Raw genomic sequence first — 144,179 nt, forward strand, 5'->3', positions numbered from 1 at the left:
GAATACCAAGAATACTGTGCTGGGAGTGAGTTATGACTGTGGGGCCATGTGTCAGCCTTGGCAGCTTGATGCTAGTGATTGCCTATGAAATAGCCCAGGTAGGCTGTGTGTTGGGCTGGCGGCCCAGTCACGTGCAGCACTGCAGGTTTTCTATCTGCTTAACGGCTGGAGACTGCAAGTAAGGATAAGCATACAAGTGAGCTGAGGCAATCTGCAAAAAAGAAATCACAGCTTCTTTATCCATTGTTACCATTTGATGTGAAAGCAGGAGGAGAAGGGGGAGAAAAGGCAGCCTTTCCTCCAGGCCCCCTGCATCCTCTGCTCTTGAATGAGCTGATGCAACAGCATCACCACCTCAGCAACTGACTGCAGCCTTGATCCAGTCCAGGCTTTCTGCAGATCCCTACTGGAAGGAAGCCATTTTTCTTGAGTGTATTTCCAAGAAACAGTTGACAGCCTTGGCACAGCTATTCCTGGAAATGTTCAATAGGTCATCTTCTGGAAGAGAGTGCTGACTGATGGAATTGAACAGATCTTGTTCTGCGTGCCGTGCACCGCTCGCTCCCTCTCTTGTGATGTCTTGGCACTTGCCTTTGCTCTGTGCCCAGGCCCCCCACTGCCTTGGCCTGCCCACCCACTGGCTTCAGAGGCACACTAGCCAGGGTCCAACCTGCTCTGCACCGAAGTGGCCACAGGATTCAGTGTGCTGGGAACTGTATTTCCCTTCTGGCAGCAGTGCCGTGGTTGTCTTGTGCTGCCAGAACAATTGCTGCTGCGTGAAGGCAAATGTCCCCAGCCTGTAAATTCTAGAGCTGCCCCCTTTGCACACAGGCACCAGTGCCATGGAAATCTTGTGCACATACAGAGGGGGGCGTGTGCGTGGCATGGGGACATTGGCTGTCTGACTGTGCTGCCCCTGCTTGTCCCCAGTACAAGGATATGCTAGAGATGGGCTTTCAGCTTTTGTGTCACGTTGTTGTTTGCCAGCAGAGAGGAAGCTCAGGGTGAAGTCATGCTAGGAGAAAGTTTTTTAAGGTGAGGCACTCTGGTGACAGAAAAACACAAGATCCATGTTGGGTGATTCCTTCTGAGCTTCTCCTGTGTTTAACCTGCTTCTGATGGCAATTGCCAAGGAAGATCTATTCCCTTCACTGTTTTTGGGGCGGATCCTGGCATCCCTTACTAACTGAGGAAAAGGTCTTGGACAATGATCACGGCCCAACCTGGGCCAGGGCAGGTCAGGATGTCTTGCTGGCACTCCCACCCAGGGTGAAGAAGTGCTGCCTTGTGCCAGGACACCCCCGCTGGCAGCAAATGGGAGGGTCTGGGAGCAGGGACAGTCATTCAAACCTCTGTTTACCAGTTTTGGCATGTAAAAATTGCCAAGGATTGTGCCTTCAGGGCACCAATCAGGAGGAAAGTTGCTTCATTTTAGAAAAGCACTTAAATTTGCTCCAAGCAGAGTTCCACAGCCTGGCTCTGCAGTGTTCCAACCAGCCTGGCTGCAGATGAGGTAGAGCTCAGGACTCCACTGCATCTGAGCTTCAGGGTCAGGCTTGCCTTTCTGCCCACAACAGGTATTTTATATCCATGTTCAGAGAGTTTTAGAATGGCTGGATGCTTTTAATTCTGGCCCAGATAGCTCCTTATCTTGCTGAAGGATCTTTGCTTCTGTAACAGCCCAACCCAGAAGGTATGTTACCACCAACAGCAGCCATGTGATGTTCCCTGCCCCTGTCCAATGAGAGGAGCAAAAGCAGGACTTGTCTTCATGTCAATCCTCAATACTTAGAGATGGGTAAAGCCCTGGAAGTACAGCCTGGGTGTCTAACTAGGATGTGGCACAAAGAGCTGCCCTTGCCTCTGCGTTTGGGCTGTGGTGGTTCTGCAGGTAAAATACTATTTTTCTTCTGCATTCTGTGAATGTAGCTGTTAAGCAAAATAACTTTTAAACAATGCTTTGCAGGTTCTATGCTGTCCCACTTCAATGTTATCCACAAATAATGTACTTGCACTCTGACAGGAGTTAAATTTCAGCTATATCTGTAAAAATATCAAGACCCCGTTTACTGGTGAGTGGGGCAAGGGGGGTGACCCTAAGCTCACTGTGGGGTGCACCTGCTCTGCCACATTGGCAAAGCTGTGTTTTTCCAAATCTATTCCTTCTAGTGCTTTTTTAGAGGCATTAATAAACATTTCAAATCATAATTTGTTACTGACTTAATTACTGGTTGTCACCACTCAGTATTTCAAACAGCTGACAGTGAGAAACACCCTGTCATGAGCACTATGCAAGAGAAACTCTTGGGAGAAAAAAGAAGAAATCTCTAAAATAAAGAATGAGTCATTCAAAGCAACACTTTTGGGGGTGGATATAGAGAAAAATGCACAAAAGTCATTTATCAACCATTCATTCTTTCATTCATTTACTCTTAAAAAGCTTCTCAAAGGCCATGTAATTTTCAGGAACGCATGGATGCCAGCAGGACTAGCTGCCATGCCTTCCCTGGAGTCTGGGGCTCCTACCCTGGCAGTGGAGGCTGCAATTCCATGGTCCTCCATTCCAGTGCAGTCTTGAGCAGTGGGAGGGCCTCCTACAAGGGACATGCTTGGCAGAGCTGTGTCCAGCTGAAGAACACACCTTTCACCTGATCCTCTAGAGACCACTTTCTTTATGCAAGGCTTGCTGAGTCAGCAGGAAAAGCCATTTATGGCTAAATGTAAGTAGGTCAGGGTAAGACTTGGGGAAGGGGTACAGCAGAAGGGGACAAGTTGTGGGGTTTTGGGTAACTGCAGGAGAACTGACTGTCCTCTAGCTGAAAAACAAATTCTCACCTACAGTCTGGGACTGTAAGATTCATATGGAAGATGTATCTTAAAACCACACAGTATTTACTAATAGAAAATCCTTTCCTAAACCGAGATTTCTTATAGCTTGGTGTTTGCTGATGGGCAGACATCAGCTAACAGTCAGTGTTGCTTTGTCATTTTATTCAGTGGTGAGGGTTTTTAGAAGCTGTTTAGAAACATCTCTTCTATTTTACTTGCCTGTGCATCTCCTCAGTATCTGGACAGCTTGTGGCTGGATAGTTCTCAGTGACTCACAGATAAAACCTATTAAAAAAAACCCTTAGCAGTGACGCACCAGATGTGCAGTGAAATTTTAAAAACATGCTATGACTTTTTAGGAATACATGCAATTAATATTAAACAGATGCCTGAAGTTTCCTGCACAGCTGTTTCTCTGTTATGTGTCATGACTTTTAATGGCACTGAGGTGAGACACAGACATGAGGAAAAGCAAGCCTATTCCAAATTCAAGCTTTTAAAATTCTAGCAACAAAGGGGGTGGCGGGGTGAAGCCAAGCCACTGAACCTCTCACAAGGCACAAAATGGAACATATTTGCTCAGGAGTGCTGCAAAGCAGGCAGTCAAATATCTTGGTCAAAACAACAGATACAATCTATTGCTGGGCATTTTATCACCTTTGTTGGGCACCCTCATCTTTGCTGGTTTCCTCTGAAAGATCTATTTTTGTAGCAGTGATCCACTCTGTGTTTTTACACAGCTGGGACTAGAACTCGATTACAAGGCTGCATTTTGTTCCAGAATCCCTCTTGCTGTGCATGAACTGTTTAGACAAACAGAGTAGGTATTTTTCCAAGGAAGCTTGTCTACCAAGTTTCAATTTCCTTTTATTGGATACATGAACCCTTTATTACCCCCAGAAAGGCCTCCCAGAAATTCACCTTATCAGGACGTCCACAGCAGGTGAGATGGCAGAATTAATGCAGCAGCCATCATCATTGGCAGCCAGAAGCATCAGGAGCTGAAAACACCTTGTCTGAAAAGTCAGTACTTTGGTGGGGGGTGGGGGCATTGATTTAATCTGACACAAGGGATGGGATCTCAATTAATGTACAAACCTATGGATGATCTAGGCATCAATTATAGTCACTGGGGTGAGAACTCATCCTAGGAAAAATAAGAAAAGGTAAACAAATTGCACCCAAAAGGCATTGCCTTCTCACCCTTGACTGTAGTTGTCACTATGGGAGTTGTCTAAAGTTAGGTGAATTCTTTGGCTTTATAGCACTAAATGTTTGGCCAAAGCTACACTCCTTCAACTGTCAGTGAAAAAGAGATCCTTCTAGAAGATGTCAAGCACTTCTACCTGACAGGTGGGCTGAACTGCCTGCCAATAGGGCCCATCTTCATTCTGCTGTCCACAAGAGAAATGGAGGAGACATGCCTGATCATTAGCTGAAAGTCAGTGAAGCTGGTGTGTTGTGGTGTGCTGTAATGTTCCATTTTGGCCTTCCAGGTCACTTTCCCAGGTGTGCCTATACGTCTCTCCCTTCCCCCTTGCCCCCATGCTGAGTGAGTCCTGTCAATCAGGCTTAACATTCCAGCAAGGCGTCGTGTGGTTGGCCAAGTTCAAAGGATGCCCCTCAGGCCTGGGGGTCATTGGCCTGTCTGGGTGTCATCTTCCCCTGAGACCCTGCCCCTCTCACCTGGTTGGTGGCTCACCTGTACCTCCCCTCCCCCTGTCCCTGAGCTTAAAAAGGTGATCAGAGCATGCGGTCAGGATTCTGTTGGAGCAGTTCCTCATGTTCAGACCTCTGTAACCATGGAATAAACCTCTGGACATTAAACCCTCCAGCAGAATCCTCTCCTTTTTCTCTTCACCATCGCCTGAAGCTATCCCTCCTGAGGTAACGGGGTTCCTTACAAGCCTGGACTTGTTCAGTGTCCAGCTACAATCTCCAGCAAGCCAAGGTATCTCTGGGGTGATACACCGCAGTTGCTGCCTTTGGCCCAGCAGCAAGGGTCAGACTGGCTCAGGCACAATCTAACTGGTAATATTGGGAGCCTTTTTTCCAATACTGGTGAAGAGATGATGTCAGGTCTCCATCTTGTAGGGTTTCTTTTCTTCAAGCTCACATCCTCCTCATTCTCAACCTCAGTAAGGCCACAGCTCATCTTTTGGCTGGCATGGCACAAATGTGTCGGTACCTTTGCGTTTCCTCATGTATCTTTTCTGCCTCCAGGGATAAGCAGCTACAGTGACACAGGAAAGCGCCTGGATGATGAGCAGCTCCAAACTAGATACTCTCTGGTCCCTTACAAATGGTGCAGCTCCCCTTCCCACTGATCCCTCCCACGGGGATCTCCTGCGGCCCCAGATTTCTCCAGCAAGAGCTGCTGTCATTCCCTGTGTCATTTTGGAGGCTTGTTATATTTCTGATATTTGCTTTCTCACTATTCATCATGCCTTCTGCAGAGTCACAGCCAGTTTATCAGTTACCAGGAGCATGCTTTCTGGGCTGAAAAGCAATTTCCTTTTCTCCTCTTATTGCAGGAGCCTAAAGAGAGTTTGATTTATGCCATCAGTTTTAGATTTAAAAATCTTCAGCTTCACCTAGGTACATTTCCTGGAGATCAGCAATGCTTAGTATAGTAAGCATTTAGTAATGCTTAACAGATGAGCAATTCTGTTATGCCATATGATCATCTCTCATACATTAGGTCTGGATTTTTCCTACCATGTTAGTTATAGCCACTGTCAAATGGTGTTACTCTTCTTTTCCTCTTTCTCCTACCAAGCTTATGATCTCAGAAGAGGTCACAGTAGTGAATGTGGAAACCCTGCCTTCACCTCTTCTGATTAGCTGCACTTCTGGCTTGCTATTGTGCAGCACTCCCACTTTGTTGCTGTAATAGCCCTTAAAACATAAGTGTTCACCAACATGCTCACATAGGAGAACACAATGGCATTATCTGAGAAACATTTGCTGGGGAAGCAGCATTCACCACTGCATGGATGGCTTAAACTCAACTGCTGGATTTCTGCAGGGCTTGTCAGAACCACAGCCACTGTGGTTCACCCTGAGGGTCTACACAAACCCACACTGGCCATGGTGGGGGAGGCACAGGGGTACTGGCCATCATCAGGCCCAGCTTGGGCATGCAGCAAAGAGGTGCTGTGAGGAATTAGCAGGAAAACATCCTCTGTACTGGGCCCAGTACTCATCCCTTAGTTGCCCAGGGAGGAGGTAGATGCCCCAATCCACTCAAGGCCAGGTTGCACAGGTCTCTGAGCAAACTGGTCTAGTTGTTTCCCACCTGATTGCAATGGGCAGGACAAGATGGCCTTTAAAGGTCTCTTCCAATCTAAACTATTCCACTATTCTATCATTTTATAAAACTTCAGAGAACAACCTGCATTTCTATGATGGGACAGTTGAGAGAGATTTTGAAGCAGCTGATACTTCTGTTAATTTGGTTCCCAAGGAACCAGCTATTTTGGTTGCCAGTGTATTGAAGCAAGGCTGTACTTTGACTCACAGGCCCATACCTGGGCAGGGCAGGGCAAGCCCCTCACAGCCTCATACCAAGCAGATTTCTCCAGCCAGTGGAGCCATGACACCCTCCAGCTCCACCAGAACTGCACCCAATAGCTTGAGCATTGAGACCTGTCTCCAACCCATGGTGTGAAAACCATCAGCAGGACTTGGATGGGATGGCCAAGCCTCATCATCCAGCCCTGCATGGTGCATGTCCTGATACTGGCAGAGCACTCCTGTCCCCTGCGTGGTAGGACAGTGGTGGCCCTGCACCCCTCAGCCCTTGCTGGGTGAGCAGCAGCCATGGTCAGAAGTGTTTGCTGTTGTTGCCTGTGCTTGGCCAAGTGCCCACTGGTGCTTCATCACTCATGGCTTGTCACCTTGCCAGCATGCATGCCTTGTGGGATTAGCTTTTGGAAATTGCAGCTGAGTGCTCTGTGAGCAATGTCCCTTCCAACAGGAAAGCATGTTAAACCTAGAGCCACCCTGTCAGCTGGATTTCAGAATTAAATCTGATGTGTTAGTAGTGCCTGCCTCGGAAGAGAAAAAAAGAGAAAGAAAAATCCTGCTTTCTGTGGCATGTGCTGGCATCTAAGGACAGGTAGGGACCTGGGGCAGCACTAGGAGAGAGCTCTCTGGAAGCTCTGAAGCGTATTCCCTTCCTCTCTTGACCCCCTTCATTCTTGTCCTCTACATGCTTATGCACACACGTCCCTCTCTGACCCGCTTGTTATTCCCTGCCTTTACCAGATGCACAACAGCTGACTTGCCAGAGGCCCATGACATGGAAGCAGGAAAACCAACAACTCCTCACAGGGAGCCCAGTCTGCAGCTGAAACAGAGAAATCACAGACCTCAAACTCACAGCCAACTGGTCAGCCAGACTCACGACTTCATTTCCACTGTGATTTTCTCCAGATCTCTGTTATTAGTCTTGCCTGCTGATATTATGTGGCTCTTGCTTTAGACAACTAGTTTCAGGGGTTTAGTGGATTTCCTTTTTTCTGTGGGACCCACATATTCAGTAGCGGGTGAGAAAACCTAAGTGTATCACGAGGACGTAAAACTCTGGTTGCCTCTTCCAAGGCCCATGTTGACATGCTTTGCCCCATGACTGAGAAGCACACCCATGCTCCTCAGAGCTCCTCTTTGCTCTGCAGAGGTTTTTGGGGCTCCCCCTGTTTGCTGTACAACGGCTGCTTGCTTTGACAGCAACCCTAAGTGTGCACAATCTCAGGCTCACTGTGCCTTCATCGAACTTTGCTCACCAAAAGTCTGCATCACTCTACAAATTGCAGTCTGAAGTGGTTTCTCAAATGTTGCAAATTCAGGGCCAGAAATGGAGAGCAAGAATATGTATTATTGAGGCTCATTTCAGATGCAGACATCAGACCCAATGCCACAGAGAGCCCAGTGAGAGGCAAGTAAAATTCCTTCAGAAGGTTTGCTTTCCCAGGTCCCTTTGTGGCTTGTTTATTAATCCTGAGATTTTTCTCAGAAGTCTCTATTATCCAGAACACGGGTGTGTGCTGTTTGCATACTGCTTCTTGGAAATTACTGGGAGGCAACTTACTGGGAGGTAATTCTAGATGGGAATCTGAACCAAAGGTGTTGCTTAAGCATTTCGAAGAATAATTGAGCACTTGCTATGCAGTTTGTTTAATAACCTGAAAGACAGATCCTTATCAGAAGTCTCCACATGATTCAGTTACTCAATTGCTTTCTTATTTAAATAAAGCCTATCAAATATGTCCATAAAAATAAAAGCACCTCATAAGAGTCAGTTTCACTGAGGTGTGCCTCCTCGAGATAATTAAATTAAATGCTGTATTTTCCTGCTAATATGTATTTATATCCTTTTTCTTTACAGAGGTGCTGTGCTGGGCTTTCAAGGGCAATGACTGCGCCATGAGTCCCCAGCACTACTCCTGTTAAGGTGCCATGGTGGCAGATGTGGTTGTTAACTCATCCTGACTGGTCTCAACCAAGTGGAAACATTCACAGCCCCTTCCTGGAGTTCACACACAAGATGAAGCTGGGAAGAGTCACTCTCCTGATGGAGAAAGTACAACTAAAAATAAACATTGAAGCAGTGTAGGAATCTCTGTGTGCTTGCTTCCTAGAGAATGGTGTTCAGTGTACATGTAAAAAACCCCAGAAACACCCCACTCTAGTTTCCAAGGAGAACTGAATGATTGTCTTCAGGATAACCCAAAGCTAGTGGTGCAAAGATAGACAAGTATAATAAATAGCAATAAAATAGGTAATGATTGAAAACACAGTGAACAGTGACATGCAGAAGTCACAGATAGTAGAATGTTTGCACATTTGCAAAGTCAGGAGGGCCAATATTTGAGGCCCATACCTGAGCTGCATGCCACTGGGCAGGCTTACTTAAGAGCTGCCAAATGACCAAGTGCAAGCATCCCAATGGCAGGGAAGCATTTCCTCTACCAGCACAGAACCCAAACCAGAGAGGAAGTGCTGGACCAATTCTGAATTTAAGAAAAAAAAAGTGATATTGTTAACCAAAAATTAATCCCGACTCCAGAATTACATCCCCAATTAGAAACACTGCTGATGGGCACTAAGCTTGAGCAGTGCTCCCTCCCAGCTAAGGTGTTGTCCTCACCTTCCCTGAGCCTGTTCATGGAGGTGACTCTGTCATGCAGGAACAGGACCCTGGGCACTTGAATGTTATGCCTTGGCACACATTCCTCAGGACAGCCCTCACAAGAGACAGAAGTAACTCAGCAGCCAGTGAAACAGCCTTTGAGCATATGTTGCAAGGAGCTGTTAAGGAGGTCTCTGTGCATCCTCTCCATGTGAATGAACTTGTTGCTGGTGTGCTGAAGGTCTGGCTGTCATCCTGAGAACCCAGTGACCTCTCTGCACAAATCTCAGCAGCCAGAGCAAAGCACAGTACCTACTCTGCCCCAGGGTCTAATGGTTTGTCCCTCTCATGGCCTGAGGCAGTTCAGGTACTTGGCTCATTTGATCCTGCCTGCCCTTTCCCAAGTCTGGCAGCAAGGGCTGGTTCTGTGTGAGTCAGATGTCAAAGTTGTAAACAAAGAAGAAAGAAAACCCACAGATTTCTATTACATTGTGCTTCTTTTGGGTCAGCAGTGGCTTTGCAACATTGATCTCAAGGTGGAAAACTCCATAAATGTATTAATGTCTCCTGAGCCACCAAATCCCAGGTTTTATGGGATTATTCTTATTCCAAAACTCAACATTATCTTGGTTTTGGAGATTTTCAATATCCTTTGCTGCATGGCTCCACTTTTCTGGTTGTGCTTTTTTGGTTTTTTTTCCTTTTTCATGGCACTTACTTGGAAGTGAATAGTGCAAAGTAGTACTTGTGGCATGAAAAGAGGACCCCCTAGCCTAGAATTCCTACTACATCCACAAAACTCCCTTTCCTTTTGATTGCCTCAAATCCAAAAAGGCTGCTTTTTCACAAGGAGATAGTAAATGCTAGAACCATGCTTCAGCAGGTTCCAATTAAAGAAGGCCTAATCCAAAGTACACTAAAGTTAATAAGAGACTTTTTATCTCTTTGCTGTTGTGGCTTGGAGAAGACATCAGCTTCAGAAATGGTACCTGCATCACCTACAGATGTTTAAATGCAGTCTCTTCCTGCAGAAGAGACAGGAATCCCCCTGCGCCATCATCAGCTCTACCCACCAGTTTCAAAAGGAAAATGCAATTAATCTTTTTTCACAACTAAAATGCTATGTTTGGAAGTGGATTCTGCTAAAACACATACTAATTTTTAAAATTTGCTTATTTTTGTTTCTGGCAAATGCTCATTTTTTTCAGGTCATCAGTTTAAAAAAACCACAACATTTGGTGGCGGGGGGGAAGCCAAATCACTGGATTTATTTTTAGATCTTTAGATCTTAGGTGACAGTAAGGCATCTTGAAAGTTAAAATTCTTTTCATTTAGGGAAATCTGGAGAAAGATTTTGAATATTCACTGTAAACAGACAAAAGTTTTGTCAACTGTCCTTTTAGCTCTACTTCTACTATGTCTTGACATTGGCCTATGTCAATGGAGAATATGGAAGCTTATAAACAGATTAGCTCTCAGAGACTGTTTCCCTTTCCAATAAGAAACAAAATTTGCAGCATGACCACATTTAGCATGAGATGAGCATGCCTTTTATTTTCTTTGAATATAATATGACATTGTTTATTTTTCCAGACTTTTGCAAAATGTTTTATTCTATATATCAATTACTGTCATAAAATATGGCTCCAGATGGAAATTTCCCCCAGTATATCTGGGAGAAGTGGCTCACAGATGACTGCATTTTCATTTTCCACTCTAGCCACTCTTAAATGCTGGCAGTCTGACATGCTTTTACCCTGAGAAGATCCTTCCTTTGTGATCATTCATACAGCTTATGCAGGTGAGAATTAGTGCTCTTAGGTCTTGCCTATTGCCACGCTAAGAGTCCATTTGTACTTCCAGAGTACAAAACAGATTTTTTTAGTTTTAGTTTTTTAATAGAGCTTCTTTACAACTTAGAAGAGTTAAATGGGATGTCAAAGTCTTCCCTGGAGACCAAGGAAGAAAATCAATGACGACTTCTTCCAAGGACTGGAAGTTATGCCATCTGTTTCAGTGGAAGCTCCAGCAGTGGCCACATTTATGCTTTCCAGTCTTGCAGCTCCTAAACTCTGCCACAAATAAGTAGATACCAATAATACCAGTTTCACTAGTGAGGATTTTTTGACATTGGTTAAGAAACCAGAACACATCAGAGGGCAGTTTCTGCTGGCTCACCTTGGCCAAACTCACGCTCCATCCCAAAGCCCAAAGGGGCTGCGTGCCTCACCCCAAGTGGTGGAACTGCAGCTCCCCTGCACCAGTCCTGGGTGCACAGTGGCCACAGAGGACAGGAGCCCCTGTGCAAGTCTCCTGTCATCACCTAAACTTTGGCACAAAGGAGTTTGAGGCAAAGGGAGAGACAGGGAAACTCACTGAGTTGCCTCAGTCCTGAACAACACTCAAGTTGCAGGCTTGCCCACGATATTTAAATAAATAACATTTGGTCTTAAATTAGCAGAAAAGAATAAACATTTTAAGATCTTCTGAGTGTTCTATGAGAGAATAAGAGGCCGTACTATACATCTGAAGAATTAAATTGTCTTAATTGCATCCTTGTGCAAAATAAAGCATTACATACAGAAGAAAAATATTTTTAAGTGGATGGAAAAACCCACTGGGTTAAAGAAATACTACTGTCAGTTAAATGTATCCCTGCACTTGTGTAGTGCAAAAACAAGGTTTAATAAAAATGAAGACTCTAATAGGAACATTTCCATGAATTTTAAATATCAGCAATGGAAACAATCTCATAAAACAAGTAAACCTCTCCCTTCAATATTTGCAACTCAAGTATTACAGCATTCATTTAGGCCCTTGGAATGCGAAAGCAACTATAAATTATTAATTCTATGCTTTGCTCTACAATATGAGAGGCCAGGTTTTATAATCCTTGTCTAGCTGTGGCTCCTATAATTTTAGTACCAGGTGCAAGGGTTGTACCATTTAGCCCACCTAAAGAAGCTGGAGAAATTACCTGATATGACACTTACCCATCAGGTTTCCAGTGCCCCATAGCAGATACTCAGACAGATACCTGGCTTGAAAGGAAGCCTTATTTGGCATGAAATTTCATACCTACTGAAGGTTGCTTTCTTAACCATTAAAAAGACTCTAAGTATATTAGTTATGGATAACCTGACATTGGCCAACCATATCCTGGGCTGCATCAAAAGAAGCATGGCCAGCAGATTGAGGGAGGAGATTCTCTACCTCTTCTCCACTCTCATAAGACCCCACCTGGAGTGCTGCTAACAGCTCTGGAGTCCACATACAGGAAGGATATAGAAGCACTGGAGTGAGTCCAGAGAAGCCCCATCAAGAGGACCAGAGGGCTGGAGTACCTCTCCTATGAGGAAAGGTTGTGATAGTTGGGACTGCTCAGCCTGGAGAAGAGAAGGCTATGGGGAGACCTTAGAGCACCATCCACTATCTAAAAGGGACCTACAAGAAACCTTGAGAGGGACTTTTTACAAGGACATGTAGTGATTGGACATGGAGCAGTGGCTTCAAACTGGAAGAGGGTAGGTTTAGATTAAATATTAGGGAGAAATTCTTAATTGTGAGGGCGATGAGGCACTGGAACAGACTGCCCAGATATGTTTGGATGCCTCATTCATGGAAGCATTCAAGGCCAGGTTGGAATGGGCTTTGAGCAAACTGGTGTAACTGAAAGGTGCCCATGGTAGATGTGCTGGAGCTAGATGATCATGGAAGTCCTTTTGAACCCAAACAATCCTATGATTTCATTAAATGAAGAACATGAAATGCAAAGTTCACCCAGAGAAGAAGGTATGAGGGTCATGTGAGTGTGCCCATTACATTGCTTTACTGCCCAGACTGGTTGCCTCCTTGGAGCACTGTGCTCATTCTGGGTTAACTGGGGATGAACTGCCTTGAAGGCAGCCTGTGTTCAGACTTGGTTCTTGCTGGTTCAGAGCAAGATAAGGTACTCACATTTATGACACTGGGAGTCAACTTCTTCTTCTAAATCACATTTTCAGTAGTTCCTCCTGTCAACCATCTCTAGCTTTTTTTCCTCCAAACTGCTGCCAGGAAGACTGCTTTGCCTCTCTTCCCTAATATGCAAACCATGCTCCTGTCAATCTCACTGTCAGAATTGCTTCAAAGTTCTCATCCCACTCCCTGTGCTGGGCTGTGCTCATATGAATTTGCCAAATGTCTGTACACCTGCTCTGAGATGGTTTTCCACCTAAAAAAGAATATGTTGTCATTAAAGCATCATGAAAAAGAAAAAAATAAAACTCAAACCCTAAATTAATTTACCTTGTTTATCTGGAATTTTTGATATAGTTAATCTCTGAAGTAGAATATGCCTAATAAAGATTTGAGTGAGGTATAACAGTATCACAATTTACTGAAGGTCAGAACTCTATACAGAAGATTAAAATCAAAATATTACCAGATTGCTTCAGAACCTGCAGGAGCCAGATCCTGACAGAATATATTTTCTGTTTCCATGCTTCTAAAAATCAAGGCTTATAGGATTTCTTTAAAATCTCTTTGTCTTTTCTAATTTCCCATGTCTTTCAAAGTTTGCATATAAAAAGAACAAATTTTTTTAAAATGAAAAGCAGTGAAGTTCATTCTTGCCCCAGTAAAAACTTCAGACAAGGCTGTTAAGCTGTGAAATTAGAGCAAATTTTGCAGGATGGGAAATTCTTTGGCAATGACTCTGTAGATGAGACAATCTAAAGTAACTTCCTCATAAACAGACCTTGAAACTCAGCATCAAAATTCTGTTCATCATTTACTGTACAGCAAACTGCTCAGGGAGAATTCTAATATATTCTGCCTCTTATCAATTGTCCTCAGAGAGTATCTGGTCACTCCCATTGCCTTTGGATGTCCTGCAGACTGATTCCCCCTTGCCTGGTCAGCAAAGATCTCAGTATTTTTTCCCAGCAGGAATAAAATCTCCATGACAGAAGAGAAGGAGGAGAAGAACATAAGCTTCACTGTTTTTCTGCATAAAATCTTATTTTCATTGGTGGTACGATTACATTGGCAAAGAACTGAGGATAGCAGTGTCAAAGCTGCCCCCACTAGGTGCAGAAAAGTTGGTGGGAAGCAAATGAGCCTGGTGGGTGGCTGGAGGGAAGCTGGAGGGAGAGCAGTGGGAAGTTCATTTTGACCAGCAAGGACCTGCAGAATTCCCTGCCCTATTGGGTGTGCAGTGGTCAGAGCAATGTGCCTGTGGATGCTTGAGCTCACCATGAAACAAGGCTGCCTGGATACTGAGCACAGTTCAAAGACTCTGCAGGCACCCATGGTGTCCCAGTTTATTAGCAGAGACAAACATGGACAACTTAGAAGTTGTCTCCTTTTTTAGGCTGCTTCTTGCACAGTTTACCTGGTTCTTGCCTGCTTCTGGTCACTTTTCTACTGTGTGTCTTTGAGAACTTCCCACCTGTGACAAGGCATATCCACATAGGGCCTGCCTGCAGAAACCTACACCCATTAAATTATAACAGCAGAAACCCTCACAGGCACATTACATTCCTGCTACTTCCATTTAGGGCCTTTTTCAAAGGCAGACCAAAGTGCCAACCATCTATACTAGCAAGAAACTCTACATGCTGAAACTTTTATAAATGTGAAATTAGCCACCTGCAATAACTGTTGTAAAATTGTTAAATTAGTAATGGTGATTAGTCTCATTTCTTGCTGTAATATCAGGGAAGTAGCATGAAACAGCAGTAAAAAGGCTCCTACATAGTCCAGAAAATAATTTAAACCAAGTCTTACTCCCTCAGTGAAATCGAAAACCTTGCTGAACTCACTGCAGGCCCGCCTGTTGCAAGAACTTTGTCACCCTATATCCCCACTGAAATAGCACAAAAGGGAACAGGAAAGAGTGATCCATTTTTTAATGCCTGCTAAAAATTAATCTGGCATGAAAAGAATTACAACTCACAAGATGTCACAGAAAACTGGAATGTTTAAGCTTAATAAAATCGCAGTTCCCAGCCCCATTTTTTTTTTACAGCTTGAAGCATCCAATCTTCAACATACATTTCCATCCTCTTCACTGAATTGAACGAAACCCGTGGAGGCTCTGAATAAATGGCATGGCTTCACTCAAGCATGTACTGTATCACTGAAGGATCCACTTCCTCCGCCATCAGACTGGAGTGCAGGCTCTGGATTGTTGCTTTTTTCCCCAGGCGCTGTTTCCACAGCACAAATGCAGCTACAATCTGTGACTGCAGGTTGTGAGGGTGATTGACTTTGCATCGATAGATGTCAGTGTGGGACAAACCCAAGCACAGAGCTACATGCTCCCACTCAGGTCCCAGCCTCCTTGCCAGCTTGTTCAGCTGCTGATCTGTTGGTGATATCTTCAAAATGCATGGCGCAAGTTCAGGGAAGTCTGTAAAAGAGGGAAAAAAAAAAAAAAGAGAAAGAAAAAGCATGTATGTCACTAGGCAATGCTGCAAGAGTTAATGGGAGACCTTGACAAAGGAGGGAATAAGCATGAGCAAAGCTGAGGCAAAAGAGTTAATTAATTAAAGAAACAGAATACATATTTACCTAGAAAAACTAATTACATGATCAATCAGAAGATTAATCAGAGGAAAACTAATGCTCAGTAGACCATACTAGGGAGCCTTGTGGGTTTCAATGTCAGTAACCCAGACATCAGAACCGTACACCAAAGCAAAGACTTCCAAAAGTAATTATAAATTTTGGGGTAGTGAACAAGAAAGGTTTTCAGGGAACCTGTTTCCAGCAGCCATCATCCTCAATGTGCTTGCACCAGTATGATACAGTGACAAGTGACAAACATGGGACCAATAACACCTTATTACTCCTATTCTGGGACTCCATTTATACACTTCAGAAATAACTTTGATTCCTTAGTTAATAGGTATTACACTATTTTTTTTTTTTTTTCAGAGGACTGTTCGCAGGAAATTCTGTCCTAAGACACCACTTAACCCTTTCTGCCCTGTCATACATGGCAAACTCATCTTGAGGAGACCAGCCTTGAGGGCTTTTCCTCTATTTGAATTAAGCCATAAGCATGGTTCAGGTGTACCCAAATGAACAGGGCATCAACACGGTTCACAAACACAAATTATGCTTCCTTATCCCTCAGTTCTTGTCGTCAGAGCTTGTAACATTCCTGAAATCAGGCATGCATGTGCTACAGCTCCACTCATCTGACCTCTCCGAAGATGTTTTCAGGAGAATGCAAGGAGGTCCCATTTTTTCTCAGAGATTTTTGCCTGATGTTAAGTCCCTTAGGATTGTCCATGTTCCCAAGAGAATGCACTCTTCATCCAAAGAGACACTTCACATTGAACTGGTACCTGAGGAGGACAGGATCAATGCAACTACCAAAACAGCCTTCATAGGAAGCATTAGATAGCTGTAATTATCAGCAGTAAAAATCTTGTAGGGACTGAATGAAGTTTTTTTGCATACACAACTTATCTCTTTATGTGTTCCCTAGCATAATCTGATAATTAAAATAAAACCCCAAAAGTATTAATACAAAAAAGTGTCAGCAGTCAAGTGAGAATACAATAGTATTCAGAAACATGCTGTGTGGGATCCAGCTCACCTAACAACAGGTAACACCTCCTGAACTAAATATGCTAGGATTAATTACTGCTGGGAAGTTAAATAGACTCTTCTAAAATACAAACTCTTTCACTGGAAAGAAGATGTCTAAAATAATCAGAATAATTAACTCAACTCCTCTAAATGTGCACATTTCTCTCCACTGATTGTAAAAGGAGCATTAGGTACAAGCTCAACTGTTGATGTTGATGCTGTAAACAGCCAGTGACAGCAAAATGATTCTCTGCCTATAAGTTCAAACCATATGCCAGCCTTTAAAAAGGTGCATTTAGAAAAGCAGTGCAGAATACCTACAAAGCATATTTGTTCTTTGATAGCCTTTGTGATCAAAAGCTGAAACAGAGTCAATGCAGTCTGCAATTGCTGCTCTACCTCTCCTGCTGAAGATACTGCAACAAAACACAGGCAAAATACCCTCTTGAAAAATGCTGATTATAGCCTGTTGGTCTGAAGCAGCAGACTCCCTACAGAAATGCTGCTTTGCAAAATCAAATTTATAGCTCCAATATCATGCTCACAGTCTCCACTACAGCAGAACAGAAACTCCAAAAAGCACCTTTCCTTCATTTTATCAAGTAATTGTTTTTGCATGGAAGACCCAGAGCCTGCAAATGTTTGTACAATTTCAGCCAAATAATACACAAGAACTATACAAAGCTGCTTTGAGTAAAGAGAAAATTGCTTTCTGAAGAATATTTAGGTCTCTTTCATCTTTCTGTCCCCAGACAGCCAAAGGAATCTGGGACAAGTGCTGGTTTGTGGATAGGGCAGAGGATGCACAGCTTCTGAAGAAGGCTGAGCAATACCTGTGGGGCTGCCCTATGCTGTCACACCAGATGTGATACCAGTTTCACAGGCAAGTCAGGACAAGGCAGTGTCTTTCATGAATGCAAATAGCTGAGAATAAAATAAATATAGCTACACTGTCCTGTCACCAACAATACTTTTTGATATTAAACCCTTTCTCTGGCTTATGGTCAGCTACTGTGCACCCACAGCAGCAATACCTGCCAGCCTGGGCTTTTTGCTCTCACACTGAAGTTTTCATACGTCACATCCACTAGCAGAATGATTTTATGACTCTGAAATGTGATCAGGCAGGAAGGCCTAATAATAATACATGTCAGCTTTTCCATCCAGCCTTTGATATTAAGCAGGCTTTTTTACTGCAACAACTATCTTGCCTTCAGTCTGTTATCAGCCCTTTAATAAGGATCAGAATAAAACCCATCCAGGAGATCTTTTCATCTTACACTACCATCTGATTCTAATATGGATGTGGAAAACTCTGGGACAGAAGCCAAATGTTAAATTTAATACAAAGGACTGGTATTTCAGTCCCATTTTATTTTCTGTGATAGCTGATTTTCAGTTCTGATACAAAACACTGAGGAAAATTGGAGATAAATATTACATGACAGGCAATATTATTTAGAGGTATAGAGAAATATTTAGTGAGATCTTTCAGTTTTGATAAATGCAAAATCAAAAAAAGATCTCGATATGTTCTAGGATTAACACTACTCCTAATTTAATAAACATAATGGCATTTGAGGTGAAATAGAAATGAGTTTTCTGTGCTCATGCCCAGACTGCTTTGAATATATTGCAAAAATAATAAAGATACCTTTTTTTTAGCTATGTTTACTACAAACTCTCATTTATAATCTCCACTTGTCAGGAACTGCCTGAGGGAGGTAATGAGATTAGAGCAAAAGTTTCAATTATGCAGATCCTGCAGTTGCATTTGAAAGGTACTTTTAGGATACTGAGACCTCATTTTTGAAAAAAAAAAAAAAAGGTCAAGTTTTTCTTCTGTCAGGCATGCGCTTCTGCTTAGCAAAACGAGGACTGCACTGGTAAAAATGGGAAGATGTGGAAGGAGCAGTGGGTGCTTGGGGCACCACCAGAGGGTGTTGAGGGTTGCTCTGGAGAAGGCAATTTGTGCTGCTGTTGCCCCCAGTGAGAGCAACAAGTGAAAGACTCTGTCCAGCCACCGTCCTGTGGGCATGGTCCAGGCTGCGGGGTGCCAGGGCCACATGCTGCAGAGATTTGGAGGCTGAAGGCTCGCTGCTCGTGCTGAAGCCACTCAGATCCTGAGGAATGAGGAGCCAACAGCTCTGTGCTGGAGAGAGGGACAGCCTGGTGCTCTCCTGGGACCACCAGCCACCTGGTTCTTGGGACCATGAAATTCCCCTTCCATAGGGCTGGAGACAGGAAGGACACTCTCCACACTGGTTGTGAAGTTGAAACTGACCCAGAGAAAGACCTGTGGCTCCTTCTAGTCAAAGTTGTAGCATGAGGGAATGTGCTTCTCCCCAAGGCTGCTGAAGGAAGCTCATCCACACTAAGCTTTATCCTAATTGTTCCAGTTAAAAACCAGGAGATGTTGACAACTTGTGGCCTGTGTGTACATCTGTACTTCCAGGCCATTGGACAAACCAAGAGTTACAATAGTGATGGTGAGTGTGGACAGGAAACAGAGCTAGATATAAATAGTATCACAGATATAGACCAGACAAAACAGTCACCCAAATAACAAAGATACAAAAAACCACGTGGGGCAAAGGCAGACAGTCACCATTTTGCATTTCTTTTTCTTCAGAACCTCTGTATCTTTAAGTAGGAGATGCCAAGAAGATACTGGAAAAATCAGGGGGACAGAAAACAAACTCACCTCAGCTGTGTCCCACTTGGCACAAATGGGAGGATGTAAGATAAGGCCCACACAGGAGACAGCAGCCAAAGGGGCTGAGGCATTTCTGGGTGACCTGTGAAGTACCCAGCTGACCCCTCAGAACTGCTGGGTTACAAAGTGCCTTACAGTTTTAGCTAAAGGACCCTTCTCCATGTACATGTGACTTCTTTGTGTATGACCAAAAGCATTTGCTGGCGTTTCAGAGAGACTTCTCCCCTGCAAAGTCATTAGATTTTAACACAAACTCAACTTTTTGTTTTTTTGGTCCCTGCTGTGTAAAAGGGACTTGGATGGAAATTGTACCTGAATCGAAAGTACTGAAAAAGTCTCAGTCAGTTGCTGCCTAATCCTATAAGAACAATGCCACAGGCAGTTCAGGAGACAACTGAAGAGTCAGGGATATATCATGACCCATCTTTCATCTAATAACTAATAAATCTGTCTGTTGGGAAAGGTGTTTCTGCAGACTGGTCTCTGCTTCCAGCACTTCCTCTGTATCTTATCCACCTAAAGGACCATGTACATACTTGTTGGATAAAACAGAAGGAGCCCTGGAAGAGAAAAGGGGAATCCAGCTATCTCTGAGCTGCACATTCTAATGCTGAGGTGCACAGACACAGTCCATTTCTCTGGGTAAATCATTACAGAAAAAAGATAAAGATTTCGTGCGAAGGTCAAGAATGCTTCCTAGCCTCCAGTACAGCACCTGCTTGAGAGAAAGCCCTCCTGCGAATCAAGCAGGATGCTGAAACGAAGCATGCAAGAGCCCTTTGCAGGAACAATACTAGGAAAATACTCTAATTTTTATATAATCACATCAGAAACATGTCAGAGAGTCTGGTCTTCAGACCTTGCATAATTAGAATGGGACTGTAAAGAGGAGTAACTGCTTGGGCATGCATCTGGCCTCAGCATCTCCCTGCTAGGTGTGTGGAATCCTTCACGATCTGGACTCAAGACGCTGACTGCTCTTCACTTAACCCTCCTATCAGATCCTCATCATGATTTCTGAAGAGTTCAAAGCAAACATTTCAGAGCCCTCTTTAATCATCTTTTCTGGCATCTGGAGAACAGTTCTTCCCTGAGAAGTGGTAAAGTTAGATTAAGAGGTTCTACAAGCAGCAAACCAAAGAAGCCTCAGTTCCCCCCCAGGATGTGAATCCTACAGCTGACTTCAGGTCTTCTCCAGCTGCTTACCTATTCTCAAGACACTCATTAAACTGCTCCTCCACTCAACAGCAAACAGGCTTCTTCATTTTGGACAAGAGGTTCAGAGGCTACTAGGGGATACATGCATACACACAACACCCCACAGCAGAAGAGTGCATGGCCCTGGTTACTACAGGAAATTAAGGTAAAAGGGACTCTGAAGCTCCTCAGAACCATCATGGCTAACATGCCATCAGTAGCATGTAGGGCACTTCGGCTAAAGGAAAACATCCCTAATAATGAATGTAGTGTGAGGTTCTGCTTCCCTCCAGCCCACTTATTCAACTAGCCTGAGCCATAGAGCCAGCACTGGGTACAGAATGGGCACGGTTGCCAAGGCTGTGTGCTGTGTGTTTTGGCAGCCGTGCTATGTTACAGAAATTATTCACTGACTGAATGTCACAACAGTAAACAACGTGCACATAAACAGGTACAATTGCCTTAGAGTAAAATCCCCTTGGAGTGAGCAAGACAGTGAGAGTGTGTCACGAAGAAAGATAAGATCTGCCCCTTGGCAGATGAGGTTGGGACAGACTGTCATGAGCAGCAAGGTGGGGTTGCAGAACCTGAACTGAAGGACACTATGTAATGTTCCCACTAATGGGGAGAATGGAGACTTCTAGAAGCTGCAACTGCCCTGAGCTGCCAGAGATGCTGGATCAAAGGGACAGCAAAGAAGCATTTGAGGGATCCCAGTAAGTGCTACAGATGATTGAAGTAAACCACAAGATTATGGTGGAGATCCTGGTGAGAAGGATGGAATAAAGAGAAATTCTTGGGTAACTGCAGGGGATGGCTTGGCTTGATTCATTAGAAAAGAAGATGGGAGGTTACAGTAGGTCTCCATTAGAACAGTTGCTCTGCTGCTTTTTTGTTCAGCTGTACTTGCCCAACACTATATTAACAGGTGAAACTGCAGGCAAATGCCTGTCCTCTTCCTATATCACATTCAAATTCATAAGCTAGCCTGTAGCCATAAATGACTGGAGTGCCAGACAGGAGAATTTTATGTTTGTTTGAGTAGTCGTGCTTCACAGTCTCTGTAACTTGGTAACTTCTGATGAATGCAAACATTATATACAAAATTTACATTAATAAAACCAACTTCTGTCAATTAGTGATCATAAAACACACTTAAGCATACTTCTGTCATGGTAATTTACATTTCCAAGTATCTTAATTAAATTACGAAAGGCACAAATCAAAATGAAAGCAAATATGAAATACATTTTTAAGACTGACTGCATTCTTCCTCATTGTACTGGTTTTTATGACTTGAATTAAAAGATACTAAGTTCTCTGTCTTATTTTCAAAAAACTGGAATCTACCATACATATGACAGCCAATATGCAGAATAAACTGTGACCATTATCCTTTGGTAACCAAATCTATGGCACTTCCCTGAAGTGAAGCACAATCCACCCGAGGTACCAAATTCAGCTCCTTCCTGCTAAAAGCTTGCTGGGACTCTGCACTGGTGGTGTAATTAAAAAGTACATATAGCTTCATTTGTTGGCAGCTCTTCTCCTCTGTGAGCTCTAAAACACCACACTTTGTGACATTAAGTAGATTTTGGGTATTAGGGGAAGAAAAACAGCATAAAATTTTGTAAATCTACAGGCAATTCAAGAACACAAATGTTTCTATTTTGGCTCAGTACCAGCAGCTAATTCATGTATTCTTTATCACTTGCTAAGGACTGCCTAGTAGCTGCAGATGTGGAAGCAGACTGCTAAAAACTGAAACATAAACATTCAGATTTCATGACAAAAGTTTTCAGTTGTATTCCCACTATTCGGTTTCAGTAGCTACATAGTTATCTTAAACATGTTTTAATCTCTCCTACAGGTTTTGTACCTCTACAGATCTCTGCTATACTGATAATCTTCAGTACAATCTATATTAAACAGATTGTCAGAGAAGTCTGTAAATGAATTAATTCTCTTTTCAATTTCCATCCTTTTCAAGCCATAGGGAACAATCCCCATCTTTAAGGAACTGAAAGAGATCCGGTTTTCACATCTTTGTTCACATTTTACTGGAAAGAGCAGGGAGGAAGTTTCAGCAGTTAATAGTGTGGATGTTATTTTGTCTTCCATGAAAAGAAATTAATTACAATGTCACACAGTATTTCTCTACTACTATATACTGTGAGATCAAATAATAAATTTCATAAATAAGTGGCAGCTGCAGATGCAAGCAAGGAAAAGAGCACCTATGCGAAGTAAGCAGAAACAACACAATACAACGTTTACTCTCTTTTCAGGCAGGATGACCCTACATTACAGTCAAGATTAGATTTAATCATACTGTGGCTTTATACTTTGCATTTGATGTTGCTCTAGACACTGAAGTAGAAGTAAAATTTGCTTAATATTTCCTATTAACTTCTATATTGTCATACATAAGTGAGAAATATGCATGAGCACTGAAACCACAGCTAATGATGGCATCTTTGCAGTGTACCTTTGATATAAATGCATGAACAAGTTCAGCATGCAGCAATACACTAAGGGAAAAAAGAAATACCTACTGAATGGTTAGGTTCTGTGGAACATTCAAGCTTTCAGGAACTACTAGACAGCACAAAGACACTTGCTAGTCTGAAAGAGTAGAGATGAGAGGTTTTGTTTTACAGGCCAGCAGTTACAGCAACAGACAACCTTACAAACAATGCTGAAAAAATCAAATTCTGAAGTATGTCACTGCATTTCTATATAGTTTTCAATGCTCTGCAGTTCCTAGTGAATTGAATGGTGCTTGATAATACAGAACTTTCAACCGCTAATTACAGATCTGAAGCCCACAGAGCCATAATTTCTTAGTCAAGTTGTTTCTTCTCCACGCTATCACAAATAAAAATAAATGATCTGCAGGTGATTGTATGAAGTTGTGATGATCATAAAACACATTCATATTTGTTGTAGATGTCTCATGGTATCATAGGAGGCAAATGTTTACCCTTGTGGGTTGGGCAGCTCTGACAGATTAATTCACCCACTCTAAGTGAAAAACAAAGCTAACTGGAGCAATTAATGATTGTTTTGTCAGTGAGGTGACAAAATCATCATGCAACTTTTGTCAAGGGATTGGAAGCTATCTTCTTTTGACAGATAATACTTGAAAGCTTATTTCAAAAAGCCTGAGTTGTCTTTCAAAGAGCTGAGGCAAGTGTTAATCCTGCTGCTCCTTTGCACACAAGAATCAAAGATTCCCTAGGCTTTCAATCTGCTGAGTAAAAATAAGGGAGTAAACTTTTTTTACCAGCAACTTTTATCAAGAAATCTTTCTAAAGACTACAACATTTCAGCAATAAAATCATGTGTTTGAACTTCAGCTATCAATACTCCTTTCATGCAACAACAACAATGACACTGCTAGTATGAAGGACTGTTTTCTTCTAAAACAAAACTAATCACACATGTTTCCCTCACAGGACTTAAACCAAATGTGACAATAAGCCATTATATTTAGCCTTGATAGAACTATTCATTTCTCCTCAAGATTTTTTTTTCCTTCAAGTTGGCTCTTCTTTTTGCTTTGGCTCAAGTCACTAGAAATATCAAAGATCTGCACAACAGATGGAGCTTGGTTGTGAAGAATGCCTTTGGCTGGTGAGGATCTTTGCCTGGCAGGTGTCAAACCAAAATTAATACTGCACATATTATAGTGAAGTGAGACTGCGTTCCTTTCTGACCACAAACATGTATTAATAGAAAAAGCCACGCAGAGCAAGCTAAAACAGTACTATCATTCTGCTGAATCCTCCACTGCTTGGCATTTTATTTAATCACATCCATGCAAAACAAATACACAAAGTGCAACAGGTTTGTTTAGTGTCTTTTTAAAGACATTTTGCATAGGTGTAAAAGACTCCACGAAATGCCATAAGCAACACAGACGTAAATCCCTGCTGGTTTCTTTTTTTCTTCCATTTTTTGTATCAGTGCTCTAAATGCTTATGAACTTCAGTAGGCTTTTTAACATTTCAAAATCCACGGGAAAAAAAGGTAGTAGTATTAAAATACAATGCTCAGCTATGATCAGTTGCTATGCCTGGCTTGCCAAATGCAGTTCAACAGCCTGAGTCAGAAGACAGTGCTTTCCACGAGTGTCAGGAAGGAGGGCTTGAGGTGGCATCACCTGCTTCTCTCCATTTTCAGATGAATGGGAGGCTTGGCATCACAACTAGTGCTCTCAAGTGCCAAGTCAGTTGAAGATACGCAAGAAATCAATTTGGAATCTCATGGCTGGTTTCAACAGATCCATACTGTCCAACAGCAATTTTAGCTATCTAATAGGGCTGTAATTTTAGAAGGTCACAGCCACAAGACTTTCAGTTCTCTGTAAAGCAAATGTTAGAATGTATTTGTGTGTGTGCACATACATACATGTATATATATAGATATAGATATGTGTACAGTATGTATGTATGTATCTATGTACACACAAATCCCACTAATTTTTCCAAATCTTAATTAGACTATATGAAAGTCTTAGATACAAGCAAGTCAAATTCATTCCTTTTTTAAAATTTCATTTCTACAAATTCAGGTCATGGATCTGTCACTTGACCCTGGTATGAAAAGGGTGAAAAGGGGAGCATGGCTAATTTCCGAAAGCGAGGTCCTAACTCAGAGAGCGCTTTATGCCAGCAGGGACTGGATGAGCACTTCTTTCCCCCCTTGAGTCAGCAGTGACATAACACCCTGCAGCATGTGCTCAGCTGCAGGGCTCGTGGCTGCCCTGTGACATGCTGGTGCCGGGTGACACAGCACGCTGATCCTCTGCAGTCATTAGAGATCCCAAGACAGCATAGAAAGTAAGGAGATGACTCACAGCTGCAACCATGCACTCGAGGGCTGAGGACCCAATTACTTTTCTACTCACTCAGGAACAGCACTTTGCCAAAGGAACTGAAGTAAGTTCAAAGTTAAACAAGGTATTGGCAAATATTTGCATTACTTAGGCTATTTGTAGAAGATTTATGCTAGTATTAGTGGGATGATTCATATGCAAAACCTAAACATCTGAAAAAATATTTTGCTTAAACAATTAATTTTCATGTCTCATGCATAGAGAACATTTTCCCTCATAGTTCTGTAGTCTACTAGCTGCCAGACTTTGATCCAGAATTGAAATGTCAATCATTTTGGCTTTTGTACCTAACAAATCAGAAATAAAAATGTTTTAACACCAGAATGAAAAGGCTGGAAGATCAGCAGACCATAAAAGATTTGTTTTACTTGGTTTGGGATTTTTGCACAGCTATGTCTAATCTAAGAAAGGCTGAAACAAAACAAAAAGGCAGAATTAAATACTAGACAAATCTCTTCTGTCCCAGACATGCAGAAATACAGGTGATGTTTGTGTCCCTGAAGGAACTAAACCTGAAATCCTGCCACAAACAAGACAGCAGGGCTGTCATTTCCTTGACAACTGACATCACAGGAACCTCTTAGAGGTAACAATGGAAAGCAAATTTTAAAAATGGATTTTTTCTTTGCTTAAGCAAACATCTTTTAAGTTCTACAAACTCAGAAACAAAGAAATCAAGATGCCTTTTTCCATAATGTTACCACCACAACTCTAAACAACCAACCTTCCTTCCTTCCTTCCTTCCTTCCTTCCTTCCTTCCTTCCTTCCTTCCTTCCTTCCTTCCTTCCTTCCTTCCTTCCTTCCTTCCTTCCTTCCTTCCTTCCTTCCTTCCTTCCTTCCTTCCTTCCTTCCTTCCTTCCTTCCTTCCTTCCTTCCTTCCTTCCTTCCTTCCTTCCTTCCTTCCTTCCTTCCTTCCTTCCTTCCTTCCTTCCTTCCTCCCTCAGCATATGAAAACCCAGCTGTGCTGTGTAGAAGCCACATAGTGCCTACCCACCTAACTGGGCCTTCCATTTGCACTTTAGTGTATGGAAATATCCTAATGACAGAGGGTTCATGTGCAAGTTTACAAGCACCAAGTGCGGAAGACATGAAAATTTGGCTGCAATTCTTTGGTGTTCTCTGATCTCAGGAGATTCAAGCTTTCTAAGTCTGTTACAGAGCCTGGGAGTTGAATGCTAAAGCCACAAGACTGACCTATTTAAGTATCTTTATTCAGTCTTGTTGACTGAAAATGGGGGCTTCTTATCTACTCTGAAGAGGTTGACAAGAACATGAAGGTACTGCTACAACTCAGTCTTTTCAAGACATGCTATTCACTAGGCATTACATACTGATATTTATACTGTATTTGAGACATTTGAGAACTTCAGGCACCCCATGAAAATCCTTGCTTGAGGCATCTTGGCATTTATACAGGTATAAAGGTTTTCATGTCAAAATTGCCAAGTAAATGGGAATAGTCAAGCTGAAAACTTTAAAAAGCCTTACTGTTTTCAGGAAGCTCTGTGCAGGCAGATTGTGAGACTTGGGACAAATATCCTTAGATTACCTCAAGAAGCCACATCTCCTTTTTATACAATCCAGGTCTAAAGCATTTGACAAAGAGACTCAACAGACCCCCTCTGTAAAACAAGCAAGGAAAGTTGAAGTCATTTTTAATATGGTTCTTTGTGTCATGCAAGTATTTCCACATGAAAGTAGAGAAACTCAGTCAACCAAAGATGCCTGTGTCTGTAAGTAAGGCAGGAGCACAGATTTTACAGGGAGCAAGTCTGTTTGGAACAGCTGAACAAAAGCTTGGTGAAGGAATTTCAAGCAACATAGAGAAATGTCTCAGAGACACAACTGAAAAAAAAATTGTAGCTCTGTAAACCCACACAATACTCTTTTAAAGACCCTAAGGAACACAGCTTGAGAATATCTATCAAGTAAGATCAGAGCTACATGCAGGGACAGCAGGAGGCAGCTGAAGCAATCTGCAGCACAGCTCTAGTGGTTATCAGTCTCTGACCTTGAGAAAAAAGATAATTACTGCATGAATGTCCACATTAGACCAAACCAGAAAGCCCAGGAAAATACATAACTCTGCTAGAAAGAGAAGGTGAGAACTCCTCAGGTTTTACACAGTGGTCTACAGCTCTGTATGTCCCAATCCAAAATACTTTCTTTGACTGACAACACAGCTGGGGCTTTAATTTTGAAGTCCACATTTTTCTGTGGGAATCATTATATATAACATTTTTGTGCTGCTCAACAGAAAAACAAATCCATCTCAAATTTTATTCCTCTGCAGCCTTAATTTAATTGTGCAACATTTGCTTTAGAAACATATTTGAAGATGTTTTAGATATGACCTCATTTATACAGCATCCCAGGCTTTCCAGGAACCCTGAACCATCAGCCTCCTAGCCTTTCTTGTATGCGAACTACAGTCTTTTATGGCTTCCACACTGTACTGTCTGCATGCTCCCCATGTGACTGGGAGGGGAGATGTTCTGCTAAACACAAACACTTAGGGAGGGGAGTCTGCAGTCTCAGGTGTGGGCTGTGAAAAAGGCTTTGTATGTATTAGGTTATGTACACAGAGCTTGCCAGGATTATGCTCAAATAACTCCAAAGAGCTGGGCCTACACAGGTGAAAAAGGAAGAGCACCAGAGGAGCCAACAGCCCAGCAGCTCATCTCCTGGATTTCCTACTCATGACCACAGCTTTGAAAGGTGCCCATCTTCAGATGCTGATGGAGCCCTGCTTCTGCTCTCCAGTTTTAATCAAAGACTTAATTGACCAGGTCCCAGAAGGGTAAATAATAGATTGTCCCAAGTAATCTTGAGTAAGGAACTGAGCATACTGGAATATGGAAATCCACTAAGGTACAGATAAAAAAGGGAGCAGACAACCAAAGGGGTCATTTGCTATTTGAGCTAGAAAGGCTGAAATGTTATGGAAACAAACAGGTAAGTATCTGCCCCTCACCTCTACCAGCTGCTTCACATGGAATTTTAAGGCATTGGGTTTAATATGGAAAAACATACCTTTGAATCAAATTCTGATGTCTGCAATTACACAAAGTGAGTTTTTCCAGGACAGTTCACAATGTAGATTCCTTTTGGCCTCTTACTCTTAGCACTGACTTAGTCTATTCCCACCTTCTGCCACCTTCTCAAACTCTCTTCTCCTCCCTGCCTCATTTTGCAATTGTTGGAGGATTCTGGAGCTGGGACAATGTGCTACCACCACATCTGCCCACCAGAGAAAGGCAGCTGGTCTGTTCCCCAACCCATGCCGGGCAGGCATGCAGCCCTCCTGCTGGATAGGTGGACTTGTCTGTCAAAGCTATGTTGCAAGTTTTTCCATGACAAAAATCCCCTCCTACTTTTAAAAAACCCATTTGTTTTTTTCTTTTTCTCTTCCTTTTCCAACTTTTTCTCTCCTTCCCCCATTTTTTGAGCAGGAAGGAGAGTGACACAGAGAATAATGCCTTCCTCAGCTTCTGTTAGAAAAAACCCACAAAAATTTTCCACCAAGAGGGAGCTTTTACTGGTTTGTTTTGTTTGGTTGCTTTTTTGTTTTGTTTTGTTTTGGCCCAGTAAGGTTCAGAGCCATATTTTAAATTTAAAATTTCCTAAATAAGGGTCCAGTTAATACTGTCATTTTGTGTGGAAGGTAGCAGAGACCTGGTACCTCTGTTTCACGTAGCACAGATTCCAGCTGTGTGGCAAGAGGTCAGCTTGAATTTTTCTCTTGAGCTGTATTTTTTCAAACCTCTTTTCAGGGTTTCAGTTGTATAAATCAAACCCTGAATCCCAGTGTAGATGCACAGCTTGTCAGGCTTTCCTCCTGCCAGTTGGCTCTGCACTTCCCAGTGTTAATTCCCACTGCCTCCACATGTTTGAGAAGGAGGGAGGAAAGCATTTTGGTGAGCAAGGACAGGACCAGAGCAGCCAAAAGCTGCAGGGGCTTCCCCTGCATGGAGAGAGCATCATAAATGGGTGCAGCTGGTAAGAAAAAGGTGCTGAGGCCACTGATTTTCCAATGGCATTGATGGGCAGGGCTCTGAGCAGGTTTGGGACCCTCCAGTCACTGACAAGAACAGTGTGTGTATGTACCACACACCGGCTTGGTGACAACTCGGGAGTCAGCCTTGTTTCACGTGTGCTTTGTCTGAGCAGATGGCAAGCATGATGGCTGCTGGGTTAAGATTTTGCTGCCAAATCAGCCCCCAGCTGTTTTCAGACTGCTGCTCTCTTTACCAATGCAAAAATAGCCATCTCCGTAATTTCCTCCTTCAAAGTATTATTTTTTTTATATTACAGAAGCATATACCTAGCCAGACTATATAATTAACATGACACAATTTTTAATTTTTAATTATCTACCTACAACCATCCTCCTGCTCTAACTGGTGGTGTTGAAGGGTTGTTTTGCTGGGGGCTTTTTGAGACTACCATGAAAATTTGAATTCCCAGGTAAAAACTCACTCAGCACAGAGCCTGCATTACCAGGTGTAGAAGGTGACTCATTACTCTAGCTGTACCACATCTCCCATGAAAAAAAGCTTTTGACACAGAAACAACCCCAAAACTCACTTGCAATAGCAAGTATATAAGGCAAGACTGTTCCAGAAAAGACAGTGACAGAAACACATACTTATTTAGTTTATTCCTTCATTAGCTGGGGTTTCTTCATATATTTTTGTCCAAGAATGTCCTATAAGGCTAGGTTGTTAGCTGACTGGGACCCTTCCATCAGTCTCCAAGTTTGTGCTGTGACCACAGGGCAGCACAGCTTCCTTTGGGTATCCCCCCTGCTGACAGCACAGCAGGGCTCACTAGCACAGCAAGCTGTAACTCCATGCCACCCTGAGCAGCAGCAGGGTGAAACTCCTGAAACTCGACAACTATCTACAAAATGTGAAACAAGTGTTTCCAACCTTGTGACCTCGTTGGTGCAAGTTCCAGACAAACCAACACAAATACAGCTCTTGGAAACACGATGAGTTCTGGGGATAAACAACCAGCATCCTCTTTCCTCCACACCTCTGTGTTTGCTTGCTCCTAGAAATAGCGGAAGGAACACCCCAACTGCGTGAATACACAGGCACCACTCAGCAGACCAACAGCAAATGTTGATCCAGCAACTGGAGCTGGAACACAGCAACCCTACACCAGCAATAAAGCACCACTGGGTCAGATGTTATGGTGTCAGCCCAAATTAAGCAGCACGAAGCATGCATCAGCCAAGCCAGCAGTCCTCCTTAGCTTCAGTGAGCCTTGAGCTGTGCTATGTGGAATTGCTACTTTGCACATGGAATATCTCATTCAAAGCAGGGGCTGTCACTGCAGCTGCAATAGCAGCACTGATTTTTAGTGTAAGCTGTATTTAGAGCAGGAAAGTATTGCTTGGTGAGCTGAAAAGCAAACCAAACCACGAGTGATAAAGTCATGAGCTTCAGGTTTTAATATCTGGTGTCAGTCCCATTTCCCAAAGCAAAGGGTAGTTTATGAACACTGTAGACATTTTCTGTCTGAAGCAATACTAACACTAAATATCTTTATTTATACAGCACATGAAGTTCCTGCATCCCCACCCACACAATGGTCTGATTCTAGATTCACCCTACTGTTGTTCGTGGCAGGAAATCTAGGTGTGTTGCAGAACAAAACCAATGGGTCCTGATATTCTGCAACATCAGACAATGTGATTCCTTCCTCACAAGACTCCAAGGTCCTCCTAGACCAATTTTAAAAAAGGAGAGGGGAGGGAGAGGAGGGAATGGTAGACAGGTCTGTGGTGGAACTAAAAACTCAAGATTTCTGGAGCCTTTATCATATGCTGTAATTGCAAAATCATGCCTCCTGTCTTCACATAAACAGCAAACCTTTTTTTCAGAGTACGAGATGATTAGGAAATTCCCAATGCTCACCTTAATTTGGTTTCTTCCCTCACTTGGAAACATGATTTCAAAAAAAAAGATCAGGCCATTAAGTGTAGTCTAGACGATTGTTTCCAAATACTTCTTTCAGCATGGGAAGGACCAACCATGGAATAACCAAGCAAGTCACCCTATTATGCAACAGGCAAGAAAACTATTTGTGCTGCTACACTATGTTTTTAATTCCTCTGAAGGCTGCTTTCCCCCAGGGAATTCCAGTAATCAGACTGATTGAAGTGTGTTTTGACAAGTTACAACAGTCCAGAAAACCCACCTACGAAATTACATCCTGGTCCCATCTTCCAAAGTAAACTGAAATCTTGGTATCACAGCTCATTTTAGAAAATACTGTGCCATAGCTTTCATTTGTTATGAGAACATAGCTTGAGTTTTAGGTGTGGATAACAGGTGGTGTTACACCTATTGATGTACAGCAAGATGTAATCTTCCCCCGTACCAGGATTTTGTACCAGCAGGGGCCCCATGGATCATCTCCTGAAATGGACCAGAATAAAACCATACAATCTTAATATATTCTTATGTAATCTACTTTCTTACACTTTAGATGAACACACTGCAAAGTCATCACTGATGCTCACCCTGAAGGTTGTTTGTCTATCCCCAACAAGGTAAAGCAGAACAAGCTGCCAGCATAGATGTCAGCCTGTTGGAAAGACAGGAATACTAGCAGAGTCTAAGGGCCAGGCAATGTTATGCTGAGAAAGTCTTTTTACTGCTCCCACCAGCAGTGCCTGCAGGCTTCATCATGTGCCACATGCCAGGCACACCACATGGTTCCCATCACGTAGGTTTTCTGCCACTACCCCACAACCCTACCAGCCTCATACTGTCTTTTGCTTGCCACTGCCATGGAGAGAAAATATTTGATTGGGTATGAAGCTCTTATATACAAATAATTTAGGATTCAGAGAGGAAAAGTTTTAAAATGCTAGAAGGGAAAACATTTTAGCAAGCGAGTCCCAGTAAGTATGGATGGACCAACCTCATTCTGTCCCTGGGCTCAGCTCCAGCCAGGATGAGTTAGAACATCCTAGAGATATCAACTAGGAAGACAAAGGAGACAGAGGCACTGAAAAGCTAGGAAGTCTCAGACTAACATATTTCATTTTTCCATATTTTTCTTCCTGAATATCTTAAAACAGAAAGCAGACATTTTTTGCAGAAGTTACTAGGATTTATTAAAGACAGGATATTGATATGAAACATTCATGACCCTCAACTTAGCAGTATTTCTCTTGGATGGTGTAATGAAGTAAATTTATTACACATCAGTGCCAAGAAGCTCATAATAAAAATACAGATTATAGTTCTCAGATTCATCAACTCAAACCAGATATTGTTGAAAAAACAGTCCAGCAGGAAGAATGTCTCATAAGATGCTTGCACTACCAAAGCCACATATGAAATACATATTTTATCCAACAATAGGATACAAAGCAAACTATTTGATTTAAGGACCCTGACACAAAGGCAGCCTGTGAAGACATGAGGAGACCTCTTGTCATGTTATCCCAGGTGTGGAGTGTGGGGAGGAAAATGATAGATATTTTAGACATGGGCAAAGCAAGCAGAGATTTTATAGCATCCTGAGTTGATGATTTTATGAGACATGAAATAAATTAATAAAGCATGGATAAAGCAAGATAGAGAAACAATGAAACTTCTTGGGAAGTCAGGCTTCAGCAAAGTTTCAGGCAGATCACAGCCACAGCAAATCTTCACATCAATTCCACTCATATTATTTAGTCCCCTCTCCTCTTCCATTCCTGACCTTCATTTCTTCTTTACTGGAACATATCTAGTGAAGAATCAGTAATCGAGGGCTAATTTATTAAATTCCTGATAGTGAGATCTAAATATTTCATTCTGCTTTTGCTGCACACCCTATAAAAGTAAAGATAGCTCTTCAAAATTGCCTGTGTAGCATCTGTATGGTCTGTATGACTGCAGGAACACCTAACACATCAGCCTGCTGTGAAAGGAGGAACTCATATGTCCCTAGGTATGATTGAAGGCATTGTCACTGCTGAAAGTTTCCATAAATCACAGTATAACACACCAATCCTTTAACAACTCGTCTCTTCTCATTTCCAGACATACTACCAAGGGGAAAAATTTATTCTGCCAAGGATTTCCAGTGTTTCCAATTCCTCACTTCTTCCATCTCATCCTCAGGAAAAACAAAGCAAAGCCAAAAACTCACAATCCTCCCCCAAATTCCCAAAACAAAGAAAAATTAAACAAACAAAACAAGTAAGCACCACAGTGTTTCTAACTGCCTTCCAAAATACAACAAACAAAAAAGCATTTAAAATTGCTTTAGTTTGGGAAAGTTATTAACCATGAGATCTCTAGTGCATGTCTGTGTTTAATAGAGAATGTAATGGAAAAATAGAACTTTAGTGACCATCCAAGAAAGATTTCATGAAAAACAGGGTGGAAAGGAGTTTGTTTGGATTTAATGTTTCCCCAGAAGCATCTCTAGTCCAAACATTACACCACAGGTCAAATGGAGGGGAGCCAGAGAATGAAACACTTTAAAAATAACCCCTAAAAAGGAAAGTGAAAGTGGCCAGTCTAGTTAGAATCATACAATGCTTTGGGCTGGAAGGGAACATAAAGACTATAAAGTTCCAATCCCCCTGCCATGGACAGGGGCACCTTTAAGTACACCAGGTTGCTCAAACCCCCATCTAATCTGGCCTTGAACACTTCCAGGAATGAAGAATCCCCAACACCTCTGGGCAACCTGTTCCATTGCCTCATCACTCTTACTAAGAATTTCTCCCTAATATTTAATCTAAACCTACCCTCTTTCAGTTTGAAACCTTGTTCTGTCACAATATGTCCTTGTAAAAGGTCGCCCTCCAAGCTGCAACTTTTGTGACCATAAAATGCAAATTCTGTGATAAAAACCAAATTTGGGCTCTGGTACCATCACTGAACATCAGTTAATACTGCAACCTACATATGGGAAGTCAAACAGAAAAATATATGTTCAGCTTGTAAAATTCTTCCTGACTGGTACTACTGCTTTTAAGTAAGCTTACATTAAAATATTTCAGTTGGGAACTGACACTTTGAAATACTACAAACTATCCTCAACCTTCCATTGTAGCCCTTTCAAGATGCCTCCTTGCAGACAGAGAAGCTCAGCAAAGTTCTCCTACAAAACCACCTGCCAGCATTATCAGAAAACCTGTATGGGGCAGGTGCCTTGGTAATATTTCATAGCAATAAAGTTCATCTTGACAGTCTGTTTCACACACAAATGAATCCTCACTTCACTTAAGCTGTTCCTTCCAAATGAAGGAAAGTAACTGGTTCAATGTCTGATAATGCTCAATGCTCAGACACTGCATTGTGATTTTCATGTAAGTTCATTTTGCATTTATAGCCTCTCTCTGGATCTCACGGTTGAAGATGCTGAGGAAAGAGAGAAGGATGGTGTTGAGCACTATGGCAATGGAAAGCAGTCATATCTTGTCCCAGTAGAGTCTCACAGGCAGCCCTTGCAATTCCCTTGATGCCTGTCAAATTATCAAGATCACAAAATGCCTACAAGGAAATTTTTCTCTCTTCTCCAGCTGCTCTTTGAGACAGAGATGTGTGCCATTGAAAGGGGAACCAGAGGATTAAGCATTAAATTGCCTGACAGACAGAGCACTTGAGGCCCATGCAAGCTAAATATCTTCATCAAGATAAGACAATTTCAAGAGAAGACAATTCCAAGCTTCTTGTCAAACATGACTGAGAAAGAAGTGATCTTACTAGAGGAAGAAATGACTAGCAGCTGAAGCACTCAAGCAAGAAATACAAGCTGTAGAGTAAAATTCTGATGCAGCCTCAGAGGATGCTGAGAGGAGCTTTGAAAAGCTAATTTTTCCTGAGGCTCAGGAAGCTGAAGGGAAACCCCCTGAGAAGTCAGGGGAGCTGTCACCTATCTACTCTGATGTGTCATCTTGCAGGAAATGCTGTAGCCTGACAAGGTAGCAAAGGTAAAAAAATGAGACAAGACTAGTTCTGTATCTTGGAATTGACTCAGTGGGAGACATGCCCCAATACTGCAAGCTGAGTACTTCAAGCTTCAGAAGTAAGCAAGCTTTAGAGAGAAACAGGCAAATGCTTTTCATGGGACCTCCAGATGCTTTCCGGAAGGCTGAGGCTCCCTCTTTGCTGTGCACAGGGGGAATGAGACTTCTGAGAGCATGGTCCACAGCAGCTGGCAGACTGAGCAAGAAACAAAGCAATGAGAAATGCTGAGCCCCTCAGTAACACAAAAGCCAAACACAGGGCCACAAGGAGGTTTATCTCCACTCGTGGTTTGCAGCTTAGAATTCTCTTCCAGACCTGGATAAATACTTCATTTCAAAAACACACAATGTCATAGTCCTTGCAATGAGATACGAGAACTAATGCTGCTTGCTGACACCCTTCACACAACACTCCTACACTCACAATTCATTTACAAGGAGGTTTGAAACCACAGCCCTCAGTTCCAGAAGACTGAACTGACCTCTCTGTCCCTCCAGTGAAGCAGTTCCTCTGGCTGCTCTCAGACACCAAGGGCTTGTAGGGCTTTCTAGCCTCCCACCTCTGTTGACAGCCAGTGGTTGATCAAGGGTCTGCAAATGAATAGTGAAACTCTCAATGTGAGCAGCTAAAGGAGATGAGTCTTGAGCAATGTGCAGCAGAACTTTCTGTCCCAGTGGGGCCAGTGGAAGCAAGGGAGGAAATGGGAATATTCAGTCAATTGAGGAAACCATCCTGGCCAGGAATGCCTTTGGTTTCTTAACTGCATGATTTAAAAAGAAAAAGAAAACAAACAAACAAACAAGTGAAAAGAAGATGAAGAAGGAAGAAAAAAAAAAGGCTGTGGTAGAAAAGGCCCAGTAATCAATTAGTCAGTCATTTCCAGTTCAAATATTTCCACAAGTGCTTGGCAGTGTTTTTTCTATGTAAGGGATGTCTACTGCTGGTGAAAGATTTCTTAGATGTTAAAGAATTCCCCTTGATGACAAACTCTCCTCAGACAAGCTCCAGTCTGGGCAATTTCCCTTTGGAACCTTTCACAACTTGTTTGTTCAAGCATTCTGAATCTTCTTAAAAGAAAAGCCAGTTGGCTATCAGTCTCATTTCCAAACCTGACTCACTGAGAGAGGCAGTGCTGAAGTGTAGGAAAATTCCTAAATTTAAGACACCAGAAGCATACTACATACTTGACCTGAATACTTTACGTTTACAGAAAACATTTACACAAGTCCTTGGTGTTTCTCAAAAGGGTGTACACACAAGCTGTGTTTAAGAATCATTTTATCTGTTACTAAAATTCATTCTAATCTGGATTATAATTTGGCAACTGAAAACTGGCAATTCCTACACAGAAAAGTATCTAGGTGGTAAGTAAAGAGAAATACTGCCATCTTATATGTTCTGATAACCTAAACTCCCCCAGAAGTTCTAAAATCTAAATAATTTTATATTGTCCATTGCTTTGAATTTAGACTTCTTACAGAAAATGTTGTGGGACTTGTAGTCAGCCCCAGGAGCTGAAGAGGCTGAAGCTTAGCTCTACTAAGATTCCCAGTCTCAGAAGAGATTTACAAGATAGGGAATTTATTACCTGGCTCTGCAAGCAGGCAACAGATTGTTCCACTTATTAAAACCATTAAAGCATATATGAACATCACAGCACTTCTGCCCTCTTCTGCTCTGCTTTTGAATGCTTGTGTCCTTGAGATCACCTTCTGTAGTTTGCATGTTAACCAAATCAGCCTTGCAGGTTTGTTGGAAATCTAGAAAGCTTCGCCAAGAAGCTAGAAGCTGTTCTTCCCAGTTCACACCTCCCCCCTAACACAGCTGCCTTACAAGTCAAGCAATGCACATATGAACACAACACACCTTAGTCCAAACTGAAGCGCAAAATACAGCTAAGCTCTAATTATTAATCCAAGAGCAGAGCATACTCTCACAAAGGGACATACAGGCCAGCCAGCACACAAGTAGAGGATTATGAACAATAATCACAAAAAGGAAAATGTTAATTATGGTATATGTCTCCATTATGAAAAAAAGTCTAAAAATATCTACTCATTTATTCCAAAACTTCAGAAAGTGGTTACTATGCCAGTAACATAGCATCTTCAATCACAGCATTTGTGGCTTTCTCTTATTTTCCTTTGTTGCTTATGCCTGCAAATCACATACAAGGACAGCTAATGAATATTCCTCATACTGGAGAATGCTCTAATGCTCTCTGAAAAAAAGGTCTAAATGATGCAGTTTCTCTTTCTTTGTGTGTTTGTGTTGAGGGTTTTTTAGCTTTGAAATGGGAAGTGCTCATCAGCTGCAAAGCATCCCTTTAATATCAGCCATGCAACAATTACCTCTGCAATAACCATCATTATATTAAATTACATGCTACCCTTCCTCAGCTCAGTGTGAAGACTAGCTATAGAATAAAACAAGGAAAAAAATCCAACCCACTGAAAAGCCATTGTAGAGTACTGTGCCCACACCACAAAGGTAAGTGTACTTCCTGCAGAGAAACTAAATATCAGTTAGAAACTGCCTGTCTTTGTTGGAAGCCTTAAGTGAAACCTAAGTGAAGGCTCCTCACCTGTTCCAATATTCATTTCACTGTAATGATGTAGTGCTATTGCTGAAAATACATACATATTGTGGTATAATTCAAGAGTACACAGTTATGAGGAGTCAAATAGTGAAGACAATTTTGCTTTCAGCATTTTCTTAATTTTTAATAATTTTCTTAGCAACCCAAGCACTTTCATGAGGTCTGTTTTAGTACAGAGCAGGGATTTATGAATTCTGCTCCTTCCTCTGAATAACCAGAAATAGTTTGTTTTTTCCTTGTTAATTTTAAAGATATATTTGTACTTGCTGGCTTTTAACAAACATGTGTACCATTCTGAGGCTTCAAAAAGAAATTTGTTTTGGAAAGTGGCTTGTTGAAAGTACATTCAAATTTTGCATCTTTTACGTCTTAGTAACTTCCAGATAGAATTAATTCCATTTACAATGTATAGGTTTGGGGTATTTTTTTTTTTTTGGTGGTGTCTTTTCTTAACTCTTAGCTTGATTGACTGCCCAGAAGCTGAAAAATCAGGTGCACTCTGATTCAGTTACTAACACTGGTAGTTAACTATGCAGGACAAGACACTCAAAGAGAGAGTCATTCAAAGAGAACAGGGCAATATAAGTGAAGTCAGGCTCAGTGTAGGTAACAACTCAGCAACGGATGACACCAAATAGAAAACAGGTCACAGCTATGCATGCATTTCAGCATTCTGAAAAAAAAAAAAAAAACAAAACAGAAACAAACAAACTCCAAGAAGTTTCAAGATTTTGTGGGCAAGGCATGTTCCTTGCTGGTGGATAACTCTGTATCAAGGCCATGAGCAACCACAGCATCATGAGCAGAGGCAGAGAGAGGCTGTGCAATGGAGGTGGACACTGATGGACCTGAAGGGAAAGATGAAGAGTCCTGTTCCAGGACCTGCAGTCCTAGACCACAGCTTGAACAGCAAATGACAAATCTCCTCCACGTCCTTGGACAGAAAAAGTTGGATGGAGGGCAGACTCCCTGTCCACAGCAGCAATCTGTCCAACACTGGGCTACGTGTTGCACAAACCTTAGGATCATCCATTTGGTCATAACTTTGTGGAGTTCTGGCTAAGCTGGACTAGTAATAATGACCATGTGGATAACCAATATTTCCTGTAAAGAATGTGGAACTACTTTTGCTGGTTGACATATAACTAGGCTGTGAAGCAAGCCCCAGCTGCTGAAGTTTCAATGGATAGAGGGTATTGCCAACTCTATCACAGCCAATTTGCATCTCTGAAAGCTGTCATGACTTTCCCTTTGGCTTTAAGAAATCTTGTTGGAGACTGGGGGAACTGGTTGAGAAAAGAGAGGACCACAAGCAACAAGACAATGATGAATATCCCTGAACTCATTCTCCTGGAATAAAAATGCTGCTATTATTGGCATCTTTGGCAGCAATGAGATGCATCACAGGGAATCCTATTAGCTCTATCAGTTACTCGTGAATTTCTCTTCTACTCTGCAAGGTTACAAGTGTTTTAATTTCTGAGAGTGAACAGCTAGCAGAGATAGTCCATACAGAGAGGATAAGTTTGCAGGTTTGAAAGCTCTTATGTTTCCAGAGGAAAAACTAATAGGCATCTACTTGATTTTCATGTCAAGCATGACAGAGACAATGTCCATCAAGGTCTCTACTGTGCATTTTTTATAAAAGTAAGAACCATAAGTAAGTACCATATTTATGGTTCAGAGTTCCAAAGTATTCATATGATGTGATGTTTTCAAAATGCCACATCAGAAACTGCGTGCTCTACTAAGCTTCCCAAATTATTCTGGAAATATCAATGATCAAATCCTCAACTTGGGAGCCAGTGAGCTAAGAAGGAAGACTTTCTGCGGGAGTTTAACTCATCTGTCAAGTGACAGAACATGAACCAACATGAAACCTTTTCTGTAAATCTGCTGTTAAAATAAAGAGCAGGTGCACTGAAGTCAGAGCTCTGAGGAACAAAGATAACATCTAGCAAACAGCAGCCCATTCATGAATATCGAGGTATCTTACAGCACATCAAAGCATATCTAGATAATCCTTAACTGGATTTTATTTCAGGCCATGCAGCACAAATGGCCACAATCCTTAACAAAAACACTTTTTAATCATGTTTATCATAGCTCCTAGACAATTTGTCGTCATTGGTTGCATCAGAGATGACATTGCTGCATTTTTTTTAGGACAGAGCACAAACCCCAAGAAGATAACATATTCTAAGCTATTTCCAGTTTCTTTTCCTTCTCTTGGGCAGAACTTCCAACTCCCACACTGCAAGACAGTAGGAATTTAATAATTTTACATTTCAAACCATGTGGAGGAATCATATACAAAACTTGGTTAGTAGAACAAGTTGATTAGTACTTTCATTTATTTATTTTGCAACATCCAAAAATTAGATTAAAGGAGAAAAAAAGATAATCCATTCACAAACAAATCTAGAAAGGGCAAATTTGAAGTCTAATAAAAATAAATGGTTGGATACATAATTTGGTTCGTCTCACTGCCACGGGCAGTGAAAGAAAAGGGAAGTTGTACCACATTTGCTTTATTCTTTCATATCCTCATTGGAAGGACTCACAGGAAGCAGATACACAGAACAAGAATGATATGGACAAACAATGCTGTTAAACAAACTCAAGTTTTCTCGAGTTGATGCACAGAGTGGATGGGTGCGCATCAGGATGGAACAGTAACACATAAGAAAAGGAAAAACAATCTGGCCTCTGCCTTCCAAAGGAGCACACATGATGAACTGAACCTGCCCATAGAACACATCAAGCTTGCAATTGCCTGGCATATACAAATGCCCCCTGGGTGAAATCTTGGCGTAACTGAAGGATCCTATGATCTCTGAATAATTTAGGCTAGAAGGGACCTCAGAAAATCTCCAGGCTGTCAGGTCAGATCAGGTGAATCTTGAAAACCTCCAAGAACAAAGTCTGCATTGCCTCTCTGAACAACCACTGCTTAACCATCCTGGTGGAGAAAACATTTCTCCTGAAGTCCCCATTTCAACACACGTCTGTTAACTCACCCTATGACTCTGCATCAGTGTGAACAGCCTGGTTTCATCTCCTCCATCACTCCAACATAAGCAATGAGGGGCAGATGTCAGGTCCCTCCAAAGCCATCTTTTCTGAGGTGAGCCAGGCCTGGTCCCTCAGCCTCTCTTCAAATGGCAGGTGCACCATGATAGCTCTTTGCTGTACCCATTCCAGTTTACTGATGCCTTTTCCATGCTCAAGAGACCAAAACAGGCCTTCATGTGTGTTGAGGGAGATAATCCTTTCCCTTGATTTACTAATTCCACTCATCTTAAAAGAGCCCAAGGTGCTGTCAGCCATCTTTGCTGCCAGAATAGTGTTGGCTCATATTTGTTTGCTTATATTGGCTTTATATTTGTTTGAATATATTTCTAATATATTCACATTCCCTTTCAACACAGTTCCCCCCACAGTCAGTCAACTGTTTTGCTTCTTTTCCAGGTGCAGGACTACACATTTGGTCCTGTCCTAGTTTCAGCCAGTACAGAGTTAATTTTTTTACAGTAACCAGGAAGGGTATGTGGCCAGACCCTACTGCTACACAATACCATCTCATGCCATTTGCAATGGGCAGGACTAAGGGACTCTTTCTCATTTGAGGACAGGGAAAAGTGTGGTGTGGTGGGGAGGAACAAGTTGGTAGTTTGTCTTGGTTTTTTTCACTGCAAATAGTTTCTTTGTCTTATACTTTTATTCTTAATATTGTTGCTGTTACTGTTCATTATCTTATCTCATTGCTGTTTCCAGTAAATTGTTTTTATCTCAACCTGTAATTTTCACCTTTTTGTGCTTTCACTTCGCAACTCTGTCTGGGCATCAAGAAGGGAAAGGGGAAGTGGGAGGTGACAGCAAGCAGCATCTGGTTTGGGAGAGAGTCTTGGTTGGCTGGGGGCACTGAATTGGGAGCTGCCATCCCTAAATCATGACAGGCCCTATTGCTTTCCTGTTGGCTCAGCCTACCCAGGTCTCTCCAAATGGCAACCCTGTGCATCAGCACACTGACTGGATCCCCCAGTTTGATGTCATCTGTAAACCAGATGAATGTGCACCTGGTCTCCTCACCAGGTCTCTGATGTTAAACAGGGCATGTCCCAACACAGACCCCGTGCTTGTCACAGGCCTCCAGGTGGAACATGACCCATTAACCACTAAAACAGTCCAATCCAGCTTCACAGCACCATGGAACAGGATATTGCATTGCTTATACAAAACCAAGTGGGTTTACAACAGCAATATCTCAAACTGCTTTGTGGGCTACAGTAAGTTTCAAAAGGTCATTAAAAAAAGTACGTTCTTAACTTATTTGAAACTGAGTCTGTGAACATTAAGAGCCACCATCTGTGCAGATAATATATAATCTTCTTTATTATTTCTCCTCATGCTCCCCTCTAGGTAATATTTTCTTCTTTTATATTTAGGACATATCACCATGTCAGCAACACTCACTACAAACAAAGGAAAAGAAAGTTGGATGCATACCACCCTTGAGCACAGGTGTTTACCATACATACCTCAACAGGCTGCTTAGAAAGAGAACACAGTAAGGAAAAAATTAGGCTTTTTCCTCACTCTACAATTTGCCAAACTCATAGGCACAGGAAGTTGTAGAGGTTAAGTAAAACTGAGTTCAAAACAGATTAGATATATTATAAACAGGATAAACAGTCTCTAGTGACTACAAAACAGTGATCCAAATGCAGCCTTTGGACATAGTGAAGACCTACATGTCCCCATCAATACCTCTTACCAGCTTCTTCCAGAACACCGCGCTCAGGTCTTTTTTCAAGTCTCTCTGACAAAGAGGAAATGTTTTAAATACAGCCTCCCATTAAAAACCCCAACAAACAAACAAACAAACAAAACAATAAACCAAAAAACAACTTCCCATCGTTTGATCTTAAGCTCTCACAGAAAAATCCTACCCTTTTGTCTCAGCTTCCACAGTACTCCAAGTTCATGTTAAACACCCCCACCAGGCTATGTTGCAATATTATGCACTGTGACATAAGAAACAAATTAATTCAGAGATACAAGTCTGGATCTGAATATGTGGACTAATTAAAAGAATGTTTGTACTTTTAGAAATCTGTATCTCCATTAACAGGCTAAGTCAGCATCTTCTATGAGATAGCATCCATTCCCTGAGGAACTGGCTAACCTGGAGAAAAAAATCTGTTATTTGTTTCAGATAATAATTTTCCAACTCTTTCTACAAAATTCCCCTTTAGTATGCTGCCTACAAAACTTCAGCAATATTCAGAGGACAGAGGTGCTGAATTCAGGGCCTACCATCATGCAGACAAATAACATTTATAACGCACTGTGGAGCACGGTGGTTGGTTGATTTGTTTGCTAAATAATTGAAGTGAAGTAAACATGGGTTGGGATTTTTGAGAGGCACAGCAGACTTTCTGTTAGATGGCCTAAAAGAGAAATATTTTATTTTTTTCATAACTCAGGAGACAGAATTGTTTCCTGCTAATTAGGTATGCAGCAATGAAATGTTACATATGCTGGAGGGGAAGGTGATGTGGTATAGGATGATGAAAGTATTTGGATATGATATTATGAGATAAAAAGTTTGGATAAGACATTTGTAGGGTTATTGTTACACTAATTATATTCAAAATCCAAAAGCAGGGTACATGTAATAAAAGCAGGGTTCATATAATAAAAATCAAATCCAGTGGTTTGATTTACATGGCTTATAAAAGCCCACGTATGTGGAGCTTCCCCCAAAATGGTGACTCTATCTTTTTATCTCAACACAACAAGATGATCCAAAAAGTAAGTATAAAAGGGATCTCAAAACACTGGTGGAGTTATACATTCAAACAATCTTCTCTTTGATTTTAGTAACAAAGGAACTTTTTGCTTACATAAATGAATAACTTGCTTTTAGGTATCAAATTATTTATTCTTTGATATGAGAGTTTATGCCAAGTATGACTTGGAAGAGGAACCATCTGCAAAATGAAGTTGATGTTTTAAATTTGCATAATGATCCCTGGTTAGTCCCTAAGCAAATAATAAAAGGCATATAATAAAAATAACAACAAAACCACACATCTTACAGCTATGTGTCATAGTCAAAAACTAAACCTCACAACAAATACCACTTTCTCAGCAATGTATTCATTCCTATCATCTTCCCAGCTCTATGCAGGAGAATCAGAGCTGTTCCTGTGCCCTGAACAAATGTTTCTAGGAATTATAATTGACTGATTTCTGAAATACATTATTAATGCTATTTTTATGAGAGGTATTTGAATAAACAACTTTTCTCATAGCTGGAGTTTCTACAGGTAGGTCAGCAGGTAATCTGCCTGAGATTTCTAGAGAAGGCTGCTGGAGTTCAGCGGGAGCTGAACCCTAATGCACAGACATGCTTTATGAAGTGTCAGACTTGGTTCACAAATCTGTTATTTCTGATTCATGGGACTATGGACACATTTCAGCATGATGTCAAACACTGCCACTGCTCCAGTGATTTCAGTGGGAGGATCATAAGCAGTGACAGAACTATGACCTGGCTACAGGAGCCTAAGTGTATTTTCTGCTATCGTAAGAAGATCATTTCACTAAATTATATGGGTTTCTTAATTTCTCCACACATTATTAATTCACAGCTGACTCGCCTTCAAGACTTACCCACACCCAGGATCACAAGAAATAAACAATATGTAATTGTTGTGCCTTCTATCTGGGGATCAGAGAGTACCACATCCACACTGCCATGCCTTTATTAATCAGCCAAATGTTTTCTGCATTTTACAAAATGACATGTAGAGGTACAGTACTTTTGGTTTTTGCATTTGTTTTTCCAGAAAAGTATGACTGAGTTTAACAGAAGTGATGAGGTTCACAGAAGAATTACTGTGCAGAATACAGAACCACAATGGGAGAGGACAGGCTAAACAGAACCTTCTAACTCCCTATTTCTCCTGTTAACCCCAGCCTTAAAATGACACTTTCTGCCTTGGTCTTATCACTGGGTCATTTTCTGTCTCTTAAGGGCAAGTATGGGGTTCCTCAGGTCCATTCCTGTATGGCTGCACTATTCCCATGATAGCAACTCTGCTATGAGTTTCTTTGCAGATTTTACAGTCTTCAGATTTTCTCTGTGGGTAGATCCCTTTGTCTGTATAAATCATTGTATTCAGGTTTGCCCTATTCAGCATTTTCCCCTATCTAATCCCAGACTACAAACAGACAAGTGTGCCACTAGTTGAACTAACTCCAAGCACCAGTGTTGGTGTTTTAGCAGTGCTGCAGCTGGGCTTCCTCATACTCTCCACTGTCCTCGGCCAGAGGGACCTGGGGACAGGTTACCAGCACCAAAGGGGCTCTCTGGCCAAACCTCAGGAGCAGATGTAAAGTGGTCTACAGGCTGGACCACTGTTTCTTGTCCTAAGTATCAGCCCCAGTCTTCCCAGAGGCATGCTGCTTTTCACCCCATCTCACAAAGGATGAGTGCTACAGCAACAGAGGGTGGCAGGCTGGGTAAGGGGCCACATGTGAATAAAGTTTGATGCTGAACCTCCCTGCTCTCTCTAGCATTTTGCATTATCACATGCTCTTTTATCACAGACTGCTGCCCTTGCACTAGGTTCAGCTGTGTTGGAATACAAGACAGATTTATGTCTGGCTACAGTGCATCTACCAGGAGATCTTTCAGTCCTTACTAAATAGAAATATTTAATTTGTCAACCAGCAGTTTCCTCTAGAGGTTAGTGACCTCTCCTATTAAAAATATGAACCCTACATCTAATTTGAAATTTTCTGGGCTCTGATTCTAGCCACCGACTCCTGTTATGCCTTCTGTTCCTGTAAAAGTGACCTTTTAGTAACCCCTTATTTTTGCATCACATATTTTCTCCTCATGAAAGCACTTAAATGTTACAAATGACCAACACACTAGTTACATTTTAAGAAGAGAACTCAAATGTTAAGTTTACCATTCTCCTTAAGTAATTGGAGGTCGTGTAAAAAATATCTTGTTGTCCCTCATTTCTACATTCTCTTAATCAGAGCCAAATGTTAGAAATATCCTTAGAAAGACAGAAATAGGCAAGACATCTCTGCTTGGCCTGGTTACACAGCATGACTCAATAGTGGCCACAGATTTGCAACACGTTCAAGCTTTTATAAAAAGGGGGAAAAAGAGCACTACTTATGCAGGCAGTGAGACAAAGTTACTCTCTGTAAATCTAGCATAGCACTGAGCACTTACGAATTATTAACTAGCATGGAAGTTAAAGAATTTATTTTTAACAAAAGGAAACAAAAAATACCCCAACTGGAATAGCAAAACTATGCAAAATCATAAACAACAGATTTAATTCTGATTTAACTTGAAGTAAGAAAAAATTTAATCATATTTGAAGAGCCATAAGATTCCAATGTTACTTGGAAGGAAGGCCTTCCTCCCTTTAATGCCTCAAGATTTCACATGTTATTGCTAACCTGCTGCATTCAAAATTCCAAAATTATTTTTGCACTGATTTTTTTTTTAAACTAGAACTTATAAAAAATGCTTGAGAAGTTTTACTGGTTATTTGTTAAATTAACTGAAAATATGTTTCTTCACCTTAAAAGTAGCCAGATTCAGTCTTAAAATTACAACTGAGTTTCACAGCTTTGAGAGATTTGACATTTGAGCAGCTAGTTAGCAAATTCACTAGCTGAGACACTAATGCAACAGGGTATTAGCTGTTCTATCCTCAGTGGTTTCCCAACAACCTGCTAACTCAGGCCTTCTCAGAGGAGATGACTGCTGGGTGGAGAGGCAAGAGCAGAGGATGTTGTTTATCTCAGCTTCAGCAATGCCTTTGACACTGTCTCTCACAACAACCCAGCAGACCAGCGGTGTGGTTTGGTCAGATAAGTGGAGAGGGAGATAAACTGACTACAAAAAAACCTGCTGAGCTTTACAGGTTGTGGTTAGCAGCATCAAGCCTAGCAAGACACAGCTGGAGTACCCCAGCAGAAGATCCTGGGGCCAAGACAATTTAGCTTCTTCATCAATGATGTGGATGCTGGGACAGTGGGTACTGTCAGCAAGTCCAGATGATACAAAACTGGGAGCAGTGTCTGATGCACTAGAGCACCTTGCTGCCATCCAGAAGGACATGGACATGCTGAAGAAATTCAGAAGAAAACCTTGTGCAGAAACCTTGCAACACAAACTTTGGGCAGCTCAACAAAATTAAATACCACATCCTGAGCAGGAATAATTCCAAACACCACTACAGGCTGGGAAGCAGCTCGCTAAAGAAGGACATGGGCATCTTGATGAACAAGCTCTGAGCCAACAATGCACCCCTGCAGCAAAGCAGGCCAACAGTGTCCAGCAGTGCATTAAGCAGAGCACCACCAGGAGGTCAAGGGAATGATCCCTCCCCTCTCCTCAGTCCTGCTGAGACACAGCTGCAGGGCTGGGTCCAGTGCTGAGATCCCCAAAAAAGAGAGACAGAGGCATGGTGAACTGAGTCAGCCAAAGGACCAGGAAGATTGAGAGGGCTTGGAGCATCTGACAAATGAAGAGAGGCTGAGAGAGCTGGCAGTGTTCAGCTCAAGGGCATCCTATTCAGCCTAACCATTCCTGATGGGGAAAGCAAAAAAATGGAGCCAGGCTCTTTTCAGTGGTGTCCAGTTACAGGATGACAAGCAACAGGCAGAAATTCAAATACAGGAAACTCAGTTTAAACACAAGAATACTTCTCACTGAGAGAATGATTGAACACTGGACCAGGCTGCTCAGAGAGGTTGTGTAGTCTCCACCCTTGGAGATGCTCAGAATCTGATGGTTTACAGTACTGAGCAATATGTTCTGTCTGGCTGTGATCTCAGCAGGAGGCGTTAGTTTGGATTATGTCCAAGGGTCATTGCCACCTTCAACATTCTGTGATGATGTGACTATGCATGTGAAAATAGAAACTCTTTTCATTAGAGATATAATTTTTCCCCTCTGAGCAATCACTTGCCTTTCACTGCAAACTGTTTTTTGAAACTTTCATGATCTGTAGAATTGTTCTCTTGGCCTTTTTAATAAACATTTCTTTTTCCATAACTCATTCACTCTGTTAAGAGGAATTAAATCCTTCCAGTCTAAAAGAGCATAATGTGTTTTCAGGGTGAAAAAGCAGGAAGAGGAGAATAATACTGGATGAACTTCTTATGCTAACAGAAAATACAAGTGGCTATATTTAGAGAAGACAGCAAATGGACTGTCGGAAATGGATTTGTCAACACCTGTGATAAATGGAATTATTCATATGCTTGAAGTTCGGCTTGTGATTAAGAACATTGAACAAGGGTCAGAGTATCATGCAAAGAAGCCCTTGAATTCTGTTCATTAAAGGGACAAAGTTTAGAGCAACAAAATCAGCCAAACAAGCCAGACTAATATAAATGCAGACATCCCTGGCTGCCTTTTCACTGCTCATCCCTACTAATAAAGATATACCCACTAACCCTTAAAGTTACATCTTATTTACACACAGAGTTTCTATGCCACAGATACCAATTCACAATCAGTTTGGTCTACACTCAAAAAGCTCTTAGGAAATTATTTTCATTTCAAACTCCTAAACATGGACATTAGAAAAAGACACTAAGGTTCCTGGACATGTTCAGAGAGAGCCAAAAACTGAGGTCACTCTCACACATACATGTGGATTTACAGTGCACATCATCCTGAGATGTGCACCAGTCATACGACAGACAGAACAGGCTGGACATGTATGACATGCACAACACACCATAATGGAAGTATACAAGTTGTTTTCTTCATTATAGAGCCTTCTTAGCAGAAACAGGGCACCAGGGTACCACAAATGTAAGATACTCTACATTTGTAGAGCATCTTACATTGTGCTTTAAGGTCAAGAGGACTGCAGGAAGAAGGACAAGAGAGATCTAACCAGTTTCATCATTGCTGATTAATAAATTAGCTTGGCAACTCGTCCTCATTTTAATTTAGATATTTTGGAGGGAAAATAAAATTGTCATGTGGGGATAGGAAACTTTAGAATGAAGTAGTGTTGCAAGGGATTCCCACTCTGGCTGCAGTGTGGTTTGAAGTGTTGGATGTTTTAGGTTTGTTGTGTTGTTTTGGGTGTGCAAGTTGCTTTTCTCATAACTCAACACACCTGAGAGCTGTGTGTTTTTATGTTGCTCAGAAAATATCACTTCTTATAAGGCCAGTGAATAAATACAACTTAATGACACTCAGAGTTATTTTTTATTATTATCTTGAACATTTGGAGAATTCTTTTCTATTATTATATTGAATAAAAGAAATATGGGAGGGAACAATTTCTCACTTGCTTGTTTGCTCTCCTTCACACAAAAAAGACATGGCATCCCCAAGATTATTTTGAAGTTGAACATAAAAATTAAAAAATGCAGCTCAGGTTCCTTATCAAACACCAGTAAATTTTATAAAGAAAGGACTGATCAACCTTCCTCATCTACTGTAGACAAAAAAGGGCCCCAAGAGGCCTCCAGTTCCCTTTATGTTTTGGTAAAAGTAAACTGCAATTCAGATAAAAAGAGAAATTCCATAATTTGGCCTTGATAAACAGATTCTGTTGAAATAAGCAAATGAATCTCAGGAATCGGGAGAAGCTCTGAATATTTAAGCTGCCTGCTCTCGTCTCTCAAACCTCATAAAGTGCACCTAAGTTTCAAGGATTTTTTTACCAATACTGGATTTAGGAAGCTCTGATTTATTACTGAAAAAATGTACTTCAAGTCCCTTTTAAATCCTAGCATGTTGTATAATAAAAATAAAAAGCAAAGCAGCAAATACAGCTGGCAGTGCCTGGTTTCTGTGAGCTCCTCTGCTATTTGTATCACCCCACCACGCAGAGCTCTCTCCAAATGGATGTTCTGGCAGAGGTCCCAGACACACATGCCACCAAGTCATAAGCAGCTCACCGTCACACCACTCTCGATAATGAGAGCTACAGCAGCAGTTCTTCAACATCTTTTCCTCTGTGCAATCCTGGGATACATTCCTTATGTCCTGTCCTGCCTTCCCAGCCAGATGGAGAACGGCTGACTGCAGGAGAAACAAGGAAGGGAGAGATGGGAAACTGCAGGCTGCCCCATGAGGGAGAGGTTGCTCTTGCAAGGAAAACCATGGGGAGGGCAGCTAGCAGAGACTGCGCAGAGGTAGCAGCAGCAGGCACCCAGATCTGGCCACAGCTGGAGGAGGGTAGGCTGGCAGCCTCCACAGCTGAAGACTGGTACTGACTGGCCACTATTCCCACAATGCTCCTTGCTGTGTTTGCCCTCCTCCTTCATCTTCCCCAAAGAGCTGAAGAGTCCCCAATTCCACCAGCCCTGCCCTAGCCACCTCCTCCTGGTGCTCCCTTTGCTCTGCTCTCTGAAGCACACAAGGCACAACCTTCCCCAACCCCACCCCAGTGTATTCCACATTCCCCAACAGACAGAGGTGTGTCCTGGCTTGGCAAGCCCCTGAGCTGCATCACTGGGAAAGGAGAACAGCAAAACATTATATGGTGTGAAAAGCTGCTTGGATGAGAGGGTAGGCAGCTGGTATGTGAGAGGAGGAAGATTCAGAGGGAAAAGCTGCAAAGCAAAGTTGAGTCCAGGTGAGGCACTGAGTGGTAGGCACAGCAATAGCAGGAGAGAGAAAAAAGTAGACAAAGATCTTCCTTCAAAAGAGCTGGAAAGGATTATGTAGGATTGTGACCACATTTTTCCCCAACCATCCAGGCCTGCCTTCCGGCTAAGCAAAAAGTAAGAAAGCTCATTTTTTATTGTGCACAAAGAAGCTCTGGGAAGCTTCTTTTGAGAAGAGTGGCTATTCCTCATTCTGGGGACAAGAAACAGAATTTTCTTTTGCACATTGCTCCAAGCACTGAGACAACCCAGGTGCTAGTTCCCTCCTGAAGCCTGGGAACAGCCCTAAGCATACACAAAATACTGATGAGCCAAGCAGTTAGCTAATTCCAGAAAGTAATGGAAAGCAAAAAGATCCACCAGACTGCAGCAGCATATGTGTATGCTGGAAAGTGAAATGGATGCTGTTGGGAGGGGCCAGAAAGGATGATAGGTGAGGACAGGGGTCTTAGCCACACTCAGGTCTAATAGAAAGGACTGAGGGTCTGGAAACCAGAAAGTTGAAGCATGAGCAGCTTGAGGTTTTTATGAGAAAAATCACAAAGAATGTGACAGCTGGGGGGAAATGGGGAGATTCTCTAAGGAAGGCACTGAAACATATGCATATACATCACATCAGTGTCTTGCTCTCTAGGCCAACAATGTAACACATACAAATGCTCTCTGTGCTCCACGCTGGGTACCTGGGTGGGTTTGGGGGTACACTGCATCACCAAGAGGGAGGAGACACTGCTGATCAGGATCTAGCACAGCTCTCACCATCCAGCAGAACACACCACAGTCCTGACGTCAGCTTCACCATTCTGCTAAATCAATGAATTTGCACTACATACAAGGCAAAGACTAAGGAGGACAAAGGCAGTTTCTTATTGCCTTTTTTTTGGATGCAACATGAACTTCATTATACAACTTTAAATCAGCCTCTCACATGCAGGAAAGAGGTCTCTCTTCCTTACAGGCCCACTAGCTGAAGTGACTGGCAGATGAACTTGTTGGCATGTTCTGGGGTGCTGGTGGCCATTCAGAGGATAGGCAGCATGAAAAATCACCAGGCATCTCTGGGTTATGAGATTTTGGATGGTTTATCTTACCCACCTTTGTGGTCAGCACAGCTGAATAGGAGAAAAAGCTGTGGTGTGTTCCAAGAAAAAGAGGCTTCAGAGGGAAAAGAGGATGACAAGCATGAGACAGTACAGTATGTGCCAGCAAAAGCAGGGACATATAAGGGTAGAATTTGCTGCCTTTTCCTGATGTATTTGTGAGTCCAGCAGGGCTGTGGCAACCACAGCAAGCACCGAGTCCTGCATGAGGCACTTTTGGAGTGGTACAGCTTCAGGGATTCAGCATGCCCCTCCTTTCAAGAAAGATGTTGTGCGATTGCCTGACATTTAAAACATGTTTTATCATCAGGGCAAATACTCTTTCATAATTTCAATTATCTACCAATAAATCATTCCAATGAAAATTTGCTTTCCAAGACAGCACAGGCATTTACCATAACTGCCTGACTTCAGCAGCACAGGCAGAGAATTTTTCTAGAGGGATCTTGGGTTCTGGTGGGTTTTTTCTTGCTATTTTTACACATTTCAGCCAGCCAGAGAACTCTGCCAAATAAAATCATGGTATGTGAAAAAACTCTTAAGGTTTAAATAATTAATGTCAAATACTAGAAGTCTAGTTCTCAAAGGGAACCTGAAGAAAAAAGCAAAATCACGATTGATATCTCTATTAAAACTAAGTCTGCAGTAAAATCCAACTCAGTTGTTCCTCAAAAGGGAGAAATTGCAGGTTTGGAAGAAAAAACACCTTACAATTACAGGGCTTCACTCAAGTTATCTGTTACCTGAAGTGAAGAAAGGGATGTTACTCCTGTCACCTGTAAATGCTACAGGGTGGACCCAAGCCAGTCTCTACACACAACTACCAGTGGCACCATGACAAGCAAAGGCATGCATATTGTCAGCAATGTCATTTTCTCAGCATTGAAACTAAAATTTAATTTACTGTGGTTGACATAAAGTAAACACCAGCTATCGAAAAGGATATTTTCTGTATCATTAGAATGCACTGAAGAAATACCACTGGAGAAAAGGAATAGCTTTGACCCAGGAAAAGTGAAGTGAGGAAACAGAAAAGGAAGTCAGCAGAAAGATCAATTTTCTGGCCCATCAGTCTAAAAGAACAAGCATTAAATCTTCAAATGGGTTGTAGATCCTGTGTCTGGTTCTGAAGGTATTCTGCAGAAATGCAGGAATTATGTACTGCTTACTTACAATGTGCTTGGCTAAAAGCACACAGCTAATGTGTCCTATGATATTGGGCCTTGAGTGAAGAAGTGTGAAATGTGTCCCAGGATACATGCCAGGAAAAGGAGCAGGAAGGTATTGCTTTGGGAAGCAGCAAGTCTTAGCTTTTTGAAGGCTGTTTCAGGGAGGCAAGATACAGGCTCAAAGCAGTGACCTGTGCATGCTGGATAAGCTGCCAAGAGCCAGGTTTGATGCAGAGGGAAATAATGAGTATTCTGCAGAGCTATGGAAGAGCTGATTTCACTATCAGCTTTGTCTGCTTTGGACCTGCTTTCTCCTTAGACACTGTTGGAAAAGACCCTCTTTGCCCACATCAATAATTCTACCTCATAAAATAAACCTGGACTATAATAAATGAAGTACTTGTTGCTGTGCACTGGCTGACTACCAGGAGTGCACTTGTACTCTTGATTGACCACTCAATTAAGCTGAGCTCAGAGTCTTCCACCAAAGACATTATTCCCTTCTCTCAGATGGCAGAAACTATTGTAATCCCAAGAAGGATTAACAGAGCCGTATCATTTTACATCATGTGGGAACCAGACTATTTACCTCAAACTACATTTAGTTTCATAGGCCTCTTATTTCAGCTTTTCCTAGGAGTTATTATTGTGACCCTGAAAAGAGAAAGAGAGCTACACTGGGTATTAGGACTCAACAAGACAGGTTTGGCAGCTGACACACATTCTGAGATAACAGAACAAGTGAAATTCAGTTCCTAAAAAAAAGCTTGAATTCTGCTGATGTGATATTTTCTTGTGTTTCACATTTACTAGTCTAATGTTTCCTTCCCTAATTTAAAATAATTTGTAAAATAGTTGGCAATAATAAAAAATCTGTACTTGCAGCCTCCAGTGACTGACAGAGGGATTGACTTCCTCATTAAGAGCAGGATAGGGAAGTGCAAGCGTAAGGAAAATACTGCCATGGTCTCCTCTGAATACTGAGCACCACTGAACCTAGGCCCTGAGAGAAAACAAAGAGAGTGGAGAGAATATGAAAACTGCACAAAAGGACTAAAGACAGAGTACACCTAAGGAAAGATCTGGAAAGGTAAGAGTATAAAATGAGAGAAAGATTGGATTGCTTAATGCAGAAAGTAATTAGAAAAATTAGGACAGAAGGAACATTCTACTTTCATAGAAGTCAGTGAGAAGAAAAAGCCAGTATGTTTAACAGAAGAACAGCAAATGGCAACAAGCTATTACCTAATCTCTGTATCTTAAAAAATGCAATTTTAATTATTTACTTATCCCTTCCTTTTTTTTTTTTTTTGTTAGTAAAATCACTCTCTTTCAGAGGGAAGTGCTTGTTTGTTTAATGTAGTAAGAACAAATCTGCAATTACTGTTTGTGGGGTTTTTGCCCCGTGAAGTATAATTAAACCATATTAAACAATTTGAAAATAATACATAGAGTAAAAAATTAGAAATCTCTGTTTCACTGCTTTCCATGCTTAAAAATAAACTCAATGAATTGATGGCTTTATGTTTTCAAATTCTAAGTAGAACATTTCTCAGTTCCAGAATTCCTGGAAAACAGTAACTAAGAAAAAAAACTAGGAACAGCAAAAGCTCAACAAATTGCAACTGTACCTTAATAAAAATTTACTTAATTTTGTACTCAGCTGCAGGAAACACCTGCAATTGTAACAGAAATTTTGGTCTCTCACTCAACTATCAAACTGAAACAGGTCATCAATACTTTAATATGTTCTTAATGTGAGTTTTGCTAGGGAGGGAGGATCATCCACTAATTATTCAAAAGCTTTAAACTTTCCTATTCTACAGTAAAAAAAATTCTCAGTCTTGAGAAAGAATAAAAATTTAAAGCTCTGTGACTCCATCAACAAATAGCCTTTAATAATTTCCCAGTTACTGTAAAATATTTGCATGAATGTTAAGAAATAATTCTGAACATTTCCTTCACCTTCAGGCTCAAATGCCCAATGAGAATTAACTATATCAGAATTAATCATATTAAAGGAATATGCTGCCCTCATCTATTACTTAGACTTTTTGAAGGCTTCAGACAGTAAAAGTCAATTTACAGAAGGATCTTCATTTTTCAGGAACATATTCTTAGAAATTGCAGCTTGTTAATACACGCAGTCGAACACTAAAATGCTTTCCTGCAGTGCTGCTATGCTGGGGGTTTTTGGTATGCACTGTAGTCAGATGTTCCTTTAATACAACAGCAAACAGTATAAATTTATCAACTTTTACTGTGCTGTGTGCAACTGTCCAGTGTTAAATCTTTCTAGTAAGCAATTCAGCAACTGGCTGGCAGGGAAGAAGACTGGCCAGGCTGAATAGAGTTTTGGCTGGAACTCAGAAAAAAAAAAGGAGAGTTTATGACCTTTGGAAGAAGGGGTAAGCAACTAAGGAGGATTACAAGGATGCTGTGAGGTTATGCAGGGAGAAACTGTGTCAAGTGTCAAAGCCCACCTAGAATTTAACCTGGACAGTGCATCCTCAGTTAAGTTTGCAAACAACACCAAGTTAGAAGGAGTATTGATCTGCTGGAGGACAGGAAGGCTCTGCAGAGGGATCTGGACAGGCTGGATCAATAGACCAAGGCTGCACTTGGGTCTCAACAACCCCATCCAGCACTACAGGCTGGGGGAAGAGTCACTGGGAAACTGCTCACAAGGAAAGGACCTGATTGTCCTGGCCAACAGCAGCTGAACATGAGCCAACATGTGTCTTGGTGGCCAAGAAAGCCAAGGGCATCCTAGCCTGTGTCAGCAACAGTGTGGCCAGCAGGAGCAGGGCAGGGATTGTCCCTCTGTACTCAGCACTTGTGAGGTCACCCTCAAGTATTGTATCCAGTTCTGAGCCCCTCACTGTAGGACAGACATTGAGGCACTGGAGCATCCAGAGAAGGGCAGTGAAGGTTAAGGGTCACAAGCCCTATGAGGAACAGCTAAGGGAACTGAGGTTATTTAGCCCAGAGCAAAATGGGCTTAGAGGGGAACTTATCACTCTCTACAACTGCCTGAAGGAGGTTGCAGACAGGTGTGAGTTGGTCTCTTCTCCCAAGTAACAAGAATAAGACAGAACAGCCTCATGTTGCACCAGTGGAGGTTTGGATTGGATATTAGGAAAAATTTCTTCACTGAAAGAGTGGGCAAGCATCAGAACAAGCTACCCAGGGAAAAGGTGGAATCAGCACCCCAGGAAGTACTCAAAACACATGCAGATGTGGTGCTTAGGGACATGGTTTAGTGGTGAACATGATGGTAGTGGGTCAATGGTTGGACTTGGTGATCTTAAGGGTCTTTCCTAACCTAAATGATTCCATGATTGTATGAAAAATCTCCTAAATAAAGGTGATCGTGGAGGCAAAGAATGAGCAGCAGAGGGAAAGGGGAACATGAGGAAAATGGTAAAAGGGGGAAAAGAAGGAACATGAGCAAGCAGTATGCTCCACTGACAGTAGAAAAGATGGAAGACAAAGGATTTGTACCTAAGGAAGGAGTTACACATGATGGGAGGCTGTCCTTAACAGCTGAAAACCTGTCATCTAACTGGATCTGTAAATAAGAATGGCATATCAAATGGATATGGAATTTGGAGGTAGGTTTTTGAACAACACTGCCCTTAAAAGATATGGCAGTGGGCAAAGGAATGTTAGTGAGTAAAAAAGAATGAGAAAGAAAACAGATTCAATACTATAGAGCCCAGATTCGATACTATAGAGTGCAGTAATTGAGAGGAAACACAGGATTATGCCTAATCCCGTACGGGAAGTGGATGTGGTTAGTGAGAAACAAGTGAAATGATTGTGTACCAATACTTAGGTCATAGAGAAGAGAAAAAAAAATGGAATTTCAATTGCTGATCCTAAATGTGAAGCAATATATTGCAGGAACAACAGAAAATGCAATCAGGACTGGAGCACAACTATGTTTGGGAAAGCTGAAAAAAAAACTAAAAATGGTGAACAAGAACTGAACATGAATAATGGCAATGAGACGAGAAGGAATAACATAAATAATACAAAATCCTTTTAGAAGGAAGACACTGTGCAGTAGATTCTCAGTTCCTTTGAAACATATCTCTTCCTCTTTTCCCCCAAAGAAATTTTTACCTGACACTCAAAAGACAATTCATAGTAGGAAACGAGATTTTAAATTATGAGTTAGAAATAACAAAACAAATGGATCTAGTAGCAGCAGAGGCCCAGTTATCTCTGGGTGTGAGATTCTATGTTCTTCATTAAAAACAGTTAAACAAGTAGGATAGTGGGTTTTCTTAAGGTTGATTTTGGGAGTAGCAAAGTTTTCTGTAAAACAATTAGATTAAGAAAATAATGAGTTGTGAGACCATTATTTGGGGGTTTTTTTACACTAAACAGAGGGATAATTAAAATCCTTGTAATAAAAGTTCAGGACTTCAAAGGGGCAATTTTGATAAACTAAAATAAAATAGTTTATTAAATATTCACCTGGCCTGAGGAGGTATCAGATGGGAAGAACTATCTGAGGTCTTGAGGCATTGTTACAGAACTATAACTGAAAAAGCAAGACCAAGAACAGAAGGACTGAAAGCCAAATTTATACTATAAACTGGAAACCCATAAGCTGGAAATAGCAAAGAGAAATAGCACAGATAAAATCATATATATATATTACATGACATTATATCACCCTGATATAATCATAAAAGACAATGACACTGCTGAAGTGGATCAGGTGTGCTTCTGCTAGACAAAGGTCACTGCAGTGCTCTTGCTGTACAAGTCAAGAGCTGAGCTCAACCACTGAGCAAAGGTTTTCATTACCCACATTAAAGGAAACTGGTCTCAAATTGGTGCAGAGCAAGCTTACCAGGGTGGTCAAAAGAACAGATAAGCTTTGCCTAGACAAGAAGAGGAACCTTGGTTAACTTTGGAAGAGGCAGACTTCTACGAGAGCTACAAGGTTTGTTTCCATAAATATTTTGCAAAGGCAGTAAAACAGCTATTTGAGCCAAACAACAGTGTTAACTTAAGAACAAGTGGATATAAACAGGCCACAATTAAATTCAGTCTGAAATTAGAAGAAAGCTTCTAGCCTGACTGCACAGAGGTTTTGGAACATAATTTTAATGACAGCAGTGAAGACAAAGAACTTAACAGGATTTTGATCACTTTGCAAATGGCATAGCAGGAGGAGGTTGCCTGGAATAGTGAGAGAACAAATGCTAGGATCAGGAAATGTTTTCCATTCCTAATTTAAATTTAAAAAAATGTTCACTGAGACTTGGCAGAAGCTATTCAGTGCTGTGTTTTAATGGCTGTCTTTGTTATTTCATGAAATGCACTTAAAAGGATTGTTAAAAGAAAAACCTTTCTGTTGAAAGACAACATGGTGTTTTTATGAAGTACAAACAACAAGTATCCTGGAATCCTAGCCAGCATACTGAAAGCCCATTCAAATAAGTTGCAGCAAATTCATTAGGAACAGTGATAACTATAAAAATGAGGATTATTGCAACAGCCCAAAATTCATGCATTCTGGAGTTATGTATTTTGGTAAAATTGATGATAGGAAAAACCATCTGTGGTTTGGACAGTGGACTGGGAGTTAACAGTTCAGTTCCTGAACCTGACATAAACTTTAGGGAAGCCATTCATTCTACTGCTTAATTTGCTAGCTGTAAAAGTAAAATAATTATCTTCTTTTCCCTTGCCCGATATATATCAAGGTCTCCACACCTGGAGATGGTGACTGTTGAGAACACCAGGGCTGGTTCTCATATTACATTTCTCATGTTACTGTGACCAGCAAATCGATCATGCAGGATGACTTTGGCTCTGCTGGTTTATTCCCACTGTGCTGGCTTCTAGCAACAGACTGAGCAATGCTTTTACAAGTAAAATCACACTACAACTTGGAATCCAACCACGACAGAAGTCAACCTTTCTATATCAACCTGAAATATCAAAGCTCTGGCTTGTAAATGAATAATAAGTAAATGGAAGACAGTGCAACTATAACTACTCCTCACACTGTCAGTCACAAAACTCTCATATTAATAACTCCAGTCTTCACATTTAAAGGTCCAGATCAGTCACACTCTTTAGATTTAAGTAAAAAATTAAACAAACATTACCTACATCTTTAATATCTTTTCATAGAATATACTCTATATTTTAAGATGTCTCTTTTAATGCTTGTTTTATACAACTTCAGTATCTCCCACCAACATAACAAAAGGAAATGGGATGAACTCCAAGGATTTCAGTGTAAGCAGAAAACCTTGCTGCAGGTCTGAAGAAGTTTATGTGAAAAAACAAGGTAATCCTTGCAAATTCACATTTGCATAAAGGTTGACTTGTTTTAGTCCATATTTTGCCATGGAATTTCATAATTCTCTTGCTTATTATTATTTCCACAACCTATAAGGAAACCCATTATACCTCCTATGAATTGAACACCTACAAACTTTCATCTTCACTTAAAAATCCCAGCAGCTATGCATTAATAAGCCCTACTTAATATGATGCAGGACAGATTGTACCTATCTGGTATGCAGAGAGCAGAGTTTTATTATCTTCCTTCTGCCAAAAAATCCAGTGAAGAGATGAAGCAGCTCTTTGGATAGATCTGGAAGACTGCCCACGTTACACAACACTCACATCAGGGCACACATTGTTTTGGGTTACTGCTCAATGGCTACGTGAACGGAGCAGATTAATCCCGTCCAGAAAAGAAAAGAAACAAACAATGCTTACAGTGTGCAAATCAGAAAGCAGCCACTCACGGTAACACTGCTGGGGACTGTTTTATACAAGGGAGACAGACAGATAGACACTGCCTTTTTGCATGTGAAGGTGGTTTGTCATGCATTGCACACAGGCCAAAGGAAATGCTTCAGGTCTTTGTGCAAGGCTTTCTGTAAATAACACCAAACTGACAGCTTCAGCTAATCATGTGCCATTATTCTTCATCAGAAGCATTCCTGACTTTACAGATCCAATCCTAAAAGCAAAAAAAGTTCACATAGGTCTCCTGAACCTGGGAAGAATGCTGATGAATGAAGAGGAGATGAAGATTAAAGAGAAAGCGTCTTCCTGCATACAGCTCTTTATACAACTGGAATTTGCCTTTGAAGGCTGACGGTTTTATTACATGGCCACCACAGGCAGCAGCCTTGGTGAGAGCATACCAATCTCTCTCCTTTAAGTCAACCATGTTTGGGAAACAGAAGTGCATCAAACGCAACTCAATGGGAAAGCAGATCAAAAGTTAAATCTATCACAATCTCCAGGCACCAGATTCCAACAAGCATGTTCTCAAATTAAAGGAGGGAAAAAATCATGAAAGGCCATGCAACACCAAGATACAAACTGCAGCTCATGAAGCTTCCAAGTTCCAGCCTCCAGGAAAGGCATGGCAGATACCTACTGCTATGGACAGGTCTTCTAGCAGCTTTCCCTCAGCCATTGGGCTACAATCCTAACTGGAAACAAGTTGCTGAGACAGATGGTCTGCCTTCATATGACCATCCTTAGATCTCCTGGAATGAGTCCACAGAAGAGCCATGAAGATCACTACAGGGCTGGAATTGTATGAAGACAGGCTGCAAGAGTTGGAACTGTTCAGTCTGCTGAAAAGAAGGCTTGCTGGAGACCTTATAGCACCTTCCAGTACCTAAAGGGGCTACAAGAGAGCTGGAGAGGGACTTTTGACTAGAGCACATAGTGACAGAACAAGGGGGAAAGGCTTTACACTGGAAGAGGGCAGATTTAGGTTTAAGAAGATGTTTGCGTGCAAACACTCTTCCTAACATTTATTTATTAGGAAGAAATTCTTTCCTCAGAGGGTAGTGAGGCACTGGAACCAGTTGCCCAGAAAAGCTGTGGATGCCCCATCCCTGGAAGTGTTCAAGGCCAGATTGTACGCTGCTCTGAACAACTTGGTTTAGTGAAAGGTACCCCACGAGTCCCCATGGCAGGAGGGCTGGAATGAGATGATCTTTAAGGTCCCTTCCAAGCCCATGGTTATTCTATGATTTTTATGTTTGTATTTTCTCAAAGTCTGTTCACACACACAAAAAATAGACACACAATATGCTTTTTCAGAGTCAACACATGGTTTAGCAGAAATCAGTGATAACTTCACAAAATACTGCCGACCCCAAGGGGTTTACACACAAAATGACAAAACAAAATAAAAATCTGGAAATAGCAGAGGGAGAAGAGGAAGTTCATCTTACAAATTTTTGACTAGCTAATTTGTTTTTCAAAGTTTGTTTCCATAATTGCTAGGGGTGATATTTTTACATTATCAAGAATTCTTAGCAGGATTCAAGCTCTTTTGCAATAGGCAATTTAAGCTCTAAAACTGCTACAAATTGCATCAGTACAGTATTCAGCATGTTATACCCCCTAAGACTGGAATTTCCTTGGGTTTTTTTCTCTTCTGGTGTTCCTCAATATTAGCTCACATAATGAAGATTGCAAGTGTAAACTGAACCTGCTGATGAAAAGGATGCAGAGCTCTCCCTCCTACATCAAAACTCAGGAAAGGTTAAGGAAGAAAATCAGGGCAGTGTTTTATCTACTGCAGCATTGAGACTTCTCTCCCTCTGCTTATATGGGGGTAAGCTGAAGAAGATTCTCAAAATATTTGCTTGATTTTGGGACATCTCTGGAGTGCCACAACATCCCACTCTGCTGCTAATCCCATGAACTACCACTTAATTTCACAGCCATAAGCCTAAACCATGAACATGACTTTAGGGAAGCTGCACCTGCCCTAGCTTGCAATAGGATTCTTGCTGGCACACCTACAACTGCTTGCTAAACTTCCTTTTCTAAGCTGTATGGCATCAACAGTAGGACTGGCACCAAGAATCTATGATAAAGGGCAACGTTCTTCTCTTCAGTCTGCTCCCACCATGTCAATCTGAGATCTTTTTGGCCTACCCTGGGCCTGGGAGAAGATACAGCTCAGCCTTGAATATTCTCTCTGCCTTTTCATAGTAATGAAAAAATCAATGACCATAGGAAAAGTATTAGTCTATCAGGGCATTCTGTACCACAAGAACAAAATACCTGAGAATGTCATGCCATGCCAGGCAAATTACAGACAAAAAAACAGAAGAGCCTCCTGGTTATAAAGCATCCTGTTAATCTTTGCTTTGCTCTTCCTCTTGGCAAGCAAAACAGTCCCAATGCTAGGAATTTTACATAATTAATTTCACTGCCAATTAACTCAAAATTCTACTGATTCAGATATTAGTGGGGGATGGGTGGAGGAGGAGATTAACTTCTCCCCCTTCCTAGCCTCAATTTCCCTTGTTTTCCATGACCCTCAGTCTGCTGGAGGACAAGCAGCACAGGCAGCTGGGGGAGGCAGCTGCTCCTTTCTGCTGTACCTCCATTATTCCTTCTCCCCACATCTTGCTCTTCCTGCCCTTCTGAGGACCAGGAGTGGTCCCACAGACGTGGCCCTAGTGATGGTCCCTTTCCAGATGTCTCCTCCTGCTTGCTCGTGGCAGCTGCTCTTCCCCAAGCACAGGTGGGCCTGGCAGTGGGAGCTGCTTACTGACACCCTCCATGGGGCACCCCACAGCCTCACTCAAAGCTCCTAACTCACACCCCAAACCCCACTGACAGCAAAACCCCAGAAGCCAGGGTTGTTGTAATTTCAGAAATCACACTGTGAGCCCTTCTTTTGAACCAGCAAAATAAGGGAAACGAACGGCGAGAAGCCAAAACACGCATTGCCCAGGCATCTCCGAAAGCTGCAGCAGCTGGGCTGCTAACACACACGGCTGACATCAGCCAGGCCGGGCTTTTGCAAGCAACTCATTCTGGTTTTTCCAGACAAAATCAGTTTTAGCTTCAAAATCCAGTTATCCAGGTGGGTATCTCTGGTTTGGGGAAAGAGAGGGGGTGTTTTAAGCATGGGGAAAACGCACTGGCAGGGTGTGGGAAGGGAATGCTGCATTTGCTGGGTTGCAGTTGGCAGAGTCACACCAGCAGGACTGTGAATTTTGTGCCAGTAAAACTTTCAGGGTAATGCTCCAAAAGTAATAGCTGTAAATATTTATCTTTTATGCTTAAAAAGCCTGACTACACAGAACTGCTAGATGCTGGTGCATGCACTGGAGGGACAGGAGAAGGGGAAAAATGTCAAGGCCCAGCAAGTTGTCTGCTAAGGTCCTTCTAAGGTAAATTTTCTGTAGCCTGTTAGCAAGAAATCGTCCGTTTTAGAGAGAAGCATGCATTGGAGTGTTTTGTTTTCTCAGAGAAGTGTGGAATTTGAAGCCAGGTCCTTTGGCTTATCTGTTGTAAACCATGACTGTTTCTCAGCACCACACCACTCAGTATTTCCTAGAGAAGGGATTCTGAGAAAAAAGAAAGAGCCCCAGTTCCCTAGAAGCATTAAATTAACACAAGGGATCTGTAAACGAAACAGCAGAGGTTTGAAAGCCTTACCCTTTACTGTTTCCTGCTTTCTTGGAAAAATCTCAGTATTAAAACAGATTGGATTACATTACAGGACTAGTTGCTGCTGAAGAATTTTATTTTGGGTTATAAAACACAATGTTTGCTGTTTTTCTAATTCAATTTGCTTTTACCTTCCTTATGTCACACTGTTAGTACGGCTCCTGTGAGAAAATGCAGGTTGTTATTGCCTGCAAACTACCCCAATTATCATCTGCTCTCACTTTGTAAAGTAATGTGGGTAGAAACCATGTAGTAAGTATAACGCTGATCTAGAGAAGTATGTTACGATTTTAAATCCATTTACAGCTTTTGCTTTGGGCATATAAAAAAATGACGTTAAGAACTTGTTTCCCAACAAAATCCCCAACCTTAGAAGGTTAACATATCTCTAAATTAAAACAAACAGTAATCCTAACGTTACCAACTAGTTTACATCTCTGAATTATAAAATGTGAACAAGGAATCTTGCAAATTTTATTTTCAAGGGTTTGTGCCTTTGTAGTGAAGTTTTCAGCTAGAATAACAACATCAGCAGCCTCGTGTGGACTCGGAGTAATTTCCCCACAAACGGCTGACTGTAACTGCAGCCCTGTGCCTGCAGCCCTGACAAGGAAGACTTGCATTTCATACAGCGGGAATTTCTGCCAGGTGATAGCTACGGGATCAGGCTTCCTGGATAGGATAAAAATCTAAAGCGAATTTTTATTTCACGTTTAAAAGTTTTAAGTAGGTGAAGTGAAAATTCTTGGCTCTCCAAAATGACATCAAAGATTGAGGGAGGAAAAATCCAGGAGATTCTTGGTAGCAATATATTTAGCACCTTTCTTGGAATGTAATTGTTACTGGAAACTTTGGGGGTGTATCCATATGCGTTAACCGCTCTTATACAGTAAAGTCTGGTTTCTGAACTCATAGAAGTATTACACAATATTCTAACTACCTCAAGAGGCCTGATAATAAAATCGTAGCATTTCACAATAATTCTAAAGATAAAGAGAATAATCAATTTAAGCTGTAAAAAATATTCCATTGCATATGTTACTGCAATTACAATTTCTCTGCATACTGCAGTGATGCTTCTCACATGGCAAGCATGATCAGAGCTAAAAATATAAAAGTGGCAGGCCTAGGCAAGTAATTGACTCTGCCAAATTTACATATGTGTGTAAAAATTTGATTTAGTTATGTCTTTTTCTAAGTATTCATGGGCTGTGTGAAAAATGGGGGACAAAGGGAAGCTGCAGTGAAAACAAGTGATGCAGGTCAGGATCAGATTGTTTTTCCTGTTGTCTCTTGATAATATGCATCTCTTTGGCTTCATCATCCTGATGCCACCTGTACGCTAAAACACTGAGCTTTTAATGAAGAACATTAAATGATACCATAATGCCCATAAACATTAATCCTTCTTGAGATGGCACAGGACAGCACAGATTTGAAAAACAGGGAGCTGTGTGACTGAAAATCTATATCCACTGCCCAGTCTGCTCTGGAGTGTTTATAAGCAGTTTTGTTTAAAGGTAAGAGAACAACAGGACAGTCCACAAAAATCCTATACATTCCTCTTGACAAATACTCTACCACCACTACCTTTTTTAAAAAAGGACATGCATCAACCTAAAATCAAACTGCCGAGCCATTTTTAAACTAGACAGGAAGAAAATATAAATGACATGGACTAACTAAGGAAAATGACGCAAGAACTCTACAGATTTTTAAATTATTTATTCTGGTTCTTCTTACATACTAATGTAGTTTCTAATATCATGAGCAGAAAACACAGACAACCAAACACACAGTTATTACAATATTAAACAAATAATTCAAGTGAAAAAGTTTCAGCATTTTCAACTGAAATACTAAGATCTTTTTCAAAAAATGAAATACAAAAATTATTGCTCAGACTTGCCTGCAATTTGCAGGTGACTTAAAATGACCTGAAAAATAAATTAAGATACTATTCACCAAAATGAATTCCTATTTGAGTATTCAAATCAAACAGCAACAAGGACAATAGCTCATATTATCTTTTGAATGTAATTTTAAAACTCAGGCACAGAATTATAGTAATTTTGAGAGCAGAAGGAATAATTATGGTTCATACAGAAGTCTTTCTGTCTCCCAGCTGCACATGTATATATAAAGTTTATAATAAAGTAACTAAATACTTGCTGAAGGAGAAAAAAACACTAATTTTTGTTGTTCAATACACAGTATGCCTGTTCAGCTCTTAACACTTTCAGACTTATTTTCTTTCACTTCATCTCCTTCAGAATACATTTACCACTGACCATCAGATATTTCTAAGTGCTGCCACTGTCTGCCTTGGGATATGAGGGGTGCTCCTTATTATAACAACTAAGTCCCAACTGCATTAGAAAAAGCCATTAATGGACTAAAAATATGCCAGGCTGTCACAACCAATAAATATCCATGTCTGAACGTTTTTAAAGGAAGTTAATGTTAAATCTAGGTACTCTGAGTCGCAATTCAAATAGAAAGGAAACTGTCTGAATTCTTCCCTCTCTTCTAGAATGCAATCCCTATAAACTTCTGGGAACTTTGGATTTCAGGAAAATCAGACCAATATTACACAAGCATATTGAACTTTATGGAAATTAATTATTTTAAACTCTTTGTAAGTTTCTACATGCACTTCTTTATATAGATATATATGTGGGTAGATGTGCACACAAATCTATTTTAGACATCTGCATACATCTGATTTCTTAAAAAATCTTAAATATTGATCAGATATTTTGTGATTAACCTAAGTGCCAAGCTACCCACAACCAACAACAATAAAACTATTCTCAGAAAGCATTTTTCTTAGGCTTTTGTAATGTTTGCGGAAACAGTTCCATATTTTTAATATTTATAGCTAAAAAATATTCCACTGACAGATTTATGTAAAAACACAGACATACTAAATATTTGGTAAAACTCTTCAAAATAAATATGATTAATGAATATGGTACAGTATTAGCTATTTTATATAAACATTCAAATTTTTAGACTATTATGCTTTTCTTTTTATAAAGAGGCTGTGCTAATAAATAGATTTTTAAAACTTAACAAATATACAAAATATATTTATTTTGCAAATAATATGCTTGGAGGAATATACTTCCAATTTAAATGTGGATGACATGACAAAATATTTGCTTTAAGGACAGGGAGTGACAGAATTACAAAAGCAAATTCATTCTGTCTGAAATATTAAGCAATTTAGTGGCTTCCTAGTCTAAATCCTATTTACAGTATAGAATATGAAAACAAGTCAATAAAGCTTGGCAATAAAGCCAGAGATAGTGCTGTAACTGATGGCCTTGGGTGCAAAGGAATAAATGGCTTAAATGCAGAACCTAGACAGATTCTCAGTTGATGGCCCACTTGTTTAGCTGCTTTCAGTGGGACTAAGACAATTTAAACTTGCTGAAGACCTACCCCACCATTTTCTTGTTCAAACAATTCAATATGATACCTGCTTCAGGGAGAAAGGAGGACAAGATTTCTAATAAAAGGAATACTACCACCTGATTTTGTGTTTTCTTTATTTTTTAAAAAGGCAGAGCTCAAAGTCAATAATAATATCCCATTGTAGATGTGGGACTGAAATCAATAAAACACAGTAAATTCAGTTATGGGAAACAGCTTTGAATGGTTTTAATTATATTTTCCTAGAAAGGCTTATAGAATGTTATTGATATTTGACCTGGAAAGTTCTGTTTTCTATTACAAAGTACATAATATCAATACAGCACCATATATGTCTGCATTCAAAGTCCTTAACCCTTTGCAGTCCCCCAATAAAAGGAGAAGCAGGTGGATTTTTTTTTTTTCCTTAATCTGAGTAAAACAGATGTCATCAAACCGGTCACCTGTGACAAAGCATTAATCCTCCATTGGAGTAAAGAAGTAATGGGGTCTGAAACACCATCACATTCTAGCATGACAAAGAAAGGAAGCAGACTGTTTGTCTATGATGGTAGCTGTATGTTAACTGCTAAGATATCTTTTATTTTACAGCTCTCTCATTCTTTCTCTCTCCTAAAGCTGGCTCATTTGCCTGGCATCTCTCTGGAAGCCTCTGCCTTATTCCACTTTCCTAAGTACATACACCAGCTGATTGAATCCTTTATTAAATTAGATACTGATTAAAAAAAAAAAAAAAAAAAAAGAAGGAGGAAAAAAGCCATATAGCATGAGCTAAGAAATCCAGTTTCTCAGAACTATAACTTTCAAATCCACCTGGTCTGGGAGGGGGACAATAAAATATATGGAAAGTGATTAAGAAGCACTCTATGACAGCCACTCTAGCTAGCCACCATGGGTCCTGTGGGTTCATCCACCTTGTGCATTCACAGCCCAGCTAAGCAGCTCCAGGAGATGCATAAATGAATATCATTGCCTCCAGTGAATGTAAGAGAAAGCAGACCAGCAGTAACTTGCCCAAGGCAATGCTTTAAATCAGTGTTAGAACTGCGAATAAGATTCCCAAGTCATTCTGCTTTCCTGGTTTAGGCACCATTCAGTGAATCTCAACACAAAAAAAAAAAGAAAAAAAATAGGCAGCACACAGACAAAATTTACAGTTTGGTGTAAAGGGAAAATTATTTCAAGACAGGAGCATTGTGACCAAGCAAACAACAGCCAAATAAATGTATTCAGGCTCAATCAGAGCACTCACCTAAAATGGGACTGCTGATAATCCCCAGAGAAAAGTGGGTAATTTAAAAGCCCTGGGCATTATGAGCACACCAGTTCAAGAAAAATGCAGGCACACCGTGGCGAACAGTAACCACTTCTTTACTTACAGTACATATACTCTCTATATACTTATGTTTGTATAAACACACACACACATGTATATATATGTACACACTCCCACAGACACAGAACACAGCTCTCCAGGATGACTCAGTAAGGTTAGAAGTGAAAAGGAGCTGCACAGTACTTGAAAGGATGACAGAAATGAACGGAGACAGCAAGGCTCAGATGCATGCACCAGTCAGACAGATACAGAAAATCAGAGCTATAAATGTAGGTTTGAAATATACAGGAGTCACTGGTGCAATAGGTGGAGGGAGTTGTTTCAACACCTTGGCACGCTACTCAGAGTGATCTTTAAATCCATTACAAAGGCAATATATAGTGAGAGTGAAAAGGCAACAAATGTGAATGATTAAAAGAAACAACCTCCCACCCAGTTAATGCTCTGCTGAGTTATGTCCTGCACCAACACAGCTTAAACTGATACCAAGGGGGCACCAACACACAAAGTGATTTTTCTTCCTCTTTTTCCTCTTTTCTTTTTTCTTTTAAATACTAAAACAAGGTTTCTTAAGAGCCACAGTTAAAATGCAACTGTTAGCCCTAAGAAGGCAGGGAAGGAGTTTTTCCTTAGTGAAGTTTTATTCATAACTCAGTAATCCGGGGATTCTTTCATGTTTCTCAAGAAGCTTTAAACTAATCAGCCTGATATTTGGATGGATGGCACATCTGGGAGTGGTTTGAAAATGCCATTTACTGAAAGTGTAATCAAAAGGCTCTTAGGGTAGTTTTTTGATGCTTGAGGAGGAAGTCTTTGGAGAGACCATATACAGTGATATAAGGGCAGGGACTAAATTTATCAGTCTTAAAGGAGAAGGGAGTTGTAGTGTCCTCAGACTGTGACAATCAGTCTTTACAAGTGTGAGATTTATGGTACTTGGGTAAATGCACTGGATCAAGCTAAAACATAAATCAAAATGTAGATGAGACCACAAAGAGGGTTCAGAGACAACTCAACAACAGCACGTCAGGAGATGGCTTGTGACCTGCAAGACAGGATGTAAAAGGCACAGTTAAGCCTGGGTGAGAGAGCCAAGAAGTAGGAATGCACAGTGCTACCAGATCCTTTAAAGAACACAAATCTTGCTCATTTACCACAAACAAATGGAAATCTGCATGTCAAGGAAGGGATGAATGAATTGGGGCAGCAGGATTGCAGTCTGAAGAGGGAGCTAACAGGTTCGGGAAAGTGTTGTCCACATCCCACCCTCACCTTTGCTACTGACCCAGCACCAGCAGCTCTTCCTCCATAGGAAAAACACTTTTGGTTGCTCTGCCTAAATCCCAGCTCCTGGCATCATTTTGCCAAACACCTTGGCTGCCTCTGATTTTTGTGAAGAAAATGCCCTACATTCTCCACCAAGAAAAAAGGCAGAGGTGACTTGAAAATGTTAACCCTCAAGAGTTAGAAACTAAACCATGCATTGCTCCAAACAACCCTCCAGGACATGCCAGGCAGAAAGGCAACTGGTCTTATGCACGGCCTCAGCACAGAGCAGATTTTTGAGATCCTGGTTTGGCACCTAGACAAAATTTAGTCATGGTCCAGATTGGGACCAGAGTTCCCCATTTAAATCTCTCTTCTGCAGGCACAACTGTCATGTGAACAATCATTTAAACCCCATTTTCTTTGGTAATATTTTTAGGAGGAGAACAATAAGATGGCATGTGTGACTGCAACCCATCCCACCCACCCGTGGGAAAAGAGCAAACAATGAACTTTTTTACATCATTTTTTGCTGTTGACTTAAAAGCGGAAATTCCTTTTTCAAACAATTTTTATGGATAGTCATTGTGTCCTGGATAAAGATTAAGAGCCACACAAACTACAGATTAGTTTGGAAAATTAATCTGTCATAAATCAGTTGCATCAGAAATTCTGAAAAAATAGCATAAAGCAGCAATGATACTTGTTGAAAGAGCAAACTGAAACCCTTTAAAAGAGCAACTATTCCTGAAAAGTCAATTATGCACTGTCAGTTTTAGTAACCAATTCAAGACAGAACATGACAACCAGACATTACCAGCTGCAAATCTTATCTCAGTCCCAGAAGAAGGGGAAAAGACAAAAACTTCAGATAATGTGCAATATCATACAGACAAATCAAAATAGGTTGAGTAAAGAAAGTGGCGGTTTAAGCAGCTACTGAAACCATGAGCTCAGCAGAATGACAATGTGTATGTCACACTAGTTTCCTCTTTTCCAAATGCAATACAAGGTGTTGATCACAATCTTCTGAAAGCTTTAAAAACCTGTGCTGCAGTTAGCAAAGATTCGGTGGTAAGTAATGAATACCTGGGTTCACACTGGTGTTAAAACTCCTCTGCAGCAGCAAGAGGTGCTTTGCAAGAAAAATTCAAATCTTTAGAAAGCACACCCTCTGAAACATCATGCTTCAGGGCCCCTGGGTCCCAAGGACCTTCAGTATTACAGCAGTCAGCTGTATTTTCATTTATGAGTTTTAAACACAAACTACTGTAAAAGCTTCAAAGCCTAACAATAAAGAGCTTACTCAAGATCAAAGCTTTCAAGGTTATATTTATGTACCTGACAAAAAAATACATCATTGCTAGCCTTTAAGATGCCTGACAGCTATGTTCCTTAACAAGAGCTCCTTCTCTAGTCCCAGTGCTTGATGGGAATGTGAGACATTTCTACTCTGAGATTTTACCTAACACTAACCGGTCTAAAGTTCAGATTTCCCATGTATGTTCCTTTGGCCAGGCCACAGAGCAGACCTGCAAACTAGCACCTTCATTTTAAGATATACATAATAAAAGCCAGCAGATGCTGCAGTGACTTCTACTCACTAGGCAAGATTCTTTACAACAATTTAAATAAATTATTAGCAGATTAAAAGATTTTTCATGTCACCAACCAAAGGTCCTTCACTATTTTCCTTTACAGATTACAATTTAGGTTTTCATCCACAGTAAGAACAAAAGCAGAAAATCATATTGTGTAAAAACAAAGGGACAACAAAAAGACAGCCTTGCCTAATTCATAGAAATGTGTTTATTTACCAAAAAAAACTTTGATAAACAGGTATTTTCTACCTGTGGTTCATATTGCTTACGGTACAAAAGAAAATAGGAACATTGTATATCAAGAACACCTTTTCCTTAATCTTCCTTTGAAATGGTTCATTTGTGCTCAGAAAAAAAAAATAGCAATAAAAACAACCCAAAACTCAAATCTTCAACTTGCAGAAGAGTTATGACTGGCTTTATCTTCAAACAAGAAAGATCCTTTAAAGTTCCATTTCAAGACTTTGTAATGAAACTACACCAATTATTGAGCTTTGAAGATTAATTTTAACTCTACAAAACAGCTGCAGACAACAGGCAAACTTCAGCTTTTCCTCTGGATTTAGTCATGAAGAAAACTATCCTGAAATTAAATTCTGGTGCATTTTACAGTATAAATGTAACAGACACACACTTTCTGTATCAGGAAAAAACTCCAGCTGCTATGTCCTGTTTGTTCCAGTGCAAGACTATGCCCACCAGGGCGCTGCCTAAAGCAAAACACCCAACTTGTACAGAGGGAAAAAAGTAAGTGGGTAAGTGGTGCAAAACAATTCTAAAGAAAAGCCATTTACCTTTCTTCAGTACTGAATATCATTCACTTATTGCAGATTTCCCCATTAGAAAACACCAGGAATAGCAACAGATTCAGCTGCTTTTCTTCCCATGGTCAAAGGGTCACCAGCCAGCCTTAGTATACCACAAGGTGAGAGGACCATGGTCTGCCAGAAACATCAATTCTCTTGAACAGCCTCATTTCAGTTACTAAAATATATTCTTTTCCATAGGAAATAAACTACTTAGGTATGTATATACAATGTGAATTCAAGCTACCAAAGTAGGGTGACCCACTCAAAGCTGAGAACAGCTTTCATCACTTCCTCATAACTTGTAGACAAAAACAAGTGTAGAATTGGTTGCAGTTCTGTCAAATTGCTACATGCTCTCTGGCATTTGTCTGCAGATACCAATATTTATTTTATAAATCTGAGATGGTTGGGGAAAACTTTGTAATAGCACATTTCCCATATCTTAATCCTAAATCATACATTGTTTGGAGTGACTGTCCTCTGCCTCTACACATGAGGTAATTAATTTTGGTGTTCCAGATGTGGCAAATGCACTTTGTTCACACACATATTGTATTATCACTTTGCATCAAAATAGTTATGACTGTGATGTTAAAAGACAGAATTTTTATTAGCTACCTCCAGTCAAATGAAAAAAATCAAACTGAGTAGGAAAACCTATGCCTAAGAAGGCAGCCACTGAAAACACTGAGATTAAATGCTCATTTTCCACTTATCCTTTCCTAGACTACTGTCCTGACTGGATTTCCTACCTGGGACAGGTAGGAGAAACCAAGAAAATTACTGCATATGACTATCAAGGTAAAAGAGAGGCTTGAGGGTCAAGGTGTTCAAAAACTGTAAGAGCAGAGGGCCAAAGAGGAGTTTGAAACAAGGCCTCTCTGATGCCATTTTTCTTTCTGGAGACAGGATGGTAAAATGGAGTGGAAAGAGGTCCTATCACACTGTTAGGATTCCCCCAGTCAAGCTTCCCTCTCATGGCTCTGTGCATATTCAGCTTGACAGAGCCTGGCAAAGGTTATCAACAGGTTCCTTGACATCACAGGTGTATTAAACAAAACAGAACCAGCATGGCTGTCCTTTCACTGTCTCTCATCCCAGTGGTTATACCACAGAAATGCTGAACAAAACCTCAGGCATCTTTTTACACCTAAGAGCTGATGGGTTAAGAAAGTTTTCAGAGCAACTGCAAGTTTGCTATAGGGGAAGGAATATTACAAATAACATAATAGATCCTATGGATGGGAAAAAATCATCAAAGCCTTATACATCCCTACAACTCCAAGGCAAGGCAAAAAACACTGGTAAGTTTGTAATGCTGCTTATACAAGGATAGGATAGGATAAGGATTCCATCTGGAGAAAGCCCTTTCTTTAAAACCAAGATGAGGAAATCTGTAAAGCATAGTATGAGGAGTAAGCCCATCAACTGTGGTCAAGAATCAGTGGGTGTCAGCTGCAATGATGTAAGAAAAAAGCAGTAACTGTAACACTACATTAGAATTTGCATTTGATATATAACATCCTGGAAGAGATAAAAGATCATCTCAGCAAGCTTGAATGTCACCCTGCAAAAGAAAGATGAACACTTTTGTAGAAGGTTACTTCAGGATCATTTGGTATTTCTTCCCACAAGGAAGAAATAATATCCAAAAACTTAAACACAGTATCCCATTTCAATGTCATTTCCTAATAACCATGTAAATAACTCACAGCAGTACCTCATGGTGAGGCAAAGCAGACAGCTCTTCATACTTTATATATTCTATGTGTCACTGACTTTTTTTTATACCTTGTGATGCCACTGGACTCAGAAGGTGGCAAGAAAGAACATGAAGTAATAAGGTACTCACTCCAAATATCCTTATGAAGGCAGAACATGCAATCCTAGAGAAAGATCCAATTAATAACTTTGCTTTCAGATTGTTGAAGATGCAATACAATGACACTCATTTTACTCACAGAAATTGCATTAAGCTTTTCTCTGGTATGCATGACTGTCAAAGTTTTGACACTGGCACAAGGCCAAATGCCCCCATGAAAATACACTTTCTCTGGTGTCTGCTGTGAGATTTTGACCAGGAATAAACAAAGCAGGCTCCCACTTGAAAAAAAGAAAAATTTATTAACTAAACTACAAAAACAATTACTAAACTACACACAAAAGAAAAGAAAACACAAGGAAAATGAAAACCTCACAAAAACACTCTCCTCCTCCTCCCCGCTAAATTCCCAATACAATACGTCTTCCAAAATCACCAGTTCTGGGTCCAGCACAACCCTTTAGAATGCTCAACTTTCAGTTCCTCAAGAGGAGAGGGAGTCCTTCCGTGTGTCGTGGTGGCCTTTTCCGTCCTTGTTCCGGTGCTCTCACCACCGAACAGGAATCAGGGCTGCTTCCAGGGTTATCTTTTTTTAAGGATGCTTTGTCCAGTTCCAGAAGAGCACAGTATCTCACCTTTGGGTCATCTGTGGCCCCCATATTTTATATACCCCCTGGGGCCGAGGGGTACCCACACTGAATCTTCTTTGGCTCTGGGACATTTCTCCCCCTGGACTCAGTCTCTGTATCACACGGAAACATGGCTCTGTCCATGGCTACACAAAAGAGTCCAGCATAAAATGCCACTCCATCTTCTCCATTCTTCCAACATCTCTCACTCACTCTCTCTCTCTGGTCCAGACCTTCATCACTCGTCTAGGAAGGGTTAATGTTCTGTGAAGTTTTCATTGTCCAAGAAGGGTTAAAAACTCCAAACGGCTGGACTCCTGGCTGCACACCCCCATCTCCTCAGCCGGGCTGCCTGCTGCCAGCACATGTTTACTACATTTCAAGGTAATGGCCACAAACACAGGCTGCACTCTCTCTCTCTGTCTGTCTCCAAGGGGGGGGAACGGGCTGCACATTGCTTCCCGGCATTTCTTTACTTCTTCCTTCCACCCTTGGAGGGGGGGGGGGCCAGGCCTACCTCTCCCGGGCCGGGCCGCATGGCTTTTCCCCTGCCCCTGTCCAGCCAGCAACTGGGCCGGGGGAGAGACCCAACTCCTTCCTGCCGGAAATCCAAAGAGAAACTGCCAGGGGGAGAGCCCTGCTTTTACCCTGTGTTCTCAGAGGTGGATCCAATGCCCAGTGGTTGGGCCAGATGGCAATATTCAAATCTGAGCACTCATTGGCCCTATCCACAGCATCCCAGAAATCCTGTTTCCGGGTCAAACCATGACAATGACCAATATGCTTTGCATGCCAGAATTAAATCAACTATATGTTAAAATGTTGACTGATATATAAAATGGTTATGAACAGGAAAAGAGCCAACTGAGAAAGAAAAATCTATCTAGAATGGAGAAAAGGCTCAAAAGTTGTGGTACAGGCATGACTGGAATCAGGTAAGGAGAAAGGAGGCTCTTAAGAATTCATGTAAGGGGGCATTTATGTAAAGAGAACATTCATGTAAGGGGTATAGGATTTTATATCCTGCTCCTGTATTAGTTTACTCAACAAGCACAGGACCTAATCCATTCAGAGAGTAGCTCTTCATTTTTAACATGATGATATAAATGCTTTCTTTATGCACAAGATTAAATTAGGAGTCTGAGTAACTAAATAGTGAGAACTCCATGAGAAGAAAAAGGGTTGCGGCAACAGCTTGTAGAGTCAACAGAAACTGAGCAATAATAAAAGCAAAAAGCTACACTTACAGCACAGAACAGGAGAAAAGGATTTTGTTTATTGGTATGTATCTGAGAGGTATACAAATGCTAGCTGGTGCCAAATCAGAAGGGTAATTAATGCCTCGAAGTACAGAATCTCTTACCACCTTCCTCTTCCCACCAAGAACAGGCATGCTTTGATGCTCCAGGAATAATTAATCAAAGTTATTAGATCCCAAATTCCAGTATTTCCCAAATTCTGGTATTTTCCAGCCGTGTGTGGAAAGAGTTCATAATTAACCCACAGGCAGTAATGCAAGACAGTGATGAAGCTGAAGACCTCCAGGCTTGTGTGGATATGTGTATCCCAGATGATGCTGCTGACATGACAACTGTCCCAGAATGAACCTATGAGTTAAAGACAACACACAAAAATAGTGTTTGTCTGTATGTACATAAATGGGAGAGTTTGCAATTTTAAGTAGGCAGCATACTATTTAGTACAAGAAATACTAGGAATGATGATTGCACAAATAATTCATAACCCTACCAGGAGGAACCAGTTGGCATGAAAACAGTAACAAGACATAGACATTCTATATACTTCTTCAACCTAGAGCTCTGAAGATTCACAGACAAAACTTACCCAATATCTGATCATATTTAACAAAAGCATGCTGAAGTTGAAAAACCAAGATGTAATTAGTGTACTTGGTCTTGAGGGGCACTATTACCAGAGCTAGACACTAACAAATGCACAATCTAAGACCTATGTAAAAGGCTTATACAAGAAAGCAAAAAGCTATTTCTGCCTTTCCTAACACTTACAGGTAATTTAAACACAGAAGACTTACAGAGAAAGTAATGGGATTACTGTTGCCATAGTTATCAAGATTATTTTTCGGCAAGTCCCTAAGTAATTTCAGCACTTGTCAAAGAACTTTGGAATTGGAAGAAACAATACATTCGTGCATATAGAAGAAGAGAAGGAAACCGCAGAACAAGGCCCTTTTAATCAGACAACAAAAACACTCTGGTACAGGAGGAATTTTACCAGGTGTACTGAATAGTGAAAGCCAAAGCTGTTAAATCGTAAGTTCAAGGCAGTAAATCACAGTTCCCTTCATATCTGGCTTTGTGGGAAAAAACAAAAACAAAACAAAATAAAAACCAAACAAAACCAGGGAGAAATTCTCTTAACCAGAGCCTGGTATGCCAAGAATTTTGTAAGGGGGTGCACATACCAATGGCAAAATGAACACTGGAGTGGACATTTAAGCACACTAGGAATGTCTCTGATCAGCATTAGCCAGGAAAACACCTTGCCATGCAGCAGGCTAGAACACAACACTCAAGTGAACAGCAGAGTTACACTCCAATGCTTCATGATATTAGTCTGAATAGAAAGGCACCACACTTTTTCTCTAAAATGACTTTATGTTTATTCTTTACTCTACTGTAGGTGGAAAAATCGCAAAACAAAAGAAAATGCTAAGGGAACCCAAACAAGACACATACAACCCTGTAATATTCCGCTGGACTCCCTGTGCTTCCTTCAGTGGAAACACAGTTGGTTTCACTCCTACAGACTCTGTTTATACACACATTATAGCCCAATCCTGTGGCTAATTAAAGTAAACTTGGAGCAAGTAATCCCACTGAAGCCAATGACCATGCTAACAAGCATACAGTCACACAAACAAATGTTTGCAGGTTGAGTCTGACAATACAAATATATTAACTCAGATCTCTAAAATTAGCTATTCCAATTAAATTTTAGCAGGGCGCATGCTTCCACTAATTGGAATATGGACAGCATGCAAGATGACTGTTGCCTTCTGGAGACTGAGGAGCTCCTTTCAGGACTTTGTCTGGAGCAAGGTTATCAGATCAATGTAGTGCCATGCCAGGAGCTGCACAACTTTATCTTATCTCAACAGAAGCATGGTAACAGCCTTCTAATAAACAATAGACAGTGGTATTAATAATTTCTTCTATATTTGACCCCTTTGTCATACTGGAAGCTGCACAATCTCTAACATACGTAACAACTTTAAAGAGATGAGTGAAGTGTGCATATCTACCCTCTGCACAGGGAAAGCAGTGTTGCACTCAGGTAAACAACATAAAGATCCATTTAGCATTGCTACGTATGAGAACGAGGATGAATGAAACACAAACAGTGATAAACAACAGCAAGACTCTTAGTTACAGGAACAATTCTACTCCATTCAGGTGCTAGGCAGAGACATAGGTTTATCTTCAGACCCCTTACCCCAGAAGAGGTCCAAATTATTTTGCTGAAATCCATGCACAATTTCTGAGGAAACTTAGGGGAATTAAGGAGGGGATTCACAAAGGCCAGCACACACTCAGAAGCTGCCTTAATTAGCCCAGGTGAAAAAGGAGAGGAACTCAACCCTATCTCTTCCTAGGACTTAAAAAAGTTCTTTCAATTACTGGAAAGGACTTAACCCAAATTTCAATATCTGAGCTCTCTCTTGGAGCTGTGCCTCGACAAAATATATACAAACACAGCTGAGGGGGCACTGCTTATATAAACCATAGATGAGCTTATCAGGGAAGTGTCTAAGACATTAAGTCACAAGGAGGTATCCTACCTGTCACACTGTGGGGTGATATCAACATGACACTATTCCATGTGAAGAGCTGCACCTCACTGGCAGGACAGCCCTATCTGCCAGGTATGCTGCAAACACCCACAGGGCTCAGCACCGTGGGTGAAATGGCCAGAGAAAGGCCTGGCCATGCACCCACCAGCAGTGATGAGAGAGGCACTGCACTGCTTGGCATGGCTGACAGGCAGCCTGGGACCTGCCCAGAGCAGCCTCTGCAGTGCCTGGGGTGCTCTGCAGTGCCTGGGCACCTGGCTGAAAGCACAACCAGCAGCTTGCTGGGGAACGATTTAGGGCTCCCGGTTTAGAATCCAGGTGTGCCTGCAAGAGGAATGCCCTGAGAATCCTGAGTTAATTTCTACTGCAAACAGCTGGATAGCATTTCTAGCTATAACCTGAAGTTGCTTTTAAAACAAGCACTTTGCAGATGTACTCACCAGATCCACCAAGAGTACATTAACCAAGGGGATGATGTAAGAGTGTTCCGCCACCCTAACTGCAGCAATCGCTGGTCAAGAATATGGATATTAAACTAATCTTATGTGGGATGTAGGAGAACTGGATGACAAGGAAATAAATGACTTTTTAATTAAATGGAAGAGGAGTATGAATAAAGGACATGTCAGTTTCAAAAGCTGAGCAAACAAAGCCATTGCCTACAGTGAATAAAATCATAGTTAAATAAATACATTCTTCGCATAGAGATTCTAAAAAGTACTGGCTTTCCTTTTCATTCCAGTTTTTCTTTCTCAGTGGTTACTTTGCCAAGGATTCCTATGCCCCTGCTTAAAGGCAGTACCTGCCTGTGGAGGGAGCCTACCTGCCACCAGAGCCAGCCAGAGATCCCTGGGGCTTCACCTGTTGAAGTCCTTTTACTCATTCCTAGCACATATTTTATTAGAAAAATCAAAAACTGAAATAGGCTGTTTGTTAAAAAACTCAGCATATCATTAACTACTAATGAAACCTAAGACTTTTCAAAGCACATGCACAGGATTAAAACTGCCTTCTTTAAAGCCAAGGGGAGCTTACCCTTGACCTCAACAGGAGAAGGGTTGAGTGAGCTTGGGTTAACGATGAGTACTTTTGAAAATCTCAGGCAAAGTGATGAAACAGTAAGATTAAGAAGGCTGACAGAAGAAGTGGTGCACTAGTATGGATTTATTTACCTTGATCCAGTGCATTAATGCCTATTTCCTGCACATACAAACCACCTTATATAAATCAAATTGGCTCCTTCTCTAAATGTAAATTGGAAGGAGCACTGAAGCTTCACTTCAGTTTGCAGCAGTGGAGACAGTCAAAACACATGTACCACTCCTCACCAATACATCAATATCTGAGGTTTTCTCATTCCCAAGAATGAATTACTCAGTTACAAGTTTTCTCAGGTACTCTGGAGCATGTGTTAGTGTATATCTGAGGGGCACAAGGGACATTAATTAGCATCAACAAATTTATTCACAGAAAAAGCAAGAGCAGGAAGAAAAAAAGAAACTGACATTATACTGAAACAATGGCCTAATGGGAAAAAGAAGCAACAAGACTGGTTTTCCATTTACACGATTGCAAAGTAGATAAAAATTGGCTTTAAAAGTCTTGTATACAAAACAATAAATGTCCTAACAAGGTAAACAGTATCACTAACAGGTAATGAATGATATTTGGGTGCTCTAGTTCTCCTTCACATAAACAAATATATGACTGTAAACAGATATGGAATGAAAACTTAGTTGCATATGGCAGTGCAGGGAGGGCTTCAAGATGCTCTAACCATGTGTAATTAACTGTATCCTAGAGGAACGTCCTGACCTTTGCCATACAAGTGGCATTTCCTGGTGAGAATTAAGTCACTACTGCTGATATTCTCAGCCGACAGACAAAAAGAGCATGGAGTCTAAACTAGAAATAGCTTTCCAGATGTGGAAGCTATTTTTCTTTGAAGGTCAAGCCATGCTGCAGGGAAGACAACATAGCACCCATTCTTTCACCCAAGAGAACATTTTAGTCATCAGTGGCAAGGACTTCATCCTGCTCTGGTCAACAGGAGCCTGGCCTCTGACTTCACTGGAGTCAAGACTTTTACTGAGAGATGCTACTTAGCATTTTTACTGACTTTGGGAAGTTATGCAGACCCCACAACCCAGATAAGGTGAATATGTTGTCTGCTTGGTTGGTTTTTAAACACCATGCACAGACTTAATTTATGAAAGACAATAGAATTTCCAGGGCAATAAAAATACAAAAATTGAACATCTTCAGATGATGCTACAAGGTAACTTTGAAGGAGCTAAAAGAGGAACTGCTCAGCTCTGAAGAAGAATATTAATGAAGAAAAAAATTCATAAAAATAAGCCTAGACAATCTAACTAGAAAGTCTTATTCTGGAACACATACTAGCATGGGCCACAAGAGCCATCAATTAGTATTGACAGGATGACTATATTGATGACATAAGGCAAAAATAACAACTGTATCTTCTTTTTTTAGGCTTACAAGTGGCTTTATCAAGCTGCAAGATCAAGTCCTTACAAGAAAGTTTCCAGTCTGCTCCAGAAAACAATTACCACTATGTCTTTAGAGCTTCTTCAATGGCTGCAAACAAGACCAACTGTGGGACATTGGCAACAACTAACAAAAGATCTCAAGGATCATAGAGGATTGCATCTATGCATGTTTTTGGAAATATAAAACATGGGAACGATTTTATCATATTGAGAAATACTGATGGAGAATTAAGGCATTTTGTCTAATAGAAAACTACAGGCAGTGAACTCTGTAAGCCATTTGGAATGGACATACTCCAAGATGAGAAACAGTACAATAAATTCTGGGAAATAGAATACTTAAAAAATCAGAGAGAAAAAACCAAAACATTTATTTGCATGCTGCTGTATCCCTGATATGATGCTCATCTACATCTATAGGGATGCACGAATACAGAATTCTGGGAAGAAAGGATTCCAAGTTGGCAGGTTCCATTAATGGACAAAAACACCTCATTCCTTGGCCAGAGAAGGCTGCATCTGTATCAGCAAGCAGTACAGAGCAATAGGAGAGTAGCTATACACTGATACAGATTTTGCTGAGGATCTAGTGTTCAGATTACACACAGCTGGAATGTTCCACCTCTGACTGGTTCTAGTCTGGTCCTATGCAACCAGAGACCATTTTCCAGTTTAGATTTGCCTGAAAGAAATCTAATTCAAACACTCTCATTCAGTTAAAAAACACATTCCTAATCTGAACTCAAAGTCACACATTTACATACAAAGTACCCTGTGTCAGCAGCTGTTGTATTTGGAATAAAATACATATACTGAGCTCAGAGAGTTTGATATCAAAGTCACAAATCACAGAAAAAAATCAGGTTGGGAGGGACTTTTGGAGGTCATCCAGTCCAACCTCAGAGTAAGGCCAGTTTCAAAGTCTGATCAGGTTGCTCAATGTTGTCACCTTATTGCAAAAGTTCCACACCTTCTTGGTGATTTCTCATGGGCACCTCCTCACAGCACTGACTCCTTCTTCTCATACAGACAACAAACTCCAACTCTCTCCCCATCCAGCTAAGCCACTCTTTTGTAGCACTCATCATTACTGGACACAGCTGTGGCCTATTAAGGGCAGGCCTGTTCCTAATCTCTGATAATTAGTACAGCTGCAACTCCTCAGGAGATTGCCTTCTGCACTATCTTTATGTTCTTACATTCTATCCCCCAAAAGCTCAAGGTCTTGTAGTGTTGAGTGTTAGATGTCTCTGAGGATGGAGATTCCAAATCCTCTTTGGGCAATCCTACTTGGTCTGCAAACTCTCATGGCCAGTGCTTAACTGTCATGTGAATTTTTAAAATTTGATTCAATCACACTTTCCCTCACTACAACTTGTGGCTGCCACTTCTTTCCCTTTTGCAACACACCCACAGGAAGAGTCTGACTCCATGTTTCCTGAATCAACTTGGCCTTCTATCCTCCAAGAACAAATTCAGTTGTTTCAGCCTTTCCCTCTAGCTTACATTGAACTAAGCACTTCAGTAGTGCTCCACGGGACTCTAGTTTATCAATCTTTCCCTTGTACTGGTGGCATGAAGCTAGACAGAGTATTTTCAATACAACCTTCTCATACCAAGTATAGGGGAATAATCACTTCCCTCAGCCTGCTTGCTGGCTTTGCTCTGGCTGACAGAGGCTCATGTGCGGTTAGTCTTCATCATCATACCTGCTGTCTGTCAAGTCAACCAGCGTTTTTTATCTACATTTGCAACTGGCCAGTCAGTGCTCATCTTGTGTTATTCTGTGAGAACTTTGTATCCCAGGTGCAGGACTTCACACTTCCTTCTCCTGAACATCATGAGGCTCTTGCTGGCCCATTCATCCAGCTTGATGGGGTCCCTCTGAGAGGCAGTCCCACTCTCCTGTATCCAATTATCCCCAAGGTATGGAGTTATCCTGTTTTCCAGCTTCAGGCACCATTCAGAAGGTCATGAAACACTAAGTGACAAGTGAGCAAACAAAGCTAATTCACCTACAAACATTCTGAAGATATAGTCACTCCCATCACCCTCTGAGATCCCATCAGATCTCTGACAACAAGAGGCCCCACTGTCAGCCCTGAGAAACATAATTCCTGATTAGCCACCAGTTAGATGGACATTGAAGCTGCAACCACGACCCTCTTAGACCAGTGGTCCAACCTTTCAACCACTGTGCAAGGCACCCATTCAGTCCATACTTTCCCAGCTAGCCACAAGAATGCTACAAGAGTGTGCTGAAAGCCTTGCTGAAATCAATTAAATGAAATCTGCTGCTGTTATTCACAGAGGCAGCTGTTTTACGATAGAAGGCAAGAATCAAGTTGCTTAAGCTTGTTTTACCTGTGGTGTACCCAAGGTGGCTGTTCCCTGTTACTTTACTGCATTTTGTGCATTTGCCCTACCACAGCCTACCAAACATGACAGAAAACAGCCTCTCAAAGACACTGTCTGGCTCCCTCAGATATATCCCATCCAGCTCCATGGATTTGTGGAGAACACTGCTTGGAATCAATTCCTTCATATGAGATCACCGAGCCCTACAGTCATCTTTAATCTGCTGAAGTATTATAACAATATGAGAGAGTAGCAAAGTCTGATGATTGGCCAGGTCTTGGCAACCTTTGTGATCCAGTCCTTTGGGAAGCAGCAAACTTCGGAACGCATCAAGTCTGGTCAGCACATGGATATCTGCACTTCCTCCACCAGGGAGTCTTCAATACCAGTTACCCATTGCTTCCTCTTAGTGGCACTGGTTAAGAGCAGTTGATTGAGTGCAGCTGGTCTAAACACCTCTCATGCCAGAACTCACTCCTCCTTTCTTGTTTCCAGGTCTATAGGTTTTATTAAACCTATATTATTATTATTAGCCTCACATATTTGTGTTACTGAGTACAACACCAAGTATGGGTATATCTTTCCATTAACTTACCTGAAAGAAACTGCTTGAGGCTGGAAATAAGACTTCCTAACAGCAATGCCTAAGATTCAGGCTTCTCAAAGTGAAAAAGTTAGATATAAGCAGCATAAAGGCAGCTACTTATGAACATGACAAAAAAAAGAAAGCAAGCAGATGCTACTTGAATGGAAAGAAAAAGAAGGAGAAAAAAAAATCTATACACATATTAAACCAAAAATACATACACAGAATGCTCCGTAGTACCAGAGATGTCAATGACTTGTCCATGTCGTGATGCATACGGTTCATATTGAGTGTGTGCACAAACCTTTACTGCCAGACTTCGCAGATCTCGCTGCGGTCAGGAACACAGCCAAAGCCATAAATGTAACACCCGATTTTCAGGGGAGATGGGAATGTGGAAAAGAGTTAGGGAAATTCTCCTATGAGGATGCCTTTGAACAGCTCCAGATAACCAGAGAACATTTCCTGCAGCCTCCAGGCATTAGGATGTGGCACAAGGGCATTCATTCATCTCCAGGTCAACCAAGTGAGGCCAAGGCTGCTAAGCCCATCCCTTTCCTTCAGACATACATGGGAGGAAACTCCCCCTTCTGCCACTAGACTATACAAGAGAGGGGAGGGAAAGAGAAGAAAAAAAACTACAGTCTTCTGTCCACCATTTTAGAGAGAGAAAAGGGATTCCTCAGCTGCTGCTTTTCCTATCTGACATCTAAATGGAAAAGGCAAGAGATCAGGCTCTTTCCCTACTGCATTAGATGGGAGAAGGAAGATTAAGGAGGAAGCGGGACAGGAAGAAGGCAGGAAGCAGCCAACAAAAGGTAAGAAGAGATACTAAAATTATGTACTAATGCTTTCACATTTGAATCCAAATTCTTAGAAATCCACAACCCAGCTGTGGAAAAAGGACTTTGGGAAAGCTGGGAGGGGATGGAGGGATGTTTGGCTTTTCTGGGATATGTACATGTTTTGTTTTGCTTTGTGTCTGCATGCTTCATCCAAAGGGTTACACAACGTGAAGCTTTCTACAGCTATATGACAACACACACTCCCAACACATCCAGGGAAAAACCTCAACCAGACTAAAATTTGTTCAAATGAACACCCAAGTCTAGCAGGACGCTAATGTTTACCAGGTACCACAACAAAATTATGCATTAGAAAATATTCCCTGCCTAGTTGTGAGAGTACAGCTTTCCCATGGCAATTCTAATGCCCTAAACTCACTAGCATTTGCCAGATAGAAGCAGCTGCTCCAGGATTCCTTTGGCAAACACCATATCTCAGTTTTTTGTTCTCAGTATGCTGCAATTTCCTGTGGAATGAAGAAGTCATCTATACTACAAAGAGGTGCAGTACTAACACTTTTAGAAGTAAATTATTTTACAACACATGTATTATGGAGAGAAATATAATATTTGGGCTGAGAAATTCCCAAGCGGAGAGAGATTAGAAAAACAATCCGATAAACAAACACCATCAAAACTTGTATTTTTTTTTTATTCAGTGCAAAATATATTGGGTAACTGTTGCTGTTTGCTGTTCCTAGAAAGAGGGGAATTCTGTTGCCAACAGCTGTAGTTATTCATAGGAATTCTAAGACTATATTGAAGATTTATGCTCCTGACAAAGGCATAAAGCTATCCAAACTAGGGCAGAAAAACCAGAACAGTCATTTCCCAATGAAACAGACACACATTACTTTTGTTAACTCTTACTATGGCAGAAGTTTTGACCTTCAAAACCAGAAACTCATGCTGTGGTTGATGTTTATAATTATTAAGTCTTGCAATGCCACTCTGCACAGGGTGAACTGGCTTATCACTGTTATACAAGCCAGAAAGATACCCTATCACCTTTAAATCAATTCAAGTCATAAATACTTACCTCCAAAAGCACGACTTTAAATTCCCTTCTTGAGATTTTGGAGTTTTACAACTATGCTTTCCGCAGCTTATGAAAAAGGAATGAGGGTCCCCTTATGAGAAAGGGGACCCTAGGCAAAAGGCTGTCCTTGCATGAAGTAAACAAGCAAGGGGAAGAAATTTGGGTCTCTTTGCGTCAGTTACACAGATGCAAGTGGCCCTCTCTGCCTGCACATCACCCTCCTGATTCTCATGGAAAAACTATTCCTTGTGCTCTGCAGGATTAAGGTCTTCTGTGCTCAATGGAACTACATCAGATGACAGAATACAGAACTATTATTTTTAAGTCAACTGACATTCAGCAATAAAACTCAGGATATCAGAGGTTTTAAAGTTCATTTATTTGCAAGCAGCCAAACAGCATAGTCTGGGTTGAATCCTGGGCCAGTTTACAGTTCTACTCTATGCTGTTCCATGAACATCACACCAAGTTAGACAACTTGGAAATCAATAAATCCACTGCCTTGAAAGAATTTGCTCAAAGATTCACAATAAGTCAGTGGCAGCATCTTGCCTAGATCTCAGACTTTGGCTTCCATTTTGCAGTTGCTTGGTCCACCAAATCATATTTATACAGTATCAACAAAAATATTTTTCTTTCTGAAATTGCTGTTTGTTTGATTTGTTGGTTTGGGCTTGTTTTTTACTAGGAAAAGAAAATAAACTAAAAGTTTCTAAATAATTATGGTTGTGATTTTCTTTAACCAACTATACTTCTCAGCTGTAGGAAGGACAGAAAGCCTGATCTCTTTGAATAAAATGCAAAATAATTCAAAGGCCTACATAAAAAAATCACTGTGTACATCCCAGTTTTCAGGTTCAGACAGATATAATCTAATAGTCTATTTAATTACTAACTTTAAAAATCCTACGTGTAACCTCAGAGAAGCAGAAGATGAAAATAAAACCTTCCATCAAGGATCAATTTACTACCACTCCTTAGTCCTGCAAAATGGTCTGTAAAAACAGAGGATATTTTCCTTAACAGAATCTTAAGTGACCATAAGCAAGTGAACAGAAAGTATTCCATTTCCATAGTATTTATGATCCAAAGGAAAAAAAAAATTAAAATCTGGGCACTTAAAACCAACTTCCATTTTAAAAGTTTTAGGATCTAAAAGAAGAATAGTATATATGTGGCAAGCTTCTTTCTGTCACCACAAATGGCTTCTTTAAAACAAATTACCATTGACAAATAATCAGTTAGAAGAGGAGTTTCCAAAAAGGCAGAAGTTATCTAGCATGGCACTAGAGAACACGCTTAATTTTAAACGTGCTTATAGTTTTATTAGAGCCAATGGTTTTTTCCATGCTTAAGGCTAAGCATATGTTCGTGTACTCGGCCAAGACAAAAGCTTCCAAGTCTGTTGTTAGAATGCAAAGCGAAGCTTTTTATCCCAAACCACATTTTCTTGCATGTAATCAGCCCTGATGCTGCCACCATAGTTTCCAATTCATTCCAGGGTGCACTCAGCATTTATGAGGGCACAGATGGTGCTCTCTTTCCTGGGTTTCTAAAGAACATGCCTAAATATTAAAACAAACTTGGCTTTCTGCCTCCTATCCTGTTCTTGCTCTCTGTATTGCCACCATAAAAGTAACAGTAACCTTTGATCTAACCTGAAAGCCTTTTCTAATTAACACAATTTGGCAATAGGACTATCAAGTACTGTCAGCCCACTCAAAACCAGAGAACCTGATATGCAGAAATCCAGCACACTAGTCACACTAGTGATCAAGAGCAGGAACAAGCAATCCACAAAACAATCAAAAGGACAAAAATTGGTAACAATTTTTTCAGTAACAAACTACATGATATCCTGACGGTATTTAATGGCTGTGTATGTCTGGAACATACACAAGGTTATTCAGCAGCTTAAGCAGCAATTATCAAATAAAGAGGCTGATTTGTAAGGCAAATAAAGAACACTAGCATGACAGTATTTAAGTGAGCAAGGCCTTTTCCAGCACACTCAATGCCGTAGTTTGCATTATGCTGAGAACTTTTAGGCAGCATAGGACGTTTATTCCTAAATTTTGAAAATTATCTACTTGTTTCCAAGCACGCACACACCAACGTACACAGAGACCAACAGAAAGACCAGCTGTCAGAATATTCCATTAAAAATGTCCTAAGGTAAGATAATCTCAGATTTGTCCAGCAGATCTTGACAAAATGTTGTTGAACATGCAGCTAACTGGATGCAGGTGAACGTGATGGTCAACAGGTCTTAGCCACCCTTCTTCACAGGCTCTCAGTCTCACGCAAAGCACACTGACACTGGAAAAATCACAGGTCATGTGCATCAAAATAGGTATGACCACACTCAAATGGGGGTACAGCATGAGGGAAGGGCTTGGAGAAACATTAATCAGACTGCTTGGAAAAAATGTTCCCGAGTGAGGACTATTTCACTACCTTGCTGGTAACATGAGGTTAGCAGCCAGTGCATGCTGCCAGAATCTGGGACAAGAAATGTGCATTTAAAGCAATTGTCTTGACTTCAAAACAGCTCAGCAATTGCATGCATAAACTGGTGAAGAAATCAAATCTGAACAAACATCTAGTCTAGAAAACTAGTTTTAGAAGTACATTTAAATGCCAAAAAGCCATAGATTGTACAAAATCTGTTAGCGCCTAAATTTCTTTTAAAAATAAGCAACAGCTAGTAATTTTGCAAGTAATGATCCTAGATATTTGCGCTCCACAAAATATAATAAACTAAATAAATCTAAATTAGCATATTCTACTGAATAAAAATTCCATTAAAATCATAATAAAAGTGAACAAATAAAAATTCTGTAAATATAAACAATTCATGAACAAACCACTGTAAAACATACATAAATGAAACAGTATTTGATATGGATGGCAAAGACACTGTTCTGCAGCTAGTCAAAATTACTTTTTATAGTCCATTCCCTTTGAGGCAATGGATTATGAGTCCTCCTATATCCTAGCCTCTCCCAAGGTAACCTTTCCTGCTGTCTCCTTGTGTCCTGAAACTCAGCCCCATTCACGTCTCAAACTTTGCAATATTTCCTGGTGTTTGTGTAGCTTCCAGGACATTAAGGCTGTTCCCTTTTCTTGGTATCATGAGTTTACATGACACATAACTTGAAATTACTGGTATATTCAATACTTTTGAAATTATGGCTTGAAAACAAGCTTCAAAATAGCAGCAACAGCAACCCTGGCCTTACCTGAAGGATCTTGTATTGTCATTTCCTTACGCTTCCGCATCAGCTTGTCCTTAACCCATGGGAACTCCTGCAAGGAATCCAAGAACACATCAAAAGCTTTGGGTCCTCTGGTGGGGAGAATATCAAGGAGCATCATGGTTTTCCTCTGACTAGTGGTTTGGGCTTTTATTTCTTGAACATGACTGTCTGTGAGAATCCCTTCTTGGTAGAGATACTGAATAACGAGTCCATCCACCAGCACCTCTGTGCAGAGCTCCAGGCGCAGGGAGCGTAAAAGCTGCTTGTCTCTGGCATCCATCTGGCAACCTAGAGTGTGCAAAAAGGAGTAAGGAAATGTGTGAAGAATAAAATACTTCAACCTTTAACATCCAGAAGTGATATCTGAACATCCAAAAGTGATGTCTGACACCTGTCAACCTTCACAGAAAACTCCAAACTCAGAATCACCAACCTGGCAAAACTACTAATGATCCCCATCATCTTCTTTCCACTCAGATTTCACTGTCACACAAGGTAAAATGATCCAGTTTCTGGGAAATTAGACTAGGCAGGAATAGAACATTTGGCATTGCAAAGACCAGTCCTTTGCTGGAGTGAAACCCATGCCAAATAATCCTGCTAGTTTAGGTCCATACTAAAGGCAGCTAGGGCACTTGCCAGTCCTTATGAGACAGTAACTGCCCCAAAATTAAAGAGATATCACACCTGACCACTGATACAATTACAAAAGCAGCAGCAGTACAGAAGCAGCAGGGACAGAAGCAGCAGGTAGCTTTGGCCTCCAAGATGCAATTCAAGTCTAAGAGGGGTAGAAACATACCTTAAATATCAGGTCGTTCTCACCCCTGAATCATCCTGGAAGACAGCTCTGGAACTCAGCTGTTCTGATGAGAAGAAACTTTCTTTGAATTTCCTCCTCAAATTTATCCCCTTCTATTTATAGGCATTTCTTCTGCCAAAACTGTTCCTTAGCTTAAATAGCTCTTCACCCTCTCTTCTAATGTGTTCACAGAAAGGCATCAGATGCCCTCTGCCAGCTTCCATGTCACTTGACTAACACTCTGACTAGACAAAAACTGAAAAAGATGCATTTTATAGCCACTCTACAAAAGAATAACCAGGGTCCAGGAAGACCAAGCAGCTCATCCAAGATCAAGTCAGCAGTCCATGCCAGACCTTCAAACCAAATCAAAGTATTTCACCCAGTCCTTAATGACAAACATATCCCTGGGCCCATTAATGGCATTTGAAAAAGAAAATGACAGGACAACACAATTAAATACCTTTTCATTACTAAATAATGAAGTCAAAAAATGGCAGCAAGTGTTGAGTGTGATTACCAAGAGGGTTTCTAACAATTAAACTAGACACTGCTGTTTGAACCACTAGACCTTGCAGAAATTCTACTTCGTTCAGCTAGAGGATACAAGCAAGGAGAGACAGAATTTCCAAAGCTTTTGCATGAAACCTGATGAGGTCTTTTTACCATCAGAGGTGCCTGCTGACTCCCAGGGCCCCATCAAAATTGTGTGGTTGGCCTGGTTGTTAAAATCCAGGAGGGAGACCAACAGAACATACTGGCATGGAAATGGCACCTTGGACAGAACGCAAGAGCACAGAGTCACGAGAGAGAGACTGGAAAACCTTGTCTGTGACATCCTCTGACAAAGCCACTTTCCAAAAATGCTTCCATCAAGTGTCAAAAGCACTGCTGGAAAGCATCTTCCTGGAGGACTCTATCTTTCCTGGGCTACTCAGTGCATTTCTCATCTACTGAAGTGAATTTCAAGGTGCTTACCTTCTGTCTAGGAATCGTGTGGGAATCAAACACTGCTATGCCAGCCCATGTCCTCCCTAAGAAATGCTAGTTTGCCAAGCACAGTTCAAACATCAAACTCCATCATGGACTGAGGCAGTGCAAGCAAGGAGACAGACAAGGAGCAGGCAGGAAAGAGAACTGGATTTTCCCACTTGATGTTAGGATGCTAATTTTGGACAGGTGAAGCTGAAGATTCTGGTCTCCAACACATAGAACTACAGAAAGCAATCTCTGGACTAGAGCAAAATTCAGGCAGTAAATCCTACTACTTCTTCCTTCTAGGAGAACACCCTTGAGCTCATGAAGCACTTGCAGAGTTCAAGAAATGCATCCAGCAGCACCTCTGAGGGTGTCATCTAAACCCAGGCAGAAAACTGCTTCAGATACTACAGAATTTTTGTGTTTCACATTCTGAATGGGCCCCAAGAGTCCCCATTCAGGAGCCTCCTCACATGCTGGATGACTGTACAGAACTTGTCAAGTTCATCTTCCCAACCAAAGCAGCCAACACTTTTCAAAAATAACGCTCTTACAAACCAAAGGTTTGCACCTTTGTGCATTGAGAAATGCCTGTCAAGCCAGGAATCAGAAGGGAGAATTTCTGCTGTAAAAGCCCTTTGCCTTGCTGACTGCAGAGTGCACACAACTGAGGGTTTAAAGTCCTGGCACTGGCCTGGTAAATTTCCAGGGTGGAGCATACTGACTTCTAAGGTCTTTTTAAAGATAAAGTATGTGTTTGTATGTGTTTACTGTGAGAATCAAATGTCTGAGTTAGGAACTAAGCAGCTAGATATGGAAATGTATCAGGATTTTGATGTGTAACAGTGTTGGGACAGAGTGCAACAGCTTTAGTGCAACACAGAATTATCAAATTCATTTTAATCACAGCCTGTACCTAGGGTTTCAAAGTAAAGCTCTGAATTAAATTGAGTAATTTTACAGAAAATGAAAAATATGAGATGTCCATTTACCCAAAATATGACTCAAGCATTCCCCAGATATGTCTGAAAATTGACCTTTTCCATTATAAAGCCAAATTTTAAGAAATATAGCCCACGACCTGCTGAATGAGCACAGTCCTTGACTCATCCCCACACCAACACAAGCAGGTTTGCATTTCTCTGGATCTGACAGAGTAACTGTCCATAAATGGGGACAAAACTTTTGATAAAAACCCCTTCTGACACTAAAAAGGCACATTCACTCAGTTTTCTTGCTAGAAACATTTCACCGTTTTCTGGAACACCCACTGCACTCATCTGCCTAACCCATGTATTATTCTGGCAACTCACAGCAAGCCTATGGGTCAAAAGTCCTACACGTCCCCCCATCCTGCCGGGGAGAGGAAAAAAAAAAAAAAAAAACAAAACCAAACCAAACCAAACCAAACCAAAAAAAAAAAAAAAAAAAAAAAAAAAACCACAAAACAAAAAAAAAAAAAAACAAAAAAAAAAAAAAAAAAAAAAAAAACCAAAAAAACAAGAAGCAGCAAGTTTTGCTTTTGCTTTTAACGTTTTCCCTGCCGAGGATAGGCAGCTGCACCTCCGGTAACAGCCAGGGCCAGCTGCCCGCACGGCGCCCGAGCCCCCTCAGGCAGCAGCAGCCCCCTGCCCACCTCCCGTCCCGGCCTCCCGCCGGGCAGGGCTGCGCCAGTGGAGGCGGCCCCGCCGCCCCGGCCCGGCCTCCCCGCCGAAGCCCGGCCCCTGCCCCGGCCCCCGACGGGCTCCGCGGCACCGCTCTGCCGCTTCCCCCTCGACGGTGCCTGGGGCGGGACGGGACGGAACGAACGGAGTGGAGCCGTCGGCAGCGCCCGGGGGAGCGAGCAGTGTGCGGGGAGCGCCCGCCGCCCCCGCCCCGTACTTACACGAGGGGAGCGGGAAGCTACCCAGGACGCGCCGGCGCCCGCGGAGCTTGCGCGGGGAGCACCATCTTTGTTGAAGGCAGGAGGGCTCGGCCGGAAGCCGCCGCCGCTACCGCCCTGCTGCGGGACGGCCGAGGAGGGGCGGCCGCTGCCGGGCCGCCAGCGCGGGAGGGGCCCGCGGCCGCCATGTCAGCTGCGGGCAGCCGGGCCCGGGCGGCAGCAGCCGTGGCTGGGGAGGGGGCCGCGGGAAGGGACCCGGCGGTGCCGCCGCTGCTCGGTGCCGCCGCCGCCGCTCGGTGCCGCAGCTGGGGCGGGGGCGGGAGGTGTCTCTGGCAAGGAGGCGCCTTTCCCGGAGTTCGGAGGACCTGCTGCGCTCTCAGGAATCGGGGCGGTGGGGGTGTTTAGTGAGGGGAGGGGTTGTGTCTAAAATTAAATTAGAAATTACGAAATTGGAGTTTTAATGACATTAGAAACAGCTGATCTCATTACTTTCTAGGCACACTGGTTCCTATTTTTGAGTATGCGATATAAGCTGAACTTCATCGTGGTGCTGGCATCCTCATATCAAACACAGAGCAGTATTATATCGTATACTGTATGCATTTGGCTTCATTACTTTCATCTGGACAGCCTAAAAATGAAGAAACTTTAATCGATGAAAATAATTTGTTCAAGTAAGAGCTGGCCTGTGTCTACCACATTGCTATGCACGCTCTTGTCGTTTTATTCCTCTGTTAGTGAATACTGTATTATTCACTTAGTTTTATACGGATGCCTGGAACTGAAATACAGTAGGAAAGAGAAGACAGTGATTCACAGCGCTGTAAAAATGAGGCAGTGTCACTTTCACTCACACATCATGAAATAACTTTTTTCCATCTTTGCATAGGTGTCAGGTGTCACACGGGTTTGAGTGGTGTCAGCCCTTTTTCTTTCATGTCGGGACGGCAATAGCGATGAAAGGGGAAAAAAAAAAGATCTTCCAGTGCTGGAACGTACTACCTTTGAAGCTGCAGGCAGGCACAGCAAGCTGGCTGTGGTCTGCACAGCGTGCTAATACCTACCCTCTGGAAAAGCAGGAAAGGTGGTTGCTGCACTGCTGCTAGAAACGTCATCACCTTGTGAATCCCATTTGTACACTCTGTTTAGACTAATCATGCAAATTTAAGGGTATTTGGAAGCTGGTGGTGGAAACCTTTACACGTGCCTTTCCTAGATACTGTACCCAAGAAATACTTGCCATGGAAAAATGTAACCAAGAGCAGAGTTCACATTCTGCCTATACTTAACATGATATTTATCTACAAGATTTTGCATAAAGATAGGCAGCCACACTCAGGAATCTTAAATCCTTTTCCTTTGATTTTCCTGTGGCTGACAGTTGAGAATTTATGTGGACACAGAATGTAAATCAGCCTTAAAGGCAAAGTTTGTATGCTGGTTTTAAGAAATGTTTTAAAAAAATGGATACACATATCATGTGGCCAGCTTCTGCTGAGATGCTACTTATTTGGCAGTTTTAAAGCAGTGTTTTGGTTTGATGACATAACACTTTTATCTGCAATTATTTGCAGGTAATAAATTGGATACAGGGGTTTAAATTGCTTGTCAATAATTGATAAATAATATCTTATTACATCTGATAAACCAAGGTAAATATTTTTTTTTGTCTCAGGCACATGTTAGTCTTCTAGGAATGCAGACATAAAAATATCTAAATGCTCCTCTGGGTTGTTTCAGAGCAATGCTTTAACATATTTGACAACACTGGAAGCCACTCAAGTAACTCATCATTGGTAACTCCAAGCCAAGAAGTATGCTGCTGTTGTAGCCAAAGTACAGCTGAGGTGGTTTGAAATTTTCTTGCCATGACGTTTGTAATAGTAGTTGTGAGGAGATGCATTTGTAAACAGAGAGCAGCTCTGGGGAGCAGAGACACCACAACTGTCTGCATAATCATTCCTCAGCACAGCAGTGCACAGCTACTGAGAGCTTCCTGTCCCAGCTTCTCGTGCTTCTGATTGTCACTGCTGCCTTTTTTTTTTATTTCTTTCAGTCATGATCTAAGGAACTGTATTATATCTGGAACTGGAGTGACCAAACTTGGAGACTTCAGAGAATCTCAACATTGCAATCCTGACAGCTGCTTTTAATTGCAGATAATGTGGCTGCATTTTAAAATAGAAAATTAGAACAAGCAGTTACATCACTTCGTTTACTGTATCTTTTTGCCAGATGAGGCAATTTGGGTTTTTTAATTTTATACTATCCAAGAATGTCTTAGAAAGTTAGCAAAACATATGGATATGCACAGAGCGACTCCAGATTCCACCCAAGGAAATTAGAGCAGCTACACAGTCAGCATTTAGTCACGTATTTCCTTGCAGTCTGAACAGAGATAGAAAGAAGGAAAGCAGTGAAGGGAAACAGATAGGCCTAGGAAGGAAGAGGACAGCACCAGAGGTCCAAATCTCATTAAGGGAAAATCTGGCGTTTCCTTTTCCTTTCACTAGTTAATAACTAGTGCTGCGAATTTATTTAGTGGAAACTGAATACGGTACTGGTGTTTTGAGTTCATCTTTAGCAACGCAGCCAGGTTTTCATTATATAGTACAGGTACAGGATAAAGACACACAGTCCTAATACTTTAAATCCAAGGAGAGAAGTCCTTAAATTCTTTGTTTTGGTCCCATTTGGGTTCGGCCCTTACTAATGGTCTCCCACTTCTATTCTGGTCCAAGTTCAACAAAACTTCAGAGACATGGTTTGGTTCTATTTCAGTTTTAAGGACAAATACATACATATATTTTATATCTGTTTGAGCCAGTTTGGTGTCAACTCAGTGCCCCACTAACTGCTCAAATCTCAAAGCTAACCATGTAGAATTAAAAAGCCATTTCCTAGATTGCAGATCAATGGACCATAATAGTCAGCCCTGCACATCAGTATCCTCAGACTTCTTGTCTTAAAAGCTTGTTCTGTCTGGTGCTGCATATTGAGGGGCCATCACTGGTCATCAGGCCACACTTTTAAGGACTGCTGAATTCAGGGTCACAAGTCCAAATCTGTGAGAACCAAGCTAAGCAGCATCTCTTCTGACATGCTGTTCACTTTACATGTAGGTTATTCCGAGTCATAATCCCAGATTTTTACATTTATTATGCACTTTTAAAAGCTCACTTTAAAGTCAAAAACCTTTTTAGAAAGGTTTGTGTACCAGAATAGTGAGTTTTTTAAGAAATGCTTTTGAGAGGATCCTTTATGCTAATTAGAGTCAAGCTGTATCCAGGCACGTAATTTGTTTTCTACAGACTAGTTTGTTTTCTGCTGATAACAAGAGGCCAAATGTGTTCTTAAAACTGGCATAAACAGATTTAATGTATTAGGATTGGGCTGTTTTCAATTGTCTGCAGGACAGCATTCCAGCTTTAGAGACAAAAGAAAAAAATAGGAGCCTCTATATTTGTTTGTTAAAAGCACATCTAATTGGTTAAATCTCTCACAAAACCTCAGAAATTAGGAAGGGAAAAGAGAAACATATCTTGTATGCTTGCCTGTCAATTTTAGAAAGAAGAGCGCAGAAAACATTTCTGTAAGTGATATGTCTCAAAAACCGTGGTAAAATGTAAGTCAGGGTGAGCCACACTGGGTGGCCTGAAGGCCAGATGAGGGTTTTGCAAACCATTGCTGTCCACTGCTGTCCCAGGCAGCAACCCCTTCCCTTCCTCCCTCTTCTCTTCCTCCTCACCCTGGCCCCCATTGCCCTCCCCTTTGCAGCTTTGCCCTCTGTAATTCTAACATCCAAATCTCCTGTGCCACTCCCTGAAAACCTGGCTGGTGCCAAGGAAAGGAAGGGTTTGGGATAGAAAGTTTCCCCAAACTGTAGACCAAATCTTAGGCATGCTGTGCTGGATGCTGGCAGGGTTTGAGGGCACTAGGTGGTGACTTGGGAAGGGGTCCCGCTCTTCAGGTGGCTTTTGCTACTAGAAAAATGATTCCTTATCCCTCCTAAAAAAAGATGACAGGCAGGACTGAAGCACATCACTGAAAGGGATCAGCCCTTGGGCTGCTGTGTAACTGTTCTGATACTTTGTAACTTCCACTCATTTAAATAATAAAGACTTTAAATTCAATGCAGATCAAAGAGAGGAATTAATATAAAAGATAGGTGACAAGTCATGAACTTCCTCAAAAGTAGTAGTTTATTAAAAGGCATGTCCAGCACGTAGATAAAATATAACATACGAAGTTCTAAAGCATCTTAAAAGATAGAGTTTGAAGTGATTCTGTAGTGTCTATACATTTACATTTGTTTCCATAATAAAAATAAATGTTTATTAGCAGTACTGCAATGAATTCCTAGTGCTTTTTACCACGATACAAATAATCTCTAGCAAAAAGTTGAATGAGAAATAGTTATAAAAAGGAAGCAGGCATCCACTGCAAAACTTTACTATACATTTCATTTTAAAAATCTAGTGAATTGTAAAAAAAAGTGTAATTAATACTTGCAAAGCATGACTCAGTATTTTTCAGAATCTGTAGTCCTTTAAATATATGAATTAATGTAGTTCTCTATTTTTAAGTTTAATTTAAAGATTCTTTGAGGAGACAGATGAAATACTGCAAGCTTCTCATTATTTATTATTTATTCCAGACTTATTAAATTATTTTTTAAATGTAAAGCACCATTTTATTAATATGAGAACAAAGAAAATTCACTAATTAACCTGAAAATGAAACATTGGCAAATAACTAAAACTAAATAAAGTTTGAAGTCTGAAATCTTTTCACAAAACCAACTTACTTTATTTGCAAATTACAGCATATGAAATGGTTTTCTAATATTTTAGATAAAATACTGGAAGGTTGCTTATGTTTAGGGGGAGAATAGCTATTGCTTTTTGCAATCTTCTATTGCCTTCCCTGGATTTGAACTGGACAAACTCATATATTATATTTTGAAAGGTTCTTACTGTAAGGTTAGACTTCAGGAGCTAGCAATGATTCATGGAATGTTTTTACAGGTAGCCTCACAAGATATTTGCCACTGCTTATACCTTTCCCATACATCCTATTTCGAACAAAAAAATACTCTTCTATTAAAAATTCACTTCATCTATTTTGTTCCCTTTCAAAATGAAACCTGCCTGCCTGCAGGCTTGTGAAGCATCCTGCAGTAGGCATCCTCTTTCAGGGGAGTTAAAAGAAACAGATAAATTTCCAGAAAGCCTCTCACAAGCAGCTTCCCTCACAGAAAAACCACGTCTGAAGCATTCCAGCTCAGGAAGGAGCTGTGCCATATCCCCTGCAATCTAGTTGGACAAGGATCTCACTTTACTAACTTATTTCTCTCTTTTTAGCAGTGCAGCCAGTCAAAGGTATTGCCCTCACTGCAGCTTAAGTTCCTATCAATGCTATTTGTAGTATAAGCCACTTTTCACCCCATGCTGAGAAACTACAGAATGTCGAGTCCACTGCTTTACAGATGGATAAATTGCAGCTCAGTCTTTATTAGTGCTCTTCCTACAGAAAATCAACCAGCTCAAAATCCCTTGAACAGTAAGAGTTGATCCACAACATATTCTGCCCTCCAGATGTGCCAAACAGGGTAAGAAAAAAACAAATGTGTTTATAAAGGTGTCCAGAGCAATCTCTCAAATTTGGAGATTTCCCCCTGGGGCAGAGTGTGGGTACAGTGAGTCAGCCCAACAGATCCTATTTCAGGGCTGCAATCTAAAGACAGTTAAATTGTAACAAAGCACTTTGAAAGGGGATTTTTGCCCTTTCAGCTACCACAATACAACTATTTTTCATAAAATCCTGTTTTCAAACCTGACCCAAATAGAAGAAGAATTTGCACTGGGCTTTGAATCTTTCCCCGTGTCTAACATGCCTCTGCATTTACTATTTGTTAGCTAACAGTGCACCAAGCTGCAAACCTCAGCTATGAAACATCAGTTACAGAACAGTTTGACTGGAATCAAAAGGATTTACTTACATAAAGCCTGCCCTCCAGTGAAAGAGAAATCAAGACAGAAGCACTGAATTTGTTTGTTTGGGGTTTTTTTTTTAGTGTATTTTGTTCTTTGCAGCGCTCACCACTAAACTTTTTCTGGATATTACGTGTTTGAAGTTTGTCCTATTAAATGCCAACTCATTCCTTATGCTAATATAAATGGCTTTTGCTCCAGCATCATATTCCCCCTTAATACCATAAAAAGGAGTGGTATTATTTTGGTATTTCAGTTCCTGGAAAAATAATGGCTCCAGTTCTGGAAGAAAACAAAATGAAACACAGGTGCAATCCCTTTTTAAAAATAGATTCTAAGTAGAATGAGATACACAATTTATCAGGCAGCTCAATCAGCATAATTACGGTAATATATTTTTGTATTTCTGTAAACTTTCTCAGAGGCGCTGGCTAATTTAAAGCCCTGCAGATAACCTGATCAATAAACACAGTTAATCCTTCTCCTGCTTGGTAACCCTGGCACCAGGACTTACTGAGTTTGCCGTAAGCTAATTTTTTTTTTCTCAAAATTGAGCTATCTAGCCAGACTTTGTCTATGTGTGGATTCAAACTGTACTGATACTAGTTATTCCCCATGACCTTTAATCTCTACTAGTACACCTTTCAGCATCCAGGTGGTTAGTTATTTGATACACCTTGTGAGAAGTACCACCTCTCTCAGGAGCTGCTGGCTTTTCCATGTCCTTTCCCTTTAGTGCCTTCTCAGACATGAAAGCCAGACAAAGTAATCCTCAGAAAGCAGAATATTTTCTCATCTTGTTCCTGGCAGCTGTGTTTCACCTGGCTTGTGTTCTCTAAGACAGGAGGTAAGGACCAGTGATGGTCAGCACCTGAACCAAGTCTGCCTCCCCCTTCCTTTGACTGATATTCAGCCTGTTGCAGAAACGACCCAGTTTTAGCAATGCTGTGGCAAATGGCCATGTTATTGTGAACAGACCAGTTATGTGTCAGTGGAATGTTCTTTCCAGGCATTTTCAGTCATGCTAATGGCTTAGCAAAATACTGAGACCTGCTGAATCTAATGCTAATAGAGACGTGTTTTTCAGGAGCTAGGCTGAGATACCACAGCAGCTTGTCATCCCCACTTCCTTTGTGTATACAGAACTAACCAGCTCAGACCTTTCAACAAACTTCTATTATTCTATTTAGAAATTCTTTGGTTTAGATAGTAAAAGTTTCATTAATTTCTATATTTTTAAAATAAAATTTCTCCTTTCAACAAAGTTTTTTTACTGTTATTGAGAATTAGCAATACAGTTTTTAAAACCCCTCAAGCCATTGTTTCCTCTAGCAGTAAATATAATACTTAAAATTATTTTAATGACTGCAAAGTTGGCAGGAATTTTATTTTATTTTAAATGACTCTTAGACATGATACCAATGTCTAAAGATAGCTCTTCCTATTTCCATTATGTGTTTTGGCTTAAGGAGAGCAAAGCCCTGATATCATTTGACTTACTTTCCACTAGTGTCTAAGATTATAGCCAAAGGAAAAATCAATAGGATTGTTATCAAGAATACAAGAAAAAACTATTGAAAAGAGCATATAAATAAATAAAGGTTTTTAAACAATCTTTAACAAGGTAATTTACCTGCAGGGACATTTTGCTAAAACATGAGAGTTGGCTAAGGTACAAAATCCACACAAGTACAGAACTCTGTCCTCCCTGTGCGATGTAGATTCTGTTTTCTCAAGGTGATGAGATTTAGTCTCATTATAGGAGTAAATTCCTCATTGTTGTAAGATATAAAAAAAACTCCTTTGCCCTCCATATTTTGGTGAACAATTTTTTCTTCTTGCTAATAATTTGATACTGTTTATCTAGAATGTGATTACATAAAATATAATTAGGACAATAATGACAAGATCAGATTAAAATAAGATTACTTCTAATGCAATGAGCACAGCTGCTTGGTTACATTCCCACTCTACCCATTAATCTTGTACTCAAACCGTTTTCTGTCTCAAGTGATACTGCCAGCAGGAAGATACCCACACAACTAAAATACTGCCCTAGTTCACATTCTGGTAGGTTTAGTGCTAAACTAAATACTATCACCAGTTCAATTTTCATCATTCATATTGCAATTGTGTTTATTTTGGTTGGTTTTTTTAAGCATCACCTTTTAGGATTGTAGGATTCTCAGATTTCATTTAAGTAAATTGAAGAGGTTTTCTAACATTCCAGGTATAAACTGGAAAACTCCAAGACTCAAAAAAGAAAAACCAAATCAGTACATGGGGTGAAAAAAGGCATAGGATTAAAGTCCTTTTCATGATTTGACTCATGGGCATTGAACCTGTGAAACTGGCTTTGCTGCACACTCTGTACTAGCAATTCAAGATGATATACATCAGTTAGAAGTAATTTTTGTAATCTGAAAGGCCCACAATTTAAAAGCTAGTGCTGCAAACAAGCTGCAACAACTATAGGGTAAAGAAAAAAAAATACACTGAAAAATTTTTTAAATGTTTGAACAACATGTCTGAAAATTTTATGTCTGAAAACTCACAAAGTCTTCATGCAAGATCTTTGTACTGCTGAAATCTAATCATGTTCTATCATCAGATTTTTTGTAGCAGAACAAGTCATTCCTCTGTGCTGCATTAGAAAGAAGCCAAGCTTTCTGCAAGCTAAACTGTGGTTTAGTTTTACTAGTGCAATGCATCACCCTAGGACTGGCATCCTAATGAGGACAAGAACTGTGCTTTCATACAAAGAGGACTAGTTCCCCCTCCAGTCTGTTTAAAATATTGTTCACAGCTTCGAGCACACACTAGAGTTACAGAGCCTACTTTTCCTCACGGGATCTGATGTAAATGATACAAAGTCTAGGTCGGTATGCTCGATGTTTGGTGACTTGATTCCACATCACAGTAACTTGATTAGTTACAAGAACGACCACCTTTCACTTTGCCAGCACTCCTTGTTCTCAGCCTGCCAATTGCCCTTGTGCTTTGGAGAACTGTTATTAAAAACCCAGCAAGCTTCCCTGCATCTGCCCCTTGTTGTTCCTCAGAGCTTGGCTCTGCTGTGGGCTACACTTGGCCTGTGACTGCTCACACCAACAAGCCACAAATCATTTCTTATACCTGCAGCATAGCAGTCTCATTGCACCCCAAAGCTCTTATCTTCTCAGTCTGCTTGTTCCAGCACTGGTATTCATGATGTGAAACCCCCAGGGATTTATTTTAAAGGTCCTCAGCAGAATGTGTTTACCATTGAGACCCCAAGTGTATCATCCTGGCTGAAAAGGCACAGAAGTAGAATGTTAACACAGCAGCAGATTAGAGGGTTTGTCACTGTGATGGAAGTTATTCCATACAGCAGTTCTCTCACCACAGGAGAGAGCTAGGCAAGAACTGTAAGAAAAGATTCATCAGAATGAAAAGTGTTCCCAGGAACACAGTTTTTTGACAGGCTCTGCTCACAGGAAAAGCTCCTCAGCCTGAGGGTGGCAGATCTTAGCAAGACTGATGACAAGAACCATGTAGTTATGACACATACCTAGAATACAAGAGCTCTTTGGGCATGGCAACCAAAAGGTGGCAACCATATAATGTGAAAGACTTCCAAATACATCTTGGCAAGACATGGAGAAAATTTTCACATAACAAAATATTTTTATTTGTTTTTCAGAAAAAACCTCTTCCTATTTCTATACTAAAGCTTGAGTTTAAAATGGGGACAGAAAATTTGAGCCATGGAAGAGGAGAAACCCACCTTTTCCATGGAAGGAACAAGAACATATCAAGTATATGTCATATCAAGGAACCATCCACTCTGCCTCATGTTCTTGGTGCCTTCTATTTCTCAATGGCTCTGCTACTCATTTCTGCCAGGATGTTACAGACAGACAGAACTGAGTGTGTAACACTGGGAGTTTAGATGCAACAAATAAGCTGGTCAGGGCCCCAGAGTTTATGAGAAAGGACAGAACATCTTGAAAGTACAACAAAGCAGTTAAGTCACAAGGAAAACAAGATTATTTTATGTTGTTTCTATTTCAGCCTGGGCAAAGCTAGATTACAGCAAGTCTTGACAACCCTCCTTGTTCAAGCACAGGTCTTGGCTTTAATCAACAAATAAGCTTGGGAAAGAATTAAAACTTTTAATTTGTTGACTAAAGGTGAGTCTATGTCCTTGTTTCTGTCTTACTGCTTTCCTATTTTTCTCATCCTGTGTGTTTCTTCTATTAAATACTTTACCTTTGGGCTGAAGAATGGATACTGAGAGGGTCTTAGTCCCTCTTTCTGTTTAGAAGACTACTGAAACAGAAAAAGCAATGTCCTGTGCTAATACCCAACTACAGGAATTCAGCAGGCAGCCTCTAAGCCATTAATCTGAATGTAATCCAGCTATACTTTTGAGCAGCACCACAAAGGCAAAGCAGGGTTATTCATCCTCACTGATACATGTGCATTTATCTGAGTATTAGCTGGGAAATTATATAAGTTCCTATATAAGAGCACTCTTTCCTGAATGGTAGAAATCCATACATAAAAAGATTGGGAGATTGTTGTGCACTTTGATTTACTTTATTGAGTAATCATCTGATAGCTACAATGGTGAATTGGAAGTTTAGAAATAAAATAAAATAAAACAAAATAAAATAAAATAAAATAAAATAAAATAAAATAAAATAAAATAAAATAAAATAAAATAACAAAAAGAAAATTAAAGGAAAAAAAAAAGAAGAAAAAGGAAAACCAACCCCTTTATAAAAAAAATCCACATCGTATTTCCCCATATTTTGGGAAACAGGCTGAAGAAAACATTCTACACTGTAGAAGACACACATAACTGCTGATACCCATGTTTTGACATTGGAACTGCAAGTCTGAAGTATATAGTTCTAAAGCCTCAGCCAAAAGAGGCTTAATAATAATAGCATGGATACATCACCGCTGTAAAGATGTTAACACATTAAGGATTCTGGGATACCAATCTGGTATAATCAGCAATATACTGGGTTCCTGTGAAAGATGTGGCATTTCTTCTTAAGGTCAGCTTTTAGAGAACTTTCAAAAACAATGTTCTAGACTGATTACTTACAGTACTCCTTTGCTTGCAGAAAAGCAGGAGAGTAGTTCAATAAAAACTGAATACATGATCATTTTTCTGACTGGATTTGATTAGTTGCATAACTTTAGCAAGATTATCACAGTGTGTGATCTAGTTAAGCTTTTAGGATTATATGAACACCAGCACCAAATTAATCTTAGAATCAGACAACTGAGATACTTGTAAACTCTCATATGTCTCTGACCACTTATGAAGTCTCTCCCGGTCCCACTGCTTCAGAAAGCATTTGATAGATAGTTAGTGCAGCATTTTATTGACAAAGCAACACAATCTGGATAGAGTCCTCGCTTCTCTCTCTTGCAAGAATAGCATGCCACCTTGTTGAACCCCCAAGGATGCAAAGTGGGATTATTTTACATAAAGTCTCCCTTTGTAGCATCTGAAATAAAAACCTTTCCCCTAGAACTGCCACTGTTTTGATAGTGAATTTCATGCTGAGTTGTACAACTGGTTACTCAGTTCTTTGGCTGATTTTAAGAATTGCATTCAAAAGTTACTCCGTGCTAGAGGCATTTAGAAAATATATTTATACCTGGTATTGATACTCTTTCAAGTACTCTTTTAGTCTTGTTGGTAATGGCAGCTCCCAGATCTGATTTGTGCTCTTGTTTATAGCTATTCTGCAGCGGTGTTGCAGAGATGGAGCAGATGTATAGAGGGGTTTGTTCAAGTAAAGATGAACTGTTCCATTTGAAGGTGTTTCAGTTCTATCCTTGCACATGAGAACATAGTACTCAATCAAATGCACAACGCTGTTGAACTGCTTAAGTCTAGATCTGACACAAGTGATAGAGTCCAGTCTAAACTTGCCATCTTGATATTCTATACGTAGATTGGTCGGTCCCGCTGACGTTTTTACTGATATAGTCAGTAGATACTCTGAGTGCGAACTATCCCTAACCAAAAAGGTCCCTTCGGGGGCATCCTGTAACCTTTCTTTGGCTTCAGCAACAGTCATGTTGCCCCAGTACCATCCTGTTAAAAGATGAGAAAAAGAAGGGATTTGTTTATTCCTGTTTGTTTGAAAAGCTGCTCTCCAGCTGATATACTTCTAGTCACCCATTTCTTTTGTTGCTTGAAAGCTAAAGTCCTGCAGGCACAGTAAATTTTTATTTGCTATTTAAATTCATTTGTTTTACAATGCATCTCGTTTTGACAGAGCTTTCCAGGTCACTTTTTATTTACGCATGTAGGCATAGACATGCACAAACGTTCCCGCAGCGTCCTGCGGGGCCGAGAGCGGAGCCGCCGACCCGGCGGGCCGCCCCTGAAGCGGCAGGGGCGCGTCCCGCGGCTCCCCGCTGCTCTGCCGCCGGGAGAGCAAGGCACGGGCTGGCAGCCCGCACAACGCCCGCTGTGGGGAACTCGGAGCAGGCTGCTGCTGAAATGAGCTTTCTCAAGCGATCGAAAGCTAAGGGATAAGAAAACAACTTCGGCGAGGTAGCTGCGGTCCTGACGCGGCTGCGATGAAGACAAAAAGCCCTTCCCTCCTCCCGCAAGCAAGCCCCGCGTCCTGCGGGGCCGGGCGAGCCGCCGCCGCGCCGCCGAGGGGAGCGCAGGTACGCGGGGCCGAGGGGATGCGGCAGCCCCGGCCGGCGGCAGCGCCCGGCCCTCGCCCGGCCGCAGATCCCGGGCTGCCGCTGGGGCGCGGCGCTGCCGGCGCTTTCGCTTCGGCCGCCGCAGTCCGCGTAGGGTCGGAGTCGTCGCCGCCCCTCTCCGCCGGGGAAACGCGACCTCGCAGCGCCGGGCGGCGATGGCCAGGCGTCGCGCCGCCGCCCGGTTCCCCTCGGCCCGGTGGGGATCCCCGCCGCGCCGCTCTGCCTTCCCCCGGACAGCGCCGCCGCCCCGGGCGCTTTCCCCTTCCCGGCCGCCCGGGCTTACCTGCCCGCCGCAGCTCCTCCATAGCCGCGGCCAGCTGCTCCGCCTCACGGCACTCCTCGGCAACGGGCGCCGCCGCCCCGGGGCGCCCCCAGCGCTCCCCGGAGCTCTCCGCGCTCTCCAGGGACTCGGCGGAGCGCAGGGTCATGGGCGGCGGCGGCGGGCGCGGCCCCGCTCGCCCGCAGGTCGGGGGCTGCCGGCAGGAGGGGGCTCCGCTTGGCCGCCGCGGGGCTCAGCGCCGCGCTGGGCGCATGGTCCCGGCCCCCGGCCCGGGCGCCGCCTGCGAGCGGAGAGAGAGCGTGGTTAGCGGCGAGCCCCGCGAGAGGCGCTCCCGACGCAGAGCGTGTTTCTGGCGATCCCGCTTCGGAACTTCCCAGCATCCAGAGGAGGGACGCGAGGCGAGAGATCACCTCCCGGCGGAGCGGGGGAGGGACATCTCCTCCCCCCGGCCGCCCAGCCCGTCCTCGGCTCCTCTCCGCCGGGGACTCGGCGGAGGCGGCGTCCCGAGACGGTGGTCTCGCTTTGTCGCAAAGGCGAACCCGCTGATGCCCCGCTCCCTCGGCCGGGGCAGGCGAGCCCGGCAGGCAGCTCTGGGACTTTTGCGGCGGGAGGAGGTCGTGGGGGAGAGCAGAGCGCGAAAAGGTATGGGAGAGGAGGGGTAACCAGCAGGGCAGCGGTCCCAGCCCCCGCGCTGCCCGGGTTCCACGCTGCGGTGCGTACGGACTCCTTCGAGTAAGGTCATCCGCGAAGTCGTACCTGTAGGAACGGGAACGGAAGCCCGGCGTGGGCCATGATCCCGGGATGGGAGACCTCCTCTCGGGCAGCGGAGTACCCGAGAAGCTGCGGAGCCAGTGCGCCGGCAGTGCCGGCTCCGGGGGCTCGCCGGCCGCTTGGGAACGGAAGGGGCAGCGCGGTGGAGGACGCGCTATAATTAGCGCGGAGCAGGAAATATGCTTTTCCCGCTCCATTAAATGCTGATATTAGGGAGGGAAAAAAAATCTTTCCTCTTGGCCGAAGCTAAGGCACAAAAAGAGCCTCTTCTCTCCTGGGGGAGCGCCACATCAGGGGCGACACAAAGCCGGGCAGTACCAGAGAGGGGGAGCCTAGCTGGCTTGGCTGGAGCGAAGGGACGGGGCTTGCGGGAAGACCGGGAGCCCCCCGCCGGTGCTTGCGAACCGGGCAGTGTCTGCTTGGGGTGCGCAGCACCCGCCAGGTGAGGGGGTTATGCTGAGGTGGTTCCTCCCCCAACAAGTTCCGCGGCGGAGCTCAGAAACTTTTCTAAATTAAACTCTAGTGACAACTGATAGGGTGTTCTGATGGGTTTCTATCCCAATAGATGTAGGCAGACTCGCGGGAACCCCTCGACAAAGCCCATCCCTCCTTCCCCCGCGCCGAGCTCCCGGCTCGGTGGCCGGGCGCAGGTGCGCCTGTCACGGGGAGAGGCTGCGGGCGCGGGGCCGACGGGCGCAGGTGGGAGCAGCCCTGCCAGCGGTGTCCGGGCGCGACCCCTTGTGAAAGAGGCTCCGGCAGCGCCGAGCCGCGAAGCGCCGCCGCCGCGGGAGCTCGGTGGGGACGGAAGGCTGGCGAGGCGGTGGCGGCTGCCTGCAGCCGGGCGTCCCCCGGCCGAGGCGAGGAGAGCCGGAGCAACCCGCCTCTGGCTGCGGGGAGCCTCCATCCCGGCGGTCGGCAGCGCCGTACCGGGAGCGGGGCGGCGGGCTGCCGGCTCTCCAAGCGACGCACGGCATCGTGCGGAGGGGGGCGACGACAAGGGGACTCACCCGGGCTCGGCGGGACGGGGCTGGGGCCGCCGCTGCCGCCGCCTGGAGGTGGGGCGGTCAGGTTGTTCTGGCTCCCGGCGGCGTCGGGGGGCCGAGGGGACACGGCGCCCGCCGCCGGGGAGAAGCGTCGAGGCTGTGCCGGGGCGGACAGAGGCTGCCGGAGGAAGATGGTGCTCCTGGGGAAACAACACCCTCCTCTCCCCCGCCTCTCCCCGGCGCGGGCGGTCTGCTCAACTTTGATTGCGAGGCGAGGGCATCCTGCCCCCGCCGCTCCCCCCTCCCGGGATGGTTACATACAAAGGCTGCTTTCCAGGAACTTTCCAGGAACCGCATCATGTGACAGGACCCGCTCCGGCGCCTCCGCCGCGATCGCGGCCAGCCGGGGCCGACGCACCGAGCCGCCGCCCCTGTCACACCAGGGCAGCGGCCGCCGAACGCTGCCCCGCGGCCCCCCCGCCTCCTCCCCCTGCGCCCGCGGAGCCGCGGGCGACGCGCAGGTCAGTGCCCGGGGCTGCGGGGGGACCGGGCCGGCGGGAGCGCGCGGGGCGCCCCGCGGGCGCGGCGGGACCCCGGAGGGAGCGGGGCGAGCGCGGCCGCCCGTGCCGGGGCCGGAGGGGCGAGGGGCGCCCGGCCCGCCCGGCGCCGGCAGCCGCGGGCACCTGAGCGCGGCGGCGGGGCCCGCCCGGGGGCCGGGAGCGCCCGGGGGCCGGTGCCAGGAGCTCCCTGCCAGGGACTCGCGGCGGCCGAAGCTCCCGGGACACCCCACCCTGGTCTCCACCCCCCTTCGCCCTCCGGCGCTAAATACCTCGTTGCTACAAACAGCCATTGCCCGCCGATGCGCGCGCCGATTTCCTCCCCCTCCCCCCCCCCTTTTTTTTTTTTTAATTATTATTCTTTTTTTTAAATAATCACGAAGCTGTTTTTCGGCGTAAAGATGGTTGATTGCGCCCTGGGTGCTGCTCGGTAACCAGCCACCTTTCGCCGCTGCCCCGGCGGCCCCGAGCCGACTTTAGAAAGAGACACACGCAGAGGGGAAAAGGGAAAAAAAAAAAAAAAAAAAAAAAAGGAGAGAAAAGAAAAGAGGGAAAACAAAGCAAAAGTAGCCGTAATAGTCTCACTCCAGCCCTTGGCTGCAGGTTAGGGCTCCCTGCAAATTGTACGGGGGTATCTGGGAGGGAGAATTGACGGCAGAAGGATTACGGGGTGTCTTTTTAAAGATTTCAGGAAAGAAGCCCAAACCTACAGCATAATAAAAGATAGTATCTTTAAAAATCGGGGCGGGAGGGGCGAGGGAGCCTTTGTTATCAGAGGGGAAATGAATATGTATGAGGCTGCCCTGTCTGGCTGAGGGAGCGGAGCAGCTCCCCTGCACAGAGAGAGCTCCCAGGCTGAGACGCTGCCTTGGGTCGCACTCCCCAGTACCGTCTGAAATGCAACGTTTCTTAAAAAATTTAAAAAAAAAAAAAAAAAAAAAGGACTGAGGAAGGATTACAAATCCTGAAGGATTTTGTAACAGTTATTGCTTATAATTCTTAAGCATCAGAGGATAAGAGAATTAATAGTTATCTTAAAAATTAAGTTCTGTATTTAGTGATTAAGTAAATTCATCTGAGAAAAAAAAAATCTACTTTGTTAAGTGAAATATTGGCCAGCATGATTTCATCTGTTTGTAATGCCTGGGTGCTTTTGAATTTAATTTATTCAGTTTATGAAAAAAAGGTGGTTTTAATCACTGGCAGCAGCACAGATTTAAAATGAGGTCTGAGGAACAAACACGGGCTTTCTTAAGCATTCTCAGAAATGGTTTAAAACAATTTAGGTCTTGAAGGTCATTCTTGTTCCTGTTTTTGTCTGTGAAGTTCAGATAGCCTCAGATCCAGCCTCCAGTGACAGTTGTGGAATTCCCACTAACTTTTTTCGTTGGATTGATATGTAGAGGGGAGAGAATGGGTTTGTGCCCCTAGAAATTTAGTTGACAGTTCAGCTACCTATGACATAAAATCTTGCAAAAAACCTCCATTACTTTTCAGAATGGCACTGACTTCACTATGTTCAGGAGAACAATAAGAAATTAATATGGATCTATTTTTATTGCTAAAATAATTCTGTATATGTAGGCACACAGCTTTTGCTCAAAAAGTATTTTGTTCTGATATCATAGTGTTCAAATTAAGGCTGTTTCTTTGAAGTTCATTAATGCATCTTGGAGAAAAGGAATACGTCTTGTCTAGATGCAAAGCTGCTTTTTTCCAGCTTTGCTGTAGTTCTCTTTCCCTGTGTTATTTTATTAATGGGATTTTTATGTGGATAGTATCTCAAGACTTCCTTTGCTTCTGCTGTTTATTCGTCACTTGAAGTCATAATAATTTGTTTCTAAAACCACAGCTGGCTGCTATAAAGGCAGAGGGAGGAAGACCACGATTTATGTGGTGAATGAGAAACAAGAACAGAAGAATGTAATAAATGTTTGTTACTTAAAACTTCAGATATTGTTATGAGAAAGGTAGCATAAATATTAAATAGGCAGTATATCAGCAGGATCTTTCCTAAACAGAGTTCTGTTAATTTTTTTTTTTTTCATGAGAACCTAATGTCTCTTAAAAATAGCACTAAATATCTGATAAACTTACAAGAGTAATGAAATTCCAACTTAAAAACTGCAAATGGATCTTTAAATGACAATCCTGGCACCTCACAGGAGTGCTCTGGTTTACAGTCACCTTTATTCTCTGGCTTGAGACATCTGAAAGTGCTATGGGCTCCGTGGGCTATGCTTGTATTTTACTGTTTCTTTCAACAATGTTACTTGCTCTTTTTCTGCTCTGTCTGCCTAAGTCTTCCATACAGTCACAAGAGAGAAAAGAAATAACTGTAAGGGTAAGAAAAAGTGACTAAATGAAATTACTTTTGGGACTACGGGCTGTACGTAGTGCATGAAACTACTTAAAGCTACTTTTTAGTTTTTTGGCACTGGGATATTTAATACAGGTTTGGTCTGCCTCAAGAGTTTTACTTTATAAAAATCAGAATGGAGTAGGAGAAAGATGTGAAATGAAGAAAGAGAAAAGAAGGAGCAGACTCAGAAAACTTAGTTTTCCAAAATAGGTTTTTTTAATCTGCCATGTAACAAACAGGAATTCTTCTAAACAGTCACTAATACAAAAACTATATACAAGTGAGGATTTAAAAAATTTTTGTGCAATTCAAACCAAATGCTTTATTTATTTTTAATCTGTTGTTTTGGGGTAGCAATTCTAGGAGAAATATTGCTGTACATATATAAATATGAATGCTTCTGAGCCAGTTTTAGAGGCATATCATCCAACTGGAGATGAAAGGCACAACTTTAGCAATCTCTATTTTTTTTCTGATACTACTATTCATGAATGTTGGTTCTGACTGTATATTATCCATATAGTAGATATTTTTAATCTAGTTTTGTATTAGTAATGAAAATATGAACATTAAGGGTTCTTGAAAATCACAAGCAGAATATATTGTTTGAGCTCAAATGCACTCAAATGCATATGCCTAAGACAGGGAAGGATGAGTAAATTTGTTTTTTATTTTTCCTTTAGGCAAAAATCCCTTTCATGACCAAGGAAGGAGGCAACAACATTCTTACAGCCCTGAGAAGTGCCTGTTACTAGAAATGATTTTCACTTTGTTCCTGAAAAGCACGCCAAGTTTACTGGTGAGCTCGTACACTGATTTATTTATATAATATGATGTGAGCAGAGGGGGGTAATGTGATTTTGACTCAGCTGATTTTGCTAAATTTGCTCTTATTCACTGAAAACATTTACTGATCTATTAAGATAGATTTACCTAGCTACCTGGAAGAATACAAGGGGCCTTCCCCTGCTCTCTTCATGCTTAACTTCCCAAAGATGCAGCACAGAATATCTGTTATCCATGCACACCATTTGGTCAGTTAAAATCCCCTTCAGTTAAAAGGACAGCTATTGCTTATCACATAGCTCTACTTACTGAACGTATTTTGACAACTGTTTACCTGAACTAGTCTAAACAACAATGTACAGCTGCCATGGTTTCCCTGTCCTGGGATTGCAGTCTGGTTCTTGAGCAGAGAAATGGGAATATTGAGGCTTTGGCTCCAGCAGATTGGAATGTGTTAATTGTAACTCCACAGCACGAGAAAGGTCTGCAATGTGAACTCTTTGAGGATTTCTCACTTAGCAGTTAGGAGAAAGGTTTGCTTATTTCACAAAGAGTTCCTAAAACATAATAAATAAAACATAGGGAAAACAAATATTTCAGTGTATGGGATCATCCTGCCCTTTCCAACTGCCTGAGGTACAGCATGTTTTGATGAAATAGATTAAGATTTATACCAAACAGTTTTACTCTTTACCAGCTGCCACCTTATTTCCTGCTATTTTTATCTATTCACATGTGAATGCTTTGCTTTTCTTATTATACATTTGGTAAAGGAGAATAATAAAAGAATTCAGTGAATAATTTCTATAAATCAGGGGTGCTCTAAAAGGAAAGCAGCACTTGTGATTTAAAAGCAAACATCAAAAGATGGCATCAAGGGAATAATACTTTGAAATAACATCTGGATTCTTTTCTTTCAGAGACAGTTGATAAAAAGAAGGATCATTCCCTTTGGTTCAGTGGATAGGTAGACAGATAATCACTGTCAAGCACAAAACTGACCATAAAAAGGTGGCATTCAAGTCCATCTCTCATCTCATCCTGTGCTATCTACTGTCTATAAGTAAAGGCCTAACCTGCATTGAGTAAAAGGTTACCTAGCCACTTGGGATCTTCAATGAAAAAAATTAAATGTAGTGCTTGCTTAGTTTCTCCAATTTACTATTTACAATTTAAGGTAAAACCAAATTAACATAAAAATACTTTCAAAAGGCATGTAAAGGAAAAGTAGAATGTGGTGACACAGGGTACTAAGTATAAAAAAACAAGGAGAATTTACACAGCAGTTTTTACTTTATGCTATGCTAGGCTTCCTTATAAATACCAGAATTCTGGTCTATCACTGTGTCATTTTGTGAATTATCAAGTTTCACTCTGACTAAAAGTAGCCAAATATTGGTGAAAGTTATTGGAGAATAAGTTGTAAATATACATGCTTTGGTAGCATTTTCTTCTCATTCATGCTTCCTTCCCACGAACAAGGTAGAAAAAAGGAAAGGACCAATTTTGGTACAGTCTTCAAACAACTACAAGGAGAATATTTGATATGGATTTTAATATTCAGATTATAGCATAAAATGCTGTGACTGTAATATTTATTTACCTTGGTTTTTTGACTGAGAAAGTGCATATAGGTATATATGTGCACTACACCTATGCATACACACGTTCAGAACCATGCTCCTTGAAGTTTTGGATTTTTGGAGAAACATACACTCTTGGGTTTAGTTTTTTTTTTAGAAAAATCCTAGAGATAGCACAGCTGAAAGCACTGTGAAATCTTGCATTCTTGTCCTAGATGCTGCCAGAAAAAACAAGCCTTTTATGCTTGAGGAGGCTTGAGATGTTTTTCTGCCAGTTGCAAGTCCTACGCCTCAAAGTAAAAGAGAGCAAGTAATGTCTGTGAAAAAAGGTTTCCTGACAGACAGCATGAAAGCAGCTCTCCTATGCTTTGCCAATCCATAAGTAATAAAGTTCCTTTGTTGGCAGAAAGTCAGTTTTGAAACTAATAAGGAAAACTAAAACAGGTGATGCAGTGCCTATCTCTAAAAGGGAGATTTTTGAGTGAAAAGTGAAGTAGAAACTGGGTTGTGTGTCTCTGAATAAATGGCCTCCCATCAGAAAACGATTAATTTTAAGTCACTGTTCTAGTTCTTATATTAAGGATAGTTTAATTCACCCAGACCTATTTGGCCTTGAGGATGAATTCCTACAATTAAGTGTTTATGATTGAAAGTGCTGCCATGGAGAGCAGACAGATGAATATCATTTTAAGAGTACTGTGAATCATTAAATGAGTTGTAGAACCTTTTTTTGGGCATGAGCCACTTCTAAATTTCAGGCTAAGGCTGTAATAGACTTCAGCATAAGGCCTGACGTGTTGCTGTACTTAGGAGTTTGAATAACAGGATAATCAACGTTTACTAATGTATTTATATAACCTTAAACTTCTTCCAGTTAATTGAAAATAGGTTGCCTGTTGTATGTGAATATGCTGCTGGGTTCAGATACATTTTTCAGATCAGTGCATTAAGTGTTAGTGTCAGGTAATGAACTTAACCTGCCTCTGACGTGTTGGCTTCTTTTGGCTCAAGATAGGTATGGCTGCTTTCCCTGCCTCAGTGTAGAGGCTGCATGTGGAATGTCATACAAACCTGGACAGATGACAAGAAAACAGTGCTAGCTGCCAACTACCCTCTCTCTGTTTGTCAGGATTAGTGCTTGCTTTTTGTCAGGATGGCTCCACGCCTCGTCCTGTATCTGACTGGCACTCTGGGAGGATGCAGCCTGATGAAATGCTGGCCAGGCAGGCTGTCAGTTTTAAGGCTCAGGAGAGGAAACAGACATAGGGCTACTCTTTCTGGTTTAGGAAAGCGCATTGGTCCACAGCTTGCCTTTTCTTGGCACAGCCTGTCCATTCCCAGAATTGCTTGCTCCCCCTGTAAGCAGTTTTTCCAGGTATGTGGAAATTAAAGCTCAAACAGTAGTAGATAAAATTGGACAGGCTGCTTGAAGCAGTATCTCCCCCTGTACTGTACCCAAAACCATCCTGTGGCTCTGACAGAGCTCTGCCTGCAGCAGGGAAGAGAAATTAACTCACGCATCTCCTCCTTAACAACTTCAGCTTTCAGACTGGTGTTTTAAGAACAATTCCAGTTTCAGTGTGGCTTCAAAACTGCCATCCATCAGGAGCAGCCTCGTGAGCTGTTTGGTCTTGAGATGGCAATTCTGTCCTGAGGTGGGGTGAACGGCTTGGGGGGAGAGTAATAACTCCTGCAGCCATCTGATTTTAATCCCTTACCATATGTGACTCGAAGTCCTTAGATGCCCTCTACTGCCATATACCAGAATTAACAGATGGCTCTGTGTAACCAAATTCAGATTTGCTTGTTATTCTCTCTGTTCTTATAAATGAACAGAGAAGGGGAAATAATACCCATAATTATTACAAAATATGCAAAGCATTTTATAAAGTGTGAGTTTGGGCTAGACATATTTTCTGACTTTCAGTGCCATTGCCCTACATTTCAAAATTTAACACTAATTTTAGTAGTCTCTTCAGAGCTCATTTCTCTGATAAATTATCCCTCTGTGAATAAATGTGATCTGGAAAGATGCCTGAGGCACAGCAGAATTTTTCCCCAGCATTTCATGCCACATGATGCCAGACAGAAGGAAGCTGCACAACCTGCTGCTGTAGATCAGCCTTTGTTCTGCGGAGGAAGGAAAGGATGCATTTAGCCATTGGACATATCTTTTGCATAACACAGAACAGCAGGTAAGAGTGAACCTAAAATGGAACAAGAATGAAATTTCTGTCCTACCTTTGCCTGTGTTATGAGAGGTTTTGTGTGCTGGCAGGCACAAAGCAATCCTAAGTCAAACAGGACTAATCTTGGAGAAGATCACTCCCCAGGCTCTTAAGAATGAAGTGCCTTTGCGGTGCATTGGCTTCAGCTGTGTTGGGTATGTCAACTCCTTTTCCTTCTATAAGGAAAAGCCAGCAAAACAATCCCACCTTTAACTCCCTGTCCCAGGCTGAAATTTGAAATGAGTGGGTTTGGGCCAAATTAGCAGCCATATTTTGTGTACATTTTTAAACAAGCCTCACCTTTCCTGAGGACAGTATTATTTCTTTCTGCTCTAGGTGTTTGCTGGTGATGTTACAAATAGAAGCAGGCCCAGCAGGAGGGAGCATGAGCTTTCCAGTGGAACCTGTGACAACAGGGACCTGCTCCAGGTAAATGGAGGACACACAGGAGAGCCTCTTCCAGGCCAGTAAAAAGCCTGAGTTCATGAAGGGTGCAAATTTCACACTGTGCTTTCTTTTCCCTCCAGCACAGTCCTCTACTTTCAGGCACGCTGGTCAAGAATATGCTGCTTACATTTTTCAGGAGCTTTTATAATTTTTTCAGAACATAATCTCAAACTAACATAAGCCCGTAGCAAAATCTTATTGTGAATGGGGGCTTTGTTTCTGAGAGACTCTTTTTGAAAATGCCAGGTTATCAGCTAGCCCTTGCATAACAGGCTGAAACAGGAATTTGTTCATATGGCTTTGTTACAGCATATTCCTTCCTTCAACCCGTATCTCCACTTTCTCCAAGAAATACATAGAGCTCTTCAAGTCCTCCTGGCAGGTGGGCTATGTAATGTTATGGTGGCAAACCTGGAAAGCTTTACCAATTCATACCATCCAACAATGTGGTTCATTGCATGTATTTTCATTAGCCCCATTTTCCCAGTTTCTTTAAGGGCATTTCAATCTTTCAGTGGCTTTTCTTCTTCCCCTATCCATCAGGGAGTGAAATCATATGTCCACAGAATGTAAATAACAGCTGTTTCTATTCAATTTGCATTTATATGCTTAGCACTTAAAAATAGCTTATTTCTAGAGGCTTTCATAATCTATTCAAAATTTCTTCTTAGTCAGAGGTACTAGCGAGATGTTAATGAAATCCCTTTGGACTGGCTGATCAAAAAGGCACAGCAACAACAATGAAATTCTTCAAATGACTGATCAGTTATGCTTCTGAGTTACTCTTCAGCAACTGACTGAAGTATATCTTTTAATCTCCTTGGGCATTTTAAGATCACTTCCTTGGGCTGCTCTAACAGGGCAAAATATGCCAGGTAAAAAGATGAATGGTTAAAAAATCTATGCTGAAATGGTAGTGTATTTCTAGAAAAATTAATTTATTATACAAGCTGAACAGGGAAAAAAACCAAACAAAAACAACACCTGGCAAGGTATTTAAAGGGAACAGCTCATTTGCCAGTGTCACAGATCTTTGAATAAACAAACCCCTTATGCCCGGTGAAAAACTGAAAAACAGCTTTTTGATTTTTATACTATTTTCTTTTGTTGACATTTCATGAACCCTAAAGAGGATACACATTTGTATTTATTAATGCCTAAATGAACATTTTAAGAATTACGTCCAATTACTGTGGGTTTTTTCCCTCCAGAAAACTTTGGAAGCCTTTCACCTCATTATTTTGCCAAGTGTCTCACCTTGAATCTTCAGATTTCTTTGATCCTCTGAAGACTGAAAATTACAGAACAATGACATTTAGTGACCTTCGGTATGGTTCGTTTACTCCAAGGTTGAATGTGTAAGAAGATGCTTACTCCTAAATGCAGATTTTGTTTGGTGTTACAGAAAAGCACTTTCTTCTCTGCATAATTGTTTATTCAGAAGAAAAATCCTTTTATTTTTACAGGAGCCTCAACAGGGGCATGTCTGAATGGGAGACTCTGGATTGGTGACTGAAACTGTTTAGAAAATACTAATTACATGTGTGAATTGCTGTGTGTATAAGCCTGTGCCAGACTTATTCAGACTTGGTACTGTGAACAATGGTAATTTAAGATAAGGTAATCTTTAAAAATGCTGTGGGTTCACACTACCTGATTTCAGAGAGCAAGCTTGTCTTTCTGCATTTAAAAAAAACGTCCCTGACGTCAAGAGGTAGGTAAGAGGAATATTCACACTAGCTGTGCTAGTTCCCTCCAGAGCAGACTCCTGTATTCACATCCCACAGTGCTCCTTGGACTCCTTCTGGTGCCCCTCTAGAGCCAACATGGAATTGTGATTTTTCTGTGTTGCCTTTCAGTCTGAAGTTTGTGCAATGGTGTGAAACTGTCCCTCAGCCTGTGAGAAGGGTGCTCCCCTGGCAGCAGAGGGAGGGTACGTGCTGCACCTCCTGGGATGCGGTAAGCTTTGAGGGCACAGCCAGCCTGGGTGGTTCAGAAGAGCACATCCTGTGAAGTCAGGCAGGATGAGACCTTGGCAATGGTGCTTGCTGCTGTCCCTGCAGCAGTGGGAAGCCATGGCTTTCAGGAGGGCTTCTGGAGCTGTGGGAGCAGCAGCAGCAGCGGCCTCAGCTTTGCTCCCCGACTGCCACATAACAACGTGCCCAGAGGGACCCTGAAGGGGTCCCTGCTGCCGGCGCCACCTCGGTGTGGGGAAGCCCAGGGCCCTGGTTTCACCTGCCAGAGTCACACAGGTACTTTCACTGCAGAATAAATGCAGCACTGCCAAAGAAACACTCGGCTTTTCCTGCATCATTTCCACAAAGTCGTGAGTTAGAATCTTGGTTGTATTGAAACAGAACTCACCCAGTTCTAACAATTCAAGCTTTAGTCCCTGGACTGGACAAGGCCTGCTAGGCACTGTGCAGGTACTAACCACTGCTGCTCTTCTCTTCACAGCCCATGGTGGCACCTTTCAGCCCTACCAGTCTTACTTCAAATCTTTCTCAAACAAATATGGCCATATAAAGCCAGTCAATTGTAACCCCATGCAGCCAAAACTAGAGCGTGTTTTTTTCAGTATTAAAATACAAATATATGTTCTAGAAAGGCAATTTCTCTGTCATTTTTCTGACCTCTGCTTATGAGGAATTTTCCATGAATTTTATTTGCTCTGTGCTTCTACTCTGGATAGGAAATCCTTTTTTCTTAATCTAGTTCTAAATTTTGTGGAACTCGCCACCACTCTGTTACTCCATCACTAATGCCAGGGTTTTACCTGTAGGAAAAATGGCATGGGGGAAAGGGAATTCTGTTAACACATGTTCTTGGAAAATAACAAATGAACCTATACTGAAGCCAGTCAATATTAAAAATTACATAATAAATTTTTAAAAGTATATGAAGCCTTATGTCACTTATAACAACCAAACAAATATTGTTACTTATAACAACCAAATAATTAAGGGTCAAGGAAATTTTTTTCCTAGCATTTGTTTATTATTCAATAAAAATCATCACTTTGTCTTAACTAAAGCAAATGAAGACCACTCCTGCAGCACAGCTCTGATGCAGTGTAACTCCTACAGACAGTGGCTTCAGAAAAACAGTACTTAGCATATTATTTGTTTAAACAAATCAAACACATTTGAATGAGAAACTAGCAGTGTTTAAGACAAGAAACCTCAGCAGTGTTTAAAAAACTTGGTGCTAATGACTAGGATTGTTTAAGAAACAATCATCTTTGGATGAAACTATTAAGCTCTGTTTTGTTACCATTAGTGAGTAGGAAATACATGTTTATACAGGAGGGTCATGCTTCAATAGTTTAATCTTTTACTTAGGTTAATTTTTATTCAACATGGTAATGGCTTAGTGCAATTACTTTTCACTGTTCTTTGAAGTTTTCTCCGTAACTTTCATGGTCAACATTTTATTAGTTTTAGCAGAAGAGATGCTAAAAACCAGTTCTTGCAGAATTTTTTTAATCATCTCACATTTTCCTGGTAGGGGGATTCTTTTGCTGAGTAATCAAACTTTGGTAGCAGTCAAAACTGGTCTTATTTAAAAGGTAAACTGCCTCTTACATGTTTTTCATCTTGACAAGCAGTAAAGCTGAATATAAGCACAACCTTTTTCTGTATTTATGTTTGATAAAGACCAGTTGGCAAAGCTTCTTAGTTCTACTGGCTGTGCCAACATCTTGTGTTGTCTCCATACAACGAAAAACTGTATGATACATACATCTACATCATGACCTTTAATAAAGTGGCATGCCAGTCCATAAGCTTCTACTCCCCCAGAAGCCAGGAAATGCAAAATTGCTGACCAAACATGCTGATTAGTTCATGCAGCTTCCACACACCTCCCACTGTCTGATCTGCAGTGTTCCAACAGCTGTAGTTATACACAGTGGAACTAACATTCTGTATCAGTTGTATTTGAAGTTTCAGGTAATTCCATGCAAATTGCCCAGTAAATCATAATTCATCATGTTTGCTTTTGTAGAAGCACCAAAAGATAACAGTTGAAATAATAGGCTCATTTCATAAGAGGTACCAGAAAGATATATAAATAAGTAATTATGTTATTTCTCCAAACAGCTTATTATTTTTAGCATTACAGGGTTGATTAATTATAAAGCGAGAATTAAAATTTCATACACAGTATACATTTAGAAATTAAATGTGTGTGAATTACTCTATATAGAAAACTAAGAGCTCCTATATACAGACTACATACTACTGAAGGCTAACAGAAACATCAAAAATGGTTTTATCTGAATTTTAAGAGTATTTTGCACAGTTGTGCTCCTACATTAAAAAAAAAAAAAAGATAAAGGCCCCAATATAGATAAAAAAATATCATCTTCATCCTCCCTTCACAGAAAAGGAAAATGCATCTTCAGAGGACAATTGTGTGACATATTCTAGCCAATAAAATGTTAAAATAAGATCAACTGACTGTTGCATGTACTTTTTCTGTGCTGACTGACCATAAGGGGAGCCTTTGAAGATTAACTCAGGTTTAGATGTCTAATTAGTATCTGTCTCAATCTTGGAGATAACCCCAAATTTTATGTATCGTAGGTACACAATTTGTTCCTTTATACTGGTGACTAGTGGGTTTGCTCTAGGTCAATTTTGTTATATACAATATAACAATGTAACAAAATAGCAAAACAATAACAATATAACAAAATAGCATTAAAACAAAATATGCATATTTTGTAGCATTAAAACAAAATATACATCATCTATTACAGATGAGGAATGCAGCCTACATCTATTTTATCTCTCCATTTTATAACGTTGTATTGGCTTTGAGGATGGAATGAGCATGTGAGAAATTACATGCTGCTAAAATTCATAGACGGGAGAAACTGAGAAATGCAGCGCTGGCTTTGACAAGCAGTCGGTACTGTGACTTATAATGACCTGCCACAAGGATTTATTGTGGCACAGCAGAATTTGGACATGACAGATGAAGTTCAGACCTATTATAACAGCAGCAAGAGAGAAGTTTCCTATAGAACTTCATAGCTGGATGGGGAGGAGGGATGGCAGGATGGGTGGGCAGATGGGCAGGAGGGTAACTGCTGCCTTCACTGCAATCTTGGGGAATGAAACAAAGTCATGACATTTGTCACATGCCCAGCAGCACATTCCTCCTGTCTCCTGTGTGCCAGTCCCAGCGTCTGTCCGTCTGTCTGGTGGGGAAACCAGTTTAGGAACTGATGAGCCAAAGCCACTTGGCTGCTCTCATTCCAGCCAGGCTGATCAGCAAACCAGCTACACTTCCTGATCCTGCTTGTCCTGGGGCTGCCACGGTGCAGGGACAGGGACAGGGACAAGGACGAGCACAGCAGCAGGGACAGGGCATTGGCACAACCCTCTGCTGCCAATTTGCGCTGTTATTACTGCCCCACTATCGCCTCATTTTTTCCCCAGACTGGGATGGTGGAGCTCTTTTTATTTGTCTCTGAGACACCCTACAAAAGTTAAACAGGCAAAAAACCTTTGATCCTTTAAGTGCAAGTCCTTTGGGAGGTGTTAAGGAGCGCTTTTTGCCGCAGTGCTCCCGAGTGTCAGGAAGGGAGCAGCCCAGGGCCGCCTCTCGGGGCTCAAGCTGCCGCAGAGCCGGTGTCGATCCCGGTGCCGGTGCCGCTCCGCCCTGGGCGGTGCTGCCTCCCGGTGGTGCCGCACGCAGCCTGCACGGCAGCTCCCGCGGCGCGCACCGAAGGGAAAAAGCCTCTTCAAAGCATCAGCTCTGTTTTAATCTGGGGATAATTAGAGGAGAGGAAATACTTCTTTTCGCTGAGGCACTCAGATTAATTGAACTGTGATTTAAATGGTCCGAATTCCTGCTCGGGAGCACTGGAACAGGCTGCCCAAGGAGGTTGTGGAGTTTTCTCCTCTGCAGACATTCCAAATGCACCTGGCTGTGTTCCTGTCACCTCCTGCAGGTGACCTTGCCTTAGCAGAAATGTTGGACTATATGATCTCCAGAAGTCCCTTCCAAACCTAACAATTTTGGGAGTTAAGGGCAAAACTTTTGATACATGACTGAAACAGTTTTCTAATGGCATACAGACCAAGCAAGGCTTGAGGAGACTTTTAGTGAGACTTTTGAAAACCAAAAATCCCTCAGTAAGATGTACCCAGCTGTCTACTACCCACAGCAAGCAGCCTAAGATGCTCTGGAACTCAACAGCTACTAGATACAAAACAAATGGCTAAGTGCCCAAACTGGGATACAAAGTGCCAGAACAGACTTAACATTGCAAATTTCATGCAACTTAAGTTTTCAATTACAAAGAACAAGGGCAACAGAAAACAGAAATCCCAAACTAACTTTCAATTTTTTTTTTTTTTTTTTTTGCATAGAAGTAGAACAATAATCAAGTGGATGAGTTCTGAATTCCAAGTTTCCAAGTGAAGAGAAACAAAGCCAGTTGTTTAAGACCTAGAAAACCAAGAACAGAGCTTCAGATTACCATAAGAGTAGTATTTTAATTGTGTCATGCCTCGGGTAACTCAGGAAAAAGATTTAGTAAAAGAGAACACAGTAAGACTGAAAGCAGCACCACAATGCAGAGAAAGATTTTAAAACATCAATGTTACGAATCAGTAACAAAAGGGCACAGGGTACATGTAGTGAACATGTGTTTTAGACAGTTTCCAGCCACTGGTCAGAAGAGGAAGTACTTTAAAGATAGCAGCCAAGCACATAATAGATTTTTAGCTCTCAAAATGCCTGAAAAGCATCCAAAATGTTTGGGAAACATTGTGCAAGCCAGTATTTCTACAGTGATTGTGGATGTTTGATCACAAACAGGGATGACAGGCAAGAACAGACAAATGTCATAACAGAAGGTTATGACTGCAAAGGTTTCTCTGTAAAGCAAAATTTCTTAGCAGCATTAGGCAGCAGTAAGCAAAAATATGGGAAAAAGGATGGGGGAAAATAATTTTAAGTTGAAATTAGTCCAAGGATATATCTTCTTATACTGAAGTCAAACGGTGACAAATTAGGTCTCAGCTTTCCAAAAATAAAAGGGACTCAATTTTCTGCATTGGAACATAAAACATTGCATAAGATGTAAGCTCACTTATACACCAGAGTCCTCACCAGGCACCACATGCTGATGAAAATACCAAAATTTGTTGTACTACAAATTGCTACAATCTATTCAAAAAGTTATATTCCAGGCAGAAAAAGCCACTATTATGTTCATGCAATTGAACTTACAGAGTTAAGCAGCCATCCTTCACAGAGACCCCACAGACATTACTTCACAGTAGCAGACTTATTATGTGAGCAACACACCATTAATAACAAGCCAAAATCACTTGGCTCATGTTGGCTTGAGCACAGACTCTGATATCTTATAAGCACAAAAGAGTGAAGGAGCAAAAGGATTTCATGCTCTGCCATGATGAACCATTATCAGCTACCCAGCATTTGGAGTTAAAAATGCACTGGCACTAGTTTTCTGTATAAATTCCCACAAGTATTTAAAGGCAGCCTTTTTACACACATCCAACATTGCTTTTTTCACAAATAAAGGATGTTCAAGGGAAAAAAGGTTATTCAGTAGTATCTTTAGAAACTAACTAACAGTTGAGATGTAGTTTCTCTACACCTCAACTGAGAAGATGAGTGGTACTCAACTTCTAGCAAAATCTGTAGAAAATGCATGGTGGTGAAATGACACTAGACTAACAAAAGAAACAAACCCCTTCCTAGTTTATCCAAATTGCTTTGGAAGGGAAATGCAATAAAAATATATGATGTACATGAGACAATTATTTTCTGATTATTTAGAAGGATCTACTAAGAAGGCTTTATGAAGTCACTGGCATCTCTGCAGCAGCATAATGTTCCAAGCTAGCCCTTTCTATTAGAGGGCTGATGCCTAAAACTGTAGACTGGAACAAAGGTTTTTTCCCTTTTCCTGAAGGAAAAAAAAGCTACATGACATATACAGGAGGAAGAACATTTAAGCAGTACACAATGATAAAGCAATGAAGTAGAAGCAGACCAAACTCCTACTGCGATACAGCTATTCCAGCTTATGTATGAACACAGCATCCTCACTCAGGGGTTGATCAGGTGGGATTAAACAAACAAAAAACCCCCATGAACCACAAATGCACACAGAAGTTTGTAGATACCTGAGAATGCTGGATGATTTTGAAGAGCAAGTTACTGTGTCTTGGATGCTAAAAATTAACCAAGTTGGCCAGTTTTCCATACACAACAACAGGCTTAACTACAATCACTTGGCTGATGTATAATTAAACATGGAGCCAGGTATCTCACAAGTGTAACAGAAGAAGAAAACCAGTTTGTTTTCACAAATACCTCACATAATATTTTTAATAAAAACTATTTCATTAATTCTTCAATATTCAAGCTCACCTTACTAAATTCCTAAAAGAAAAAAAAAAATACTATCCCACTCAAAACCACCAAACCCTAACACATCCATTTCTAGACTTTCCATTTTGACAGAAGATTTGTATGGATTCACTTGACCAATGATAAGCCTCTGACCTCTTGAATTTAATCAGAGCACTCCATCCCTGTTACATCCTGATCTAAGACTAGTCCATTTGCTGACCAGGAATGCACAACTGCCTTCACTGATTCTCTGTTTTGTCAGTGCCATTTTGCCGCTTTTAGTAGAAAATAACAGTCAAATGAAGTTAAGCATGTTACAGCCACACATGTCACCTTCTGTAACTTTTATTTCCAATCAAAATTGACAGCAAAGTCCTGATGAACAAATTGTTATCTTGGTTATCGGTCTTTGGGAGGATTAGGATTCTTGCGTCTTCTGTGATACCTAAAAGAAAAAAACACACTGCAGTGAGTGCAAGCTGTGGACAGCCTTTATTTCTGTGGTATTTCTGCCCCCAGTGAGTGATCCGAGGTTACACAAGGAAGTGAAATACAAGATACACAAGCACAATCCATCACCACTCATTAGATGTCATCTCTGTTGTTTGTGGAGTTACATAATGCTACTCATTTCTATTGCTACATCTGCTACAAGCACGCAATAATCCAATCAGTTCTACAGCTGAATAGGCACAAAGGCTGCTGTTTATTCTTAATCCTTTGTGTGAAGTTAATTTTATTACATGGTCAGCCTTGCCTTTGGCTAAAATGATTGCCATAGAACAAAGATGTTCAAAAGAGCTGTGCCAGACTGTATGTTAAATAGTGTAATATTTTGCAGAAAAACTAAAAAACGAATTATTCTGAACAAATAATGAACCACACTTCCCTCATAATTATGCATGCTAAACAAGGCAGATCCTGTCTGATCTTCATCGAAGTGACAGCTACCCTTTGGTCATGAAAGTCCTATCTTTCCATTCATTATATCTACTCCCAAAGCACATTAATTAAAAAGTTTTCTGTGGATAGCAACAAAAAAAAAAAAAAAAAAAAAAAATTAAAATTGCCTGTATTATGTCTCCATAGCTACAAAATTACCAGCTATTGAAAGACAGCGTACCATGGAGTGGAAGGGTGTAAGACACACCAGAATGCTGCTGGTTGACATTAGTAATGCCCAGAGGTCCTCTTTAAGCTCAGTCATGTATATGTGCACCTCTCCTCCTCCTCCATTTCTGAATACAAGGCACACCAAAGAGCACTTTTCACCATTCCAAATGAAAAACCTCTACTACTCTTAAGTCTGAGAAGCATCCCACTGAGGTTGCTAAGGAATAGGCAATGCATGTTTCCAAGCTTGTTTGGTTATGTCCACTGAGGGTATTTTACATACTAGATTCTGTTATGGAACTTAGTAAATGACTCAAAGCAGTAGCTAACAGGATGTATGAGAAATTTCTGCACTGTCACATATTTTACAGAAAAAAGTGGCAAAGGCTATCAAAGGAGCAGTGTTAAAAAAAACTCTCATTATATACAGTCTTCCATTCACCCAACACTGCATTGAAAATTTTATGTACTAGCCCAAATGTTAGAGGTATCTTGTCTGACACGACTCAGCCTAGGTTGAATCTGCTCATTATATTATTCCTGCATTTCCCTTTACTTCCAAAAGGAACAGACAAATTGAAAATACTTACTGTCCCACAGGATACCAGCGATGTTTTGTTGTGTAAAACATTTTGCTGAGCTCTTCAATTGTAGGACCTCTACTGTTCTTTAGCTCTTTTTCATTCAATCTGGATTTTAAAACTTGATCAAGGTTTTCTTCTTTATTATTCACTGGATCTGGCCGTGGTATGGGCTAGCAAAACAGTAATGTATATGTATGTCCTGTTTCTCCTTGTTTTATTTAACTGAGAAAGTAAAAAAGCCAAGCTACTAAGAGTAATCTGTAGTGCTATCTAATAGCTGAAAAATACAGAAAAATACCTGCAATTACACTGGCTGTTTATGGTCCTCACCTTCCCACCCCGAATGAAACCACACCACTGTGGAGCAGATATGTCTAGAAACACCTTTTTACTCTAGGTTCTGCAACTGGTGATCCTAAAACCAGCATTCCTGTAGTCATTATTGCAGATCTCAATCTTACAATTCACTAGCTGAATCATCAGCTTCAGTTCCACTAACACAGAACTATCCACACCATTCCCAGTCAGAATTTTATTCACAGCAACCATCATAATTGCTAAAAATCTTTGCTAAAACATGTACCTTAGAGAAGAATGTCACTTCCTAATTTTTTATGCAACAGGTAAGACCAAGTTGTTTGCTTTCAATTGGAAATGTAACCACTACCACTATTACAAGTATTTTCCCTTGTTTAAGCCTTTTACACCTGTTTTTCTTGAGGTATGTGCAACTGACAGATTTAAAAATACTGCTATGTAATTTGCAGGCAAAAAGTGCTAAAATGCTTTAGGTTTCAATGGAGGATTTTCACATTGGGTACTTCAGCAACACAGCTGCCAGCTGCAGTATTTTACTAGCACATGGGAACAGGAACTTCAAACAAAAAATGTACACTAGAAAAATTTCTCTAGGTTTTAAATCACAACACTTGATATATTTTCATCAATGTAAAGATCACATTGAAAGTATTACTGATAGATAAAAATCAGTATTTAGAGTTCTTTGTGGCTTTTATGAACTCAATGCTGAATGGAACTTGAAGTTTGAGTTGAAAACAGTAGCAGCAGTATTTCTTTGTTTTCTCTTGTGCAGGAGGACATGTGAGCCATAACCTGCATTCCAATCATCCTCTCTGAGTAGTACCCATGTAGACAGACACTATTTTCTCTGTAGTGCACAAGTGTTTTAGTGCCTTTCATTCAACTAGAGCTTCTGTGTACTGTGATACCTGAGCTTTTCTCACTCTTCAACTTGCCCTTAATTCAACTAAGAGTAAACTTTTCCTTGTGGCAGCAGCTATATTCATCAGTCATTTACTTCACAGATGTGCTGAAGTAATTTCAAATTTAAAAAGATGCTCTAAAGACTCAAACCTATGAATTACTAAATGCCTTTACAAGAGTAAGAAATATAAATGTGCACATTGGACATACTTTTGTATGCTCGTATGGAATCTCAAGCGAAGGGTGGTAGCAGACAATTGTCTTCAAATCAGATGTCACTGCAAGTTCCACTTTGCTATAAAAATAAAAAAACTCATAACTTTCACAAGTACTGAACAACTGAGCAGCCCATATCCCAAAAAAACCTGGATTTGACCCTGCATTTATGAATCTGTCATAATTTCTATAAAAAAGGGTCATAAACATTTGAGCCAAACCTCCAAGTTTTTGTTTTCTCAGTCATCTTCCATTTTTTTTTCATGGAGAGGAAAAAAGGGCTAAAATAAATTATTAAAATACCTGAACATATGTGTTGGAAAAAAAAAAATCTTAAAACACTTAAATAGTTCCACATAAAGCTCTAAACTCTAAAGATTGGGATAATGATCTCTAGGACAGCATGTCTTTATAAGATGTATGCATCTGTAATGAAATAATAGGAAACAAACTCTGGGGTTCTAATGTTCCTATTATGTAAAAAAATGTTGAACAAGAAGTCCTACTTAGAGTTAATTGTGAGAATATAATTTTCTCACCTTCCTTCCCCTTCCCATGAGTCATTTAGCTTCCTAAAACTGTGGTGATATGAATTCAGTGTTTCTCACTATATTTGTACCATCTTTTCTCATTTCTACACAGATTCCCCGTGCAGCAGCACAAAAATACCTGGACCTTGTCTTAACAACAAGCATCAATGGAAATTACTACTCTAAGCTAATTTTGCTCTTCCACAAACAAAACTGCAGGGGTACTGGGAGTCATCAACATGTTTAGAACGAGTCCTGCATGACTTTTCATTACATTGAAACATTAATTTCATAACCATTACTATCAGAGACAGTACTTTAGCTGAAATTATTACATATATCCAATATTGGCAATAGATGTGTTTGATACTATTATATGATGACTTCAGGACAGAGAGAGAAAGTAGCCCTGGAATAAACATTACATGAAAAGGCCACAGAACAAAGCACATTTACATACCAATTGTAGTCTTCAGGGAGAACTGAGTATGTAGATTTATGGCAAGCATGATACACAGCTCCACCTGCAATAAAAATAAAGAACTCTGATGTAGAAACAAGCAGAGCTGTGCCCAATTAAGAAAGTTTATATTTTCAATTTTCATTATTTCCAGTCTTAATCAGGGATTATAATAATATTCAGTTTTAGATTAACATAACCCAAATACTGTCTAAATAGAAGTTCATTTTAGTACACAGCTTTCTAGCAGTGCAATCAAAAAAAAAACCAGTGTGCAGGCAGCTATGACCTATACTTACCTTCCTAGTTGTATTGCTTTCCTGAGTAAAATCACTATATGAACAAAATACCTAGAGAAGTCACCATTAGGAAATATCCTTTATATATGTAAAGAACCTTAGAGGACTTAGAGGGAAGGTCATAATTTCATTCACAGCAATATTTATTATAAAAATGAAAAGGAGGGGCTCTGACTGGATATGTAGAGAAATGTTTTCTTCATGAGGACAGCAAGCCAAGGGGATGGGACTCAGGCAGGTTTGTGAGTTCTCTGTCTTTGGAGATTTCAAAGACCCAGCAAGCCCTGAGCAACCCAATATGACTGCAGAGCTGACCCTGCTTTGAGCAAGAGCTTGGATCACAGACCACTCAAAGTCCCTTCCCCATGGTTTGATTCTCATTGTTTTAATAGGATCATAGAATAATTTAGGTTGGAAAAGACTTTAAAGATCACAGAGTCCAAACACAACTAATCTAAGTTGTTCAATAGCCCCTCACACAGGAATCATCCTGCGGGCACTGCCTTCCACAACAAAGCAGATATCCAGGCCTAAGGTGGGCCTGGGAAGTGCCTGGAGTTGACTTCTACTGAGAAGCCCTTTCCGAATTGCCAGAACCTGAGACAAATCCACATGGAAGTTTCTGTAAAGCTTTATTCAACAACTACACTTTTAGCACACAATTATGATCACAAGAAACAAGTCTTCACATGTTCTGAGCTTTCTGTTAAGTCATAAAAAGGTTTCAACTTTATCTGACATTGTTTTATTTAGACCATCTTTTAATACAAATAGGATTCTTCATGGCTGCTCCTAGCCCAGGGAGAGAGCATTCATTGTGCCAATACTGCAAAGGCTGAAAAAGCCAAGAAGAAACTTTTGTGTAGCTATTGTTCTCTCAGAAATATTTTAGATGCAAACTCTTAAATTCAGAATTACTGTTAGCACTTCCACTCTTCAGTTCTTCTAATTAAACTATTCTTAGCTATTAAGGAGTTGAGTTCCGGTAAACTGCAATTAGTTTGTATGTCTTCCTAAAATTTCTTTCCCTTCCTTGCCCACTTACCTCTAAGTGGTAACATGTCTATTCTATTTCCTCCACTACTGTCTTTTCTACCACTTTTACTATCTTCCCTATTTCCTTCTCTTGACATCTAAAACATGGACGAAAATCTAAGAAACAGTACTGCCTGTTTCTACTTGTTCTCTGTTTATGTTAAGTGAGATTTTACTATAGCCTTTTCTCACCACTTTTCTAAGTCTAAAAAAATCAACTTAAATCTTCAATGATAATCAGTGGTAAGAGGGTAGTATTTACAAGCTAATCAATCATTTGGGGTGCATCCTACTTGGACCATGAAGGTTTTCAAAGCATAAAAAAAGAAAAAAACAAATGAAGACATCCTTTAGATTACTATTAGAATAGAGCACAGACTAACAGACTTGATTCTGTTCAAACAGAAAAATCACTTCCATGCTTCACTACTTTAAACCCTACAGGAAAGAGGTTCTCAAGGAACAAATTTTAATACAGGACTTCCACAATTTCATCACTACTTACTCTGCAGTGGGACCTGCTTACAGGCTGCTGCTGAACGCATCCAGAGGAGGCGGGGCCATGCAGTTCTAAGTGACACTGCCATGGTGACAGCAGAGAGGAAGCCAGTCCTGGACAGATGGAACTCAAAGAACTTCTTCTCTGCAGAACACCCTCTGAAAGAAACCAGTTCTGTAACTATTCAGGATACAAAAGACTAACAATTAAACTTCTTGAATATCTTAAGGAAAAAAATTGTGCAACATAATTCTTCATTATCAATTGTTTATAAATCCTTATCACTGGAGATAATGGTACCTGTCTCCTTAACAGTCAAAAATAGCACAAGACATTATTTACTGAAGGTTAAACTTTAAAAAAAGCTTCCATGCCTGTGCCTTCTCACAGGCTTTTCTACTGGTACTCACCCACCTAAAACTTGCATCCTTCTTTCTGACACTCCATAAAATTACTCATGAAATATGCTTTTCTTGTTAACAATGTAAATAACATCAGCCCGTACAAAAATAGAAATACTTGTAAACTACACTTGCTGTAGTTAAAAAACTCTTGAATGCAGTTAATTGGTTTCAACCATCTCAGCAATAGACCTGAAAACTCACAAACACCATTTAGGATACCTTAAATGTTACCTAAATTTCACAGAAGCAGAAGGACACCTTATGTTTCATTTTCTACTGAAAAAAAAATAATTGCTTTAAATAGAAACTTACAGTGAAAACTAGAAAAACGTAAGTGGAAACAGTTTAAACACACACACATAAAAAAAAAAAAAAAAAAAAAAAAGAAAAAAGAACCTTTCAAAAGTACTTGAAATTTTGGGCTTCAGAACATCACCACAAACACGCATTTTCCAATTTTGACACATAATTTTTCAGCATTCTTTTTATCTGTGCCAATGCTGCTGAAGTTAGGGGAGCAGCAGCACCTACAGAGGCGCTCATAACTTGCCCTCAGAGGCTCATGAACAAAGAGGGTGCGAGGAACGCGGCGGATCTCGGTCCAAGGACAGGGTCAGGCACCTGACAGGGCTCAGCCCGTTCCCGGCCCGTTCCCGGCCCCACTGCGAGGACCGCTCCGGTTTGAATGGGAACAGCCCCATCCCTGAGACAGCGCGCAGGAAACTCCAGCAACACGCGGGAGCACGAAACCCGCGGCTCAGAACTAAAGAAGGTATTTAGCACTACAAACAAACCAAGTCACTAATCCGTCAAAGCAATGAAAAAAGTACCCGTTATGAAATCCTGAGCACGCCGCACAGGGTTCAGCCCCTCCGAACGCGGGCAGAGCCTCTCCGGCCTTGCCCGGCGCTCCCCCGCGGGCCCCGCACCAGCCCCGGCGGCGGAAGCGGCGCCGCGCGCCCGTTCCGGCTCCGGCGGCGGCTCGGCCCGCGGCACGCCGGGACTCGTAGTGCGGGCGGCGAGGGGGCGCCGGCAGCGCCCGCCGCCCCTCTGCCCTCAGCGCTGCTCCGGCACCGGCAACGAGCCCTCTGCCGCTGGATAGTAATATGGATGCCTGGCTAAGCCGGGCCGTGGCTGGCCGGGCCGGGGAGCAAGCGGACACACAAACACATATTAATGGAATCAGTTAGGTTGGAAAAGATCTCTGAGATGATCCAGTCCAGTCTTTGACCCATCTTTTTCACCTTGACACCTAGGCCATGGCAATAAGCGCCATGTGCGGTCGTTTCTTGAACACCTCCAGCGATGGCCACGCCACCATCTCTCTGGGGAACCTGTTCCATTGTTTAACAGTCCTTCCTGTGGAGGAATTCCTCATGATGTCCAGCTTGAACCTCCCTTGGCCTGAGGCCGCTTCCTCTTGTGCTGCTGTCCTCAAGAACCCAGATTCATTACCTGGTGTGCAATAAGCCAATAATTAACCACTGTGGACAACACTGTCACGGGTTGTCCAACCCCTACCTTATTACAACCTCTTTTCAGGCAGTTGTAGAGAAAGAAGAGGCCCCCCTGAGTCTGCTCCAGGCTAAACACGCCCAGCTCCCTCAGCGCTCCTCAAGGGACCCTTGGTCAAACACTGACTGCTCACCCTGCTGGTCCCTGTGCTGGGAGAGGCTCAAACCTGCAGTGGAGGCGCTGAGGTGACCTCGGCATTGGCAGCAGCTGTTCGGCTGCGGGAGGGGGCACACCGCCCCAGCCACGGGCAGCAGTGCACCTGCCGGTCCTGGGAACGTGCCAGCGTGCCATAGTCTTATATTAGCTGCAAAATAACCCCCTCTAATCCCATAATTCAAAGGGACATCTCTATTGGTTATTTCACAAGCTTGCAAGCATAGCCTGCTTGCTTTCAGGTTAAATTACACAGTGGCTGCAGCAGCTTCCTCTGTTCAGCCAGCCAGATCTTCACAGTACCTGTAACAATCTTCTACAGAGAAGGCCTGTGGATTTTATGTAGATGAAATTGCATGTTTTCAATATTCAAGGCATACAGAAAACTCACCTGAATGTCTCAGGCACACTGCTTCTCTGAGGCTACCTGCTGTACTTCTTTCATAGACTGAGTCACAAAGCATTTCAAAGACAAGGTTATATTTACAAAACATTGATAACAGGCAAGAAGAAAAGACAAAAATCAATTGTCTGACCTGCTGCTCTAGTATCTGGAATGGCTCCAGCACTTCAGGCATTTTCACATCCACAAAGCCTCTAAGTCACATCAGCAGACTGTGTCTCCATTCCTGTCACACCATTACTGTTTTGGAGACTCTTGGTTATTGTCTCCTGAAAGGCAGCAACCTTTTCCAGAAAGCTTCCAAGGATTGCATCTTTTCTGGTGATTGACTGTGGTACTGCAATTTCATGTTGTCATCAGTGAAAGCCTCACAATTTCAGCAAAGTTTATCAGTGTAGCTACACTGATAACTTCCAGCAGTATAGCAGAAGTATAGCCAGAAATCAGTAGTCAGGAGCTGATCACTCCCAGTAGCACTGACAAAGGTTTCTTCTTGAGTATTTTTCTATACGAAGGAAGATGGAAGACCCCCATTTTGAGTCTCCTTGCAATATTAGATTCATTACGCCATAGAAAAAGGGAGCACAGATGGGCCAAAATGTTTTACATACTACTTAGAGAGATGCAACCAAGGTGAGAAATCACATCTCCCCTACAAAGCTCCTCCAGATTTGTGGAGATAAACTCATTTTGTAATTCCAGCAAGTTTCTGTGTGCAGATACAGAGGCATCTGATCTGGGCTCATGCACCAAACAGAAGGAACACAGTTCTATCTATTTTCTGCTGTGTACTAGCTTATGATTCCCACAAGGAAATCCTTGTGCTATATAGGATGAGGGCAGCATCCTATACAATGAAGCAAACATCCAATACAAGCAAGACAGCGGTTCTACTGATGGACAAATAAAATGCTTTGAGGATTTTAAACTCAAGGACAGTGCTGAAAAAAAATGGCAATAAACTGTCTGAAAAAAATGCACTCTGGAAATTAAAAGAAAGGAATGAATTTTCATTTAAAGAGTGAGCTTCAGGAATATTTTGTCCATAAGCATAGTGGGGGTAGGCAGAGTTATTTCAGTATTTTCAGGATGGGAACTGCTCAGAATTCTCCACTTTCTTCTGGTCAGCTGCAGTGTGACACACCTGTATGCAAATGCAATGTGTGCTACTTGTGAGTGTTTGTGTGTGAACCTCTGAGAAGTACATTAAGCCTTCATTTCCTTCCTAGGAAATACTAAGTAAAATTAAGGCTTCTCTGACTTTTCTTGAAGATGCTTATGATTTAATTGTCATAGCTTCTTTAAAAGATTGCCTAAACTCAGGGATGATGATGACTGTGGTTGACAACTCTGATTCTTAGTTGTTTTCTCAAAAGGACATTGTTCACCCATGCAGGAGACAAAAATCCTTTGCTGTGCACTGGAAAACTTGAAATTAACTCCCTTCACAACTGAAGACCACTGTAAATTTCACCTGTTTCTTTCTCCAGTGCAAGACACTTTTTAAAAATCTTTTCTATATGGAGCTGTACCTTCTTAAAAAAAAATAAAAACCTCCCTAGCCCCTTAGAAATTGTCTCCCAATACAAAATACTAAAACTTGATATGCTTGAGTATACCAGTCATGATTACAATATAAGACTTCTGTGGTGCTCCTACATTACTGTTTCCTACATCAATTTAGTTGCTTTAATAAAGACAATTTTTTACTCTTTAATGCCATTTGTACTTCCTGAGGACTGCATACAGACACACACTTGCAGATACGTGCGCTCTCCTCAGACATGAGTTTGAAAAAGTAGAGTTTCCAATGTTCCTGATGAATGTGACCAACAAGTCTCCTAATGATGGGATATTATAGGCTGGATATTATTGAGTTGTTAATAGCTAAGAAGCTAATTCATTAACGAGATGGTAAAGATCAACAAAAGCTTTAATTTGAAGCTACAGTCTGTACTGCTTGTTTTGAATGACATACTTTTTTCTGTAAGGTTCTTATTCTGGCAATGTGCACTTTTAGAACATCCCTGTAATGACAAATCTTGTAACTTAAATCCTAGTTCTGAAAAGTTGCAATTGAAAGTACCACAGAACTTTTATTTTTATTTTTTTAAAAGCTGAACCACATACCCTGTTAGGCTTCCAGGCTATTTTTAGGTAGTTTCTATAAAAAGATTTTTAGGAGATAGTAGATGAGGTCTACCCCCTCCCTGACGCATAATGTTCTGCAAGTATATTCTTAGCAGCATGTTCTGACAGATTACAGCTTTCCAAAGGGAGATGGGAATTGCTTAAGGACAGCTCAGAAGCGTGACTGCACACTTCTCCAGCATGTCTGGAGATGGGGTTATTAATAACTGCCAAGGCCCTTGCCTGCCTCAGCAGCTTGTAGACAGCAAAGGGGAGAGTCGCTCAGTCTGTATTCGCTCAGCAGGAAGATTGTTCTTTCTGTTTCCTCTGGAGATACGATGGAGGCACTGCTGCTGAGTTCCAGACCTCTGGGACTTCCTGTCTCTGGAAACCTGGGAAGTTTTGTTTCTAGGTTGCTCTCTTACTGAAGATAAACCATCAACCTGCTCTTACTCCAACAGTCAATTACAAACTTCTCCAGGAAATCTCCAGCTGATCAGATGGCTGAGCTATAGTTAGGCTGCAGACACTATGTAGTGATGAGGGCAGCACTGTGTTGGTTGGCTCTGTTTTAGATGAACAAGTTATAAATCAGAGATATCATCTGCACTGGCGTGGGTTTTGTGTGAGCAGTTGCACACACACACACACAGACAGCCCTTCTGAGAAATGGAAAATTAGGACCTGGCTGTTCTAGCTCTTTTGCTGCAGTGACATATTTAGGAAATTGCTTCTTAGGAAAATCATTCAGGCTAGATCATTGGCAAACTGAATATAATACACATTTATTGTTTTCATAGAAACCACAAGGTTTCAAAATATTCCTAGGAATAAGCATTTGGCTTCCTTTTAAACTGGCAAGGTACTACACAATCATACCTAGAAGTGGACCTGAACTTGTGAAGGGATGGATGTGTTTCATTGCAAAGGTTGTGTCTTAACAATGGGGATGGATGGGTCTCCACTCCTTAAATGCTGTCTCTTAATTTCTATGAGGATATCCTGTAAATGTAAAAATCGAATTTCTAATGAGACACTGTAGTTTAGTTATGGTCTTAATTCTCAATTTTTCTCAAGTTATGTTGTAGACAGACAGATTTCTATTTTAAGCCAGTCTGTAAACACCCAGAGTAAACATCAAGGCTTATGTCAGTAGGCCCTCCTTATGCTTTAGCATATCTCACACCATCTCATCACTGCTCCATCCTGTTACCGATAAGGAGGAAGCTGCAACTGTAAATAACAGATGACAAGACTACAGTGCCTCAGCAGTCATATGCAGCCTAAATAATTTGTGTTGATTACCATAGTTCAAGGAAACAACACTGTCTCTACTCAAGCAGCCACTTAACGAAAATCAAAAATTATTTGCTACAATGAAGGCTCCTACTCATAGCATCCCATTTTGATGTTGTAAGTTGGTAAAACATATAACTGGTGGGTTTTTTTCCTTCTCTCAGTACAGTTTCACCCAGCCCTGCCAGTTCAGATAATTCTGAAATTGTCCAATGACACTTTAAATTACTGCTAAATGAAAAACACTGCACTTCTGTGCCTTAGTTTCCCCCTATGTACACAGGCATCATAGCAACTCTTGTGACATTACTCTGGGATTTACTGAGCATTTTTAATATAAAATGTGGATTTAATGTGAATATTTATTCTGCTTGTGTACATACATCCATCTGGTTTTTGCTGTAGAACAGATTTTCTACAATACTTGGTAAAAATATAGAAATGCTTTTATGCAAAAATAAAGAATCTGGGGTTTGAAAGAGAGTTGTAATTACAGTAAAACTTCTCTAAGATTGCAAAGAGGGCTAGGAGGAGGAAATAAGATTAGTCAGCCACAGGCTCAGCTGGCCTGGATGCACCCACTCAGTGAGTAATTCGATGGTAACTCGATGACAGCAGAAGTTGTCACAGGAAGATGGTCAGCAGCTATATTGAATTGTTCTGGGTGTATTAATTGCCTAATTGCAATTACTTCTTACCTTCCCTGCCTATAGTAGCATTGTACAACCCTGTTGGTGAGTAAGGTGGTTGCCTAGCTTTGTTCTTGGAACCACTGTAATCCCAGCAATGGTGTGATAATCAACAGATTTGTGGGAGGAGTACTGTGCTCTCCATCCTGGCCTGTGCAGTGGGCCAAGATCAGCCAACAGAACAGGTCACTGCTGCAGGAGGGGATGGTCCTACACCTGCACCATCTCACCCTGCTTCCTGCTGCTTCTCTTGTGCCACCTCTGATGCCGCAGTGAGCTGGTCAGAAGGGTAACTTAGCCCAAAACAACCCCCAACAACAACCCCCTATGCCTCAGTAGATACATACCAATGACAAGAGTGGATCAGGAATACAGGGAAAGGCAGCAGGACCTCACTGCTGCCTGCAGCTTCTCCAAAAGGCTGAGGGGCATCCAAAGCTGAGTTAATTAGTCATGGACACTACAGGTACAATTTCACTCCCACTACCTTTTATTGTCTGGGCCTTGCCAGAACCCACTGTAAGACTAACCAATTCACCAGTCCAGCATGAGGCTAGACTGAATGCCTGTTTTTCTGCCAAGTTAGTGTACTGCATCAGCTCAGCAGAATGAACAGTGGGGAAAATGCCATGTGGAAGGAAGGAAGGTAGGAGTGAGATGGGAAGGGAAGAAAGAAACGCTCTTTTTAAGAGATTGACTCAGCTGTTTGGTTTAACATAACCTCAAGTACATGGTTTCACACTACCCCTAATGCAGGGAACTATAGAGTGTCCCTTTCTCACACCCTCAGGCATGAGTTCTCGTCCTTTTTTATGCCTCACCTGTACAGCTGTGTAGCTGTCTGTGGTTCACAGCAGCTCACCAAGGAACCATTTGTGCTTTTGATCAGCTCATCTTAGGTGAGATCATGGTGTGAGCTGAGGGAACAGCAGTGTGTGGCATAGGAGGAAGGCAGCAGTCCTCTTTAACAGCAATGCAAATAAAAAGTAGTGTGCCCTTGACATGAAACTACACACTCAATAACCACTGTGGAGGCAGGCCTTGCTGGAGTTGGGCTATAGGAATGAATGAATGCCCATTTGAATGGGGACTACAAGCGACAGTCTACAGTTGCTATTCTGGAGTAGCCAGCTTGGATGGCTTTTTCAGCCCAATATGGGTACTCAGAGATCTCTGCAGCAGTCCTTCTGGGAGCTAAAATGGCTTAGAGGAACAATCTAAATCTTTGTAGATATAACAACAGAAATCAATGTTTTTGTTTACTGCCATCTCCTGATCAAGTGGACTTCAAAAGCCCTTTCATAAAAGAAGCCAGAAGGAGAGGTATAATGAAAACTCCCAGGATGTGACAGACCACTTGTTGTGCAACAAAAGATGTCTAAACATAATAAGCCAGAGTGACTTGCTGCTGCTTCTGACTGATGCAAGGTTCCTGGTCTACGACTCTTGAAAGGGACCACTGAATTCAAGACTGATGAGCATTTATTTGAGCCAATTGTGCTTCACTCTGTTGTTGTGTCTCACAGACTTTCAAGGAACTTTTGGCCCGTGTTTTCTTCCATGTATGCCAGTCCTTGAATGGACAATCTTCTGTGAGAAGTGTAAAAGAGAAAAAAAAAAGGGGGGGGGGGGTGTGAAGGCAGAAACAAAGAAAGAGAAGTAATTTAGCATGCACTGTAAGAAAATACATAATTTTCCAATTACTTTTGTTTTGAGGGTATGGCCCAGTGAAGATGCTTTGATATCTAAATAAGGGTTGGAGTCATGGACTGTTACTCCTAGAATTGCCATTGCCAGAGAACTTTACTTTCTACCAGAGTACACAGAAATTATATCCTGTTTCAAACTGGAAGAAAACACTTGACAGGGAATCATATGCACATAGGGTTCTATTCCTGGCTGTGCTGCTGGCCTGCTTAGTAACCTATGGGAAATTAGTTCAATTTTCTGTGCTTTTATTTCCCATAAATAATGATGCACATTCTTAGACGTTACTATTACTATGAAGCTGTAGTAATGTCCTAGTATGTTCATGCAGTAGTTATACTCCAATGTTTACAATATTCCTCTTTCTACTGAAAAGGAAGGAGGTTCACTAATCAGGTGTTATTGAGACAAAAACCACAGAATTGTTAGGCTGGAAGATCCTATTTCCAACTCTCCTTGCCAAGGCAGGGTCACCAGGAGCAGGTGACACAGGAACATGTCCAGGTGGATTTTCAATGTCTCCAGAGAGGAGACTCCACAACCTCCCCAGGCAGCCTGTTCCAGTACTCTGCCACCCTCCACCTCAAGTTCTTCCTCATGTTGAGATGGAACTTCTCGTGTTTTATTTTATGGCCATTGCTCTTTGTCCAGTTGCTGGGCACCATTGAAAAGTCTGCCTCTATTCTCTTAAAACCCACCCTTGAAATATTTTTATGTATTGATGAGATCCCTTTTCAGGCTTTTCCTCTCTAGACTGAACAGGCCCAGCTCCCAGTCTCTCCTCGTTAGAGAGGTGCCAGAGCCCTCATTGCCTTTGTGGCCCTTTGCTGGACTCTATCAGGATCGCCTTGTCCTTTAGGTGCTGGTGTTCTAAGCTACCCTTGCGGCAGGGTCAGGGACTCTCACGGCAGCTAACAGTCAGGGCCGGGCAGCCGTTTGGCGCGGACAGCGCACAACAGCCCCTGACGCCGGCTCCATTGTGCCGTGCCGGGCGCTGACCCCGCGCGCCGATCCCTTTATCCTACATTTCCCGGCGTCACGCGCGCAGGGCGGTGCCGCAGGAAGCGCGGCGCGGGTCTTTCCGGCCGTGCGCGCGCCCCGAGCGGAGGCGCGCCCCGAGCCTGCACCGACGAGACAAGATGGCCGGGCTGCCCCGCAGGATCATCAAGGTACGGCCGCGCGCCCGGCCCGCCGCGCGCCGCTCCGCCATGCCCCGCCGGGAGCGCCGGGCGCGCCGGGCCGGGCTCCCGCGCTCGGGGCAGCGCTGCGCCGCGCCGGCCGCCGCTTCCGGTGCCCGGGAGCAGGGCCGCGCTAGGGCAGGGCCGCCTCCCCGGCCTCCTCCCGCCCCTGCCGGGCGAGGGGCGCCTCGCTGCCGCCCCGCCCGCGCCCCCGCCGCTTCCCCCCGCCGCCGCGGGGCCCCCCCGCCCGCTGTGTCGGCGTGCGCGGGCGGCGGGAGCGGCTGGGCCCTCCCGGCGGGCGCGGGCCCGCGCCCTTTGCGGCGACTGCCCGGGCGGCGGCGGCGCCCCTCGGCCCCCGGTGCTGCCGGGCGCTGGTATCTGCGCGCCCCCCGGGGTCCGGAGCTCGAAGGACACCGGGCACACCCCCCTCCATTCTGCCCGCCCTGCGGCTCCTCACCGGGGGCTTCTGCCAGCCCCCGGCTTCCCCGCGCAGCTCTCGGCGTGCTTGGGCCGGGGGAGGGCGGCGGTGGCGCCGTGCGCGGTTTCCTCTTGTGCAGTGAGGGACAAGGCACGGCGAGCAGTGGGCCTGGGCCACAGGGACACCGGCACCGGTGGTACACGCTGGGACAGCCTGGTTACTGCTGCACTTGCTCGGAGCTGTCGGCCCTTACCCATTAACGTGCCGTGCTGGCCGTTCGGTATCATGTTTCCACTTTGATTTGCCCAGCTTTGCAAGCGTTCTTAACTTTGGGGTACTTTCAGCAGATCCTGCGAATTCAGTTCCAGCTTAAGGCATAAGTAATTTTTGGTCACTTACTGGAGATACAGGTAACTGTCTTGCAAGCTATGAAAACATAGCTCGCTCCTGTAGCTCGCGTGGGTGCTCCTGCTGTGCTGCTGTCTCCTACTCAATTTGTAATGGTGCGAAAGGAAGCCCTCGAGTGGGTGATCATTCTCTTTACAAAAGTTATTAGACGATTCCAGTAAGGTTTGTTAGCCCTCACAGGAAATGACAGCATCCTCATAACTTGTTACTGTGAGTGGATGTTAGTTTTTAACACTGTGGAGCTCTCTCGGTTGGTAACCATTGTAAATAAATGAATTTATTAAGTGTTCAATAGTGGATAAAAAAGTACAGTTATTTCATCTAAAAGTCAAGTTATCAAGTAACTGATAGAGATGATGAGGTAAAATAAGGCAGAAGTAGCATTTATCTTCTGTGAAGCAGAGCTAAACTACGATTAGTGCTCAGAATTGTAAGCAGTAAAATTAAAGAAGGCAAATCTTACAGATTTTGACACCTAGCCAGCTGCCTGAGTGCACAGTATGCTAATCTGAATGTATTTCAGGTGTGATAGGGAGCAGTGATTCATAATACAGTGGAACTGGTGTTTATCACAGGGTTGCAGTACGAGCTCAGTCATGAGGCTGGTGTCTGCGTTAAATTTTCATTGCTCTTGACACCTCCCCAGAATACAATCGAGAAGTGCACCTACTTCTGCTAGAGCGTAAATTTTTTTCTTGGTACTTTTGCTTTCTTATGCTTTTCTAGAAAAAAACGCTGGTACAATTTACACAACTCACTTCAAAGATGTGTGGTGATGTGGGACTGTTTCTTTTCCTCTTGAAGAAGAAAGATGAAGGGCTAAAAAGAGTCCTAGAAAGTCCAGATTTTCTATGAAGGATCCCCCTTAGACATATGATGGGTTGGGTATTTCCATTTTCATTGGAGTTGTCTGCAGCCAGCCTAGAGTTATTAAATCTTGGCTTGGTTGTGTTAGATGATCAGCTCTTCAGCTCCTGTGCTGTGCGTGCCTTAGGTTGCCACATGTGCCTATGATCTAGGACTTGAGTCTGACTAGTTACTACAGCCTCAAAAATGTGCAAAGTCATATCTTGAAATATCACAGCTGCAGAGGTGCAGTCCCAGAAATATGCCTGCTAAAATCTTCAGGAGTCTTCAGTGAGGATTGTCATGCCAATTTTGACTTTAATGTTAAATTTCCTATTCTGGATGCCTTAGAGGGAGAGGAGGGAGTGAACTCAGTTGCTAGTGAGTATTTGAAAGATCAGGAAAAGAAATGGAAGAGAGAGATAGGAAATAGCTGAGTAACGGTAAAATCACTCCAGTAAAGAAAATTAAATCTTCATGCTACGTGCAGTAGTAAATTTAATGATAATGAAATGGCGCAGATACTTTTAGGAAAAGACCTTTCTCCCTTTTTGCCACATGCCGCCTTTGTGTTGTCATCCAGGAGAGACCATGGACGGCTGCTTGGGGCTAGGAGAGTGTATTTGGATTGTAATGAAGGCCTGAGCCTGGCTGGCCGCTCCAGAAGCAGTTGGCATTCCCTGTCTTGAGCGACTGCTGGCAGATGGCCGGGCTCAGGTTGACTTGCAGCCCTGTGCTCCTCAGCCTGCACCTCTGCTCTGCGCAGGCTGTCCTCCAGCCCAGGAGGAGAGCAGGAGCTTTCCTTGCAGTGGCAAGAGCTCTGTTTATGTTTCCAATACTTTCTTCAAAGTCAATGAAAAGGTGACAGTAGGGGTGTTGTAAAGCAGTTGTTGCAGAACATACAGAATTATTCCCAATTTGCTGTCCTCAGATTACTTAGAAATGGACTTTAATAAAGCATGTGTGGGAATGGTCTGTAAGTTCAAAAGATTACTTGCTTTAGAATTATGACTGTTAGCATGTTACAAATGGTGAGTAGAAGACATTGATGTAGTTTTGAATCTTTGAAGATGTAATCAGAATTGGAAAACCTTGTGTCTTGTGAATAGAGAAGAGGTATTTTTGTTTTCTTCAGTAGTTCAACACCGAGGGTCCTATGAGAATCATCTTGACCAAAAAAAACTGTTAATGTAAGATAAAATTAAAATGTGTTATTGGCACATGTCACAGATGTGTGGTTTTTATGCTGTAAACTTCTTTCCAAAAAGTGACTATTTCCAGTATTAAAAGGTGAGCCTTTGCAACAGACAATAAATAAGCCCAGTGACTTTTACTTTCAAGCACTTATTACAGTGATTCTTTCCCATGTTGCAAAGTCACGTACCTCCAGTCGAGTAAGGAATTGAATTGCATCTGAATTTTTTTCTTGGCTGACATTCAATCCACCTCATTGCTGTGTCAAGTGCAGTCAGAGTATGTGAATGGAATGGATAATATTGTCCCATATCATCTTTTAAAGGGCTTTTTTCTCTGCTGTTTTCATTGCTGCAGTGATCTCATCATTCATGATTTGATGCACAGGTCTCTAAGTTGACTGTAGCCAGTTGTTATTAACGCTTCTGTTACAATCACTGCAGCTGCTCCTAGCATGGAGTAACCATCTGAAGCCGTAGCTGAGGCTACTTCAGATTTTTTTTTTTCTAATGAATTTATCAGTGTTAAATTACAGAGGCTTTGATTTCCTCCCCTGCACAATACTGTGGTGTTGTCTGAGATATGCATTCCTTGCTATTTACTGTGTGAAGCTATTTCCATTATCTGCAGTGAACTCCTGCTTGCTGTATTTTTTGAAACTCTGAGAACATTTGGATTGCTAGCTACAAAATGCTGCTTCGAAATGTAAAATTTCTGGGAGGTTTTATGGAGATTCACTTGGTGTGTGTGATGCTAGGCTCTTAGAGCATTCTATAGTAGAGGCCAGTATAATCAGCCTTATATATTTGAGGTTTTTTTCCTGTATAAATCAGGCATTTAGTCTGCAACTGGAACTTTCTAGAAGTTCTTTAAAAGTGTTACTGGCGGCCAACTTGAAGTTTCTTACTTTTTCTTGAAAGCTTTGGATTTTTGAGGCATGGACTTCTGTCTCCACATGAAAATTTAAGTCACTGCTGCTTTTTGATTTCTGTGACATGTCTGACCACTTTTTTATTTCCTGAATAAAAAAAAAATAAATAACAAAGACTTGAGGTAAACCTAATACCTTTTTGTGGTGTTTTGTATTTCTTTGGATGGTGGTTAGGCACAGAAAACATTACTTCTGAAGAATGCTGCTCCTTGACATTTATCAGAGAATGTAATGTCTCTTTGCATCTTGTATGCCATTTGAATCTGGTGGATAACTTAAAATTTGATAGAAGAGTGAAGATTTTGGGAATTTTCAGAGGTGTTTTTGTACCCTTCTCAAAACCATTTTCTCCCTGCTCCTGCCTCCCCCTGCCCCCAGGTGCAGAAGGATGGTACAGGTGCTGTTTTGCAGCCCTCCCTGAGTCTTCTTGCCAGGTGGGCGGTGTGGTCTGGGCTGGCTGGGATAGTGGGAGGAGCGTGCAGGCAGGTACTGGGAGCTGCAGCTTGGCAGGACAGCTGCTTTGTCAGGCAGGGGAGGGAAGCTGAGAAAAAGGCTCAGGCCCAGAGGATGAGAAAACCTTCCAGTTAGGTCTAGTCTAAAAAGAAAATGTGGTGTCTTAATAACAGATCTTTCAGAGGACACTGGTGCTTTTCACAACCTTTTCCTTAAAGAAGATTTCTGTAGACTCTGTAGAATAAAAACTGAGGAAAACCCCAGCAAATAACCCAGACAGAGGCAATAATCCTGTTTGGACCATCTTGAGCAACTTCAAGGCACAAACCTATAGTAAACCAATGGGTTCTTATTGCTTTACATTTGTATGCAGTTATTTTATACTGTAATATGTCTGTTAATGTTTAGATGGCTTTCAGAGTATCACCAAAATTTGTTTTGTGTAATAGTACAAAACAAAATCACATTTTTAAAGTTACTTATGACTGGTGAATTAATAGTGAAAAGCAAGATGCAAATTTTGCATAGATGGTGTGGTGGATTGACCCTGGCTGGACACCACTCTATCCCTCCCCTCATCTGAGCTGGGGAGAGAAAGTACAACCAAAGGTTCCTGGGTCGGGAGAATCACAGGGAGGGATCACTCACCCATTGCAGTCCTGGGCAGAACAGACTTGACTTGGGGAAATTAATATCATTTATTACCTATCGAAACCTAGTAGATTAATGAGAAATGAAACCCAAATCTTAAAACGGCTTTCCCCCACCTCACCATTCTTCCTGGGCTCAACTTCATTCCTGATTTTCCTCTCTCCTACCCCTCAGCAGTGCAGGGGAATGGGAAGTGGGGGTTGTGTTGAGTGCATACACGTTTTCACTGATGCTCCATCCTGCTTAGGGGCAGAACTCTCTGTACTCTGCCTGCTCCAGCATGAGGTCCCTCCATGAACTTCTCCAACGTAAGTCCTTCCCACAGGCGACAGTCTTTGTGAACTCCTG

General features: G+C 41.7%; 5 protein-coding genes and 1 long non-coding RNA gene across 12 annotated transcripts in view; 3 read left to right on the top strand and 3 right to left on the bottom strand.

The window, feature by feature from the left end:
- The first annotated feature begins 1,453 nt into the window (after nt 1–1,453).
- On the top strand, nt 1,454–8,441 carry LOC134418065 (uncharacterized). Of its 2 annotated transcripts, XR_010027673.1 has the most exons (4): nt 1,454–1,577; nt 1,681–1,891; nt 2,467–2,720; nt 8,219–8,441. It is a non-coding gene; the product is annotated as an uncharacterized LOC134418065 (long non-coding RNA). The 2 variants fall into 2 exon arrangements; XR_010027672.1 differs by having other exon boundaries at nt 1,454–1,891.
- A 6,397-nt stretch (nt 8,442–14,838) lies between these two features.
- On the bottom strand, nt 14,839–92,497 carry CRADD (CASP2 and RIPK1 domain containing adaptor with death domain). 4 transcript variants are annotated; one of them, XM_063154900.1, is made up of 3 exons: nt 92,380–92,497; nt 88,697–89,002; nt 14,839–15,356 (listed from the first exon to the last, which is right to left on the bottom strand). In XM_063154900.1, the coding sequence occupies exons 2-3, from the start codon at nt 88,992–88,994 to the stop codon at nt 15,061–15,063; spliced, it is 594 nt and encodes a 197-aa protein (XP_063010970.1). In that variant the 5' UTR covers nt 88,995–89,002; nt 92,380–92,497; the 3' UTR covers nt 14,839–15,060. The 4 variants fall into 4 exon arrangements, with proteins under 4 accessions (XP_063010970.1, XP_063010969.1, XP_063010972.1 ...); XM_063154899.1 differs by lacking the exon at nt 92,380–92,497 and adding an exon at nt 89,517–89,609; XM_063154902.1 differs by lacking the exon at nt 14,839–15,356 and adding an exon at nt 73,938–75,891.
- Nucleotides 92,498–102,012: 9,515 nt separating this feature from the next.
- On the bottom strand, nt 102,013–105,523 carry SOCS2 (suppressor of cytokine signaling 2). The gene is made up of 2 exons (XM_063154897.1): nt 105,379–105,523; nt 102,013–104,472 (listed from the first exon to the last, which is right to left on the bottom strand). The coding sequence occupies exons 1-2, from the start codon at nt 105,521–105,523 to the stop codon at nt 104,024–104,026; spliced, it is 594 nt and encodes a 197-aa protein (XP_063010967.1). The 3' UTR covers nt 102,013–104,023.
- On the top strand, nt 105,522–117,699 carry LOC134418017 (uncharacterized). The gene is made up of 4 exons (XM_063155867.1): nt 105,522–106,017; nt 110,732–110,847; nt 114,982–115,074; nt 116,952–117,699. Exons 1-4 carry the CDS (start codon nt 105,522–105,524, stop codon nt 116,973–116,975), a joined length of 729 nt encoding a protein of 242 aa, XP_063011937.1. The 3' UTR covers nt 116,976–117,699.
- A 1,886-nt stretch (nt 117,700–119,585) lies between these two features.
- On the bottom strand, nt 119,586–131,523 carry MRPL42 (mitochondrial ribosomal protein L42). 3 transcript variants are annotated; one of them, XR_010027586.1, is made up of 7 exons: nt 131,381–131,523; nt 129,462–129,613; nt 127,623–127,686; nt 126,627–126,711; nt 125,199–125,362; nt 123,829–123,940; nt 119,586–121,554 (listed from the first exon to the last, which is right to left on the bottom strand). XR_010027586.1 is itself a non-coding variant. In XM_063154903.1 (6 exons), exons 2-6 carry the CDS (start codon nt 129,541–129,543, stop codon nt 123,895–123,897), a joined length of 441 nt encoding a protein of 146 aa, XP_063010973.1. In that variant the 5' UTR covers nt 129,544–129,613; nt 131,381–131,523; the 3' UTR covers nt 123,825–123,894. The 3 variants fall into 3 exon arrangements, 2 of the variants coding, with proteins under 2 accessions (XP_063010973.1, XP_063010974.1); XM_063154903.1 differs by lacking the exon at nt 119,586–121,554 and having other exon boundaries at nt 123,825–123,940; XM_063154904.1 differs by lacking the exons at nt 119,586–121,554; nt 131,381–131,523 and adding an exon at nt 130,690–130,791 and having other exon boundaries at nt 123,825–123,940.
- A 7,301-nt stretch (nt 131,524–138,824) lies between these two features.
- The window catches only part of UBE2N (ubiquitin conjugating enzyme E2 N), a 19,411-nt gene continuing 14,056 nt past the window's right edge, over nt 138,825–144,179 (top strand). The window contains exon 1 of the mRNA XM_063154905.1: nt 138,825–138,921. Coding sequence (XP_063010975.1) covers nt 138,892–138,921 — 30 coding nt within the window. The 5' untranslated portion in view covers nt 138,825–138,891. The remainder of the gene's footprint in view (nt 138,922–144,179) is intronic.

This window comes from Melospiza melodia, chromosome 4, assembly GCF_035770615.1.
Source record: "Melospiza melodia melodia isolate bMelMel2 chromosome 4, bMelMel2.pri, whole genome shotgun sequence".
In the NCBI taxonomy this organism is placed as follows: Eukaryota; Metazoa; Chordata; class Aves; order Passeriformes; family Passerellidae; genus Melospiza; species Melospiza melodia.

Bases quoted from the DNA above. Each gene is read 5' to 3' on its own strand.
- CRADD (XM_063154900.1), bottom strand. From the start codon at position 88,994: ATGGATGCCAGAGACAAGCAGCTTTTACGCTCCCTGCGCCTGGAGCTC. The intron at 15,357-88,696 runs GTAAGGCCAGGG...CCTCTTTTACAG, and splicing joins GACAATACAAGATCCTTCAG to ACTTCCCTGAACTTGCGCCA.
- LOC134418017 (XM_063155867.1), top strand. From the start codon at position 105,522: ATGGGCGGCGGCGGCGGGCGCGGCCCCGCTCGCCCGCAGGTCGGGGGC. The intron at 106,018-110,731 runs GTATGGGAGAGG...TTTTTCCTTTAG, and splicing joins GGAGAGCAGAGCGCGAAAAG to GCAAAAATCCCTTTCATGAC. The intron at 110,848-114,981 runs GTGAGCTCGTAC...TTTCTGCTCTAG, and splicing joins AAAGCACGCCAAGTTTACTG to GTGTTTGCTGGTGATGTTAC.
- SOCS2 (XM_063154897.1), bottom strand. From the start codon at position 105,523: ATGACCCTGCGCTCCGCCGAGTCCCTGGAGAGCGCGGAGAGCTCCGGG. The intron at 104,473-105,378 runs GTAAGCCCGGGC...ATCTTTTAACAG, and splicing joins GGAGGAGCTGCGGCGGGCAG to GATGGTACTGGGGCAACATG.
- MRPL42 (XM_063154903.1), bottom strand. From the start codon at position 129,543: ATGGCAGTGTCACTTAGAACTGCATGGCCCCGCCTCCTCTGGATGCGT. The intron at 125,363-126,626 runs GTATGTCCAATG...CTGTTTTGCTAG, and splicing joins TTCCATACGAGCATACAAAA to CCCATACCACGGCCAGATCC. The intron at 123,941-125,198 runs GTAAGTATTTTC...TTTTTCTTTTAG, and splicing joins CGCTGGTATCCTGTGGGACA to GTATCACAGAAGACGCAAGA.